The following is a 123,056-nucleotide window of genomic DNA, read 5'->3' as shown; positions in this document are numbered from 1 at the left end:
CTTTGTGTTACTCTAGTCCGCTAAACCTGCCTATATATATAATTAGGCTTTTAATTTTTTTTTTGCCTTTGTTTTTTATTTTCTTATTTTCCTTTCCGTTTCGCTTCCACTTTGGGCAGTTTCCTTCCATTCTTTTCATTGGGCTCCATTTCCTCATTTTAATAAAGACAAAGACAACAGAATTTAATGGAATGCATATTTATATGGTGCAATTATTTATTTTTTTTCTCTGTCTACCAATGTTGGTTCGCGTACTATTATTATTAAGCAGCTTTCAGCACTTTCCGACATGAATGAAAAACATTACTATAAAAGACCCGTGAAATAAGGAAATTTATACTATTGTTTTATCACACTTTCTAAGACATTTTAACATATATCTTATGTATTTATATATATATCTTTATATAACATATATATATATCTTTATGCATTTTAAAAGGACAAAGCACAAGTTTTTAATTGCATTTTAAAAAATCATAGATTTTTAAACATGAATAGGGAGGATTCGTCGACATTAATTAAAAAAGCTTGATTTTTTTGTTTGGAAACATTATTTATTACCAATACTGATTAAGCTATGTTATTTACGACTAAGTTCTCAAATTCCTTAGTGCAAAAAGTGCAAAAAATCATTGAACAAAAACCAAAGGAAATGTCTCGATCGAGCATGATTGATTATTGATTTAGGCATGTGTTACTTGAATCAGTTAAATACATAGCACATTGACTTAACACCTAAGTAAGTATTAAAAATAATCTGTGATGATCTTTCCCTCCCCTTCGCACTCCCCCACCCCGTCTCCAAATCCTCTCTGTGTCAAGATCAGTGAGTGACGTCACATCCGGTATTTTCGACCAGTTTCGTGAAAAGATGTGCAATGTAAAACATTATTAATTTGTGCTTTTGAAAAATCTCAGTACCATTTAAATTATATTTTATTATATTACTGAAACTTAAAGACGGTAATATGAATGGTTATGTTGTTCTAGAATATTTTTGATAGAAATGAAGTTACGTTAGCAATGAATACCCAATACCGGAAGTTGATATGGTCTTGTCTAATTTGCATACGAGAGTCGAACTAGTGCTTTCTCCTCAAAGACAACAAATGAATGGATGGTACAGTTTATATCATGAGTATGATACTTAGCAATGGCTAGCAACGGACCAAGGCGACATGGACAATCTACAATGAAAATTCGTTTAACAGGTATTGATATAAAACTAACAGAAATGACCCAGTTGTTAGAGAAAATCGCAGTTTGTGTGGCGCTGGTCCATTGTAAAGTACCAACCCTAAATAAACATGGCTGCCTTGTACCAACCCGTCAATAATTAAGAAATGTACAGAATGTGTAGTCGTGTAGCACGTTATAGTTTAATTTGACTGTCCATTACAATTCGGTTGGCAGACATGGATTATTCTGAATCATTGTCAGTGTTTATTGTTCGGTGGTGTGCGATTTCCTCAACAACTGACGGAAATTGATACCTGATGTATGTTTCTATCTTATATAAATACACGGGGTAGTTCTTCTTATATTGTCTGTTCTAGCTTAACCTTTTCACAATCATGATTTTCACTAACCAATAGCTATAGTATAGAAAGATCTTTCAATTTATGATTTTTCCTCAATTCTCTTTCTTCTTGTCATCCTTGGCTAGATTGACCCCTCAGTTATTTATAGACTCACTGTTTCAGCGTTTGATGTTCAAATCAACTAGTCAGGTCCATATGTGTGTTTTCACAATGGTCTTAAGAAAAGGGGGGTACAAAGCGTGTACAGTTACGCATTATAATATAAGATCATTCAAGTTTGTGTGAAATCATTAAAACAGGTACATAATTATAAATATTGGTTCACTTATCCAGAGAGAGCTTACTCTGGGTATCTTTTTGTATAATTGGTTGAGTAATTGGATTGTAAAACCAGAGGTCTAGAATGTGATCATCATCAACTGAAGCTCTGATTTATCTTTAGCTTAATGGGTTCAAAATGTAGCAGGATGCAGGATTTCATTTTTAGCTTGATTGGTTCTAAATGTAGCAGGATGCAGGTTTTTATTTTTAGCTTGATCGGTTCTAAATGTAGCAGGAAGCAGGATTTTATTTTTAGCTTGATCGGTTCTAAATGTAGCAGGATGCAGGATTTTATTTTTAGCTTGATCGGTTCTAAATGTAGCAGGATGCAGGATTTTATTTTTAGCTTGATCGGTTCTAAATGTAGCAGGATGCAGGATTTTATTTTTAGCTTGATCGGTTCTAAATGTAGCAGGATGCAGGATTTTATTTTTAGCTTGATCGGTTCTAAATGTAGCAGGATGCAGGATTTTATTTTTAGCTTGATCGGTTCTAAATGTAGCAGGATGCAGGATTTTATTTTTAGCTTGATCGCTTGTTAATGTAGCAGGATGCAGGATTTTATTTTTAGCTTGATCGGTTCTAAATGTAGCAGGAAGCAGGATTTTATTTTTAGCTTGATCGGTTCTAAATGTAGCAGGATGCAGGATTTTATTTTTAGCTTGATCGGTTCTAAATGAAACAGGATGCAGGATTTATAATAAATTTTATCAATGCCACTGCCAGGGATCAAACTCAGGACTCCTTGATTTCTTGTTGATGCCAAACTGATGACACAGTTTACGCATAGGTAGACCAGTTTTAACCTGATGCATGTAGCGGGATTGGACTTGGTCGGTTAGTGTTCGAAGGTCTTCAGTTTCAAATTATGGTCTAGTCACCGTTCGCATTTTCTTCTCTCCCATTAAAAACTTTGCACCAAACTAAATACCCACGGAGTCTTCAAGGGTGAAGGTTTTAATGTTTATGTCCATGATTATTATGCCAGCTTTACCTGATCTACGGTATTGGCTTCTTTACTTTAGACTTCTGTCACAAATAGCTTTCATCAGGTTGCGTGTGTCCAATATAATGAGTGTATGATATCCAGATCATTCTCAAGGAAATTCTTGAGGGTGCAGTTATGATGCACGTGTTGCTTTTCTGGTCCTGGCGGGGATGGATGGCGTCAACATTTAATTAAAAAAGTTTTGCATTTAGATATGTGTTTCTCCAAAACTATCAGTACAATTTGCTACTTCATATAGAAACTTGAGATAATATCATAATGAATGGATTTCTTTCTGCAAGGGAGGTAACTCTGAAAATTGCAAAGAAGTTGAAAGACGTTAGAAATTGAATAGTTTGTAAAAACAGATATAGAGAAAAGTATTTCATGTAATTATCATTGTCCAAATGTGTCATCCACACAAATAGTCTTTAGCCCTTTCAGTATATATATATGTATGTGGATATACCTTAACCTTGTGGCATTAAAAGTATGATGTAGAATATATATATATATATATGTATATAATTATTACTAAAAATCAGATGTTTATCACAAGTGGCCAGATGTCTGGTGGTCACATGTTTGTTTTGCTGATGTTTTGCTGATGCATGTATTACGGTATAAATGTGAACCATTTCCAAGTTTTAGGGCTTGCAGATGACATTTAATGATTAAACTGTGTCACTTAATGTTGTCAACAATGTGTACATGGTAGATATATTTTAGTGTTACATCTGTCACATTGAAACTGAATGAAGCTGCTCAAACTGGACTATATAGGACAATAAAATCTCTTGAGCCCAATTGCAAGAAAATAGTAAATCTTATGATATCTAACGGAGATGTAATCATGCAAATGCTATTTAATTTAGTTCTTTTATTTCTTAGCTTATCTAACTTCAATTTGTGGCAAAAAAATCTTTCTTTGAATTCAAACAATGCTTTAACAATGTTTTTATATTTTCAGTACTATGTGCCAAAAATCTAGCCAAGAAGGATTTCTTTCGTAAGTACTTTCTTTTATATTTACATTTTCACTGCAACCTCACTATGTAACCTAGTACAAAACTCAGTTGCATTGTCCAGTGCATGAACTGCCATCAGTTGATTTTGACGTCATTGTCTTTGTGACATCACAATTGTTCCTTCAGCGATCATGGAAGATGGCTTTTCTGTCCTTGATGACAATAAATTGTTTATTCAAAACCTTTGCAGAGGATTGAATTTGCCATTGTGAAGTTGATCGATAGGTCTAAAATATGATGCTAGCTCCACTTATAATTATATTATACAGGGTTCACTTTTGGGCGCGATTTCACGATATTCTCGCATTATTTTCATATAAATCGCATTAAAGTCTGATATAATGCGAGAAAAAATCGGGCAGTCAAAAATGACATAATATTTACCGATCGCAGTTCCGGAAATATAATCTAATCCTGTTTTATAGATCCTAATGATAGTGAGTCCCAATCAGTGTCTCCGCGGCGCTTGCCTCTGCATTCTCCCAATTAATTCAAACGCTTTATTAACCCTATACTGCTACAGTACATGTGACTATCGAAGTGATGAAGAACATGCACAACAGTTCTTTGCTAGCGATATGTTAGATGTCGAAAGTAATTTTGAGGGGTCAGATACTTTAGATTGGGAACTAATAGATGACATCATTACATAAAATATTCCTATAAATAATTGTATGTCCAGAACATGAGACAGACAAACATGCGGCTGACTGCCGTGTTGACAGACGACGAAATTAACTTTCAGGCAAGTTGAAATTAATCCATGAATGACGAAATTAACTTTCAGGCAAGTTTTTTGAAAGATTATATTGTAGTCGATAATATAAATGTTCAAACAAAAAAGATATTGAAGTTTACCGTCAATGACCGGCATGTTGAAAGAAAACCGACAGATGAAAAATGGCAATCTGTCACGTTAAATGAGATCTGTGCATCATGCAGGCGTTTCTTTTACAACGACTGTGGCTAATTTTATCCAAAATCCACCACCGTTGGTCAAATGATAATGCACTTGAAACACATTTTTTCAGAAATTGTTTAATCAGGATCGTTTTCTAGTGAGATTTTCTTGCCATTCACCTGACTGACAATGACTTACCTGCGTACATAATAATATTGTAATTACTATGCATTTGACCTGAGTTAGTTAAAAATACTTTTTAAAGATAACATCAGCTTAGATAGAGATTATATGTGGTACATAATACAGATGCATATAGACTGTGGGTTAACTAATAATTGATAAGACCAGAAATTCAGCAGGAAACCAGCTAAACTTTCTTTCATGAACAATATTTGCAGAATGTACAGTATACATACAAACTGCAGACAATAACAAACAATTTGCATATACCTTGTTATTTATTTTATTGACATTATCATATGACACGCTTGTCATAATCAATCTTTAATCAGAGGACATAACAATTAACATTGAAGATCTCTTGCCAAAAAAAAAAAAAAAAAAAGATAAATAAAGGAGTGAGAAAAAAATCCCATCCACATCTGAAAAATCTCATTGAAACAAGGTGAGGGAGATTTTTTCTCTCATTGTGCCTAAGGTCAAGGGTGAACCCTGATTATATGACTGTTACATAATATCCAACAGAAAGCAGTCTGTTGTTTAAAGAACTCTCTATCTAGATCTCTGGACTGGACAAAATGTTAAGTTGTCCATGATTCTATTGTCACCTTCAAACTTTGTTTATGGTGTCCAATATTCTTATAATATCTAACCAGCTATCCATGATATGTGGAAGTTGAATGGTAAAAGTGTCCACATTCTATTAGTATCTATCAGCCATCAGCAGTCCTGTATATGTTAAAGTTTGAAATGCATTTTATAGTCGAGCAATATCATTGTTCCTCAGTGTCAAATTGACATGGAACTTCTAGGTTGTATCAGGCGACTTACAGTCATAAGGCTGTGTCTTGAATAAAAAAGTGGTCACCATGACCTATATTTTGACCTATTATCTACATTATTGGAAATGCACATGTGATCTCCGTGGGTCGAAGTCCAGTAGGGAAAATAAAGATAAATTCTTTACAAATCACTACTACTCATTAAGTCATGAATGGAATTTCACCAAATTATCATCTTTTGGAGATTGGAAATTTTATAAATTTAATTTGACATCAGTCTTCACTTGATATTCATTATTGCTATCAAAAATTTTCTTATGTAGAAATTTGTTGTTTGCCATAATAAACGTAATTTTCAACTTGAATAAAGGGAGTGATACAGACCCTCTTTGCCTCTTGTTCTTTATATATCTATAATAAAATCAACTGAAAGAGTATCCATGGCCATCTGAAAACAGTCCTTTCGTAGACAGATGTCTGTCTATGAAGTATCTATGAAGAGGTCGGTCTATTAATTATAAAAATGCAACGTTGAACATGTTTGTGATCCTTTGTATTGAGGTGCCCCCTTTAATACATTTCTGTGTACCTGTACATATTGTATTTGAAATTAAGCTTGTTACGAGCATTTTCATTGGCTTAAAAATTTACTTTATCAGCCCATAAAGGAAAAAATGGCGTCGCTGTTTGTAACGTCGCTTCTGATTGGCTGAGATGACGGCGTAATAATTTCATTGACAAAAGAGTCCCAAAATGAATTTTAAATGTTGAAGAGATTATCTTTAGTAAATTGAATTATAAGGATTGATTTGAATAGCTTTTTTTATGTTATGGAGATATAACACAAAAATCTGAGTGTACTCTCATCATAAACCGCTTCATAACATAAAAAAATCTATTCAAGTTAATCCTTAAATATTGTATTTGAAATTAAGTTATAAAAATTCATTACAACAAAATTGCTTTATCACTACCTGTGTATAAAGACCACCTCCTTAATAAGCTTTTCTATGGTCCCAAATGACCAATTACAACATTATAATTCAAACCTCTATATAAAGACCACCTGTCTATAAAGACCATATTCCCTCTGTCCCTTGGATGGTCTTTATAGACAGAGTTTGACTGAATTTGTGAATGGAGGCCACTTTTTTTAGGTCATATTATCACGTTTAAAAGATGAAAGCTATTGTTCTTTGATAACATATGGGAGCTATGTATGAATATAACATCACAGATGTATATACGTGACCTGAAGTTAACTTTATCTAATGGCTATGGATAGTTATAGCAGTAGGTTACATACAGGCAATCACTCTTGACAGATTTTTATTTTATTGTTGTTTTCAGAGTTCAAAATATGCAAATTTTTGTTTAAAGAAACTAAAGTTGACATCAAAGCACTTGAAAGGTTAAATTGACAGGAGATGAGTCACTAATCCAGAACGTAGACCATTTTACTACTGTACGTAGATATACACCTATCAGCCTACATATATATACCTGGGCCATGAGGCCGGAGTTATGGGTCATCTGGGATAGTAAAAATCTTAAGTCAGCACCTCCGATTTGTCCAGTGATTGAAGTTGTGATATTGACCATATACACCTAAATTGTTAGGCTCTACAATCTATACCCTTAAGAACTGTTGACCATTCATGAATCAAAGGCTAGCGTATAGGTTCATACTTTGGTGGGTGCAATGGAATTCTGTGATCTCATACCCTATATATAGATAGATGTATTAATGAATAGATATATAAAGTCCCTGATGTAAAACTAAAAAATAATATGGGGGTATGGGAAAAGTTTGGTGCACATGTATGTTTATAAATTTCATTTCTAAGGCATTTTGTTTGATAAAATATACAGATTTTAATTTATGAAAATAATGCTTCAATTATTTTTATAAATATCCAGGTAAATACAGGTTTTTTTTTTTTTTTTAGAACTCATGTGTTGTTGTGAAAATGGAATCTTACTGGTTTAAGTACAATCAAACCTGTCTATAAAGACCACCCAAGAGACCTAGAAGAAATGGTCTTTATAGCCAGGTGGTCTTTGTACACAGGTCAAATTATAATGAAATTAATCATTTGGGACCCTAGAAATTGGTCTTATTAAGCATTTGGTCTGTATACAAAATCTTACAATTGTTTTTCACAATACCCATGAGTTGGTATGATTCCTTCTAAGTCTGAGAACCCTGAGAAAAAACCACAGACCAACGGTCAGTACCTGGTAACTGCCTCACATGGGATTTGAACTTAGGACCGGATGTTGATAGGTTTGTGGTGTAATGTTAGGTAATTATATAACAACTCGGCCACTAAAGTCTATTGTGACCACCCAAACACATGGTTTGTTGGATAACCTAAACATGTTGATTTATGTTACAAAATGGATTGAATATAATTTTCTGGTTTGGATAATGGTCTGGCTATCTAGTTAAGCTGGTGATTATTCTGTGAAACTACAGAATGAGTATATGCCGAGTCTCACTATTCAGTATATAAAAAGTCTTGAAAACTTTTTTGAATATGTGTTGGGTCCCATTACTTGCTACAGTGTACATACATAATGCAGTACTTTTGCATCTACCCATGCTAATTGTTGCCTGTTGTTATGGCCTATTTAACTAGAATAATGGCCCATCAATGACGATTCAGCCCTTCCTTTTAACTTGTTCACCCCTTTTGATACATTTGGACTCTTCTATGTCAATACCTGGGATAGTCCATTATAAAATTACAGGGCTGAATGGGTAACTTCCCAGCCATATGTGTTTGTTTGTGATCATTATAAGTAAGGTAAGAGATAGTATCTGATTGTCATTGTGATTGCATGACTTAACATACGCCATACAGGCAAAAAACTGAATGAAATTGTCAGACATAAGGGGAAAAAACTATGAATGAAATCTGTCAACAAGCTATAATAATTAGCTGACTGTGAACAAATGACAGAAGAATACATGCAAAATGTGTGGTACGTTTCCATTGTAATGATGAGTATTGATATATGGTCACAGTTGGAAAATTATTGTCGGTTTGGAACATTATGGAGCAAGATTGTCAGAATAAAAAACTCAAAAGTTTTGTAAAGCAAATCATTATTTTGAAATAGCAATATTTCAACCAACGTGTAAAATCAAATAGGTTATATAATTATATAGTATGACTTTTTTAGCTTGAATCACATGTCTGGAATTCTTTAAACTTTTGAATCAATTTTGATTAAGTTTTAATCTTTCTTTGTACAGAACGGACATGGAAAATGAGATAATACGCTAGAAACATTTGTGATGCCTATCTAAACATATACCAGTTTGATATTTGCTTATATTTTGTCTCTAAATAGTAAAATTAATGAAAGCAATCTTCACATTTTTTCGACGACAGATTTTTTTCTATGACTTACCTCCCTTGAGTTCCGATGAGTTGTGACGTCATCTGAGACAATCAACTACCGGAAGCCGGTGTGCCGATCGCGGAACTGTCAACATGCATGTGCATTTTAGCCACATGTCTTAGTACTTACGGAAATACACACGGAGAAAAATTATGTTATATTTCGACTTATTGGGTAGCGTGATTTATCCCCTACATAATGACACATTATTGACGTCATAACCTATGAAATGACGTCACTACATGTAAATAATGATGTCATTAATGTCGCGGGTACATATGTCATGTGGCTTATGGTGTGTGCCAGGGGTTAAACCACGAATGAATAAGTAGTTCTTTCCTATTCAGTCCACCCTGGAGTAATACGACTGTGCATGTATGTAATTTATAGTTTACACATAAAATTAACCGAGGAGTTTTGATATACATAGAATCTACTGGTAATTTTTATGAGCGAAATAAGATCGTAGCGAAAATGGACAATTATTGGGGCCCACCTCTTTAGACCTACGTTTTTAATAGAAAATCATCTGTTACAAACATACGGAGACATGAAAAATACATGCAGATTAAAAGAAAAAATCAATCAATAATTTATAAGTTGTGTCCTTTTGCCCCCCATTTTCCTCGACTGAAATGTTCTCAAAATGCGCATTAAAAATAAAAGAGGTCCTTCTGCACATTTTTCATACTTCATTTTAGGGATTTTCATATTTATTTTGGGTTACACAACAATGTGTCGGTGGTGTGAAACAGGTATGTTCAGATCTAGTCCGCTAAACCTGCTCATATCATTAGGCTTTTTTTATTTTTTTTTGCCTAATATATAGGGGGAAAAAGCCTAATAATATAGGCAGGTTTAGCGGACTAGTTCAGATCGAGCAGGGGTTGCATAATGATATGACGACATTCACAGTTATCATTATTTAATTGCAGGAATTTAAATTCGAAAAATTACCATGTTAAGAACGCTCTAAAGTCATCAAAATACATCGTAAAACTCATCTCAGCAATCATAAATACATTTAGTAATATTTTTCCTTCTCGGGGGAGACCTTAGGACCCCAAAAAACAAAAATATCTCGCCTTAAGCCCTCGCAAAATCATCAAAATACATCGTGAAACTCATATCTCAGTCATTCTAAATTGTAATATCTTTATCAGGGTCTCCCCCGAACCCCCAAAACACCACAATGCTCGCAAATTTGGCCAATTTTAGTACTCATTAATTTCCTGTTATATTCTACATAGTACACTTGCGTATATATATGTAGAAATGCGAATTTTACCGATTTTTTTTTTATTTAGACCCCTAGATCGTCTCATAATGGTCAATAGGCTATCTAGTGTGCTGTGGTCTGTGCGTATACTTTTAAAATTTACTAAGGTCGACAGGTTTCTTATTTCCAAAACTCCGCACGGTTAGAAAATATAATGAAGCGGTCTTGTAAATGATTTGTGTTTTATAAGAAATATATGTTGTTTCATGGTCCTGTGTTAGTTGAACTATTACATGTGTATCTTGTCCACGAGTACATGTCATCCATATTAGGTCATTGTATCTAGTTTCTGTGTTTTGTGTCCCGTCTTTTTTATCGGCCGTGCGTGTATTGTTACTACTGTACATGTTATTCTATTTCGTACACAGCCGTAAAACTCATTATAGAACTTTAAGAAAATAAATAAGTCTAGCCCTTTCTGTGCGGTGTTCTGAAAGATTAAGCTTCAAATAGGAAATATAGAGGTGTGCAGTACGTACATAAGGCGGGATGGGGGCACGTTTATCGCGGTATGATAGGGTTTTGGATAGGGTATGAGGGGATGGCGGTTTTTTTTTTTATAAATATGCATTATATGTACATGTATGTGCATGAAGCATGTAGTCTCATTGTAATTTGGGTCCATTTTCTTGTAAAGTTATATTTCTTCTTGTTGGTTTAACTTTAAAGTCTATGTTTTGAGTTTTAAGTTAAAGACAAAAGTCAAGCGCAACCCCCTTAAACCTGAGTCAGTGGCACACACGTACACGGTGTCAAATGGATTTTAAAGATGCTCCACCGCCGACAGAGCATAAATGATATTCACCATTTGAACAATAATTGATGTTTAATCGTGTATATGTATGTCTAATTAACACAAACAATAATATAGAATAATTTATTTCGCCTTTGGTGCATGCGCAATCAGTACTTCATTCCATATAGGATATAGTAACACGGATTTTTTTCGGGATGCAATTAATTATATTTCATGTTTTTAACTTGAAGTAAAATTAGAAGCTCACAAACTTTTCAATGGTGGTAATGGTGTAAAGTAAGTAACTTTTGTAACTGAAGAAAAATACTAAATCGTCTGCTCCTGTTTTTGATAGTTAAAATTTACCATTTGTCAGCGGTGGAGCATCTTTAACATACTGAACATAACAATTTTATAGCCCAAAATATGACGATAAGAATGAGTAAGCTATCGTTTTTATTATATCATTGTATGTTATAGATTATATATTATATATGGATTCATTTCCACTATTCAATATAGCAACTACACGTAGCGCGACTGTTTTAAATATCTATAATCGCCAATACCGCAACGCTGCCCCATTGAGTTTCCCGGCTCTTGTCACAGCTGTTGGTCTCAGATGACGTCACGAATCTACGGCCACCTGGTGATATCAGGGGCGATAAGCGATGCGATCGTTCTAGACAAGGGTCGTTGTGGACTTCGTTTCAAGCACATTTTATGGAAATTACGTCAAATACAATCTGTATTTTTTTAGGTCATCTGACCCGAAGGGTCAGGATGACCTATAGTCGTCATGTTTCGTCCGTCGTCGTCCGCCGTCCGCCGTCCGCCGTGCGCCGTGCGCCGTGCGCCGTCCGCCGTGCGTTAACTTTTCACATTTTGAACTTCTTCTCAAGTTCTACCGGTGCGATTTAGCTGAAACTTGCATGAAATGATCCTGACATGGTCCCGACAAAGTGTTGTTATTTTTCGGGTCGATCTGAAATCCAAGATGGCCGCCACAGCCGCCATCTTGAAAACACATTTTGAACTTCTTCTCAAGTTCTACCAGTGCGATTTGGCTGAAACTTGCATGAAATGATCCTGACATGGTCCCGACAAAGTGTTGTTATTTTTCGGGTCGATCTGAAATCCAAGATGGCCGCCACAGCCGCCATCTTGAAAACACATTTTGAACTTCTTCTCAAGTTCTACCAGTGCAATTTGGCTGAAACTTGCATGAAATGATCCTGACATGGTCCCGACAAAGTGTTGTTATTTTTCGGGTCGATCTGAAATCCAAGATGGCCGCCACAGCCGCCATCTTGAAAACACATTTTGAACTTCTTCTCAAGTTCAACCGGTGCGATTTGGCTGAAACTTGCATGAAATGATCCTGACATGGTCCCGACAAAGTGTTGTTATTTTTCGGGTCGATCCAAAATCCAAGATGGCCGCCACAGCCGCCATCTTGAAAACACATTTTGAACTTCTTCTCAAGTTCTACCAGTGCGATTTGGCTGAAACTTGCATGAAATGATCCTGACATGGTCCCGACAAAGTGTTGTTATTTTTCGGGTCGATCTGAAATCCAAGATGGCCGCCACAGCCGCCATCTTGAAAACACATTTTGAACTTCTTCTCAAGTTCTACCAGTGCGATTTGGCTGAAACTTGCATGAAATGATCCTGACATGGTCCCGACAAAGTGTTGTTATTTTTCGGGTCGATCCAAAATCCAAGATGGCCGCCACAGCCGCCATCTTGAAAACACATTTTGAACTTCTTCTCAAGTTCTATTAGTGCGATTTGGCTGAAACTTGCATGAAATGATCCTGACATGGTCCCGACAAAGTGTTGTTATTTTTCGGGTCGATCCAAAATCCAACATGGCCGCCACAGCCGCCATCTTGAAAACACATTTTGAACTTCTTCTCAAGTTCTACCTGTGCGATTTGGCTGAAACTTGCATGAAATGATCCTGACATGGTCCCGACAAAGTGTTGTTATTTTTCGGGTCGATCTGAAATCCAAGATGGCCGCCACAGCCGCCATCTTGAAAACACATTTTGAACTTCTTCTCAAGTTCAACCGGTGCGATTTGGCTGAAACTTGCATGAAATGATCCTGACATGGTCCCGACAAAGTGTTGTTATTTTTCGGGTCGATCCGAAATCCAAGATGGCCGCCACAGCCGCCATCTTGAAAACACATTTTGAACTTCTTCTCAAGTTCTACCAGTGCAATTTGGCTGAAACTTGCATGAAATGATCCTGACATGGTCCCGACAAAGTGTTGTTATTTTTCGGGTCGATCCGAAATCCAAGATGGCCGCCACAGCCGCCATCTTGAAAACACATTTTGAACTTCTTCTCAAGTTCAACCGGTGCGATTTGGCTGAAACTTGCATGAAATGATCCTGACATGGTCCCGACAAAGTGTTGTTATTTTTCGGGTCGATCCAAAATCCAAGATGGCCGCCACAGCCGCCATCTTGAAAACACATTTTGAACTTCTTCTCAAGTTCTACCAGTGCGATTTGGCTGAAACTTGCATTAAATGATCCTGACATGGTCCCGACAAAGTGTTGTTATTTTTCGGGTCGATCTGAAATCCAAGATGGCCGCCACAGCCGCCATCTTGAAAACACATTTTGAACTTCTTCTCAAGTTCTACCAGTGCGATTTGGCTGAAACTTGCATGAAATGATCCTGACATGGTCCCGACAAAGTGTTGTTATTTTTCGGGTCGATCCAAAATCCAAGATGGCCGCCACAGCCGCCATCTTGAAAACACATTTTGAACTTCTTCTCAAGTTCTATTAGTGCGATTTGGCTGAAACTTGCATGAAATGATCCTGACATGGTCCCGACAAAGTGTTGTTATTTTTCGGGTCGATCCAAAATCCAACATGGCCGCCACAGCCGCCATCTTGAAAACACATTTTGAACTTCTTCTCAAGTTCTACCTGTGCGATTTGGCTGAAACTTGCATGAAATGATCCTGACATGGTCCCGACAAAGTGTTGTTATTTTTCGGGTCGATCTGAAATCCAAGATGGCCGCCACAGCCGCCATCTTGAAAACACATTTTGAACTTCTTCTCAAGTTCTACCAGTGCGATTTGGCTGAAACTTGCATGAAATGATCCTGACATGGTCCCGACAAAGTGTTGTTATTTTTCGGGTCGATCTGAAATCCAAGATGGCCACCACAGCTGCCATCTTGAAAACACATTTTGAACTTCTTCTCAAGTTCTATTAGAGCGATTTGGCTGAAACTTGCATGAAATGATCCTGACATGGTCCCGACAAAGTGTTGTTATTTTTCGGGTCTATCCAAAATCCAAGATGGCCGCCACAGCTTCCATCTTGAAAACACATTTTGAACTTCTTCTCAAGTTCTACCTGTGCGATTTGGCTGAAACTTGCATGAAATGATCCTGACATGGTCCTGACAAAGTGTTGTTTTTCGGGTTGATCTGAAATCCAAGATGGCCGCCAAAGCCGCCATCTTGAAAACACATTTTCAACTTCTTCTCAAGTTCTACCAGTGCGATTTGGCTGAAACTTGCATGAAATGATCCTGACATGGTCCTGACAAAGTGACCCCATATGTAATTAATTTTACTATTGCCAAGGTAGTCAGATGACTGTTGTGGCCCTTTGGGCCTCTTGTTTGTTGGAAATCATAAAGTGCACCACAATAAACAAATATCAACACAAAAATAGCATATTTAAAATCTTTAAACTTTTGAATCAATTTTGATTAAGTTTTAATCTTTCTTTGTACAGCAATATTGGCAAATGAGATATGAACTATGCATACAGTTTAGTTTGTAGGATTAAGCCTAAAAGTTATTTATGGAAGAATAAAATCAATTCCTGTAATAATCGAAGAGGAAGTATAAAAGTTACAATTAAATGTTCGAAACCATCAACAAACATAATGATGAAGCCCTAATTACAGTTGAATATTAATTAAATAATAAGCCAAACTGATAAGGGTACCCAGTATTATAGATTCTTATCATGCTGGTTTTGAAATGTATGGTATAAATGAAAAAAATTCAAGGAGATTTAGCATAGCGAAGAGCCATGAATAAAGTTATCTACTAGCTTCAAATACACCAATATAAGATATTATTAATATAAATAGATAAAACATGAACATACCACAGCCTCCCAAAAACCCACACTCTAACCATACCTTAAAAGGAGAGTAGATCCTCAGATAACATTAGTTTATTAGCTTGCTGACATTTGATTTAAACATATTTTATATGCATTTTCATATTGGACAAAAAGTATTGGGCACAAGATTTTTCAATCTACAGATCAACTTTGTAAATCATATCAAATTCACAATTTTTTGAGAGAGAAAAAAACTTCCAAATGAGACTGATATCAACTATAATCCATGTGGCATTAGGTTACTGCATGTTCCATCGTTTTGTAAAATAGAGTTATCTCCCCTTGTTAATTCAGTCTCTTTCTGGACAGGTATTGATCCTTTCTTTGAAGTATAATCAATTCATTTCAATTCTTTTATTACCATGAGCATTTCAGCTCATCAATTTGAAACAAACATATATATATGCAAATACAATACACAAAATCCACACTCACATCCATGAAAGAGAGAAAAAACCCTCGTAACTATACATAAGGCTTGTGTAAAAGGATTATGCTAAAATTTAACTTATAAAATGTTATTTTTTATTTTATCACTTAATTTAATATATTTTGCTCAATTTGACAACTCTTTTTTGTTCTCTGTTTCTAAAAGAGGGATTAATTTGTACATACTCGGTCTAATGAAATAATATTTCGCAATAAAACGCTTTCTTAAAGCTAAATAACATTCACATTTTAAAATGAAATGAAATTCATCTTCAATGTCCTCACGGTTACAGTAAGTGCATCTTCTTCCATTTCTTTCTAATTGTTATGCCTCCCTGTTTCAATGTTTAATTAGTGAGATGACAATCATTTCTTTGTTATTATCCCCCGTGAAACGCGTTTGCGGGGGATATTGATTTGGGCTCTGTCCGTGCGTCCGTCCGTCCGTCCGTCCGTCCGTCCGTCCGTCCGTCCGTCCGTCCGTCCGTCCGTCCGTCCGTCCGTCCGTCCGTCCGTCCGAGTATCTGTTTCCGGGCTATAACTCCTAAACCGTTCAACTTGGCTACACGAAACTTTCTGTACATGTTAGGCTAGTGCTCTAGTTGTGCCTTTTGCTAATGGGAACCTTTCATTTTCGATACTTTTTCTGTTACCATGGAAACTTATTCAAAAATACCATATTATTAAAGTTTCCTTTCTATTCCGGGCTATAACTCGAAAACCGTTCAACTTGGCTACACGAAACTTTCTGTACATGTTAGGCTAGTGCTCTAGTTGTGCCTTTTTCTAATGGGAACCTTCCATTTTCAATACTTTTTTCTGTTACCATGGAAACTTATTAAAAAATACCATATTATTAAAGTTTCCTTTCTATTCCGGGCTATAACTCGAAAACCGTTCAACTTGGCTACACGAAACATTCTGTACATGTTAGGCTAGTGCTCTAGTTGTGCCTTTTGCTAATGGGAACCTTTCATTTTCGATACTTTTTCTGTTACCATGGAAACTTATTCAAAAATACCATATTATTAAAGTTTCCTTTCTATTCCGGGCTATAACTCAAAAACCGTTCAATTTGGCTACACGAAACTTTCTGTACATGTTAGGCTAGTGCTCTAGTTGTGCCTTTTTCTAATGGGAACCTTCCATTTTCAATACTTTTTCTGTTACCATGGAAATTTATTAAAAAATACAACTGGGCGCGGGGGATAATGCCAAGCTTTGCGGCTCCTTGTTATTTAAATTAAATTCAGGACATTAATTGGTTTTGTTCAACAAGGTTGTAAGCAGAAATTTTGACCAATAAATTTATAAATATGAAGATCAGATAGATTCACACATGAAGTCATATTAAATACAAGGGCAGATAACTCTGTAATATGCTAATCAAGGCTGTTATTTTTTTACAGCAGTGACTTGTAAAATTCCTAAAATCGGTGATAAATGTTTGTAATTTACTTTAGACAATTATTCGTTGATTGTGCCCAAGAGTGGAAATCCCCACAAAAAAAGTATCTTTTAAATAATTGATGGTTCACCAGCTGTCAATCAAAACACATGTGACTTTGCATATTGTTTTTATATGCTTTAATGTTTGCCCTGATATTGAATGGAAACATATGCGTGTGCGAGCACGAGGTGTGGCGTTGTACTGCCTGGTGATCGGTCAGTGCAGATGTGGGTTGTGGGGATGCATGTTATGATGTAGAAATGGAAAAATCAGCAATTAGAATGAGAAAACAACAATACCATGACATAATATGCCTTGCTAGTTATAAATACATGTAAAAAAAATCTCTAGATTGTTTACTAGAAAGAGAGTTAATTAGATAGACACAGAAATAGTTCATAATTAACATTGGGAGTCCATTAGAATGAATGTAACATGTGATTATTGGGATCTATCTGTATTATATGGTTCATACATGTAGTGTGTACATTTTTCCAATTAATGTGTAAGTCCACCTTTGACAATCATATATGGCCTATTAGAACAATAATTTGTATCAAATTCAGTTAGTGCATATAAGTGAATGTATTCTAAGCTGTGTTGATGAATTACTGTTGTAGAAATCATCTGTTTAATGAAAGTTTTTAGAAAAACAAGGTAGATCCATTTTCGTTATAACACCTTCATCCCTTAAAAAAACATTTAGACTCTTCTTAATCAAAGTCTAGACCAGTGTATTGTGAAATTGCAGGGGTGCATAAATAAATTGTCAAGAACACTCTTTGTTTATCAGATCAGTTTTGATTGAAGAGAATTCCATCTCATAAGTCTTCAATTCTTTGATGTGTATATTTAACTGTAAAGGTGCATACTTGTCTTTTTAACAGAGATTTTTAAATGCATATAATTTGCATTAAAAATTAATGTTGGTCAACAGTAAGGATAGTTCTCGCTCTCTGTTATACAAGGAACATAACTCTAACAGCCTTACTCATATTAAGTGTTGTCACTGCTTGTTTATTAGTGGTGATAAAGTTCTACTTTTTGTATCACATTCAGTTCTCGATTAGCAGCCTACCAACTGAATTTATGAATAATAAGTAAGTAAATGTAATTCATGTGTGGTTGGATTAAAGAACCTGTAGGTGGTCTTATTTCATTTTAAATCAAGCGCTGAAATATAGAACTTCAAACGGTCGGGAGTTGTTTATGTGCATAAATTTTTTTATGGAAATCATCAGCTTTTGATTATCAAAATCAACAAGGAAAACAAAATTGACTTGATCAAAATAAATCTTCACTAGTATAATTACTTATTACTTACAATATTTGAAGAAAAAAAATCATCATTGATGTTTGGAATGATTTTAAATTCACTGTATGTGTATTCCTGAAATTTTCCCTAAATAAGTAAAGCAGACCTACACTATTTGATGTAATTAATATGGTGTCCTTCACCTTTGATCAACGTTGGCCTTGTAGGTGTACGTAAATTTCCATAGTTATGAAAATATAACCAATACAAATCTTGCATCCATAGTACCCCCTGCACTGACTGTACACATGCATTGTATCACGTAGCATGAGGCATTGTTAGGTGGCATATCCCCGCAGGGCCACACAGCCCCTGTTAGGCCAACAGAAGGAAGTTTGGGGACTATAAAAAGACCCCAGGTGGACCCGGCTAGACCATCTGTCAATCATGTCTGGTGCATCTGTACTGCTCCTTGAGAAGTCTAAAACACCAGCGAAACATGATGTGCATGCTGGTATCCTTGATATGTATCCAGCCTGCCTTCTGTTTTCAAAATTATGCACGTACCAAGAAAACTATTTCAATATGTTCCCTACACGTGCATTGCATGACATGTAGGCTGCAACGATTACGTGATCCTGTTTACAGTCTCGATTTGCTGTAGGTCGGTGACCCGAAATTTGAACCCACCTATGTCACTTTAATGCACACGCCATCTGTTGTGTGAGGTATTCATTGTTTATTCAGAGAAAGTTTAAAACATTTACTGACCTTATTTTAATGGCGATGCCAAAATGCAGTGTCTGCAATTTGGATGTATATAACTTGTCTACATTAAATGCGAGATTAAAGTTGGACTCTCTGTTGCTGTGGTTTTAGTTCGGTGGCCGAGTGGTTTAGATATCTCAATAGCTGAAGTGATACTAATAAAAAGATAGTACTATGTGCTGCAGTGTTTTTAGACTAAGCAGGTCATATATTCCAACATAGCAACTGAATGGTTGTACATAGCAACTGAATAGTTGTTATGTCAAATTTGTCTATAAAGAGTATTAAAGACCACAAAATTGATAGAAAAGATAGTCTTTATAGCCAAGTGATCTTTATACACAGGTCAAATTACGTTGAAATTGACCATTTGGGACAAAAAATATAGTTTTTAACAGGTTTCATAAAGTCCAAAATGGCCGCATATGTAGCTCCGTAAGTCGTCAAAATACAAAAATCGTTTGATTTTAATGGAAATTGGTATTTATGGATCAATGTTTGGGGCCATTAAGTCATTTACTACTGTTATGAGGGACCTTTCTGATGAGTGTCCGTTCAGTTCATCTCGTAACATTTTGTATAGATATCTTTAAAAAAAACATACCAGTCGGTGATCATGACCCAGGGTCTGGTTATGCTTTGTACCTACCTGTAGTGCGCATCCCAATTTTTCACTTGCAAAGTTACGAAAAAAACGTGTACTAAACGTGCAAAAATACAATGTTGATTATACAATATAGCTGAAGCCTGGAGAATATTCGTGTCTGGTAAATGATGTCCTTGTTCTATTTGACTGATATGTATCAATGACTGTCTACAGATCAAGGGGAGGGGATTCTGTATCTGCGCCAGTTATAAACCGTAATTAACGAAGACTGTAGTTAATTACGATTCATATCTCTCCTCTGGCAGCCCTTCAAATACGATGCAATCTTGTAGTTCCCAAAAAATGCACACCAAAATAAAGGTATTGCTTTTTTATAAGTTCGGCAAGATTTACAACTAAACTGTTGGATCCGATTCAATATGCGGCTTCTTATAGTTAATTCTGTTCATCCATTCATTGCCTTTGTTTTGTTGGTAATGAGTCTGGCCAAATGACCTATAAGAAAAGATAAAACCAAAAATAGTATTGTAAAATGAAAATAGATCAAGGAAAATATTCATGCAAATGTCACATTTGCATTTTAAACAGCAAAACCATTACATGATGAAACAGCTGTCTAAAACACTGGCTATGTTGTTAATGTTGTGAGATAAAGGTTAATAAATTGTACTGATAACAGCATTAAAGGTCAGCACAGAGAAACTCAGCTTTTTATTTACTGATGATCAAAAAGATCTTAAAATTAAAATATTGTTGCTACAAAAAGCGTACTGTTTAAAATCAATGCAAATAGGTCTTCTTTGTTTTCTTTGAAAGAATTTCTTTTGTTTTTATGACCTTTGTAAGAGCTTATGTCAGTAAAGAGCACACACGAAGAGCTGTACTGTTGGGGAAATCAGAGTACCCAGATAAAAAAACCATTGCCCAACAGCAAATAGTTTTTTCCATGTTTTTCTTTTAAAAACATGTGACACGGAGTTTAAATATAGCAACTACCTCTGTATAAATGATAGTGAATTTCAATCACATCACAATTTGATCTGTGTATTAATAAAGACTACTCGTATATAAAGACATTTTTTCTTTATCGCCCGGGTGGTCTTTATAGACAAGTTAGGCTGCACATGTGTAATGGACATATATACATATGAAAAATGTACATTTTCAATCCAGTTTTGAATGATTTAAGTGAAAAATATAAGTAATAATTACACTTAATAAAAAATAAGTAATAAATGCACTTAATGAAAATATAAGTAATAATTACATTAAATAAAAATATGAGTAATAATTACACTTGATTAGATTATTATACTTAAAATTAATCAAGAAATATTCGAAAATTGCACAGAATATTTGAAACAATATATTAAGATATTATTGTAACATGATTCAGGATGCGTATACGTATCTGTATTTATACGTGTACGTGCAGTATGCCTATATGATGACTGCATACAGATGCCGATCGGAACCTCATTAAAAATTACTCACATTCCTGTTAATTGGATGTTTCATTCTAGTTATGTAATAAAAGTGTCCAAAATCTAGGTTGATACATAAATACCTAACACAACTAGCTACATTATGTATGCTTTTGAAAGAACAGCAATTTTTTAACTTGATCAATATGATGTACATGTATACATTTAATTATAATCGAATGATAAAAACGTCATAGTTTATGTATACAATGGGTAATGATACATCCATAAAACTTGTTTATAAATTTCTAAGCTTGTGAAGTTTGCTGAATCAGGGGAATTTCTCGTGAAAGAATGTGATGTTTCATAGTGATATTGTTGGACTGTGACGAATTAAAACATCTTAAAATAGTTTAAACAGTTCATGTCTTGGCTGCAAATTTTCATCATTATCTATGACAAAATTAGTTACTTTCTTCAGCTCTGGATTGACAGTCAACAGTAAATGAAGTGAAGCCATTACTCAGTTCAATTTAATCTTTTATTACACTCAGATACACATTGTGTAACAAGGGGTCGTACATTTAATTCAATTTTACTGATATACCGTATTCGATCCAATAAGTGCCCATGTCCCTTTTAAAGATGCTCCACCGCTGACAAGTTTGTTTTTTTTTGCTCTATCAAAAATAGGAGCAGACGGTTTGGTATTTTTCATCAGTTGCAAAAGTTATTTACTTTACACCATTATCACCATTGAAAAGTTTGAGCTTGTAATTTTACTTCAACATAAAAATATTAAAAATAATCAATTGCATCCCGAAAAAAAATTCCTGGCACTATATGGAACGAAGTACTGATTGTGCATGTACCAAAAGGAAAATAAATTATTTCATATAATTTTATGTGATAATTAGACATATATACACACGATTAGATACCAATTATTGCTAAAATGATGAGTATCATTTCTGCTCTGTCGGCGGTGGAGCATCTTTAAGGCCTCCATTTCAATTACCCAGGTGTATAAAAAAAAAAAGACTACACAAAACTATATAGGTTTGCAATGAATTTGTCTTATTAAGCTTCTTGTCATTCTGTTTCCAATTTTGTAAATGCCCTGGGTGCTTATCGGGTCGAATACGGTTAGTGATGGATACCCGGTAAGCTTAAGTCAAGCCAAGCCAACACACACATGATACCATCCCAAAACTAACCCTGCTTCTGATGATTAACTCCATTAGCGCATGTGATGCTTGTAATGTAATTAATTCATAGAATTTTGACGACTATTTCATTAATTTTAATCCGCCATAACTTAAAATATTCAAGAGGAGAGACGATTGATATGTTATAAAAATACGAATTAAACTTTTAAAAACACCTTCTGCAGGTAGACGGGAGACCGATCAGGTGTACATTAGTCGTATCACGTAGGTTGCTGGTTGTTTTTGATGTCCGCCATACCTGAGCGTCTAATGGTGTCCCCTCGGTTATAATCTGGCTGTTTTATCGTGCAGACATCTGCCGGTCATTGTTGACTGGCCCTTACATCTGTCACACCCCAACACTTACATAGAAAGTCACTTCTGAGAATGTACCAGTTACCGTACTTATCCAACAGCATGCTTTGTATACATACATGTACCGTATTTGACCTAATAAGCATCCAGGACATTTGAAAAACTGAAAAAAATGGAAAGGTGCTTAAGTAGACAAAATTATGACATACCTATACAGATTTGGTCTTTATTTATGCCTGGGCAATTTGAAATTGAAGCATCAAAAGTGGGAGGGGTGCGTATAGGGACTTGGGGACTTATTGGGTAAAATACAGTAAGTACTTCTAATTGTTTGTACTGTAATTGTCTTCTTCAAAAAAGTTAAGTCTTATATAATGATAAATTGTAATTAGTAAACTGTGATAACTTAGAATAAGTAAATCTATGTCTGTTTCAAATTATCTTTATCTGTTAAATAATAGTTTTTAATGGGTACAAGTCCGGGGCCCTCATCTTGTGAGCATTCTATATGGACCCCCAGACCTCTAGCCCTCTCCCTATTGGCTGTTACCTGAACTAGACATAAGTGTACATAAGTCGGTGATATATTCTCCAGGTACATGCAGATTTCTTTCGCCACTAAAATCTTTTGATGTTTCTTCCATTTGTTTTAATTTACTAACACATAATCCGACATGGTATATAATTTCGAAAAACCCTACAGGCTAGTATGCTGCCCTCATCATATAGAAAGAACACAAGGTTTTTTCAAAAAGAGTGCTGGTTCTAAGAAAGATGTTATATTAATGATAATGAGCTTTAAATTAATTAATCAAAGAGGAAATTGTAACCGTTTTCTAACAGGCGATTATTCTGGTGTGTTAGGTGTAATGTTTATAACTTCAAGGAAGACATTTTGAAGCCACATGCATAATGTGAGAGGTAACATGGTGTATATCCTGTTGTACTGTAGTGGTCTCATACACTGAAGGTGGAGGTCAAAGGGGAAAAACTAAGGGTGAAGGTCATACCTTATCACTCAGGGACACTTTTATTACAAAGAATCAAAAAATCATGTCAATATTTCTTCTGATAGCCATTAATTTAAGAGTTTTTTTATTTGTAGTGAGAAAATTTAAATTTTAAACAAATCATTAGATTTTTAAAGTATAGTTATCTTTTTACATGTGCTTGTCTTTATAGCTCTTTCACCCCTGATATTTCGTAATGGACTGTTCTTGTCTTTGATTTGGAAGAGTCTAAATGTGTCTTCAGGGGTGATAATTAGTTTCAATGCATCAAAGCACAAAACCATCATTCATTGGCATGTGACATAGCCACTTTTAAATATTTTGGCCATTAATTGTCATGTACGTGGTATTATAGCCTTATCTTGGGCAGAACATTTCACATTTTAATAACACACAACATTAATTGTGATGCTTATTTTTTTATTAAGCCCAATTTGAAAAAAAATCTTTGCTGCTTTAAATGGAAGAAACAAGAAAATTTAAATTTGTAAACCAAAGGTCAAATAATCATACCGTATTTCACCGCAAATAAGACCCCCCTCCCAGAGAAGAAATAAAGGTCAAAAGTGGTGGGGGGTCTTATTTGCGGACAACCCGCCTGATAACATCGATCTATGGTGTCGCCATCTTGGATTTTTTAATGTCCTGTCTTCGTTGTAACAGTCGTATGACAGATGGGTAATAGCAAGATGTTCAAGTATTTATAATAATAATGAAGACGCATGAGTAAAATTAAATCAAATGTTATGACAAATTAAAATATAATTTGTTAAACAATATTGGGGCAGGTGTAACGTAAGTCTGAAAGGAAACGCACATTTTTGCAAGAGTCACGCGGACATTCACCAATGAATCAAAACGAAGAAACAGCATCATAAGCAATGTCATTTTAATCTTGAAGTTTTAATAATCGTATTGTTATTTTAAAATATTCAAATTAGGTTATTGTTTACGATCACAACTACATCTCCGTCTTAGTAAACACGTGAATCAATCGCCGTGACTCGGAAGGACGATCGCCGTTCAGACTCAGGCCTATTTAAAATTCACTGCAAACGTTTACATATCAAATTTGTTCATAGACAGAAGAATTTACGTACACTTGTCTAGTCAAATGAGCAAACGATCGTGATTTAACTTCAACGTGCCGACATGCACTGATGCAGTTGTTTGTAACATCGTACACACATGTGTAGGAAAATGGCGCCGGGTTGAAGCCATACTTTCACATTTTCACACCGGGTCGTGTTTGGGAATTTGATCGGTATTGCTATTGATACGACGATAGTTTTTTGATAATATTTCAGATATTAAACCAAGTATTAACTGCATTAAAACATCGTAGCAATTATTTTTGTATCCAGAGTAAAATACGAAACTTTGCGGCTAATCATATTATACTGACTGCGTAAACAAAACATGGCGGCCGAAAAGTAAAGCATGGGTTTCTCCAACTGATCGTGAACTACAGGTACGTTACGTTCACAAATAAAACATATTTGAAACTGTAAATGCCTTAAGTAGATGTTTTAGGTAATGATCGTATTAAGTTAGAATCCACGAGTGCAGAAACGATCTGCATCAATGACGAATATCTTTGCCGATGCATGTAAAAAATGACAAGCCGTACGAACACTAAAACGTGTTGAAGTGTTCATGGAAACAAATATCGGCGTATTTTGTTGAAAATAGCCTCCGATTAAATATAAGCACTGTTCACATTTCGTAGTTATTGATAATTAAATTAAATCACCCGTGAATTAACTTGAATTAAATGACAAAAATAACAAGCACTTAAACAGTTCTTTACTACGTGATTTTTCTATGCCGATAAAATAAACAAAAAAGTTCCGATACAAAGTCATTTTGGTGATATTTTTAATTACTCCATTGCTCAAATCCATCATCCAGTAAACTGAAAAATAGGTAGGGGTCTTATTTGCAGACATCCCCCTAAGTCTGAAAATGTGTCAAAATAGGTGGGGGGGGTCTTATTTGCGGGAGGGATCTTATTTGCGGTGAAATACGGTAGTGACTTTTAAGTGTAATTGAAGTTTATAAAATCATATACCAGGTACCTATGTAATGAAACAGTTGGTCAGAACCAACAAAATTATTTTAAAAGCACTAATAGAGATCTTGAGATATAGTGGACACGTGATAATCTGGAGGCCAATAGTCCAGAAAACTCACAATCCCAACAAGGTGATCAGTTATCTAGGGTTCACTGTATACAATTCCAAGTTCAAATGGTTCAATTGTGAATCATTGAAAACAAAATGAATTTGACAAAAGAAGCCAATTATATTATCATATCTTCAGTGATAATGTTGTATTATCATTGTTTTTCAGGACTTCCGGATCCGTTTGCTAAGATCAGCGTTGATGGTTCAGGCCAATGTCATTCTACAGACACTAGTAAAAACACCCTCGACCCAAAGTGGAACCAGCATTATGACCTGTAAGTACACTCCTCCTAATTCACCCCTGAAATTTTATAATGAACTGTTCCAGCTTTTGGTTTAGAATAGTTCAAATGTGTCTGCAGGGGTGAATGAGTTAATATTACCATCACATATTTATTTGCTGGTCGATCCCTGCTGTGTAAAACTCCAGAATTTAGCTTTATTGAATGTAAGATAAATTTGTTTCATATGTTTGTTACCTGATTCATTACTGCCAAATTGAACTGAATTTCATTATGTTTAAATGTTTTTTTGCCAATTTGGACATTAACTTATTTGTTTACATTTATTCTGGTTCTGGTTTTGAAGGTCAGGTGATGGTAGTATTTTGACCTTAACTCAACTGGCCATGGCCTTGAACATTTGACTATAATGTTTTAACCTTTAACCTTATTTCTTTGACCTCTAAGAGTTTTAACTGCCTATTGTTTTATAGAGACTGTTGACTTCAGAGATCGTTTGATCATGTGACCATATAACCTTTGAACTCTGTAACAGGTATATCGGGAGTAAAGACTCAGTGACAATCAGTATTTGGAACCATAAGAAGATACACAAAAAACAGGGAGCAGGCTTCCTAGGTTGTGTTCGAATCAAGTCCAACGCAATCCAACAACTTAAAGACACTGGATGTAAGTTGACTAATCACCGTTTTGTTAGCTTTACATAATCTACTAAAAGGGAAAGATTTTTCGCAGATCAAATATATATTACTTTTTACTTGAAATCTTCAAAAAATTAAAACAAAATCTTCCAAACTTAGGAAAAAAATAATTATGAATTTCAAGTTATTCTTTGATGATGTATCTTAGATATTTAACAGGTGTTCATTAAGCAATACACTTTAGCAGAATAAGATTTGTTTTGCCTTTTCCAAATTTCTTTGACCTTCTGCCCTGATAAAGAAATTCTTTTGACCTTTTCCAATTTCTCTGACCTTTCTGCCCCGATTGTCGTACCACATTTCGACACATAAGTCAGGTCTTTTGTCATTTCCTCTGCCATAACCTTTGTAAAGTAGTTTTATGGTTGCTTGTGTTATGTATAGAGAGATTGGCTGTTACGATTCCAGTTCTACATATGTATCACTGTTTTACCGGCACCCTACAAATCTATTACTTCCATTACAACCTGGTTTGATGACTTCGTAGATATATCTACGTAGGTATACGTAGATATATAGGCCAGTTATGGACATTACTGTCGTGGAGCTTCCTACTGTCATGGCAGCCGACATAATGATGCTTATAGAAGGTTTCTCTGCACCTGAGAAATTTGGCTGTGGAGGAGCTATCAAACTGTCGTAACGTTGGACATCAACAATTTATGTTCACACGTAAATAATAAAAATGTGAAACATGACCGAGATTTATTTTTAGCAGTAAAAATATTTTGGTATATCTTGTTTAAAAAAGTTAGACATCATATTATCAATTCAATGAAAAATTTATATTGTTGCTTTTCATAAATATTTTGGAATATCAGTTTTAAGTTTTAAAGTTAAAAATCTTATAAGCTATTCAATAAAAAATTGGTGGTTTTTTATAATTTGTTTGTAAATTTAGGAATTTTTAAATACGAAAACCAATGTTAGCCTTGAAAATTAAAGATTGATTGTGAATGATCATGATAATACAACCATGACAGAAGAACTATCATGACCTATGGATATTTCTAATACAAAAAACTATAGACACCAGTTTGTTTGTGCTTCAAACTTCTATCGATTGTGTTGACTTAAGTAGGGCTTCCATTTGTTACTGAATCTCCATTGGACAATGTCTGTGTCAGGTATAAATCACAAAAAAATAATTGATCACCATGTTCACGAAATGTTGGGAATGTGCCCGTTACAGAGTAAATGTTTCCCATTTTGTGTGACAGTTTGAACCTGTTGTCAGTATGACATTTGACAGGCATAGCCCGGTCGGTGGGGGGTAATATTGGAAACATGTCCGTCTGCTTCGTCTGCTTCGGCAAAATGCTGATGAGACCAGCTATACAGTTCCTTTACCTAACTGTCTGGTACATACTTACTTAAAAACCTATGTAAAAAACAATGCAGCAAAAAACATAAAAATTTTGTCCCCGAAATGTTTTCGGCTAATTGCTGTCATCTCCGTAATAGCAGACTCCATTATCCAGAAATCACACACATGTTTTCAATAGAACTATCAAGTATAGCCAAGCAAGCAGTAAACAGCATGCTGTACTTGTACAAAGCTTTATGCACTTTAAAACCTTACCAAGATTTCTTCCTGAATATATGAAAGCAAAATTTAAATCATCTGCATTTAAAAATTTTCATACTTTAGCTTTAAAGAGTGAGGCAGTTTTTATTCTCTCTCTTTGACAAATGGAAATTTATGATTATCAATATTGATATTTCATTTGCGGGCAAGGAACTTAAAAGATATCTAGACATTTCTAGTTTCATAGATTTTTTTAAAACTGAGAAAGAAATAGTTGTTACTATTGTAAACAAAAATTGATGAATCAAGACGTTTTAAAACTAACACTGATAAGTGTGGGCTGTCAAAACATTATAAAATATCTACAGAAATTCATAGATTATTTACTTTTCCAGGGAAGAGTTAGCAGTAGATTAGTTTTAATTATGTAAACAAAAAATCTTATGTTGCACGCTTTTATTTGGTTTTGAGGGGGGAAAAAACATGCATCAATTGAATTATTGCTGTTTTAATGAAAACCAGAACTCCGGTATATGATATTTAACACCTCACTAGTGTAGAGAAAAAACTCATACACCCCTGAAATTTCATAATGGACTGGTCTAGTCTTTGATTTAGAAGAGTCTAAATGTGTCTTCAGGGTGAATAGATTAAAGTTTATTTTTAATGAACTTTAAGTTTAAAGTTCAATGTTTGGAATTAACAACTTTCTTTCCCCAGATGTGTGTGTCTTCAGACTTGTGTCTGTACTTTACAGAGTTGTTGCTCTTTGTTTGACCTTATCATCTTGTCAAGGACATAGCTGGTTTTCCCATCAATGGCCAATTTCAACTACCAGCTTTATTCAAAATTAATAACCTCCTATAATTCTCATTTGTAGATGTTCCCAGTTATGATTTTTTTTTGTATAAAAAAAACCCGACAATTTTTGAACATGAAGACAGATTTGACAAAAAAGAAATTATGTGAAAACTTGGAAACAGCTTTAAAATCTGTCCAAAGTGTTTGTATTTGTTTTTTAAACAAATTTTAAAATTTGTTAATGGAAAAGAAAATATCTGTGTTAAATTTTGGATTTGTTTTTTTAAACATCTTTGAAGGTTTGTTTTTTAAAAAACTTTGAAAGTTTGAAACTCAATCCTGATTTGTTCCGTGGTTACTGGGTGGGAAGTGCAGATATATGGGAGTACCTGGTTTCATATTAATTTCACACATTACGGTCATATGATAACGGTGTAGGATGTCGTTTAGCTTCTATGTTACTTTATGTTTGGTGACATTGATATTGTGACATACTGACGTTTATAGAACCATCTGCAGCTGGAAGTGTTAGACATATTTAATGTGATGGGTAGGTTGGCCTTTATGTAGACCGTTGACGTTTGAGGAAATGGAGGTGAACTAGTTTTGAAATATTTCAAAAGAGCTATCCTATGTTCACTGTAAAGATTGGGTTACTGGGTGGTGAGTGGTTAAGCTGGTTGTTTTTCTATGGGAACTCTGGCTTCTTGATTCTATAAAGTTTTGCATGTCTTTAAAAGAAATATTTTAGTGTTGTAAATACTTCCTTTCTTTACTGCACCCAATTTTCATCTCATCTGAAGAAATGATTTCTTATACAGGAACTGTTTCAAAGAATTACTTTTTAGTAAAATCATAAATAAATGCAAATCTTCCAGCTCAAAAAACTCTTTAAATCAGAATAAGAAATATACAGGAACTATTTTAATTAATTATTTTTTAGTAAAATCATAAATTAATGCAATTATGCTAGCTTAAAAAGCTCTGAAATCAGAAACTGTCAGAAAATTAAAGGTTGTATATGTGGTGTCGGCGGGTGTGTTCTAACATAAAACACAAAATAAAGGGTTCTAGAAATAGGCCTTTTGGGTTTGTGTTTTTAGATTCAACAGATAAATAATATTATTTAACTATATATAGAAGGTTTTAAAGTAAAAAAAAAAAGCGAAGAAGTGGGTGTATGATAAACAGAGAGAGGTTTATGTGTAACTAGACACTTGGTGTGTTTGTCTGGACAGGAAATTCAAACTCAATGAGTTCTTTATCCAGTTTTTCCATGTCTCGTTTAAAACCATAAGATGAATTTGATAAGGTCCTGCAAAGACTTTATGACATCTAGAACATAAAAAACTTCATAAAAGATATAAGAATATTTATACAACTATTATATTTCTTCTATTGTACACCAGGAAATTTTTTTCTCAAGTCGATCAATTTAAAATCGGGGTCTATTACATGAAATGAACTTGTGGCGGGAGAAAGGCTTCACAGACGAATGATTTTCAAGACTATGAAGTCCTGCACCCATTTCATGTGTTAGGTACATAAAGAGAAATATAGATATCGCTCTGACAGGGGGTCAAGTGTCAGATGGGATAGTTAACATACGCTTGGGGTCGAACTTGACAGACGTTACTTGGTATAAACTAGATATACAGGTAGGCTACATCGGCCAGCCGAAGGTGTGACACTTTGTTTCAGCCAGACCACCATCTATCTAACTGCAGTAGTGAGGCTTCTGTAATAGGAAGGTATACATATACACATGCGGCTGAGCTGATTAACCTGCTGTGGTAGACTATATAGCTACTACTGCCTGTATATACACACACTGTCACCACTACTGTTAGCTAATATACAGCAGTCGCTTCACACGTACAGTCCTCTTCCTCCTCCTCAGCAAGGTTTTGGGATTAAACAGTTCGGCCATCAGTGTGTAGATATGATGAAATGATTCCCCTGCAGGATTTCTCCTAGCACCAATGTCGGTTTGTGTCTCCATGCCTTTGCGCTGTACTCAGCAACGACCTTCACAAATTTCTGTTACAGTCCAACGACTCGACTTACAGAGGAATAACAGCGATGATAATGACAACGTTCGAGGACAGATTGTAATCAGTCTCATTTCCAGGGACAGGGGTAACTCTCAAGCGGGGTCGGGACCTAATGTGACCGACGCCTCGGTCATTCCATCATCGATTCCCAGTGATCCAAATGAACTTCCCGAGGGGTAAGTACATGAAAAATAGTTTACAATGATACAATTTATTGTACAAACTTAATTTAATATATTAATGGATTTTTTATAACTTGTGTGGATATAGAGAAAATCTATTGTTGGAAGAAGGGGGGAAGGATGGAGGTGGTTATAATTAAAAAAATTATTCAAAATAATGCAGAATGATAGCATCGTCTGATATTGATTCTCAAAATTTAATATTATCCAACTTGCACACATCGTTTCAGTTTGAATTAAGGATGTCATATGTTTATTTTGATATAAATTTGAGTTTGGCTCACAATAATAAATCAGGCTCCTCCTTGGATGTATATATATAATACGATTGTCCCGACTCTGACTATCTAAATAAAACGCGGGGATGTATACAAAACATATCACCAACCGGTGTGCCAAATATCACGACCTCAGAACGCTCAAATAATTACACCCATTGACATAGCTCATATTCTGTTCAAAAGCCATCTTGGTAATTTTTAACACATTTGAACTGAATTATTTTGAATTTCGTTAATAGGCCTTCTCAAAAAGTTTTGCAGATTACAGCTAAATTATCGTGAATTTTATAACATAAATCATGACTTAAGATGAATCAGTAATTAGCAAATTAAATTTTAAACTAATATTTAAGCATTTATGTATTGAAATTTGATTATAATGAAATTTTATTTTGCATAATTGATTAAGTCAATTGTGATTTATAGGAAAGGTTATGTAGGGAACTTAGGGAACTTGATTTGATGGAATGTGACCATTTAAATGAAATGACAGCAATTTATGTTAAAATCTGGTATTAAATTTTAATTACATGAAGATAAATTAATAAATTTAAGAAGAATCTAGAAGAAAATATGAAAATTGATTATTTTTGTATATACCATTGCGATTGAAGAGCTGAAATTAACACTTTGATGTATGATTAAAAGATAATTAAAAGTTATAGTGTAATTGTAAAAACAAATAAAAGAAATATTGATACCAATTAGGTATGTATGTTAAAGACTGAAGTATAATTGATTTCATGAATTAATTCTAGATAAAAGAATTCCAAACATTTAGCTTCATCAATACTTAGCATTTTATTGAAGTTAGTCATATAATTTTACAATGATAGAATAATTTTAGCTGGATCTAAATTAGGATTTCTCATTCTTCACCCAATATTCAAATTTACATTAATCAACAAATTGATGATTTGAAATTCAATATTATTTTAATATTATGAAAATATTATGGAAGAATACAGATTCTTGTATAATTTTCAGGAAGTGTGTGTAACTGTTACATGAATTAAAGATGTTTTTAATTATTTTGGTACTCCTAATTATATTTTCTTCACAATAAATTTTCACAAAAACAGCTATAAAATATTTAATGATAGCAAAAGTCATGTAAATTGTAGAATGTAATATGTTTTGTTCTATGTAGATAGTTCTTATTTTGAATATTCAATATTTAAAAAAAATTATACCAGCCTGTATGATTCATGGTAATTCTATTATGCTGATTTATGCTACAGTGGAAAACTGAGGCCAAAAGGACAGTTAAATGTTGGATGAAATTGGCATCAAATTAATTTAAATATTTCATTATGTAGAAACGAATTTTATTACTCTGATTTGTATTCAAGTATTTCGACGTTTGAAAATACATTGTAACCTGTCGAAACCGACCCTTATCTAATCCTGACCTTATCTATACTGGCTTAATTGTTCGTTATTTTCCTTTGTGATTATTGTAATTAAAACCTGTGTAATCAGGAGATGTGGCTATAGGACCAGTGACAAATCATTTGTCAAGGGATGACATCCCCTTTAGACAGATTATACTGTATATCATTGAATTATTTTTGCCTATGACATAGAATAAGTTCAAAATGGTCTTTATAGCCAGGTGGTCTTTATACACAGGTTGAATTATGTTAAAATTGGTCATTTGTGACCATAGAAAGTGTTCGTATTAGGCAGGCAGTCTTTATACAGAGGTATTCACTAAGGTAGATTTATGTATGTAGACTCCTATTAAGTTCACTAAATACCATATATACAAAGTTTCTGAAAGGAAGGAGATTTGGTCCAGGTTCTTCTTTCAGCATCATTTGGCACATAGCACATTTACTACAAGGTAAACCACAATAGATAAAGCCTACAACTTACAGTGATTTTGTCCAGGTTCTTGTTTCGGTATAATTAGGTACATAGCACGGTTAGTAGATATTCTACAATATAAAAAGTCTACAATGTACAGCAATTTGCCAAGTGTGTAGCCGTACCATTAAACACACATAGATGTCTGTCATCTCGACACACCGCTAATATTGCAGGAAAAAATATGTACATCGGGTCTGTTTGGCACATTTTCACTGTGAACATATTCTAAATGTTCTTCACTGTCTCTGGGCATAATATGCTTCATAAATACTTCCAGATGTTCCTGTGACTGTACGGTCAATCATGGTGGCACATGTCTTCGTTCAATTTCTTAAATGAATGTTGTTTTATATTTATGCATATGATTGAAAAGAAGGGAAATTTTATGATTTTGTTTTGTGTTGGTTCCAGTTCTTGTAGTCCAATGTTGTATTCTAATGCAATAATATCGGAAACAGAAGAAATTTAGTTACTATTTTGTTTGTTGGCTTTATATAAGTTGTCTACAATTATCAATATGTTTGGTCGTCAGTCCTCATTCACCCCTAAAATTTAATGATGGACTGTCCAATTCTTTGATTGGGAAGAGTCTAAATGAGTCTTCAGGGGTGAAAAATGACTTTAATAGTATATATATTTAAATATTTTTTGATTTGCTTAATTATTATCTGGTGTCTTTTGGTAATCAATTGTTCAGAATTTTGCTCTTTTTGAATTTTTTTTTAATGAATGTAAAACAAATTTCTACTACTTTTAAATATGAAATAAAACAACACCATGAAAGATAACTTTTAAGATGATTTTAAAAAGCTGTGGCTCAAAAATAAATGAAAGATGTGTATTCAGTCACTCTGAAAGAAGAACAAGAAAAACACATTTTAACAATGTTTCCTGATAACAATTGTTTCAATTCGTCTATGCAGGAGGTAATATTGAGAGACCTGTTTTGACATAAACATCTAGTAGTTAGCCGTCAGTTTTCTTAGATGTGTAAATCAATAGGACTTGTGTGGTAGAAAGTTAATGTTTATTTATAAATATATCCTAAATATCAAGCACTCGCTTGTAAACTAACTGTTTTTTGAGCTGAATAATTTTCACTTTAAATAGAAAATAGGTAGGGGGGGATTTCAATGTAAATGAACTTGCCAGTATAAATAAATACATCATTTGGACTTTTTGAATTAACATCTATGTGGGAGGCATACTTGAGTCTCTCGATAAAATTTTCAGAATTAAGTATGCACTGTTTTTTTTTATGCAAGTTGTTCATGGCGACTATGATATCGTGTATCGGGATGGAAAACAAAATGCTGTTTGTACAGTTTGACAGATAAACCGGCCATGAATGAATATCTTAACTGTCATCTTACCACAAGTTAATTTGTAAGATGCACATAAATTTCACGCCCACGTGGAGTAGATTACCAGTGCGGGCATTAATTGTGTAAGGACTGCAGTGGGCCGTTTAATCTTGCAAGTCGATTTTGACATTTCGCACTCACAGCATAATAACAGCCGTAATAATGATAGGAAAAACGTCTTTGTCCTTTGTCAAGTTTTACGTTAAATCTTTGTGGCTTTTTTAAGCGGTAGAAGATTTATATTAACTTTTACTTCACTTATGGTCATATAAAATGCTTAACTAAATTATATCTCAATCACAAAAATGAAACACAACTGACTTATGGACTTTCATTGTTCTTTTTCAACAATAGACAGATTTTTTATTGACTTCCTGTTCAGCTGGGAATCTGTTTACACTGATCTTAAATTGTTGACAATTATATCCACCTTCATGTCACCGTCACGCCCCGTCGCACCCCATCGCCCTAACTCGTACCTGTCACCTCAGTATCCAAACAAACAGGTAGATCCTGCTTCGCTTGACCGTAGGTGGACACTTGAAAAATTGTTAAGAGACTTAAGATGTACACCGTACAGTAGATGTGGTCAGCGGTTATTAATTGACCATATGTCCGTGTAGGTGTTTAGGTTGTAGGTCGTGTAGACAAAACTTTCGTGGAGTAATTAATTGATGTTTATTAGATAAAGTAGGAGTATTATACCTGGTTGGTGGACTTGGAGTTTGTGGCAACAATTAATCAATTTTATTATGATAACGTCTTGTTTGGAAAATTAAATATACCTTGTATACGATCTGCTGTTAAAAAAAAGGGTACACATGCTTCATTTTATCTTACATGATCGCCATTCCCAAAACACAACATGCATGCATCTTGGAGATCAGAAGTAAATCTTGATTAATTAAAAGCAATCAGTCTAAACTTTGTTAACAAAAAAGTGACCATTATTTATTTATTCATTTTAGAATACTTTTTACTTTCTTTGCCCCGCCTTCTTCTAAGAAAAGTAATCAAAGAAATGTTGAATGAAGTAAAATTAACAATTGAGATAAAATTATGACTTTATGAACTTATTTCAATAAATATATGAGGTTCTTGAATAAAGACATATCTTTTAGCCTTAAATGAAAATATTTTTTCTCACGAAACCGACCAAATGTAAAACAATACATAAGCTAAGATTTTAAACAATTTATGCAAATCTGAATTCTTTAATGCAACACTTTAGGGAAAGTGACATAGCGTTTTTTAATACCTTGTTTTAATGCATTTATTATACATATAAATTAAAAAATATAAAAAAATAAATAAAAAAGACGAAGGTCAAATTAAGATTACTGAATTAGATAATTAGATGGTAGCTAAGTCATTATTGTGATGTACGTCTGTAGGTTATACAGAGAAATATGATGTACTCTAAGGGCATATGTCTTTGATACAGATTATGCATCAGGCCTTCAAATGATTTATCATGTGTCGGAGCGAATATTTGTGTACAAGGAAATATGTATAACTGTGAGAAAATACCAAGGGTAAGCTCAGTACAAATCGAAAATATGTCTTTGATAATTACGACTGTAGCTCGACTGCATAACTGTGGATACAATAGAGAAATCAGAGGTGGGAGGGGTGACTTATTTGTGTGTGGGTGGGGCAGGGAATTTGAGGGTGGGATGGGGCAGGGAATTTGAGGGTGGGGAAGTTGGAGATGGAAAGAATTACGCACATGTTGAATTTTGTATGAATACTGTACAGTAGTTACTATAGGTATTATACAGTTATGGACTCTTGTGTAGGTGAATATGATGTTATATTAACTGGATAAATATATATTGACCGAGTTGGAGCTACATTTAGAAATCAATACTCACAGGAAAACTAGTGTATATTAACATGGAATTTTGAGATAGCCGATGGCTCCTATTTGTAAGTTGCCACTTCAAAGCTCAATGTTCATAAAAACCTGGACCCTTTTGTGATTTCTACACCCATGTGCGGTGTGGGAATACAAAATAAAGATAAAATACTGAACAGCCAGAGATGCAATAAGTGGACAGATGGATGGCATCACCCTCACTTGGCCTGATCATGAAATATCTACAGTATAAGTTACTGCTATATATTTACTTTGTGTGTATTTGTTATACCAAACTTATGACCTAAGCTTGTTTGATGTTGTTACATAAATGCTTCTTCTATATCATCAAAAACTCGCTATCTGTAAATCTCATTTTCCGGGTCAGTACCAGGCCTTGACCTTGGTTCATACACTGTTAGGGTATACCACATGACCTCGTTTTTGTGGTTTACAGCAGGTAGACGTTACATAATAACATACACAAACATATATATCGGTCAGGTACTTTTGGAGAACAATGCTTTTATCACAACTCTGCTTTGTGAAATGAAAAAAGGGATGAAATTTCACTTGAGTTAAATTGACAAAGACAAGGAGTTGGTTGGTTAAGTTGTGCATTGCGTGACCACATGTATGTGCTGGATGGACAAACCGGTGCAGAACACTTATAAACGATTACTACAAACAACGCATAAACAATGACGGGTGTCAACAAGATTATTCTCTCCTAGCAACCCACGACTTTCCCACACTCGTGCTCTGGTACAGACCCTTGTTACCAGACCCTACACCTGTTTTGATACATTTCTAGCTGTCACTGATGTCCCTGGGGTCGTTACACGTTTTTAACCTGTTTGATGTATACCTGTAAATTAATTAGTTGTCCTTGACCACTGACTGTCTTTTAAGGTTATGTTTCATCTGTTCATTTTAATAAAATGGTGGTCATTTTCATAGCTGTAAGGGTCAAATTTATTACTTCTATATGTAGGTCTATCATTTTTCTATGTGAACTCCAATTTTCCTCCAACTCTTATATTTTACACATTGATGAATGATACTGGCTCTAAATATGTCATTGAAAACCAAACTACACCTTTATTATCATAGTGACTGAGTGGTTAAGGTGTCCAACATTCTACCATTAACCCAGGCAATCCATGTGGGTCATAATAATATCTAGATCTGAAGAATAAGCAAAGTTTTGTAGCTAATATCTGAGAATATGCTGCTGTAAGGTTACATTTCTTCCTTCTAAAAAAAGAACGGAGGTATTTCCGTGGAATATGACCTTTTTGTCCTCGTTTCATTAATTCCTTGGATGTAGAGTGTGTTGGAGCCAACTAATGCTAAGACTTGGTGTTGGGAGGAATGATTTGTGGAGAGGTTTGACAAGGCTAGTTAGCTTATAGATATGTTACATAGTATTCCCAGTAACCATGAGGCATCTTTTGATACTATAAAATGTATTTATATAGATCTGACATAAATATAGATCTGAAAATGTCAAAAGTACAGTGATGGTTAGGGTAATGAGGCGACATTCAAACGACCAATAAAAGCAAAGGTATTCCAAATATTCAAATATTTTTGGAACCATGACAACAGAATGTCGTCTGCTGAATGAAGCCAAGATATTTCTTGTACTGTCAATTTGCAAATTTTAGTATCCTAGGCCTACTGTTATATTTTAGGACCTTTCCTTATGGCCCACGCGGATGCGTAGAGTTCATATAAAAATGCTTGATGCCTATTTATTTTGGTTAAGCTGCATATGTACAAATGAGTTAAATATGTTTGAAAACTTTTCAAATCGGTTTTCTGACATTTAGCCTTTAGTGTTTCTGACAACTACAGTTTAAATTATATGACAAATTCAGTGTCCGCCCACTATAAACTGAAAATCAAACCAACTTAAAATGTTTCTGTGAAATATAATCCGTTTGATTTAGTCAGAGCACTCATTCTGATACCCAGATATCACTAAATACTAGACAACCGAACATGATGTAAGATATTCTTTTCCCTGCTGCTTCAATTTTCATATGGCTATGTCATTAGCAATTATTTTCGTTAGTCTCTCTTCGTTAGTCGGAACTATGTGTAGATTATTATGCAATATTCTTGGCTAGTTTATTATTGTGCTTATAACCATCCTTACGTCAAAACTTCAAGCATGTGCTAAGTAATTGTTGACCGAATTTCTGATTTGATAGAAATAAAAAAAAATTTATGTTTGAAAATAAGATGATTTTTGTGATGTAATCAAATTCTATGTTGTAACTGTTTAAAAATCGTAATATAGCATTATTTTGATTTTGAATATTGAAATTGTATACTATTTGTTTTCAAAAATATTTTCCATGAATACAACTAAGAAGAAAAAAAAGAATAAATAAGGGATATAATATAGATATATCCAAATTTTGATATGCATCTTATAAATTTGCATTCTTTAATTTTGATAGTTTAAAGTTGATGTCCAAGGTAAACAAAAACAAAACAAACAAAAAAAAAACAATCCAAAAAACAATTTGTGTAACATTACAGATTCTTTCAAAATTAAAACCTGTTTTAAGTTGAGTTTTGAACCAGGACATATTTGACCTAATTTCCAAAGGTTCCAGAGTGCAGTTGGGAAAACACCCAGAGTCTGATAAGCCAGTAATATAAAGATAGATGTAAATTAACGTTACTTTTGTCTCTGCTGCTGAACTGTTTATATATGTAAGTGTAATAATTCTCTCTGTCTCTTTCATCTCGACATCACCTGCCGACCGTCTGCTACATCTGAGGAGCGAATCTCGTTTAGTATACAGGTGTTTTACACACTCTGGGAGAGCTATGACCTAAATTTCACGGCTTGTTAACACTTATCAAAGGCACTGGTTATTTGGTTAATGTTTTTAACAGTGCCTGTTATACACTGGATTAATGTCATATTGTTCTGACAAGCGGAATTAGTGACACCGTGGCCATGCTCAGAAGTTCTTTACTAATATTTCACTTTCGGTTTTGGGTTTGAAACCCATGTGCTCACAGTAGGTCGATTGTTTTTCTCCACATACTGCAACTAGTCGTCTCTTTCTTCAAATTTAAAATGACCCTAGCTGTTAATAATACATTTAACATAAAATACTAACGATAAATCTAAACAAAAAGAAAAACTCCAGAAGGTGAAATTCTTAAGAACTCTTAACAGTTTATTGCGATGTGTTCGTCCCGATCAAAATTATCCTGGTAAGTTCACTAAATCAAGTTCAATTTAAAATATTTTATTGTCATATATGTAAAATTGGATCAGGAACAAGTTATCGCAACTCAGTCATGCCTTGTCAAGGACTATAAATAATAAAACACAGGTGAAGTAGTCTGTATTTATTAAACAATTCGTTTTAGTAGACAGGTAATTATATATAGATGATAAAAGTGCTATGATTTTGGAAGGTGCTCTGGCTTTCACCTCCTTATCTTGGCATATCCATACTTACATCTGGCCCCGATTTCTCAAAATAAACTTAAGTCCAAAAATGACTTAAGTCGTAAGTTTTCATATAAGTTACATAAGGAGAAAAACTTAAGTTTTGACTTAAGTCTGCACTTTTGTTTCGAGAAATCGGAGCCTGTTCATAAATGGCCCAGACCGTTAATGGGACGTTGAAACAAAAAAAAGCATACCAGGGAAGGTTATATATTGACTCGTATCTTTCTATTTAAGGACACTTGTCAATGTAATGCATGAATAAAGGTTCTTTATTAAAAAATCACTCTATGTTATAGAGCATAGCAAGCAACTGTGAATCCATGATAATGAATATTGTTTGATTTTACGAGTACCTAAACGACAGAAACAACCCGGCTTGGTATGTCAGTATACACCGGCAGAGCAGACGGCCGTGCAATCCATCTGTGCTACTGTGACTTTGTAAGTGAAGTCTCCATTCAGACGACTGGTGTTAGGCATTTTTTGGCAGATGAGACCGGAGGATATGTTTTGGTTATGTAGTAAGTTATTTACTGTAGTAAGTTACGGGAGGTGTAATAGCCGGCGCTTGCCAAGTCCTTCCACTCCCAATAAAAGCTAATACACATATCTACTACGTTTGCAAACCGTACGCCAGAGGAACGTCTTCATCTCTGGCTCACTCTATGGCCACCAAACACTGACGCTTTCTCGTTAATTCCCCGCTTGTACTTACTCAATTCTTACTACAGACTTTCGCGCCAGGATTGCGTAAAAGAGGCAGGCAAATTATTGTCTTACCATAGGTGAATACCATTATTTCAGGCAGATGTGATAAAAAAAATAAACATCTTGTGTCGAGGGGCTATAGACATGTTGTTCACCTGCGTGTGTTATGTTACGATTAGAAACATGTTCTCAATCAGGAAACTGGAGGTTGTTCTCAACGTTGGTTAATGTATTACGAGGACTTCAAAGCTTGATACTGATGTGATTTATAGAATATATATGACCTTTAAGTGAGCGATCACCATACATGTTGAATCAAAACATCAAGTTTGACTGTTATTATCAGAGATTCTCATTTGTCCGCTGTAAAAAACCTCTACTTGTTTTATTCATGATCATCTTCAAATTCTTGAGTTAGAATAAGAAATTTAAAGATTTTGTATACTTAAGTTAAAATAAGAAATTTAAAGATTTTGTATACTTAAGTTAAAATAAGAAATTTAAAGATTTTGTATACTTAAGTTAAAATAAGAAATTGTAAGGATTTTGTATAAAATCATTAATGCCTTGTTCTATAGATACAGTTTATTGTTTATTTTCTAAATGGATTGATTCTGAAACAATGAATTATTTTTGCATTTTCCTATTAACTCTAATTTTAACCCATTGAAAATGTAATTTTGACCCAATAAGATATTTTTCATTCAAATTAAACTTAGAATTGTCTATAGTAAAATTATATCTATAAATAAAAGAATAAAACATGAACTTGACATTGAAAAGAAAATCAACTTTCCTTCTTTTTGCAATTTAGAGAGTATAGTTTTGATTATAAGATTCAAATGCTGTGTAATTTAGGCATAATAGCACCTTTGGATTTTGAGATAGATTGACCTAAAACCATTATTGAGTTACAAAAATTCTTACTCCTCTGATACTGTTGGTAAATCTTGTGATTTAGAATTATCGGCCACATTCCAACATGGAGGCCTACAAGCTAAGCTGTACGGCACCGTGCGGTGTCAACTTCAGTGAATTACCTACCTTCAAAGGCGAGAGCTCCACATTAGAGATACTTCTCAAACAAAGGTGTTTTACTCAACAAAAGCTCCTTGAACTATTCTGATAAGGAAAGAATTAATTTTGATTTGTAGATTATCACATCGATAACCTGTTCACTACGATGTATTCAGATTGAAATTTCTGTAATTTGGAAGTCATCAAACAGCAGTTGAGTTGCGTGTTTTACATCCCCATGTCTTTATATGATGGATGAAAGTCTGAGTTCCAGAAAAAAAAACATGAAACTTATAATCAGTACCTTATGATCTTGAAAGCCTTAACCACCGTGTTACCTTACCATGGTAGCTGCCGCACCTCCCCACCCCTCTTCCCTCTCCTAGCCCCTCTCTCCTCTCCTAGCCCCCCACCAACCCCCCTCCCCCACCCTCCCCCCAACCCCCCTTCCAAATGACTTCTTGGATAAGTTGTTGTCTGAGGTCTACATACAATAATGGTCGTTTGGTTATTTGAAAGCTGAAAATGCTCTTAGTAAAAACTAACTATTGGTTTCTTCCATTGTACCAGTATTCACTGGTAAAACTTGTGTTTACTTGTGTTTACCACAAATAACAAATTGCTGTGTCACCATTGTATTGTTTTGATATGAGGACCACATTGGTAGGAACAGTACCTAAGTGTACACTCCAGCTGAATTCAGGCCCACTTTCTGTGGCTGATTTAACATGACCCTTATATAGCCTCTATTATTCCTCGTAGTGGAGCTCTCCATGCCAGCGAGGTAAAAAAACACTTCTGTTGCTACCTTATGTGCATGTCAAAACAACATTAGAGGCAATTCAGTATGAATTAGACTTTTGTTTTCTGAAACACGGAGTGATGTCGATGAAATCGATAAGATTAGATGGTGAATATGATACACCAGTACAAAAGGCCGTTATTGATTAGGGGAGACAACAACCCATCTCAGTTACATTTAACGGGCTGGTATTATTTATTTTGATTTAAATGTTGAACACTGCCATTATGTTATCTACATGTGTAGGTAAAAAAACATACTTATTGGTTAAATCACAGGCTTTTGACTCTATAAATATTTTCTATATACATGTAACAGTATGACACACACATGTATATAGAAAATATAGTCAATAGCCTGTGGTTTAAGCTTTGTACTGAACATAATTGTACACTATTTGATTTAAATGGGTTATGTTCTTAACTGTATACAACACAGCATTGGCTTGCGACATAATATATAAAGTACACAAATGATTTTTGTATCTTCAGTATGTCATACGTATTTACATAAATTTGATTTCAGAGAAATTGGTATGGAAATTCCATTTCATAATTCTTGGAAGGCAGGATAGAATTTTCTACTTAAAACCATTATCCACATTTGAACCACAATTTAACCACTGTGGTGTAGTGGTTAAGGTGTCTGTTTCTATCGACTGGGCGTAAAATTCAAATTTTCTTCCACAACTACAGTGACAACTGACACCATAACACATGGCATATGCTAATAAGTAAACTATCACACAAATAAACAAAGAAGCAGCTATGATCACTTCAACAGTGAAAATTTGCTTCAACTTTTAGAAGTGATTTAGAGTTCATTTAAACTATTTAATTTAAACATATTTTATTCTCAAAATTGAAGAAGACAATGAAGAAGTGGTGGGAGGGGGAAGATATTACAACTTATAAAATCCTGTCTCTCTCAGTTTTGATATTTTTTCAATATTTCGTATAATAAAATCCATGTAAACTGTTAAATTGGATTGTCTTGTGGTTTCTAACTGTATTATGTCCTCAGTTCTTTCAGACTAGTGTTTGGGTGATAGGGGGTGCCTAATTGTGGTTAGCAAATAGCAGGTAATTCATTACTGAGTGAAAATGTCTGGGTATCCTCTTGATGTATACTAAACTTTGACCTGCTGCTTTGTGTGACAGCTGCTGAAGCTGAGGAGGACAACTATATCAGTAATTACTGTAAAATTGTTTACAGTTGTGTGTACAAATTAAGCATTGTCAGCTTCGATTATCACAACAGAAAACCATTGTTTGGAAAAAAATATCGAACAATTGGTATTTAGAAAAGGCTTAATGATTTATGAATTAATTGCAAGTTGGTTTCTTTATAATAAGAATAAGTTGGGGGTAAAATCACAACTGTCCAGATAATAACAAAAAATCTAGATGCATTTTTGGTTTATGACTGCTTAAGCTAACAGTGCTTGAGTAATTAGGAATTTCGTTCTCAAGAGTTTTGCAGGCAAGGAATAGTCAGCTTAATTGAGCAAGAAATAAGAAACATTTAGGACACTCAGGATTTATAGATATTTCATTTATCATGTTGTTCAGGACAAATACACAAAAGACATGAAGAGAGAAATGAAAGTACATTCAGAATATTGCGTTATGAAACCTGAGTAGGTACACATATATATATATATATATATCTATAGGTACTACAATATCTGTTCTAGTGGTATATATATGTAATGGATGTCTTCCAGGTCAATGGAAAACGTGTTTGACCTAGATATAACTGTATTCTTTAGGACCTGCCTCTGTTACATATTATACACACCGATCTGTTTGTATACAAATCATATTGGATTGGTAGTAGCTATCATTCTGTCTGTACCTGTATACAAATCATATTGGTTGGTAGTATCATTTTGTCTGTATCTGTTTGGTATACAAATCATATCTAGGTGTATCTGTTGGTAGCTATCATTCATTGGTGTACTTCTGTCTGTACCTGTATACAAATCATATCAGGTTGGTAGCTATCATTTTGTCTGTATCGTTTGTATACAAATCATGTTGGATTGGTAGCTATCATTCTGTCTGTACCTGTATACAAATCATATCAGGTTGGTAGCTATCATTCTGTCTGTACCTGTATACAAATCATATCAGGTTGGTAGCTATCATTCTGTCTGTACCTGTATACAAATCATATCAGGTTGGTAGCTATCATTCTGTCTGTATCTGTATACAAATCATATTGGGTTGGTAGCTATCATTCTGTCTGTATCTGTATACAATTCATATCAGGTTGGTAGCTATAATTCTGTCTGTACCTGTATACAAATCATATCAGGTTGGTAGCTATCATTCTGTCTGTATGTGTATACAAATCATATCAGGTTGGTAGCTATCATTCTGTCTGTACCTTTATACAAATCATATCAGGTTGGTTGCTATTATTCTGTCTGTATCTGTATACAAATCATATTGGGTTGGTAGCTATCATTCTGTCTGTATCTGTATACAAATCATATCAGGTTGGTAGCTATCATTCTGTCTGTATCTGTATACAAATCATATTGGGTTGGTAGCTATCATTCTGTCTGTATCTGTATACAAATCATATTGGATTGGTAGCTATCATTCTGTCTGTACCTATATACAAATCATATCAGGTTGGTAGCTATCATTCTGTCTGTATCTGTATACAAAACATATCAGGTCAGTGGCTAACTGGCTATCATTCCATTCTACCTGTATACAAGTTATATTGGGTTGGTAGCTATCATTCTGTCTGTACCTGAATTATGATTTGTATCCATTATAATAAATATGCAAAGATGGAGTTTTCTGTGAGAATCCTCAGTATATCTACAAACATAGTCATCTTACCAGTAAAGTCTTTAAAATTTAATATAAAATCTTAACTGTTTGTGTAGAAACTTTTGATTATTTTTGTTAATTCTTATTATTTTTGTAATTTTGTATTTTGCAGATGGGAAGAGAGACGCACGGCAAGTGGGCGTGTACATTATGTCAATCACCTGACGCGTAGCACTCAGTGGCAGCGTCCAACAAGGTAGGTTTGATATATAGATATAAACTTTATTTATTTAACATCGATTGCGAAACAAATAATATAACTTATACAAATCACTTCCGATGGCCTGGATGAATGAGTGCAAGGGGGTCATAGAGTTAGGGAAAACCAGAGTGCCCAGAGAAAGACCACATGATTGGACAGGTGGTTGCTTTTCATGTTTGTGCTGGGGATCAAACCCCTGTCTGCTAAGTAAAAAGGCTCAAATTTTCTTTTAATTCATTCTTTACATTGAAAATTTCTCATTTTAAAATCCTCTGTTGTTTGTTTCAGGCCTGCGTCAGAGTTTGTGCGGAATAATGCCGTGTCCAGTGCTCACAGTCGACAAACGTCGTCAAACAGTGGTACCGCGGATAATAACACAAGTAGTACTACAAACAACAATAACGAGGATAGTGAGACGTCGAACCCGCCTCTACCGCGACGTCGTTCTACACGCCATCGCAATTACCTCAATCGTTCTCACTTACACAATGCAGTGGATCTGCCAAGTGGCTATGGTAAGGTTATCAATATTGGGGAAATAATCTTAATTATTGTGTAAGAAATATTATTCTTATCTTTAATTCTGAAAGATGTATTCAGACTCAAAATATGAATGATTAGCTACAAATGGCCTAGCCGTTGGAAACATGTCAACTCATTAATCATTTCTTGTATAGAATCGTTGGCGTTGATGCTGTATCTCATTTACAAATGAATTGTATGTATATTCATTAAAGAGTAGGGTATAGCTGGATATGGCAATTTTCATGGGTAAAAATTATCAAGATTTGAACTGAAAATGAGAAAATTATGTTTTATCAATTTTAAAATTTGGCAATTTGGCTATAGGGGTATCTATAATTCATCCATTTCTCAATTTTTCACTGATCAAATTTTCACAACCATAGCATTATCCTGCGAAAATATCGCCCCAGCAAAAATAACCTACTATATGGTATTCATTTTGGATACAAAGTTATTAAAAAGTACAATGCAATAAGACAACACCGCTAGATTGAGGAAATTAGTTTATGAAAGAATGAAAAACTTTTTTTATTTGCAGAACAACGAACGACACAGCAAGGTCAGGTGTACTTTCTACACACAAGGACCGGAGTCAGTACGTGGCATGATCCACGAGTTCCTCGGTAGGTGATCACAATATAACCACAATATATAATTTTTGTATGAATATTATTTCTTTGATAATTAAAATTCTTTGAAGTTATTTGATAACATTAAAACACATTAGCACTAACAAACATTCAGAAAGTGAATTCTGGGCTCATTAGCTTTAAGAAACATTTAGGGAGTGAATTCTCGGTTCATTAGCCCTGAGAAACATTCAGGGAGTGAATTCTATGCTCATTAGCCCTAGTGAATTCTGGTTTCATTAACACTAAGAAACATTCAGGGAGTGAATTCTGGGTTCATTAGCCCTAAGAAACATTTAGGGAGTGAATTCTCGGTTCATTGGCCCTAAGAAACATTCAGAGAGTGAATTCTCGGTTCATTGACACTAAGAAACATTCAGGGAGTGAATTCTGGGTTCATTAACACTAAGAAACATTCAGGGAGTGAATTCTGGGTTCATTGGCCCTAAGAAACATTCAGGGAGTGAATTCTGGGTTCATTAACACTAAGAAACATTCAGGGAGTGAATTCTGGGTTCATTGGCCCTAAGAAACATTCAGGGAGTGAATTCTGGGTTCATTAACACTAAGAAAGATTCAGGGAGTGAATTCTGGGCACATCAGCACTAAGAAACATTTAAGGAGTGAGTTTTGGACTCATTAGCACTGAGAAACACTCAGGGAGTGGATTCTGGGCTCATTAATTAACACAAAGAAACATTCTAGAGGTAAATTTTAGCCGTCAACATTCTAGTAGTGAATTCTAGCTGCAAACCTGTCTAATAAGATCACCCAAGGGACAAAGGAAAGCATGGTCTTCATGACCAGGTCTATATTGCTGTGTAAAATGTCGGTTTCGAGATCCTAAAATGAGGTGGCTAAAGTACAATTAATGGTCGATCAGTCCAACATCCTGTAATTATGACATCATCTTTTGACTTGATTTTTGTAAAGTCATACTCACCGTAAGGAGGGACTAATCGATGGTAAATCGTAGTTTACCCTAACCTTTTTTGATCTTGAAACCTGCAAATTAAACATTGTAAATCGCAACTTTCTATTAAAGCTTGTATTATATTCCTCCCTTGATAATTTGTTAAAGGAATACAGTATAATATGAAATATTCATATAATTACCTTATGGCAAAATACTTCCAAGAATATCAAAACCTCTAATTTCTGATATTGCTGCATTACAACCTGCCACGAAAACAATTTCTATACAATGAACAATTCATATTGTGCAGTACATAACCAGAACCCTGTGTACGAAAGCTAATGTTGTGTCTTAGAATGTATCTAGTGTGTTTTTGTCCACAGGGACCTGTCAAGTTCGGAGATCCGAGAGGAAGACCTGGGTCAGTTGCCCGCTGGATGGGAGACCCGACATACAGGGAACGGCCGCGTGTATTTTGTAGACCATAATAACAGAACGACACAGTTCACAGATCCTCGGCTTTCTGCTAATATACATCTGCTGCAGACGACTGCGCGGTCCACGTACGTATCTTATCTCATTGCTGCATCTTCACTTTCGTGCATCCTTGTCCCGATTTCTCAAAACAATCTAGAATTGAAAACCGATGACTTTAAGTAAAAAAAAAAATTCACATAAGGGTAAAACTGACATATGTCAAAAAATGTTCACATAAGTTACATAAGGAGAAACTTGGCCCAGTTTTAACCACTTGTTTAGTACTTTAGTACGAAAATAGATTTAAAAAAATGCGTAATTTCATTAGAGCTTGAACACTAATATTTGTACAAAAGATAAAATGAATGCTCCATTAATTGTCGTCAACAATTAATTTGAAAATGATGACAATGCAAAATATTGTATAAATACGAAAAATATAGTTTCATATAGTATGTAACTGTATCTGTTTGTTGACTATTGACAGGAGCAGTCACAACCATCGATGCAATGACAAAGAGAATGAGTCACCCGTGCCTAAATACAAACGAGATCTTGTCCAAAAAATGAAGATTTTACGACAAGAATTCTCTGCATTACAACCTCAAGGGGGCCACTGTCGAATGGAGGTGTCCAGAGAAGAAATATTTGAGGTAATAAATATATCTTTTCACCACAGATGATATTTAGATTTTGATAGTAGGTTATAATATAAAATATAATTCCTGATAACAATTCATACATATTTTGATTTACTATTTAAATGATTGTAAAAACATTGCTTTGCAGAAAACATAGTAGAAGTTTCACTGAAAATTGCATACAGGAGGTAACAGCTTTGGATTGATTTTGGGGTCAAAAGGTCAACTACAAAGGTCACTGTTACTAAAAATAGACTAAGGTTACTGTGAAAGCTTTTAGGGATTGGCAGGGGTCATCTATTGCTTCAGAATGCTTGTTTTAATAGAGATGTGTTTGATTACAGGACTCCTATCGACAAGTGATGAAGCTCCGAGCCAAAGATCTGAGAAAGAGGTTAATGGTGAAGTTCCGAGGGGAAGAGGGTCTGGACTATGGCGGTGTAGCAAGGTATGATTCTTTTCCTTCGTTATTTTTTCTCCTTTCTTTTTTTCCGTTTTCTTCCAATAAACACACTAAAATTTATTTTCAGATGTATCTCAAGCTCAATGTCGTGAATTTATATGGCCTAGAGTTGGTGGTCATAAACAAAAACACTGTGTGAGATATAAATATTTCTTAAGACCCCCGATAGACAGTCATTTTGATACTCCTTTATGGCCCTGTTTATAGATTCGTTTTCTTTCGTGCCCTGCTTATGGACATTCAGTTCCTTGGGGATCATGTGCAACAGCTATACATCATCAATGCATGTGAAGTTTAGGTCCTCACTTTGAACATTTGGATGTCCTTTGCATAATGTTGGATAAGAATCCCACACAAGTATATCATGAAATAGCAAGTCTTTATGTTTATTTGTTTACAGGGAATGGTTGTACCTGCTATCCCACGAGATGCTGAATCCATATTATGGCCTGTTCCAGTACGCTCGGGACGACGTTTATACACTACAAATTAATGCAGACTCTGGCGTTAATCCTGTAAGTTTTCAATCCCTGCTGATATAATTAACTCATTCACCCCTGGAGACACATTGGAACTCTTCTAATTTGAAGGCTGGAAAAGTTCATCATGAATTTGCAGGGGTGGATGGGTTAATATGTTCTCATGAATTGTTTTTTACATATAGAATAGGTGGAAGTATGTAAGGAAAACTTATCAGAAATGTGTGTATTATCTAGAAAAAATCTTTATGTGGCCATGATTGCAACATTTCAGTTGATAAACAAAATAACAGTATGTCAGTTGCTTTCTTTTTGTCCTGTAATAATTGGTGTAGAAGTTTCAAGTGAAATAAAAACAACTGTTTAACCAACAAATTTAAATATTTAAATCAAAAGTGTGCCTTCATTTTTCTTGTAAAATTAATGACAAATGTCTGCTGTCCTGCGATGATTAGTATATAAGTTTGAGAAGGGAAGTCAAAAAAACTATTAAAACAGAAAAATCTTGAAATTAAAATTGTGCTTTTACTTTCCAGGAGCACTTGTCCTACTTTCACTTTGTGGGCCGAATTATAGGCATGGCCATATTCCATGGCCATTACCTCGATGGAGGCTTCACCCTGCCTTTTTATAAACAACTTCTTCAGAAGGCCGTCACTCTGGACGACCTTGAGAATGTTGACCCTGAGCTGCATCGAAGTCTGGTGTGGCTGCTGTAAGTAAAGGGAGATAACTTGGTCAGACTAGAAAGAACTTTAATAAACCTGTTAGGTCACTGAAGTGTAGGATCAGAAATGACCTGTTTGCATAAGAATTTTTCGAGTTTTGGGCTTGAAAGCTAAACTGATATGGACACTGTTATATCACTAAATCTAAGAAAAATGAAATTTGAATATTTGTTGAAATACTTATCCACTACTGTGTTCTACTGTGTTCCATTATTATGAGTAACGAGGGGCCGCAGTGGCCGAGTGGTTAAGATGTTCCGACATATTACCACAAGCCCTCCACCTTTATGATGCGGGTTCGAATCCCATGTGGGGCAGTTGCCAGGTACTGACCGCTGGCCGGTGGTTTTTCTCTGGGTACTCCGGCTTTCCTCCACCAACAAACCTGGCACGTCCTCACATGACCCTAGCTGTTAAGAGGACGTAAAAATAAACAAACCATATTATGAGTAAGCAAAGGGACACAACTCTTTAATCGATCTTGACACTTGCCTTTTCAAACTATCATTGAACGAAAAACATATGACTTCTATTTTGTTTCATTATTATAAGTGAGCAAAAGCACACAACTCTTTTATAAATCTTTTCAAACTGTTATTACTGAAGTAAACCATATGACTTGTATTATTATATTATTGTTTATTTTCAATTTTAAACAGAGAAAACAACATAGAATCAGTGCTGGACCACAACTTCTGTGTAGAACATAACTCATTTGGGCAGTTCACAGAGTATGAACTGAAGCCTGGGGGTAATGAAATCCCTGTCACGGAGGACAACAAAAAGGAATATGTAAAGTGAGTAGGCATCCTATGCTCAAAAGATTACATAACTTTTTACATATTGAAATATTTGTTATCTTTTATTCAACTCATTCACCCCTGAAAATGCATTTAGACTCTTCTAAATCAAATACCAGACCAGTCCATTCTGAAATTTCAGGGGTGAATTAGTTAATCAATAAATCACCATTAAAGGAACAAAATTTAAAGGTTCCAATGCGATTTCATGCATTTTCTATCAAAATTTCTTATAACACTTTTGAATGTTGTAAAATTATTATCCAGTTTTCCAATATTGCTGAACCTTGTTCCATGAAATGTTTTTAAGCATCAATTGTTCCTATTTCAATAACTATCAAATATGATGTTGTATAGGAAAATGTCATTTCAGCTCACAAAATATCTTGGAAGCTCTAGATTATAAATGAAAGTACATGTAGGATATCTATAAAATAAATTTGACTTTGTTTCAGATTATATGTCCACTGGCGTTTTATGAGGGGGATAGAAGCCCAGTTTCTTGCCTTACAGAAAGGGTTCAATGAAGTAATTCCACAACATTTATTGCGACCTTTTGACGAGCGTGAACTAGAGGTTGGTATTTCATTAAGTAGACAGCTAATAGTAATCAAAGTTTTCGGTTTTTCTGGAAAGTTTGTATTTGAAGTAATTGAAATATCAATTGAATCTAGTTTCCTTTGATAATATCAGTGAATTAGAAAATAATTATCATGGCAAAAGTGTGGTTTATTATATTGTCTTGGACAAAGGACCTGCCTCTGTGTTTGTCAATGCCCATTACTTCGTCAACTTTTTGGAAGGTTTTTTGCAAGTTTTGCAGAACAGGCCAAATTTTCTGCAAGTCTAGAATTGAAATTCTATTACAAGAGACAGTATTCTGCATTTGCATATTACAGAGTTGTCTGTCCCTGCATGTAGGTATTGATTGTTATGTCATGTCTTTGTGATCGCAAAGTCATATTTTTTAATGACATCACAGTCAATACCTTCCTGCATGGGAGATAACTGTTATATGCAAAGACAGAATCAAATAAATGTAAACAATTCTCTTTTCTGAGAGAAATATTGAAGGTGCCAAAACACTAGATAATTTATTAATTATTTTCTTTGATTAAAATTCTTGCTTATGGAATCCGCTAACTTTAAAAAAAAAAATATGTTTTATGTTTTAGTTAATGATCGGGGGTCTTGGAAAGATAGACCTACAAGACTGGAAGAACCACACACGGCTCAAACACTGTACTCAGGATTCCAACGTTACCAAATGGTTTTGGCGTGCTGTCGAAAGTTTTGACGATGAAATGAGGGCAAGACTTCTCCAGTTTGTAACAGGCAGCTCAAGAGTGCCGCTTCAAGGCTTCAAGGCATTACAAGGTATGGGGTTACTATCTCAACATGAATAACCATTTACGTTTTGTGTAGGAAGGGTAGGGCCCATTACGGGTAATAAATTTATGCAAGATTCTAGAGGAAATAAACATAACATGTATCCATAACATTACTGGGCTTAACAAGCAATGCAGGCCATCTGGGCCGCTTTGTGGTATCTTTTCCAGGAACCACAGTTGATTTATAAAGTAAATTGATATTTTGTACTCTAAATATTTTGTAACTGAATTTAAGCTTGCTGTACTTTCAGTACTTTGATTCTGTGTTTTCCAGGCTCCACAGGTGCTGCAGGTCCACGACTCTTTACTATACACTTGGTGGAAACCAACACAGATAATTTACCCAAGGCACACACATGGTAAGTGCATATACACTTGGGATTCACCCAAACTTGATAGAATTGTCCTGCAATTGCTAGAATGAAGGTTAAGTATATTCTACCCTAGGGTCACAAAATGTTGGGGAGGGAATAATCAATCATGGGTCCTTGATGTGAACAAGGATATCTTAAACTTTCTTAAACATGTTCGGCTGTCAGCACTCGGCAAGCCTCAGGTTAACCAGTCAAAATCTTCACTCAGGTTGAGATATCTGTCTACCTGACAGGCCCATGTAAGTCTATATGTCTACATGTAAAATAACATGAACTGGCACTATCTCATGTAAAAGCTTATTGGTCTTGTAGCTTTCCATAGAGTTCTGCTTTAAATGATTCAGCCATGAGAATTTTGATACAAGTTACTATATTCTGTTCAAACAGTTGGATGAAATGCAGTGTGATTTTAGGTATTTAACATGAAGATAATTAATCAATACAAGACAGACATTTTATTTCAAAGAAAAACACACCATTTTGTAGTATAATCATTGCAAGATACAGGCCCATTAGGCCTCTTGTTTTTGTGATGTTGTAGTATAATCATTGCAAGATACAGGCCCATTAGGCCTCTTGTTTCTGTGATGTAGTATAATCATTGCAAGATACAGGCCCATTAGGCCTCTTGTTTCTGTGATGTAGTATAATCATTGCAAGATACAGGCCCATTAGGCCTCTTGTTTTTGTGATGTTGTAGTATAATCATTGCAAGATACAGGCCCATTAGGCCTCTTGTTTCTGTGATGTAGTATAATCATTGCAAGATACAGGCCTATTAGGCCTCTTGTTTCTGTGATGTAGTATAATCATTGCAAGATACAGGCCTATTAGGCCTCTTGTTTTTGTGATGTTGTAGTATAATCATTGCAAGACACAGGCCCATTAGGCCTCTTGTTTCTGTGATGTAGTATAATCATTGCAAGACACAGGCCCACTAGGCCTCTTGTTTCTGTGATGTAGTATAATCATTGCAAGATACAGGCCCATTAGGCCTCTTGTTTCTGTGATGTAGTATAATCATTGCAAGATACAGGCCCATTAGGCCTCTTGTTTCTGTGATGTAGTATAATCATTGCAAGATACAGGCCCATTAGGCCTCTTGTTTCTGTGATGTAGTATAATCATTGCAAGATACAGGCCCATTAGGCCTCTTGTTTCTGTGATGTAGTATAATCATTGCAAGATACAGGCCCATTAGGCCTCTTGTTTCTGTGATGTAGTATAATCATTGCAAGATACAGGCCCATTAGGCCTCTTGTTTCTGTGATGTAGTATAATCATTGCAAGATACAGGCCCATTAGGCCTCTTGTTTCTGTGATGTAGTATAATCATTGCAAGATACAGGCCCATTAGGCCTCTTGTTTCTGTGATGTAGTATAATCATTGCAAGATACAGGCCCATTAGGCCTCTTGTTTTTGTGATGTAGTATAATCATTGCAAGACACAGGCCAATTAGGCCTCTTGTTTTTGTGATGTTGTAGTATAATCATTGCAAGACACAGGCCCATTAGGCCTCTTGTTTTTGTGATGTTGTAGTATAATCATTGCAAGATACAGGCCCATTAGGCCTCTTGTTTTTGTGATGTAGTATAATCATTGCAAGATACAGGCCCATTAGGCCTCTTGTTTTTGTGATGTTGTAGTATAATCATTGCAAGACACAGGCCCATTAGGCCTCTTGTTTTTGTGCTGTTGTAGTATAATCATTGCAAGATACAGGCCCATTAGGCCTCTTGTTTCTGTGATGTTGTAATAACTATTTTTTCCGCCACTTTTGTTTCAGTTTCAATCGGATAGACTTGCCTCCATATGAATCATATGAGAAATTACTATCAAAATTGACTTGTGCTGTTGAAGAGACATGTGGATTCGCTGTGGAATAGCAGCATTGTGAAACTCCGTCGGAGTTTATGTGACAGAAGTTGTGACTGTACAGTAATGAGAATGTGAGATGAAGAAAATCCATAGGCGATTCTTGTGAGATTTCCTTGGTCGTCATAAGTGTGAGAGGAGTCTGAAGATGTTAAAAAGAACAAAAAGGACATCCAAGCAAGTTTTGTATGAGGAAAATTATTTTGTGTATTTTTGGAAGAATGAACGTCGTAAGGAGGATATCGTAACATTACTATTGAGACCGCTATCATGGTCTGATCCACATCCATGTAAGATTTGAAAGCATATTCATCTATGGAAGTCAATTCAGTTTAAAGGACTTTTCTGAGAAAAGTTCACTATATATGCGTACGAAATTCATCTTTGGGAGAAAATTCCTTTAAAAAGCATATTTCGCAGAGAAGTTCTCACCATTGTTGTATGAGTGAAGTAAAGTTTTTCATGTGGTGTATGGCAAAAATGAAGCTATTTTTTTTATTATTTTTGAAAGCTGTTAAACGTCCTCATTCACATATGGTAAGGTGCTATTTCAATCTCACTATGAAAGATCTAAAAAGCAAGAGAAGAAAAAAAAGAAATAATAAATGACAAACAATTGATGTTTGAAGGGATAATTTATTTTCTAACATGTTTTGGATTTTCGAAATGTAATGATAGTAATTTAAGTATAAAGAATAATACTGTGTTCAGCCATTCAGGCAAGTTCTTTTGTTTTAGCCTATTCTTCCCTGAAGTTTCATAATGGACTCTTCCAGTCCTTTAAGTAGAAGAGTTCAAATGGGTCTTCATGGGTGAATGAGTTACTAAATTGTTTGTTTTATGAAAATTGTCACACTTTTTTGGGGGACACCTCATCTGTTCTAACCTGCATTTGATTAATGAAACATTGACAAAAAAGGTACAGTGTACCACGATCATTCATTTTCTAAAAATAATTCTAAAACATAACTAACATACACCCCTGAAACCACATTTGAACTGTGCTCAGACAAAACAGGAACAGTCCATCTGGAAAATTTAGGAATGAATGCAATGTTCCATGAATCTTGCATTTGTCTACTCTCCCATAAGTGATAGTCTGTAATTTTGATTTCAAATGACCTTATTGTAATTCAATACCTTATTTTAAGTATAAGGGTAAAAAATGACCTAATTATAAGTTTAGGTTTACAAAGAGGGGAAATGGAAATTCATAAGTGTTTGAAAACAATGTATTACAGTATTGTTTACAATTAACAAACAATTGTTTTTATAATTCAGTATTGTTTACAAAAAGTGTTTATGTAACTTTTATATTTGTCAATGATAGTTTGATAGGTGTTTTCATATCAGTGATTTAAGAAGTCAAGCAACTATGAGTTCTCACATACCAAACATCTGTAAGTTCTCACATACCAAACATCTGTAAGTTCTCACATACCAAACATCTGTAATAAGTTCTCACATACCAAACATCTGTAAGTTCTTACATATCAAAAATATGTGAGTTCTCGCATACCAAGCATCTTAAAGTTCTCACATATCAAACATCTGTGAGCTCTCACATACCTAACATCTGTGAGTTCTCACATATCAAGCATCTGTGAGTTCTCACATATCAAGCATCTGTGAGTTCTCACATATCAAACATCTGTGAGTTCTCACTTACACTGAATCTTCATTGAGAGGGTGTGCAGTATCAATTTGTTGGATGAAGTTTTCTCATGTTTTCTCATTATTGACCAAATATGTTTTATTTTATTAATGGTTATGTAATACATCAGTGCTGGTTTCACACATATTTTACTGACTGTATGAGTTGGTGTTTAATTTGTTTATACATCGTGTCAAGAGCAGGTCCCTCTCTTGTGTCTGTGTTGTGTGTGTTTTTACTTCTATGTATGAACTGCATCCATTTTATGTGAAATTTTACAAGTTTAGAAATTTACATCAATGTTAGGAGAGAAATTTTTAGCTGTTGTGTTTATTTTGTATGACATTGTCAACTGAGTGTGAGAATGTAATTGTCAAGTTTGTGAGAGATGATGCATGGAGTGAGCTTTTAGGTGAGAGAGATATGAGAGTGAGAGAAATACGGAGCTCAATGAATTTGTTAGTTTATCAAGTTTACTATGTTAGTGGATTTGTCAAGCTCACTATATCAACTAGCATCACTTAGAATTTTAGGCTTACCACTTCTCAAGTCCATTAAGGTAGTGAACTTTTCAGACTGACAGAGTATGTAAGCTATCTTTCAGATGTAAGCTTTTACAAAGCTCACTAAGCTCACTTAAGTTTGTAAGGTTGTGCATTGTGTCGCTGGCCAGTTCATCAGAGATAAACTATATTTAATTCAGAAAAAAAAATATTTACAGTAAACTGTTGTAAAAAGTTGTGAGAGGGGAGCATCTTCCTACAGATAAAGTAATGAGATGGCATATTTCGTACATAAATACAAATCACCGCTGTTGGTCATTTCATCAGAAATCATCTGTAAATACCATCAGCATTATATTAATGCAATAGTATGTATTGGGGGATGTGTGTGTATATAATTGTAGGTATGTAGAGTTAACATGACATGTCCATAGAGGTTCGATGTCCCGTCACCGGACACACGTCTAGTTACGCTTTGTACAGTTTTGTGCTGCTGGACAAGTCCAAACACTTGTCACCATTTATCTCCATAAAGCTCATCATATTTATCACATTTTATTTTCAATTTTTGTACATTTTCATCTCAAAGAACCTATATTGATTTGACCAAAAAAAAACCTGTTTTATTTCGCTGCCGTCAAATAGAGGTTGTATATAATGTTGCCCGCGTCCTTTCCGTCTTATCTTTTTGTTATGTCCTGTCCCGTCTTGTCCCGCTATGATATGGCAGCATGGGCATTATATCTCGTGGAAAATTTTAGTTCCTAAGACAAATTTTAATTGGTTTATTTTTGCCCAGCAGGTTAGTGAGCTTTTCCCCTGACTTAAGTCATCAGGGGTATATTGGCTTGGGAATAAACAGTATTATAAACATCAAAGTACATTAGTTTCAGATATATATTCATTTGCTGAAATGAAAATGGGACATGATAAAAATCTTGAGCATTATGGGCCGCAAATTGTAATGGTAGCAGGCTTTTATTTATTATTTCTTTGTAAATTAAAAACTTATTTGTTGTAATTTGTTTTTCCCATTTAATTGTAAATGATTAATACTATCAGTAATTAATCATATTTAATATTCACTGTGCGTTCCCCGTTTTAATATTTAGTCTGCTTTTTACTCTATACAAATCTGGACTTACTGCCATGACATTTTAACCTGTTCACCCCTGAGGAAACATTTGGATTCATCCACCACAAAGGCTGGGTTAGTTCGTTATGAAATTTCAGGGGTGATTAAGTTAATATTTGTCACAATACATCAAGGACGTATAACACTGTTTCTTGTAAATTTATATGGCCGTTTTATTTCTAAATCAATTTTATAATTCACAAATGGTTTTTATTTCTCTGTTATACATGGATTGGTGGTACACTGTAAAAACTGTGCATTTTTTATTTACCATAATTAGTCAGTGCTGGAAACTTGTAGTTTTATATAATTTTGGATATTTGCATGGAAAAGTTTATTAAAATGGGAAAATTTTTAACTCATTTACCCCTGAAATTTCAAAGTGGACTTGTCTAATGTATGATTTTGGAAGAGTCTAAATGTAACTTGAGGGGTGAATGAGGTAATAAAGAGGGAAAAAATAAAAAAGATGACCAAGATTTCAATACAGTATTATCCATACAGTAGGAAACAAAAATAACCAAGTGATATTCCGAGTAAAATTATTAATGAAATATAGGATCATAGCTCATATATACACGTATATTCCATGCTACTTATGAAGAAGAAAGCAAGAAATAAAAAAAAAATAATCGGAAAGAATTATATATAGTGTTTTAAAGTCAAGCTTGTATTTTGTTATTGAAAAAAAATTGAAACTTTTTTTCCACTGAAAAAAATGTTATTTCATGTGATGAATAACAATTTTTGAAATTCAACAATATATCTTAACTTGATTCATTCTAATTGTTATGAAAGCAGGAAACTTTGAAATACCAGCAGATCTTAGTGTTCATGTTAAAATACCTCACTTCAGCTTCATATTCTCAGCCTTCTGTAAAACGTCACTGTTCCATGACACAAAAGATTTCCACATTTGACGTGACAACATGAATTATTCTTCTGTTCATGAGGCTAATTTTAGAATGAATGATTTTTTTTTTTTGTGTAAAAATATGATGACAAATGCAGTTTTTGTTTAAAAACAAAAAATGAAATGCCAATGGGGAAAAATAACTTAATTTAAATAGTTAATACGTACATGTAGACATTAAGCAAGGAGTAAAATTAAAATAAAATAAGTTCTTAATCTTAAAGGTTAATTCCTGTCACAATCATTCCAAACTAGATTTTTAATTAGAGTTGTCTGTCCCTGTCAGAGCAGGTATTGATGATGTCATCAATTTATGTTGTTTTTTCCATGCAATCAATACCAGCTTTTAAGAAAAAATAAGTCTGCATGCATAAAAGACTGAATAATATTAACCATACAAGAAAGCTTAGATTTTAAACATCACAGAAGACTTCAAATAGTAGCTAGAGTTGTTCACTAAATGTTCACATTGAACTTTCTAACATTAAACTTGATTATTGTCAATAGGTATAAATGTACATGTTATTGCACTTAATCTTTTTGATGTATACAGAGGCTTATTTGTTAAAGAAGATAGTATGTAATTTTAATACTAATTAATTGGTTGTTTTAGCAGATAATTAATCAGTTTAATTTAATCTACACTAATTGTCCACATTTCCAGAATATTTGATATGTTGAAAGACCTCTTTTGTTGCTAATATTATATATGTGATAATACAGTCCTCATTATCGATTATGTTCAACATTATAAATATTTCCCCTATAACACAAAGTTCCATTACATAGCCACGAAATCCTCTTGTTTCTAAACATTCTGATAAATCGGAGTTACTTCCCTTTGTTCCACAAAAATGTCGTCACTGACAAGAGAGTAAAACGAAGGGGAGTAACTCTGATAGACCGGAGTGGTTTCTAATGGAAACAAGCCTATACTGTCAAGCAGAACACTTTCATCTTTACATAGACATAACTACAAGTTTAGTATATGGTACGTTATGTACATTGTATATCAGTATGTTCATTTCATGAAATAAATATGTATGTCAGAAGTAAAATATCTTCACGTTTTATTTCATCATTTCTGCGTTGAATATTTCCCCAAAACATGGAGCAGTACATGAATCATCCAGGATATTCCAGGGGTTACTATCACTGTTGTTAAATCCACCTTTTGAATTGTCATAGTGAAACTGAAGTCATTTCAGGAGAGAAAAAAATACCAGTTACAGGCCTACATACCCAACCACAGTGTACCGTTATTCGATTATTTTGGTGTACATCAAAGTACCAAACTACTTATCTCTTTTACTGTCGGATAAAGAGCCTTCAGTTTTGATGACATATTTTAAGGATTAGTATAACAAAAGTGATGTTACCCCCTGGCATATTGGAATGTTCATAAATGGACCAGGAACAAAATATGAGTAATACGTTTGCATTCCTTAGTTTCTTAGAGTAATTTATGTGAAACGAGAATTATCATAATAGGCCGAAGCCGCTAGAGCTACATACACAGTGTATGAAATTAAAAAATCACGATTTGTGGTGTTAAGTGTCTTTGACATGTTAATTTAGAGGGATAGCTATATAAAACATGCAATCATTAATATAAAGTCACAACACGAATATACCGCAGCCTACAGATGTTCACACAGACAAATACATAACATACTGGGGAGTTGTTCATTGGGCGCTAAAGTATTATAAACCAATCGACTTTTAACGTACAGGAGAAAGTATTCAACTCTTAGTTTGACCATGTCATGTTGTCGCCGTCCAGTAGTATATGTTTAGCAATTGGACATTTTTAGAAGCACACATTCGACTTTTGTTTCTCATCCATAGACAAGTTGCAACCACCACCGATAAAGTAATTAAATATTTTCTCTCTCAAAATCAAATCACTATCCGGAACTACTAACATATAATGCATCACATTGTGTTGTATTGTGTTGTTGGTAAGATAAAAGTATTGAACGTATTTCAATTTGCATTCATAACCAATATGAATGCCAACTGGACGGAGGCAAATTCAACGAAGCGCGTTCAATGCTTATAATTTCATTTGGTTACAATTTTATGATGAAATCCGAAGGGATAACTAATCATTAGTTTTCGTCATGGATGGAACAGCCATTTGAACAGCCGTTTTCAGTGATCGCTGGCACGATCATGATAAGAGCTTGCAGTTCATAGGTTATATGAATGCAAACTGCGCTTGGTAAGGTTATAAATAGTGGGGCTGCAGTGAAAATGTAAATATAAGAAGCAAATTCACAATTATTGATGATGTTTTATTTTCCGCCTTGTACAAGGTATTGGGAACAAGCAGGTACGTTTTGTGTGTAGTCACAGGCGTTTGTTTTCTCGTTAAAGACCAATCGGGGTGGACAAGGTTCTCGGATAGCTTGACCATAGGAACACTGATAGTAGTATCCACAGTCTTTAGGGTCGGTAAAATAGCCGTCTATCTTACCAAAACATATGTTACTGGTCGGTAAAACTGCCAAGAAAAAGAAAACAAGTAATTTGTTATGTATACTAGTATTCTGGTCATAAAACCATCCAAAATATCATCATTGTCGATGATATGTACATATATATACACATATATACTGCTGATTGCTGAAAAGGAAAATAACGAAAATAGGGAATATTTCTTGTTTTGCTTGTTACATTGTGAGTCAAATTTTTCTCTTGCAAGAGAGAGAGAGAAAAAAAGAGAAAATTTACCGTCGATAGGACTTAAAACAACTCATAAGAAGGTACCACACGAATTAGATGTACTTATGAATTCAATTCCTGGCTTCCTAAAACTATTCCAATGACATTCTAAGAGAAAAATCGTAAAAACTGATGTGGCAGCAGATGTAGGAATTTTATGGTTTGATACGCGTCAGAAGAAAATGGGGATATCAAGCATCGAAACTTAAATCACTTATAATACAATATACTAGGGGTGATAGTTTTTTTAATAAGCTGTATGACAGTGTTGTGTTAACTTGACCAAGAACGCCGTTCTTGTAAGGAAAACATTAATTATTCCATCTGAAAAATATAATTTCCTCTTTGTATAGAATTAGAATGATTTCCACACAAAAGTGCAACTAACAAATTATCTTTTTGACTCATCAGTTGTCAACTCTGTCTAGTACATGTTCCTCTTCTGATCATTATGTATAGTAAATACTCTTCATTTCAAAAAAACAATTGTAAATGAAATACCAAGCCTACAAATCAAATGCAAGGTGCTTGGCAACAATGAAGAGAGACAAACAACAAAGTAGAATTGGGTTTGAATACCTTGTTGTATACCGAGTGAGTACTAGATTAATTTCTATGTGTTACCTGGACGGAAGGACTGTGGTCCTTGTGTTGGATGTGGAGCGTTGGTTGCTTGTGGTCTGTTCGTGAAATGTGGTAAAAAGATTCCCCCGGGTCGGGACGTCTGAACCGGCGCGTTTGTGACTGGAGGAGAAGTAGTTCTGCCAAAGTTAGAACCTGGCCTGGCCGTCTGCAGCGGAGCATATGTAGCCGGGCCTGCAGTTTGTAGAGGAGCGAACGTCTGCAAGGGAGAATTTGTTGGCGGTAGGAAAGTTGGTTGTGGTGGATTCGTGTAAGGTGGACGACCTGTTTGTAGAGGATTTTGTGTCAATGCCGGAGGAAGAAACGTTGGCTGTGGTGGGTTTGTGTACAACGGGCGTCCAGTTTGTAGAGGAACGTTCGTTATAGGACCGTTTGTATTCAAATTGATTGGAGACTGGGTTGTAAATGGCGCCAAGGTAACCACTGGTCGCTGTGTTTGGGGAGGCTGAGCAATAGCTGAATGTCTGCCGTTACAGTTGACATTTTTTGGATAGTCACAGAATTTGGTTTGACTGTTGAACTGCAGGCCTGAGGCACAGGCTATAGGTGTGACGTCTGACCCCCCTGTGCAGATATAATAGCTTTCACATTCGTCTGGGTTGGTGTAGAATCCGATATTACGACCAGAACAACTAAACGCGGTTACAGCAGCGACATGGCGCCGGTTCAGGAGTGTTGCTATAAACATAAAACATCACGGCATAAAATATCAATAGGTCTTGCTCACGTGTGATTAACAACTCTAAAACGTGGAATTGAATATATGCTTTGGCACTTGACTTAACTCCGTGTTGTTTTAAGCATTTCAATTTTGCATTCAGTTTTCCTGTTGTCTTAAAAAAAACATTTTGTATTACATTTGCAATTTTGAAGTTAAATCTTTTTCTGAAATGAATATTTTTAATATAAAAAGTCACAAATATGGGGATCATTAAAATTTGCATGTAATGATCCTTTTCATCGGTATAAAAGTTGTTTATTATCTCATAAGAAGTTAAAAATGACGTCATCGTTTGTAATGTCGTCTCTGAGTAGCTGAAACAACGATGTAACCTTATTTTACAAAATAAAATTCCCCAAAATTTCCCCAGGAAATTTAGAATTTAACACGATTAGATAAAAAGATAAGGATTAACTTGAATATGTCTTTTATGTCGTGTACTCTCCTCATGAATTGCTGCACAACAACAAAAACGTCAACTTCAACCTTTAACGAAGAATATTCGTCATATGACCAAAAATCTCAATCCAAATGTATTTTTAAATTCTGTTATTTAGCATAAAGAGCAAACTAATGCATTTTCTTACCTGCCACCAGGACGAAGCTACAAATTTGTCGATACATCTGAAATAACAAGCATGACTTGTATAATGACATTTAGACTATGTCTATACTATAATCTATAGTTTATTCAAAATTTTAGCTTATGGTCAAAGTTATCAAGACAGTAATCTGAAAATGAAGCAAACTACAAGTACAAAATTTGTTTAAATGTAAATCGTGAAATTAAGCCACCGCGTAAAAAGTTAAAAGTGTGAAAAAGCGAAATTAAATCGCCGCAAAACACAGCTGGTTTACTTTAAGCAATTAACGTCTTTCAGTTGGCGTTCATATTGGCTATGAATGTCAACTGAAAGACGTTCAATGCTTATGTTTACATTTGGTTATAATTGTATGACCATTGTGACGTCGCAATGATAATAACGTCATAAAACACACTTGAAGTTAAAAGACTATATGCATGCCAACTTCGCTTGGTAAGAGGGCCTGCAGTGAAATTGTAATTAAACATTGAACGTCTTTTAGTTGGCATTCATAGCTAATATGAATGCCAACTGGCAAATTCCATGAAGCGCGCAGGCAAATTCCAGTTGAATTTGCCTCTGTTCAGTTGGCATTCATATAGGCTATTCATATCAACTAAACGATGTTCAATGCTTATATTTACATTTGGTTACAATTTTATGATGATATCCCAAGGAATTTTGCATCATTCTATAATATAATAATCATTCGCTATCGTCACAATGATAATTATGTCATAATAACCGCTTGAAGTTCATTGTCTATATGACTGCCAACAGCGTTTGGTAAGACTGCAGTGAAAATGTAAATATAGCAACTTAACCTGAAAGTGATAGTTTAGCTATATAGAAACATAATTCTATTTATACATGTAGGGATAGGACTCCTTAAACTGAAAATAAAACCAAAACAACTAAACACAACAACAACAAAAAACCAAACATTTTATGTTAAGCAACCTTATATCTTTTTGCAGTATAGTAACATAATATAATGAAACGTCTGTATGATGTTAGAGATTCTGAAATGGTCTACACATAATTTGAATATTTATGAAATTCAGTTGTATTAGTACACATTGATACCCTTTAAGTAAAAAACCAGAATTTTATAGTTAGTATCGATATATATATATCTTTTAAGTATAGTCACATGTATGGAGAAAGTCTACGTGGTTTTAAAGATTCTGAATCAATACAAAATCTAAATGGTCTTTACACATCTGAATATTTATGAAATTCAGTTCTATTGATACACTTTGAAAATCCTAAACTCAAAATTGAAAAAAGAAAGCAAACACAAAAACAGAATTGATATCTCTGCAGTATAGCAACATCTATGGATAAACATTTACACGTTTTTAGAGATTCTGAATCAATATACTATATATATGAAATACAGTTCTATCAATATATCCAGAAACCCTAAAAAAATTGAAACAGATATGTATGTTAAGGACCAATCAATCTTTGCAATATGTAGAAGCGTTTACATGGTTTTAGAGATTCTGAATTCCAATGGTCAATAGTTTGTAGAATAAACTTACGTTTTACGGATTTTGTTTGTCCACACCTGTCCAGCCAGACTATTGCCGTGTCCTCTACTGACCCTCTTTGTGTCATCATGACGTCTTATCTCCTTCTGCCTACGTACAGACTGGGACACAAACCTACAAAGCTTGGTCAACCGGAAAACATTACTAAATCATCATTTTACACGTTTTCTCTGATAATATTAGAACTGTTGTCCTGCTGTTTCGAAAATCTATGATTTAAAATTACAATATTTATCACTAGATTTGTTATTTTGGTGTTGGTAAAATAAAAATGTTTTGTATTTACATTGACAGGCTAACCATACTATTGTTAATGGTGCCGTCATGGGTTATCTTTCCACCGCCATTACAGGATATAGCCAACGAAAATATCAAACATGATCAGAATGACTCGGGCACCGTGTTCTGACCGAACAGGTGTTCCTCTCATCCGTGAAGTTCCGAAAGGCCGACTTGGTTGTTAATGTTACCAAAAATTCAACATACGCTCTACCCGTCATAAACAGTTCGGAAATACTTCTTTATCGAGACATCAAAGATGCAGTGTCCTTGCGTTTTACTCACTTGACCATTCTATTTGTCAATAACATTTGATCTATTTTATTATTGAGAAGAAAGACAAAGGAATAGCAGGCAATCCTATAAGCATACTTTCATTATGACACAATTGCGTCACCTCAAACATTTTTGAATCTACAGCAGTTTCGAATTTCGTGAGACTCATCTGACCTTGCTTAAGAGACAATATTGTTGCCGATTAGAGTCGAGTCATTGTGAAACTCTGAATTCAACAAGTTATTACTGAAATAGTTCTGTTTTCATTTCTGTCCGTGAAAGGACTCGAAAGAGATAAAAAAAATCAAACATAAGGTGTCAGTGACTTTTCAATAAGTAAGTAATGTCAAGGAGATAAAAAGTGGAAATGACTGTATTTAGAGATAACAAACGGTCAATGTACTTTAAGGAATAACATGTTTTGAACGTTTGTCGCAGTTCTCCATCTCAGAACGTCAATTTTTTTGTTCACTAAAATTTAGCAGAATCTGATCAAACTTACCACATCATTGCTTATTTTCTATGAACACAAGCTTTGTGAAAACAACATATCTGCAACACCATTGACCCGTCTTCGGAAATATGCCCTTTAGATTACTGCAAATCAACTTTCGTTCGCAGATAAAAAAAAATCGCGATTTCAGTGTCAAAATAAGTTCGCGGAGATCAATGTTCGCGGATTGAAAACCTGAATTGTAATATCTTTCATATTATCATCAAAGTAAATGATATACATTAATGAAATTTCCCAGAGATAAACTTTCACGAAATTTTGAAGAGATAAACTTTCATGAAATTTCTGAGAGATGAACTTTCACGGAATTATCATAGTCGCGAAAATCGCGAAAGTATATCTCACACGAAATCAAGTTGGTTTACGGCACTACAAATTAAAATCCCAATATCCCAATAATTTTTCATGATAAAATAATGTTTAAAAAAAATCTTGTTGTAAATCATGCAGTGACAGGCCTAAATCGAAGTCAAGATGAGCGAAAATGATTCGGAAACTTTTGACAGAAAATCAATCAAATGTTGAACATGACTAGGTGGGTCCCATTTAGTCCGAGAAGTAGTAAAAACATTGACTTATGTAAATATCAGATGGTCATATTGGTATCTGTAAGATAAAACTAGTACGCTTTCCCTTTGTAAACGTCCATGGCCAGGAGGACAAAACTACAATATGATAATAGAGCCCCGACCATGGAATCAAAAGGCATTAAATAAATAAGAATTACGAGGTCTTGGCAAACAGTGAAAAAAATATAATCCAAAGAGGCCATGACGCGTCATTAATACGCATCATTTGAATTCTTCTACAGTGTTTTGGCAATTTAGACCCAGGAGGCGTCAATCTACAAAAATTACAATAATGGGAGCATACACTCGAAAAAACTTGGCCACTAAAACAAACTTTTTTAAAGAACTATGCAACAGTCAATGACGTTACAGTATACCTGGTATGATATGACTTTAACATTACATATTAAACCACTAGTTTCACATATCAAAGGTTAGTTTTTACTTTCTACCCAGCGTCACACATAGTTGATTATCATTCTTCATGTTCACTGATCTAGAAAATGCATTGAATGCCAACAATGTTAATTTGTATGATAATTCTACCCTCCCTGTAGTAACCTGGTCAAGCATTGACATTACTTACCTACTACGGAAGGCATTGAAGCGACTGTAGCCACAAGCATCGAGTACGCTGTATACATATCGATAAGATCTTCATCGTCTTTCACAATATCTTTTATAATTAGTTTAGAGTAAATCCTGTCTCCTCATGATCGTTCCACCCACATTGTGTCTATTCTAACATATATTGGTAGATCATATATTATCAATATATAAGAAGATTAGTTTTTGGTGTTGCTTACCTGGTATCACATGAACATCACTAATATACTGTTTATCCGATTATTTTCCTGGAGATATTTCGTGGTTCCATGTACATTATTCTAATCGCAAAAAAATAATCCGCGAATATTAATGTAATAGATAAAGCATGCGTCTTCATCTAGACAGATGTTCATTTAGGAAAATATAGGGCATTTAGTCGATTTGGGTCAAAATAGCAAAAACTTTTTCACGTTATCCCTTATTAAGAGATGTCCCTTGAGGGACTACTGTGTGTGTTACTACTGAAAGCGCGAGTCTGAGGCTTTTACATTGCTGCCACTTGCGTGTCTCAACCTTGTGGGAGAAACACTACACTTTCATCAAGGACGTAATGTCATCAGAAAAATGTTCCCCTATCTCAGTGAAAATTATGACCATACGAACATTAACAGGTACCACTGTGCACAGCCAATTAAAATCCAATATAAACTCTCTTTAATTGTCCCAATTAAATGATTAAATGACATTTAACGATTCTCCCCGGAGGTGTGTAAGATTTGATCATGCTACCCTTTTGCGGCCTCGTATAAGACTGAATTAAGGATAATACTTTTCTAGAGATAATTTTTTTTCTAACGTCTCGCTGGTCTAGACAAGGCTGAGCCATATATCGATACATATGAAAAGCGTTCCTACTGTTGCTGCACATTGCTCTCCATACTTGAGGTGGAAGACTGATTGGGGCCCTTGTCAGGATTACTGTGTAATCTGACTGCCAACCAAGTGTACCGTCAGACCGGTGATTCTGGCAGTATGCTTTAATGAGATCGCACTATAATGATAACACAAGTTTACTCTGTCATAAATAGACATGAATATACCACTGTCACCAAATAAAAACGCAAACACAGAAGATCATCTTTAAGCTGATGAGATGACAAAAAATTAATCCCCAACCTGAACCGAAATATTAAGCGTCCTTCTTGTTGCTCAATGCAAACAGTCGCACGTGACTTTTCAGACATCAAATGCATACTGTATTCTGAAACTCGATGTTTTATTAATTCAGTATCGTCTTTTGCAAACAAATACTGTACAGATGGTTAACAGTTGCTGAAAGCAACATTCCCCAGGGACTAATATATAAACAGATTGGGGTATCTCGTTTTATGTACAATTAAAGTAACTGAGTGCAAATACAATATAATATAATGGAACTCTTTTGTGTTCTGTCAACATGGTAACCCAATACCTTCTCTGCACATTAGGCAGTCTGGTCGAATGGGACTTGTACTTATATTTAAAATTCTATATAATAGTGTCGAACAACCTTGAATACGCAGAAACGCTTCCTCGTGACATAAGTTTTATCATTTACAAAACCGTCTCAACATTCGCTGTAATTTGAACATTTCGAGTTGAATTCGGTTCAACTTCTTATTGAATTTCAAACAGAAGAACTCCATGTCGACACAATGACTAATATGCATTTTCTAGGTGTGGTCCGTTCTTTCCAATCGACCAACGCCTGGAGAATGATGGTCGTCTGGTCGGTCGAGCTCCATACAATACCACACTAAGTACACACACATACACTAGAGAGTGGGTCGATGCTTATAGTTAATGTTTATTCAAATCTTGTTCTAGAGTAAACCGGAGAACAGCTATACAAAGAGAGAATTAGGCTCAGGCTAGTTCATCGTATAGACGATTACACAAGTCGTACAGTTGTTTGTGTATTTGTCAGAGCTGTCATGACAGGCTGTAATAGTCTATTACACACCAAATCTATGTGTAGCGTACTTACTTAAAGGGCTAGATACAGAACGGTGAGTTTTTTAATCTCACGAAGAAAATATATCGAAAACCAGATTTATTTTTAGTATCTTATCGTCAGTTGGTAGTTCATTAATGTCACATGAGTGGTCAAGACGTCTCGACATGTTACTGCAAGCCCTTCACCTCTGGGTTACAAATTCGAATCCCATGTGGGGCAGTTGCCAGATACTGACCGCTGGTCGGTGGTTTTACTCCATGTGATTGGGTTGCATTTAACCCTGGCTGTTAATAAAAACTAACCACGCCAAATCAAGTGCCATTTGCTTGATTGGCTAATTGGGTTTAGCGTCAGATTAACAGCTAAGTTAATTTAAGCACGAATGCCATTCGGTAATTCAAATCATTTAGATAACCTAAATGACAAACCCCGCCAGACAAAAAAAAAACCCACCATGTATACTAGGTAGATATAGCTGCTGGATTGCGTAGGCTGTAAAAGGGACGCCGAAAGATATGCAAATGCTGAGTTGCACTTTCATATTGTAACAACACATGCAAAAAAAAGTTCATGTGTTGATAATTCTACAAATTGATCCAGAAACAAAATGCTCAGCTTTATTTAAGGATCATTTTGGATAGATTTTTGTGTGATGGAGATACGACACAAAACTCATTTTTTACCTCAAATCAACTGTGAAGTGTTTGTGATAAAAATATACAAATGTTTCAATATTTAGATTTCTTTTTCCGTCATTAAATATTGCCATGTTCAGTTTTTCTTTTCAATATGAAGTATGGCCATGTTCAGTTTTTCTTTTCAACATGACGTATGGCCAATGTTCAGTTTTTCTTTTCAACATGAAGTATGGCCATGTTCAGTTGTTCTTTTCAATGTTAAGTATGACTATGCTCAGTTGTTCTTTTCAATGTTAAGTGTTCCCATGTTCAGATTTTCTTTTCAGTATGAAGTGTGCAATGAAGTAGCCAATGTTCAGTTTTTCTTTTCGCCATGAAGTATGCTAATATTCAGATTTTTTTCTCCATTATGAAGTATGACAATTTTCGGATTTCTTTTCATCATTGAGTATGGCAATGTTCATTTTTTTCTTTTCAACATGAAGTATGGCAATGTTCAGATTTGTTTCCATCCTGAAGCATGGCTTCGTCCATCAATTCTATTCTTTTTTTTCATCATGCAGTATACCATAGTTCACCAAAAGGGTATATAGAAAATATACCTGTTTTTTTTTTTTTTTTTTTTACATTTACATTTAATTGTTTTTCAAATATCAACATTGCTAAACCAAGAAACATCATGAAAGCATTTTTTTCAGAACCCTGTGCAGACTATTGCACTTAATACAAATGTAAATAAATTAGGTTGAGTAAACTTTGACGTAGATGGAATGATGGAGTATTCCTAAAACGTGCAGTTTGAGTTGGTTTGTTCATTAAGATAATGTATTTTACAAAAGAAAATGTCAGTAAAATACCTGTGCATAAATCATATATCGCGCGTTCCCGTGATTTTGTACTCAATTAGTGTTTTTAATGCCATATCAACGTTTACAATCGAAAGATTTTCTCTATTCGGGACGATAACTTATATTTCATTCAGTTGGAAATCCAAATTAGTTATATGATGGCAAACAATGAAAAGCTAACTAATATCCTCTGCCCAGGTTTAAGCTACAGAAGTTTCTCGCCAACCGCCAACCCTTCCCCGCGTATTTTTCAGGCTACACTTTACATTTGGTTTACAACGTAAATTCAAGAGTTCATAGTTTGAGTCACATATATTTATTATGTTATTTACTTCTGATAACCTTGTTATACCTGAAATTAATTTTGTTTTTCAAAATGTTTTTTTTTATTGTTTTAACTATTTTTATTAGTAGTAGTTTGTCATGGTATGAATATCTAGAGGAAATTTAAAATATACTTGTATTAACCAAAGCTTCTATGCAGTGGATTGTTTCAGGATCATTGTGAAAAATATTATATGATCTTTTAACCATTTAGTCCCTTAAAAACTTAAACTTGAAAATACATGAAACATTCTTTACAACTATTCCTTCAGTGTAAATTCCCAGTTTTACTGTAGCAGTAACTCGTATACTCGGATAGTCGACCACGCTCTATAAACAAGCTGAATGGATATTTTTTTTACAACTACAATGTACAGTGAAAACATGTTAATCCGACGAGATCCTAAACCACAGCTGAAAAAAAATCACTTTTTTCACGAAAAATTAGTTTGTTTAGAAAAACAGACCAGACAAAAATGGTAAAAGTTTTTTTGGTTTTTTTTTAGGATGGAGACTTTTATTTTGTTTTCATTGCGCTGTTGCATATTATGCTTGGGTGAGGGGTAAACACGCCAGGAAAACTCTGACAATATATGTTTACTTTTATATTGGAAAAATACGCCATGTCATTATTTTATCTGTTTTTTATTTTTTTTTTATTTTTTTTTTTAATATTATGGCAGCTTACAATTTCGTTTGAGCTGTTATATAACACTTTTGCATCTTGTCTCCAGTTAGCAGTCAATCTCATCATACAATCTGTGTTTAATGTGGCGCGTGAAATAAAATCATAAATGCAAACAAATAATCTAAATATGATACTTTCTTCGTGTATTTGATAATGTGTTTGTCTGTATTTTTAGAATGTACCGTACGACAATGTAAGAAAATGCATGAAAAAAATGAAGTGTTTAAAATGGCGGCACAAAGCAACAAAATCTCACATTCCTACTCGCTAACGATCTTTACTTTTCCTTAAGGGTCACATATATTACAGGTAAGTTATTTAGACTGTAGCCTTAAACTAGGTAGGTTTTATAAATGAAGTTATCCTTATTAAGCCAAATTCGCACCTGAGGCTGTCTCGTGAGGTCACAAAGTCCCTTGAAGGTCACAAACATGACACAATGTACGTAAACAAGCGATGAATCGACACTTAAACATATGCTGAATACAAATAGTTGCAGCTTTCATTGAAGTATATAAATCAAACAAAATACCTTAGAGTTTTGTTCAATAATATACCAAATGTAATTACCGAAAAAGACCATTCATCGTTTTTGTTTTGTTTTTTGTTTTTTTGTTTTTGTTTTTGTTTTTTATAAATCAAAGAAAATTGTTTTAGTGTACATTTTTGTATATTAGATTTATTCCTGTCTAAAAAATGAAATGATATTAACTTGCTCCAGTATTCCATTTCATTGTGTATTATGTCTTCACCGGTATTACCCGTTTCCCTACCTTCAGAAAGAAACTATTTATAGTCTTCCATAGACTTCAATAGTCATAGCTGGCGCGCTTTCCCTAACTACAACGATACGGTTCAACACACACGTTTACTTGACAAATACACATATGTATATCGCAAAGAATGAAAGGCGCAACTACAAAACCAGTTTTTCGCGACAAGCATTTATATTGAAAAAATGGGACAGCAACTTGAATATTTGATGATGTTTTAAATCTTTAAGATATATAGGGAACATTTTCGCTTAAACGTAACATCTCTGAAAATGAGAAGATAATAGACTGGTTCGACCAGACTGTCGCTCTAATTGTGAGCGTGCTTCATTGAATGTATTTGCACTGCTCCAGTCACGCCCCTGAATGTGTTCCGGACAGGTACACACAGGTGTATATACCCGGTGTGCGAATTGTATAGTGTGGGTCTATCTTCTAGACCAGGATGTGTTCTATATGAAATTATAGAAGAATATTCGAATGGTTTTCGCCCCGATTTTCGAGGAAAATCCTGGAAGATTAATTACACCATATCGGGGGTAAAGTGTTGTTTAGCGTGATAATCGTGTAAAAGTGTTTGTGGACGGTTTTCTAAAGTACCCAAAATGGCACCGGAAGTAAGAAAGTGCACGCCCAAACCGGGTTTAGTTATTCTACTGATTCTCAGCTTTATCCCAGGTGAATACTTTTGTTCCGTGTATGTCATGTGAAAAATCATTGATTATTTTATTATACGTTTGTGTTTCGATATATACCCGTGTGTATCTAGTTTCAGGATTTGTCCTGTGTTGTACACTATACAGTGTATTGATCCACGAACACATTGTCACATTGTATACATGTAATTCATTACTATTATCTATTTCACAGTATGTTCCATGCATATACATGTACGTTTCAGTTCGTGATATTTCTATATGCCTTCATGGAGTGTCAAATTGATTTTCTGTATTGAAATTGACAGTCTATACCAGACAAGTTGTACATTTTAATATCAGTGATAGTGTATTCAATATCGGCTGAAATCGACATGCATGGCTGGTTTTAAACGACCATTACTTGAACTTTTACCCCATTAATATATGAGAAACTTTAAAGGGTACATGCTGTTGTATTGTGTGTAGTTCAGCACCCGGCGCGTTCGTCTTAAAGTATTGTTAAAAATACCGGTTTATAACAAACTATTTCGGGATTTTTCACGACAGTCTTTTATTTGAGAGTTGAGAGTATACATGAACTTTCCGAAATTACATCATAAATACACAGTCACCGTCTGTACGCTTAACTAATAGTCTATGTGTATACATAATGTAATTGATTAAACAGGTGTGTAATTGTCTACGTTAAACAATGTACGATGTTAATGAGAAACTCCCCTAAAATATGCGGACAGCGATCTAAAACATCATGTATGATTAATACCATATTAAGCCGCGTGGCTAATTATAGTTGTGTATTGTATTTAATTGCAAAAAAAAAGACTGAAAGATGAATATAAAAAATGTATACCAAGAACATATCGTGCATTATTTTTTTTGTCGTTCAGCTTCTGTTACCATGGAAACGTTGTCTAACTAAGGTCGGTTCCATTTGAACTTTTCAATATTTTGGAAAGATGACTATTGGTTTCGCGTGTGGTGGGCTAAATCCAAAATTACTATGATTTAACTTTAAGATATAAACTTTTAAATGTAAAAATATAAGGTATGACAAGAATATATTTAGTTTTGAACACAACAATATATTTTACGTCATTATTACGATCGCATGACTAAGTTCTGCAGACTTCCTGGTCCCGGCACTACTTATATTTGTAGAGCAATTAAAAAAGACCACGACTTTTTTTTACCTTTGCCAATTGTTCGCATTCTTTATGTACATAGGACCTTGAAGAGAAGCACCGCCATACGAACTGAATATAATGGATCTATGACGCGATGACAGAGATATTGTTAAAATCTAATACTATAATTATGAACCTCATTGTATCATGTCTTGCTATTTCAAGTAATCAGCTATGACTTAAGGTTATTTTTCTTCTTCCTTACTGACAGATTTGGACAAATTAATCTTAAGCTATATCTGTATACACGTATATAATATGCCCGCATACATATATGTATTGTTCGCTCAAAAGCAAAGAGTGTTTCACGTGACGTCATTGAAAAGCGAAATGGTAAAAAACCACACCCTAAATTAGATGTTCTGTAAAATAATTATGTACGTAAATATTTTATGTAAAATTGGACAAAGCAAAAAATCTTTCATATAATGAATCGAATGAAAAGGCTTAAAAAGTTACTTCTTTTCCTATAAAAAAAAGGATTTTTACCGATACATGTGGTACCATAATTTAATTTTTTAATGTGGTAATGTAATAAATTTGAACTACATTTACAGAAAAATAAGCGTTTCAGCGTGATGACTCATTAAAATGTGAAGATATCTATTATTACATTACTCCCACACACAAACCAAAATGTCGAGTTTTGTTTACATGATTTTATGTTTTATATATTGTCGGATAAAGCGAAGTACTAGTGCATGATGTATACAATGAATGGCTGAAAAGATTGTTACATAGGAATTGTATTTCACTTCCTGGTAAACCGGATTTCTCACCATATCATACAATACTATGATCATAAAAACCTGAATACATTTTAAAGTATGACTGCCAGCACAAGGACATTACAACCCGAAACCTAAGTGAAAGATTATGGCTGGTCAACCCGACGGCGGGGTTGACGGTTCATATCTTTCACAAGCGTCGAGTTATCCCTATCCACATAACAGAATATTTTTCTCCGATATTTTAACGAATAATGTTGAAAATTCAGTTGTTTAGAAACATTTTCATAACACTGTCATAGGCTTCATCACATGGACGTCGCATTGCGTCAAAATTAATGACGTAGTCGACAATGGACATCGCATATATTGATGACCTCACGTCATTGTCAAGCGCGTGTGACCTACTTATTGATTGAACACGGTGTGTCTTGTCGATAATGTCATCATTGTGGACGCATAATGACGTTGTTGGAAAGTAACTATTTCGTCATTTTTCCTCCAAGTATCAGAAAAATAATGTGACATTGGTCTGGCAAGTGGACATGGATCCCTCAACACTCTTGTAAGATTTTGCTGTCAACACTAGGCAAGCATCGTGTTGACATGCATAAATCTTACACTCGATTAAAATAATTTTATCCACTTGAAAGACCAATATAAGACTACATGTGTATGCATTTTGTTTTAATAAACATATTATGAAAGACGTCTTGGTAATATTTTTGATCTTATTACCAAGATATGCTGTCATATTATTTTTGTCTGCAAATGCCCGTGAGTAATATTTCCTTAAGCAAACGCTGGATAACTCTTGTCATATATGTGAGAATATGTTAATCTTTACCATATTTGTTTTTATTCCAGGTGGACTATGCGACACCTACACTCTTTCTGGTCTCGTGGCCTCCAGTATAGCGGCGGTGTTTTACCTGATATTATTAGTAGCCATCATTACAATGGGTATTATATGGTAAGTTTTTGCCGTAGGTAGACGTAATTTTTGTTTCGGTTTACTAGTAAAAAACGTTAACAGTAAGTTTTTGTTGCATGTATATCTATTTCTTGTTTTGGTTTACTAGTAAAAAACGTTAAATGGTAAGGTTTTATCGCAGACAGATGTATTAAACGTTAACGCTAAGTTTTGTCGAGGTAGATCTATTTCTTGTTCCGGTTTACTTGTAATAAACGTTATATGGTAAGTTTATGTCGTAGATGGATGAATTTTTTGTTTCGGTTTACTAGTAAAAAAACGTTATATCGCAAGTTTTTGTCGCAGGTAGATGTATTTCTTGTTTCGGTTTACTAGTAAAAACGTTATATGGCAACATTTTGTCGCAGGTAGATGCATTTCTTGTTTCGGTTTACTAGTAAAAAAACGTTATATCGCAATTTTTGTCGCAGGTAGATGTATTTCTTGTTTCGGTTTACTAGTAAAAACGTTATATGGCAACATTTTGTCGCAGGTAGATGCATTTCTTGTTTCGGTTTACTAGTTAAAAAAAACCCGTTATATGGCAACATTTTGTCGCAGGTAGATGCATTTCTTGTTTCGGTTTACTAGTGGCAACCTTTTGTCGCAGGTAGATGCATTTCTTGTTTCGGTTTACTAGTTAAAAAAAACCCCGTTATATGGCAACATTTTGTCGCAGGTAGATGTATTTCTTGTTTCGGTTTACTAGTAAAAAAACCCGTTATATGGCAAGGTTTTGTCGCAAACAGATCTATTTCTTGTTTCGGTTTACTAGTAAAAAACGTTATATGTCCATATCTCATATTAAGTCACTAGAAAGTCGTGTTCACCTATGCAATGTAGACGAGGAAATTCAAGTACTGATTGTTTTATTAAATATATCAGATGATTTGTTCAAAGCCTGTCTGAGTTCCGTTATCCTGGTCTTTTTCACACCAGTCACCGCTAAAAAAATATCAATATATGACACACCTACCGGTGAGGCGATACAAAATGGCGGACTTACAACCCAAGTACCTCAGTAAATCCACCTATGTTGTCCAAGTTTTTTCTCGTTTTATGATTTTTATAACTTATATCTATCACTTGTTTAACAGGCATAGATGGTTTCCACGATATCAGTTAGCCCGTCACAAGGTGAAGATCCCCCGCCACGTCAGATTTGCAACTCTGAAGGGTAGGCGGGTCGAAGTTATTGAACCTGAGAGGTCACTTCAACTGACGTCATATCCGCCCTCCATGAGGTCAACAAAGGTCATGGTGCCAACTACAACAACTTATCAAAAAGCAGGTAAGCAATCCTCAATGCTTTACTCCATAAATTGTGTTTTAATTCAAAAAGAAGAAAAATATTTGGTAAAATGTTGAACATTGCTTTATTTTTGTGTAGAGAAAGACACGTGGAAGGTTCATTGTTCAAACATGGAATTACAAGTGCTGCAGCACGATATTGTTAAAGCCAACTAAATTTGGGATCCCAACTTTCTTTTTTCTAACGTCTTACTTGACCTTGCCTCATTTTGGGCCTTGAGTTGAGCTGTTGCCCCTGTGAGGAAGAGTGCGATGGTTTCTTCCATTGGTTGATATATAGTTGGTTAGCGCTTAGCATAAAGGGAATGGGACGACTGGTTTTGCTGTGTAATGTGACCAGGTTGGATTTGTTGTTCTATGTCACTTCGGGTACGCTTCAGAGAGATAACGCTATAAAAAGACAAGATTTCCACTAGACTATAACGAAGGGAAACAAATCTTCATGTCTCTCTCAAACCAGGTCAATAACTGTATGGTATGTACCTGTAACACAAAGTTACCCACGTATACGTGTCGTTTGTTTGATGTTAAACTGAGTCGACTGTCTGGATATGAGATGCTCATGAATATTCATACCTTGGAATGAACACTATATCGACATTACCTTTAGCTCTATGTTATATATATCCGTACCTAATTAATTATTGAAGGAAATTTACATCTGCTGTAGACGTACCAGAATTGTCAGTTTCAACGGGATAATAACACGTGGTTATAGGAAATTGAAAAGGAAGTGATTGATCAAACCGGAAGTGGAAAACGACTAAAAGTATAGCTTGCTAATTTTATCATGAATATGAATAAGCAGGCTAATAAAAAAAACAGTAGATATTTTTTCAAAGTATATCGATTCTTGGCTTAGCTCTGGGTTTCATTTTGTAAGCAAAAGTTTCACGTTTCGGGAAGTAATGAGTCTTAATGGAAACTGGTATGCAATGTATAGACTAGATAATGTATTCGTAGTCCGTTTTAAATTAGGATTTTGATGTCAATAAGGTTTCAAGTGCTTTTACGTTAAACCAATTAACTGAGTAGGTTAATTGGTTTGTTAATTGGTTTGAGATTAGAACAGGAAACATTTTCATTGCTTACAAGGTTGCTATAAGCAGTTTGTGATATTGAGCGTTCGCTGCTGAGAAAAGGTTTTGGAATACGTCCTATGGACCACAATCAGAGACTTTAATAACATCATTTATATATCTCTACAATCTTAAAACTCTATAGTTTTGTAAATACGTTTCTTGGTCATTAATACCATTTGTCACTGCAATAAAATCCATTTCTGCTAAACTGCTTAGTAGACCTCCGAAAGTCATGAGAAAGATAATTGATTGCTTTGTTGTTGATATATTGACCTTTGGGGATGTCTGTGGCTGTATGCTTCGTTGAGATAATACTATATTGAAGGAACAATTCCCAAGTTTACACTAGAATACACAAGTTTCTTAAATCATGTTCAAGTCGACACGATATAAATTAAACTATTTTACAGAGAAATGTTTGTAATATTTGACATCTTTAGAAAAAACAAATTGTATATGGATATTATGTCGGTGTGTGTGTGTGCTAAAAATCTAATGGTAAATTTTGTTTTGTTTTGTAGATTCTTGGATTAAGGAGCAGTGAGTATTATTTACATACTAAAATCCTATTCTACACCGTCACATATAAGATATAATACTAGAGAAAGCCAACCTGGATTAAACCTATTCACCCTAGTAGGGAGAGATCTTAAATAGGCAATACCTGTTGTTCAGTCCTTTTTCATGTTTCTGAAATAAAATTTGTTGAAATTGAAAATTCAACTCCTATTATGATCCTAGCAAAAACACGCACGCACTTCCCACACGCAACACATTGCCTGCTCACAGGAAGCTGACCTAAATTACAACTGTTGTTTCTAGGACGTTTATTTAACAAACCCTATTGCGTCCAGTAAAACAAAGCGAAATAATTCTCCATGGATCGTATTGACAATATGATAGAGATCTGATTCAGTACCATTATGACCAGGATGTGCCATGCACTAACATACTCTCTAACCGGAAGAAATGTTTAGAAATATACCATGAAATGTGTTTTTTTTTAAATCTTTGCTCTGCATACAGTCATTATCAGTCTTTTCTTATAATTCGAGAACATTAGACTGGATTCAAATATTCGCATTCATACTAGTTTAATTGAAATTCGATTAAAGTTGGTTTTAAAACTATTTACGTAGCGATCACCTTCAAATGCTGAATACTGAAATAATATTGAAGACGAATTATGAATATAACGCTAATGTACCAAACTTAGATAATTCTTTTCACCCATAACAACATTAAGTTTTGAGTTTATAGACTCGGTTCATTGTGTTGTTATAACCATTATTTTCATGTTCTTTCCAGGAGAAGATTTGATGACCCCATACCAAAGGTAAATAACTGTAAAGATTTATGAATAACGGTTTTTTTTTTTTTTTAGAATTATAACTACGAAAGCCGATTGGGCTCATTTTGGTAGAAGAAAAAAAATCGCGTTATTACGCTAAACTTTGGCGTTAATACGCGAAACTTTTGGTGTCATTACGCGAAACTTTTGGCGTTATTACTCGAAACTTATATATATTAAGCGTTATTATGCGATATTTTGGCGTTATTACGCGAAACTTTTGGCGTTAATACGCGAAACTTTCGGCGTTATTACGCGAAACTTTGGCGTTATTATGCGAAACTTTTGGCGTTTGTACGCGAAACTTTTGGCGTTATGACGCGGATTTTGGCGTTATTTCGCGAAACTTGTGGCGTTACTACACGAAACTTTTGGCATTATCGTTATTACGCGAAACTTTGGCGTTATTATGCGAAACTTTGGCGTTATTATGCGAAACTTTCGGCGTTATTACGCGAAACTTTTGGCGTTAGTACGCGAAACTTTTGGTGTTATTACGCGGCACTTTGGCGTTATTACGCGATTTTTTTTGTTCTACCAAAATGAGTCCAATCGGCTTCGTTAATAACCGATATTTTGGTAATTCGTGATTATAGATAGAAGCGATCAATCCTTAACCCCCTGAAATTTCATAATGGACTTGTCAAGTGTTCGATTTAGAAGAGTCTAAACGTTTCTTCAGGGGTGAAATTCATGGTTCATGTTTCTGTTTAAGACAAGTCTTGATTATTTCAACAGGAGTCTGTTATGAATTTTGGCGAGGAAGATGGTGACGTAATTGTAACGGAAGTAGAACCGGAAAGAGAAATCCCGAAGTCACGACTAAACACGACAATCCAGGTGGACCCGGACAAGCACACCAGCAACGCTACCGATGATGAAATCTCTCGCCTGAACAGGCGACAAAGCGATCTCGCAACTAAAATCGATGGCGTGTTCAATTTTGATGCGGAAGATGATTCTGGCAACGCTGGAAACGAGGGAACTGTGCTGTATTAAGAAATTCACATATATAACATGCTGGTTTGTTGATGATGATTTGTACGACATGTTATGGTCCAATGCCAAAAATCGTAGTTTATTGAGGGATTATCAATTCAATTTGTGACGTCACACGTAAACACTCATCTTGATAATTAATTATATAATTTAGTCTTTTCTAGGTGGTATATCTTATTCATGTTCATATTGTTTAAAAATGTAACCAGTGCCATTTCACTAAATACAATAGTTGATACTTTACGGCACGATGTACTAGCTTTTATTTTCTTACGTGATAATCTAAGATTAATTTCATAAAGTAGAAAACCAGGTTTCCATTCGGTGTTTAAATAATTCTTTTATGTTGAATGCTAGTGCTTTACTATATGCTTATAACTTATGCTTTAACATAAATTTTGAAACTCACGTGAACAAATTGTTATCAATCAATCAAACAAGAAATGCATAAGTATTTCTTATACACTTTTGTTAAATATTTCAATTTGTTTTTTCCTCAATTATCATTATGCCACCTTAATTTTCAAAGCAATGTTCATACGTCTTTGGCAGAGCCCGGAGTATTTTTTAAACAGAAGATACGAATTTAATAGATGTTTTGCAGGACTTGTATTATAGCAATAATCTAAATACCACGCATGAATAATTTTAAGAATGCTTTCATCACAATCATCAACACCTTGCCTGTTAAACTTTGTGATAACTTCGGCACGTGTTTTGTTGGCTTATCAGAAATAGATCCCCATCAATGGTTATTTTTTTGTGCAGTATAGATGTGGCGTGATTCATTCAAACATTTATCTTCTGATAAGAAAATAAGTTGATGTCACAAATATTAAGTTTAGAATGTTTACTTCGTTTATTTTGTTGTTTATATGCGTATAATTTTGAGAGACTTTATGTTTATATTAAACACTATATCTATTTTTTATTACACGTGTTTACGCTTAAAAATTACTGTTTTACTGTTTAGGACAAAAGATATAATCGAATTTACTGCAAGATGGCACTGTCAGGAAAAGGTCTTTTTCATTATTCAATCATTTCTAAATGGAGCTGGATATTCTGCTTAATTCAGTTCATCGGAGTGCAATGATAGATGTTTTTTTCTAACTTGTAATCCATGCATCCTGCGGGAGGCCAAAAGAAGTCAATTTGACCATCAACATTGGAAACAACATTTTCCTGAAACATTAGCATTGTATAACACTCATTCTGCATGCGATTTATATACGGAAGGCCTTTTTCATCAAAAGGACAAGGCTTCATTGTCATAATACCAAAAAATAAAATATTCTCGAATTGAAACCAGAATTTACATAATTATTGTATCTACGGACAAGACTATTCGAGGTTTTGTTAGATCTACATGTTGCCCATTGCGCATAGTAACAAGCAATATTTCATGTCGTATTACCGTATGCATGCGTTCCCAAGTTGGTTGATACGAAGACCGAAATTCCGGATGAAATAATCCAACATCCGGAATAAGGTTTTCTTTTCGATGAATAATTGAGCAATGCGTGAATAGTGAGTTTATAGTTATTTTCATTGTTATATCATATAAAGATAATCATGCACAATCATTTATGTGTATTGTAAATACATTTTCTTATGCCTATCCCACTGACATCTAACTCGTTATAATACTATGATTAATCGATGTACTTTAGAGTTTAGTACCAGAATTATTTTTATAGACAGCTTTTGAGGCAATTTACAAATAAAAAGCATATATATGTGCCTTTATAAACTTCTCCTGTCTTATGTAATTATTTGTTTCATTGAGATACATAACGCCCAAATGTGACCTAGATTTCGCCTTTCCCAGATGTGACCTAGATTTCGCCTTACACAGATTTGACCAAAATTTTGCCTTGCCAAATTTGATTAAGATTTCACATGGGCCAATTTTGACACAGATTTTACTTGACTGTCCTAAATTTCAATTTGGTCGGAATGGTTTGAACTAGTTTTCGTCTGGCACGGATTTGACCTAGATTTTCTCTTGTCCTGATTCGACCTAGATTTTGGCTGGCCCAGATTTGTCATAGTTTCAACTTGGCCAGTATTTGACCTAGATTTCTAAGACGAGTACTTTATTTGGAAAGTTGTGTATTCAAAAAGAGAATCGATCTGAGGCTTCACTTTTGTTTGAAACATGACCTTTGTGCATCACGAAAAAGGTTGCCAAATTGAAATAAATCATTACTTAAGAACATTTAGCTGGAGGACAATCCAAAAATCCTTTAAAACGAATGCTTGGCAAAGATATGAAAAGATGAAATGAAGCAAATGAATAATGTACACGAAACATGTTGATATTCATGTTTAAAGTTATTTTCATGTTGTTTTTCAAAAGCGATAGAATTTTGTCGCTTCTTGAAACTAATTCGACGAATAAGCGCAAACAAGGAAATTACATATTTTAGGTCTATTTCTGACCTGAAAGTGTACTTTAATAGTCTTCTTAACGCCCAAAAATAACATATCCATTTCATTATCCAATAATCGTCCTGCTAAAAAAACAAATGAAGTCTTGATAACAATCCATAATTAACGTTGTCTGATTAGGGACATTCATTTTATGTACCCATTAAGAGATCAACGAAGAATAATCTGGAAAATTCTAATTGGAATGACAGGCTGGATTAAGGCTTTTTAACAAGAAAGAAACAACGAGTACTTGTAAATGGTTAAAAAACATAATCGACTTCAGTTGCAAGTTATTGACAGAAAACAACAGTTTGTCAGAATTATTTCATATACATATTTTCAAAAACATCACGATTTGAAAAAAAAAAAATCAAAGCTAGGACCATAAATGGTCTTTAATATATCTAGCCCTTTATAAATCACATCCAAGAGTATGTCAAAAGTCTAATCAAGTATATTGGGGTCATTAAAAAGTTTCCCTGAAGAAGTCAATGCATATTTTGTGTAACTTATACAAGTCCAAGTTGTCAGGCCTTACCTGGAACATACCTCAACTGTCTGACAACAACAACAGGATCTCCATAGAAAACGTACAAAGACCAACCAAACTCGTCAAATCCATCTGACAAAAAACCTACACGGAAAGGCGGTTAGATTTAGGACTATCAACTTTAGAATTCGAACGCCCAATGTGTGATATCAGAGGAAACTCATTTTAGACTCAATTTTCTTCACAAAAATTAGTAAACCACTGGAACTCTTTGACTGCACAAGTTATTGTCTCAGAAAACCTGAATCAATTCAAGTCAAGATTGACTGTTCACTGGAAAACCAAACAGGAAAAGTTCAGCTCTGTCTACTGTGAGAACTCATAATCACCTCAAGTTAGGAACAGAATTGAAATGTGTCAGAGATGCTTGGGACCTCGACTTCTGGCAACAGTTAATTTTGACGATTTAATAATTAATTTTCTCGTAGTTTCTGGCTTTCTGATTGGCTTATTCATTTTTTTCATGCCACGATGGAAAAAAATCCGAGAATGGCGCGGAAACCCGACGTTATCGTGACGTCACAATAGAAACATTGACGTTGCGTATTGATTTGGAAAAAATAATCCCTTAGAACGTGCGTGTAAACGTATTTCATTTTATAAAGTAGCCTGGAAAATTAATTATAAGCATTGAAGTCACTATTTTTTTTTTATTTCATCGGGTTTTGAAATAAATTTTGTTCGCAATCTTTTGTGAGAATACCCTGATTCACACAGTTTGAAAACAAAATTTCTTTCATACCCCGATGAAATTAAAAAATAGTGACTTCTATGCTTAAATACTTTGACAAAATTCAGGTATCCTTGGTCCGAGTGAATCATCATAAGTTAACGTACATCTTATACTGTCGGGGGACATACGAGAGGATAAGGACAGGAAGCCACATCCACACTTGCGTAATTTATCTATAAAATACTTATGAACTGCAAGAATAGGATGAATTTGAATTTGCATATATTATATCACGATTTAAAAATAAACGTTTTGATCTGTAATGTTCAAGTTTTATCAATGTGCATGTCGTACAGAATATACATGAAGCGAATTTTGTTGAGGTATTTCACGTAAAAAATATGTGTAAAACAATGTATTTTTGGGGAAAACATGTTTTGTATCCTAACGTAAAGTGAACGTTGCAAAGAGAATGATTAGGAATTGTGCTTAATAAAATGAATTTGAACGATCCAGATTTGAAAACAAATAGAAACAATTTTTAAATGTATAAAATATGAAGTAAAACATCCTAATCTTGATTTTCATTTTCGGTGAAACTTATAAAGTTGTGAACTTTAAAACAATATTTGTCTTACACCACCATATCACACAACTCATCCTTAATATAACGATGTCGTCGATTGGCATGTGATTGAAATTTATATCAAGACCAAAAGTGATATTCGTAGCCAGTCTATGTTGTCACTCGAAACAAAGCTCCCAAGACAAAATCTTATTATCCGATTCCACGCCCTAATGACATGTTCTATGTTTAAACCGACCACTCTCTCTCTCAACGGTAACACCACTGAATTTTGACCAGTGTTCCTTGATATACAATGTAGTAGAATACATGTATATGTAAACGAGCATTTATCATATGCAAAAAGTAAGCACATGAAGTTGCTTCGTTCATACACTATAGTCGAAGTGAAATGTCTCTTATGTTTATACGGGGCATTGGAGTGAACCTAATTATGAGCCTGTATACAGGCATTACAAATAATTTATAATATCTTGTACTTTAAGAATATACTCAGTGATATCTAAATAAGAATATTTAGTGTGGTTATGTTGTAACCCTTCGTGTATAACTATGCATTAGAAACGGTGAAAGTATATAAAGTCATTCCCAACATAAACTGAAATTATACGTTTTTACTTCAGAAATCCTTTAAATCATGCGCTTTATTTTGCTGAATGCCCGTTTCTACATATCCGGTTCCGGTTCCAATACTAAACACAGCCCGGAGTGGATCGTCACTGTCCTGCACTACCAATGTCAGCCTAAATACCGTCTGGAGTGGATCGTCATTGCCCTGCACTGCCAATGTCATCCTAAATACCGTCTGGAGTGGATCGTCATTGCCCTGCACTGCCAATGTCATCCTAAATACCGTCTGGAGTGGATCGTCAACGCCCGGCACTGCCACTGTCATCCTAAATACCGTCTGGAGTGGATCGTCGCTGCCCGTCACTGCCAATGCCATTCTAAATACCGCCTGGATGGATCATCACTGCCCGGCACTGCCAATGTCATCCTAGTACCGTCTGGAATGGATCGTCATTGCCCGACACTGTCAATGTCATTCTAAATACCGCCTGGGCGGATTGTCACTGCCCGGCACTGCCAATGTCATTTGTAACCGTTATCAGATTAGCAGATGTCAGTAGGATTAGCACACCACCATTCATAACACTGATTTAAAAGCCTACATGTCTGCTTAGCTGCTGGTTAAAGGTGCCGGTTTAGGCTCTTTGCTCTATTTTAGGGATTAGCTTGGGTCAGTAACCAGATGGTCAGCCGTTATGTAACTAAAAAACGTAAGTCTACTGTGAGGAAGTCTATTATTCGCGGTGACTTAATTTCCCGCTTCTGACGTAGTGAAAATTGGTCGTCCCGGATTACCCAATTTCTCGCCACCGAAACGACACCAGCCGAACGAGAGGTTGTTCCGATAATATTGAATTTTGTGATTTCAAAACGAAGCTTTCAAAAAAATAGCTACAAAGCATTTCTATACCTGATAGAAACACATACCCAAATATCAGTTTGAATTTTCAAGATATATTGCAAGACACACTTGTTCAACGTTAAATTTATTTTCAGCTGAAAGACTTACCATTGTTGTTATGCGGGAAGCAAATATGGAGGTTACGAGATCCCAAAATAATTAACCGTCGATTATTCCCACCTTGCAATGATTACGACGTCACAAAAGTAAAACTATGACCTCACATTCACCGACAGATGGATCGACTGTAAGTCGTATTTATACCTTCCTGTTTTTTTTTTTTTTTTTTTTTTTTTACATCAGCTCGCCCACGATTGGTTACAAAATTTAAATACGAACCGGACCACACGCTCGTTCAGTGTTGAGCGTCTGGGAATGCGAGAGTTATATATTGTTTAGATTTAAGTCCGTCATTTCCCTCTGACCAGAATTTATGAAATTAATCGCCACGAAAAGATAAATTCTTCAAAAATATGCTTGAACCACAGATTTACTATTATACTACGCTTCAGTAAGCACAAACTATGCCTGTAGGTTATGTGTTTACTGTTTTTATTATCATATTTTAATTGTATTTAGTTGTATCTTCACAGATAAGAACACACGACTTAAGTTTTCGCCCGGGGCCATACAATTTGTCGACAAATGACATTACCAATTATAAAAAAACAAGCCATTATATATTCGCATTCTACTGTGAGATCAGAGTCGATATATTCTATATACAAGTGTACGTTAACCTATATATACATATAAATCTGAATGTATTACTTATTATATGTGCATATACAATAACCTGCATGCCCTGACGTCAAATTATCGTTTGTGTTGACATGTATATGGCCGCGTCCGTCCAACTGTGACAATCAACCAGTCAAAAACGTCCTTACAAAACGTACTCGGCAGTCCCGGCTCGCCTTTATTTGGATGCACACAACACATTCAGGAGTTTCGTTTCGTATACATTGGCCACTGCTATACTGAGTCACATGGTTTTCACACGGATCCACCTGTTTTAAAACAAACTGATTAAGGAAATTGTTAATTAATTCTGGGGATAATTACCAAAACAGAAATATGGATTACTCGAAAATATTTGTGGAAATTATTATCTTTATGCTTCTTCCTCAAGGTAAGTTTATTTTTATATTGCCCCGATAACTCGAGGCATAACGATTAATTGTGACATCTGTTGTTTTGTTTGTAGATGCGGTATATCATCTCTGTAACCAGATGTCGCTAACATTCAGTCGCGTGTCACTTGTTCATGTCTAATACGGATAGATGAGCTAATTATCGATGATTAATGTTATCTTTATTGTCTTGTCTCTACGAACCCTTGGGGGTTAGACTTAAGAACGAAAAAAACAGGATCCAACTAAAGTAAATCTTATATAGAGCTTATAAGACGGTACGAGTAACTGAAAGGATATGAAATATTTATTTAATGAGTATGATATTATTAATAAGTTAAAATTCTAACATCTTCACAATGCATTCTTGAGGCGTAGTATACAATGTTATTAATCAATGTTTTCAGTTTTGGGGTACAAATTTGAATGATTCGTAATAATTGTACTAGTCTTAAAAATAATCTGAGCTCAGTTTTCATGGGCGATATAATGTTAGAATACATTAGCAGAGATTTAAATAGTACTACATTAGGAAGGATCAGAACTTTGAAAATTGATATAACATTCCGATTAAAATATCCAAAGTGTAAAGGTTGAGAAGTATTACCCTCCGCTTTTTGATTTGTAGTTCACGCACACGCTACAAACTCGTACAAAACGCCCACGCAAAATTGAACTCGGAGAAGCAGATTACACTTCAATTATTAATGAATTATGTATTAAATCATTGTTTAATGCCACACTAAGTTATCAATTACTGAAAGATGTATTAATTAGTACACAAATCAACTACACTGTAATTGTTTAATTGCATTATCGTTACATAGAATCGATGGAAGACAGAGAACTTTCGAGACAGAATTTTATAATCTTCCCCTAAGCCTATTGTCATTTTAAACAAAAACTAATCTCACTGTTGTATTGTAAAAGACAATCGATCGTTGGAATCCTCAAAGCGACCTTTCACTTTAACAATATTTTATTACGTGCTTTGTGTTCTGTTCTGATACACTCATTGGCTTTAGTGAGAAACTGATGTTTTATTGAAAAGTTTAATACCTACGCCGTTTACTGAAAAGAGACACACCATAAAATTATTCAACGAATTTAATGTCTAATGTCGTCTGGTCCTGTAGAGTTTAAATTTTGAGAAAAAATTGTCATTGTTTTAATACATGTGTCCTTCAGAGTGTAAACATTTCAGAAAAGAATAATTGCTTTATCGCGTCTTGCAGAATGGCAGAATGTAAACTTTTGAGAGAAAAATAGTTATTGTTTCACTGTCTTTCAGAGTGTAAACTTTTTAGCAAAGAAGTCATTGATTCAACGTATCTTGCAGAATGTAAATTTTATTGGAAAACAGTCATTTCTTTACTGTAAATCGAAAGTCTTCGTTTGTTGAAAATGTTGTCAGCGAAAACAATTGTTGTCTGCGTAGAGAAAAAGTCAGTTTGATGCAAAATCCATTATTTTAACCTTGTAAATAAGAGGTATGACATTACGGTCTCTAGAAATGATATACTACTTAAGACATAAATGTCGCCATGGATATTCAGACAACAACAATCTCGTGATGTTTTTGTTCCATTTTCTGCAAAGTCAAAATAAAATAGGTCTACTGAAACTGCGAGTAATGGTTTTAAATTGTAGCTTAAACACACGTGATAAAAATACTATATTAAATACGAAAAAAAGGTTTTGCAACTTTTGTGAAGTATTGATACCAAGAGGCGACCTTTTTTGAATGTCTCAGTAGATAGAAAAAAGACTGGCAAAGATCACCAATGCTTTTTGACCCATGATTCAATTGTGATCCCTCCTTGAGGGATCCGGAAACAAAGGGGATCGCATTGAACCAAGGACATTGAGAGTTATGACACAATTTTGCGTAACAACTTCATAGATAAAGAATACCCAAGAAATGAATAAAAAAGGATGCAGACGACACGGTTTAAATGGAGGATAGTTTCATTTGTTAGACCACACGATTACATTCATTTGTTTACATCGTCAGAAGCATTAGGTGTACTGTTGACTTAGATTGATTAATTACTATGCAATATATTTTATTAAAATATCACATGTCAATTTACATAAAACGTGATGAATATTGTAACAGTATACACTTGTGTTAAAATTTAAAATTGACACCAAGCATATGATGTTAAGCCTTACGAGACACGTTCTTGTCAGTGAGAGGGATATGGACTTTCAATATGTTATCAAGGCTAAACAAGGGATGAGGCCACAATTTAAACTCGATGAAACTTGAACTGTTATTATTGTAGCTAAATCTTGATATAATACTTTCGATGGATGGGCAGTTATTCGAGATAAAACAAAGCCCACTTGTATGAGTCATCAAGTGCTCTAATAAATCACCCAGACTAATTAAGCCACAGGTAATGAAAAATGACACACGATATTAATGTCGCGGGGTTATCGGTAACAGTTTGTTTACCTCGTCAGAAAACATGCACTTACGTGTTGCCTTTTGCATGATAATGCATACATTTTGTTAAATTTTACATTCTCTGCATAACATCACTTTCATTTAAGTGACCCCGAATTTGAAATCTTTCTGGGTGACATCCAGGTGTAATGTCTACCAATAGGCTGGTCGCGTAAGGTCATTAAGGCATTAAAGAAGTCATATTCTTCCGAAAAAACTATTTCCACAGCCTGCTTTAAGACTTTGAAATAAAACTTAACCCTATTTACTCCAACAGTTTTTGTGACGTTTTAGCTATTCATTTTATATTAGTGAAGAAATAGTTTGTTTTAACAGTTGTATTTGGTTTCCTCAGATACATTAATTGTATATGGAAATGTAACATGCCGTATTATATCACAACAGTAGATTAGATAACAATTGAAATAATACAACATTCAGATTCTGAAGTTTAGACTTAGTTAATAAAAAATAACGCTGCAAAATGTTTGCTATTTTTGATTGGAAACGTTAAATCTAAATTGCTTCATGATCTTATAGCTTTGACATATTCACTAGGAAATTTTGAAATGTCAGGGACAGAATTAGCAAATATTACCTTTCCCGAAACTCGAGTTTTTTCTTGCTTAAAGTTACAACGCGACGAGAAGTAAATTGATGTAAATATATTTACATATTTATTTCAGGAATGTAGGTTATACATGTTGTCCAACCATTTACCTGATTGTTTTGATACTAGGAATTAATTTGAGTATTAATGAGTTCCTCAGTGAGATAATATATACGATCGAGAGGTAGAGTATTTGATTAAACACCAAAATAAACAGGTGGTAGTATTTTATAGGGCAACTTAAAGACGGTTACTTCTATATCATCATCGACATTTCAGGAGTTACTATCACTGTCGTTATATCCACCCCTGGACCATCCACGATACTCCATGGGTTAATATCACCGACATTATATCCACCTCTGGACTATGTCATAGCAAAACTGTTTAAATAACAAATCAGCAGGTAGTTTGGTACAGCAAAGACGCAAATAACGGTATATTGTGGTTGACTGTATTGCTTTGTAGTCGTCAAAGGAAATCTCTGCAGGGCTGTGATTGGTCAGTTTTTTCTCTCCTGAACTGCCTTCAGTTTTCCAGGGATGAATATAACGACAGTGAAAGTACCCACGTCTATCGGCGCACAGCAAGTCGTTTATCAGGCAATCTTCTGTAAATAACGTTCACTGTTGACAAACTTAAGAAATAATTCTTACCAAATACCTTCCATAATACTCCAGGGATTACGATCACTTAAGATCTCTACATCTTTGGATTATCTCATAGTAAAACTGGAGGCTGTTCAAGAGAAAAAAAACCATACTAATGATATGCCTGCAGAGCCTTCCTTTGGGGATTACAGAGAGAGCGACGCCCGACTTCAATACAACACAGTCGACCACAATGTACCGTTATACAATTCATTTTATGTGCATGATGTATATCAAGGGATGAAATTACCTGTGTTTTCCGATGCGTTCAGTTTTACACTGTAATAGTGCAGGGGTGGATAAAAAGTAAGTGATAGTAACCCCTGGGGTATCGAGGATGACGAAATACTTTAAAGCCGTTAAATATCGAATTCTAGACACATGTCAAATATTTAAATACTTATTGCCGTAGATAATAACAATAGTATCGTTTAAGGTTTCAAAGTTTTAATTCACAAAGTAGTCTATATAATGCGAATTTAACATTTGCAAATATGTCCCGTGTAAGAAAATCGCGAACTTTTGACCCCACGCATTTTAAGCGCTACACAGTATTGCCATTTTCCTTGCAAAACTCTGGTTATCCTGATTTTAAATTAGACACATATACCAAGTGCTGAAACACCAACACATTCTGATTTAAAGATTTCATTATCTACTTTCTCCCGGGAGGAAAACAACCCACATTAATGTAGTCTCGCAGTCAGAAATAATTCTTAGGGTCTGCATTCTGGACATAAACTTAGGATCTTTTAAATTACATCCGTTGACTAGGGAGAGCAAAGACAGTTGAACTAATTCAGAATTTCCGCAGAAAGGCTGGCTGACGTAATAGACAGCTTATAAGGTCATACAGATTGGGGAATACGAAAAACAAAAAGTAATCTAAACTGTTTAGTTCTGTAGTGATGGGTTTCAACTATTGCAGTTAGGTTTTTAACAATTATTCTTCTCGGTGTAAATCAACAACATTTGAGGTAGCTGAAATTGTTTAGGGAAGTTATTTTTATTTCTGAAAAATGGATCGAAATAGCTAACGAGACGTACAATCGTATAACACAGGTCTTCCTGAGCAATAAATCTACTGAACAAAAATACTGAAAAAGGCGCATTGATTGTCTTCGCAACGAATAATAAGCCTCTTGTTAATTCAAAAACACATCATGATGACAAATAGCGGCATTCTACAGAAATAATGAACTTGTGACGTAACTTCAACATTTAAAGCTATCTATTGCTTCCGTCGCAAAAGCGCCAACGCATGCTTTTGGCTGCTTTATATTTGTCTATATTTAATGACTTTGTTTTAAGAAGGAGAAGAAAAAAAACCGTTTTGGATTACAAGTAATATTTTGTAACTTTTTTTATTTTTCAAACCCATATTCAAACAATAATGTGATATAACATCATCATTGTCATTCTCATCATCATCCGCATCGTCTTTATCATTATCATCATCATCATCATCAACATCATCATCATCATCATCATCATCATATCATCATCATCATCATCATCATCATCATCATCATCATCATCATCATATCATCATCATATCATATCATCATCATCATCATTATCATCATCTTCAGAAACATTATACTCATCATTGTCTTCATATTAATCATCTTCATCACCATCCATCAACATCATCATATTCATTGTCATCAATGTCATAATCATAATCATCAAAATCATCATAGCCCTCGTCTTTATCATCATCAACAACAACAAGAATATCATCATCGACCATATATAGTCATCGTCTATAATCAGTCTCACTATCATCATCTTCATCTACATAAACAACAGCAACATCATCATCATCGTCATCATCAATCGTCCTCTTCATTCCCATCAGCCACATTATTGTTACTAGTAATATTAATGGATATCTAATTACTATGGAGTGTGCTTGAGTGAGAAAACACTATTAAATGGACAAAAGTTTCCATAAAAAATCCATGGTAGATATGACGACAGTGAAAGTAACCCATGAAATATCGAGGATGAGTTGGTAGGTGTGGTTAGTTAAGTCATTCCGTTGGTTCCCTTGTCCTCGTATTTAGTAAATGTACAGCAGACCCATCCCTTCTGCATTACAAGTCCCTGTGACTTAACCGTCATTAAACGACCAGATAAGTGAGTCTATCACGTTTTTGCTAATCGTTCAAAACGAACGCACCTGTAGTGAAGTTGATATCCTGTTTCTCCCCAAACAGTAAAAATTATATATCCTGTTTGTCCCAAAAAAATAATCTATTCCCTATGTTGTTTTAACAGAGAAATGATTTTTAATTTTTGTTTTTACTTGTGTTTAAAACAGTATTCAAGTTCAGAGAGTAAACAAAATATAGTTCCACAATATTTTTATCATTTAATTTCATTGATATAATATTTCTTAAAGGTTTTTTTTCTGATTTATGAGTTAAGATTTCCGTTACATTCGAACTATGTATATATTTAACATATGTAAATACACTTTTTAATACAGACACAATATAACTTGATAAAGTCAATGTTCCGGTGTACGTATTCTTGCGCGACAACCGCTGCGTTTACTCAAGTGTAAGATAACTCACAGCATACGGTTTATGTTTACTTCTTACGCCTTTATGAACCTGACGAGAAAAACAACAAAGACATCATTAAGTCATTACTGTCAATACAGTAAGCAAAGTACTTAGAAAGATCTTTAAAGTCGGAACAGATTTATCAGAGGGAAGGACGCATGTAAAGTTTACAGACATTCTCTGAACAGATAGATAATAACAGTGCTATTTTTTTTAATTTTCAGAAGTTTAACGTACAGTGTAAACTCCGGTACAATTATGACGTGACACTTCCGATCCCATGGGCAGTTGCCCCACCTTTCAGTGATGGATAGATTTCGGGGGCTGGCAGGTTAGGGATAACCTTAATTCCCCTGCACAGCTGATACGCCTACAACTATAAAAATATACAGTGTCAATCAAAAGAGAATTAATAATCACCCACGCGTAATATGCACTGAACATTGTGTGGTGTCAATGAGATAGATAGGTTAAATATAAACAGCGCCCAAAATGTGAAATAAAAACAGAGCTTTGTGTATAATCCAGTGTCAAAATTTGATTTTTGTAATCAGAACAGTGAACTATTAAAGTTATATGGGCCGTAATTTTCATACTCATGAATCAAGAACTTTTTATTCAACCACCAAAAACTACCAAAATGTTAAGAATTACAATACTTGCATAAGAATTACAATACTTGCAATGCATAAGTTTTAAATTTATAGTACAAATTAGAGCTGAAAATGATTTTTGACAGTACTGTCAAAAATCATTATATTTGCATCTTTGATTCTACTGTGCAGTGAAATGAGTACATATTGTCAGATCATGAAGCCAAGTTGTAGTCGTCAATTTCACATTTAACATTATTTAAATTGTAGTGATTTTTGAAGGTGAGTTTCCACCTAAACATGCATAAGGCATCGAAAACAGGATTTTTTCAGTTGATAATGCATCATAAATGATTGTCTGACCATTTGAATGGTTTTCACAACTTAATTAATTAAACCTGATGGTTTCCAATAGATTACTTAAAAAATAACCAGTTACGACACATTTAACTTTATATTGTTTTGAATCATATGTGCCAAAACATGGGCGAACATTTCGACACGTTATTTTTTCTTCAGTTTTCTAATGAAAATCGTAAGTATTGATGAGTTAAGTAAAATTCTTGTTTTGTTTATGCCATTTGTTAGTTTAGAAGGAAACTTTCTTTCAGAAATCACAATTTCTCACAAAACTGTAATACTGCATAAAATACTTTTCAGCTCTTAACTGCACTTGTAGAATTAGAACCTAAATAGATGCATGCAAGTACTGCAATTCTCGAAATATTGGTAGCTTTTGGTGGTGAATTGCACATGAAAAGGTCTTCTTGATCTTTGAATGAATTGTATTATCATCTGACCCAAATGGTCGGAATGATTGTAGCCAGTGTGCTCTGTCCATCAAGCGGCGTATGCCCGGTGCATCACTTATGATATTTTCATATTGATGGCCCTGAGCTGGAAATTGGTAGTAATTGGTAGATTCAGGAAAGGCAATCGTAAAAGAAAAATGTCGTTATCTTTGGCCTAGAATATGACAGTGAAACAGTGATTTTTTGTATCATTTGTACGTAGTTGAAAAACCATACTCTTTTCTGAAAAAGACCCTTTTCATTTTTCCTAAAACTCCATAAATTGAGTCGAGTTGAAACTGTAAGGTGGGATATTAATCTCGTCTTGCTCACGAGTTAAACTTGAACTTAAACTTGCCTAAAAATGCCTAAATGTGCCATAACCGGGCGAAATTTTAGACATAACCTGGCGTTATATTTTTTCTTCGGTAATATATTGAAAACCATAAATTTTGATGAATTAAGCTGTGAAACATTTAAATGGACAGACACACAGGTAAGAAGGCTTATAAACATTGGTTACAACACAGGATTTATGGACTGTAAAATTCTTGTTTTTATGCCTTATGTATGTTAAGATGAAAACGTACTTGCAGAAATCACTTACCAATTACTAACACGGTACAAATATGAAATTAAATTGTAGACGACAAATTGGCTCGTTGGTGTCACTGTATGTATTTATTTCACTGCACTGTAAAGATAGTAAATATCATGATTTTTGGCAGAACTGTCAACATCATTTTCAGCTCTTATTTATACTAGTTAAATGAAAACCTAAGCTTATGTATTGCGTTAGATTTTGTAATTTTCAAAATGTTGCATGTTGGTAATTTTTGGTGGTGAATGAAAATATCAAAAAACCTTCTTGATTCGTGAATCTGATAATTACGGCACATAGCACTTTAACTAATTAAGAATTGTCCTAAATAGGATATTTATAATGTTCAATGCCAATTTGTTTCTTAATGAATCAGTCTATGCTATTAAGGTTGGATGTAGTCAGTTGAACGTTAGGGCCAAAAGGATGTTAGCGGCAATGCATTGTAGAGTTTCATGTTGCTAGAAAGCGTTAGCTTCGTTGAGATCACATGTGCTTAAACCCCTTGTTTACTAGTGCGTGGCAAAGTAATAAAACATGTTTTCACTTAAGGACATACTAAAGAGGTAACTTGAGCTTTAATTGTCGACCTTATGCCTCTTTGTTCAGAAGTCTTCTAGAGAAAAACAATATGGAAGTTTGTCCATTTCCGGTTCGTTCGCACTAGTACTCGTGTTTATCGGGCAGATATGGAGGGGCGAATTTGAAAGGACATAGAAGGAATCACCAGTCGTTTGTAGGTTATGTGCAATTTCACTTTTTTCACTTTTTCTATTTGTATCTAAAGTGTTCGGTTTATGAGCCAGTCCTAATGGTACAATATAAACTGGTGACAGTGATATTCTTGGTCCCTTCGCGTTATTCCTCGTCACCTAATAGTTTTACACTAGCGAGCTCCGAGGCTATCGATCATTCAATATATTTTAACGTTCGGTTAGAGGTTATTGTATATAGGACCAAAACAATCAAGTTGAAACCATTCTTATTACATTATGGTTTTACTCTTCCAAACAGTTATACGTGATAATTTTATTGACAACATACGTGAGGATTAGGGGAGTGACGTCAATTTCGAAATTGCATTTGGCTGTTAATGTTTCGCCTACTTCCGCAAACTCGCTTTCAACATCGATATGTCAAAAAAAGATTTTTTAGGACTTTTTTTGCGAGGAGGTTCACTCCAGTTGATTTAAATCTTTATGTATCAATACAGCTATCAAAGGAAGCGAGTGTCTAAAGTGTATTTTGGACAAACTTTGTATATATTGCTGTAAACCGACTTATCATCACAGAGAATTTAATTTCGCGTTTGCATGTCCCACCATATTTTGCGGTAAATTAATTTCGCGATTATGTCAAACGACATTTTGACGGTGAATTAACTTGTTGGTTATGCCCAACAATATTTTGGTGGTGAATTAATTTCGCACTTATGTCCAACGATATTTTGCGGTGAATTAATTTCGCGTTTCCATGTCCAACGGTATTTGGCAGTGAATTAATTTCGCGTTTGTATTTCCAATGATATTTTGCGGTGAATTAATTTCGCGTTTGCATGTCCAATGATATTTTGCGGTGAATTAATTTCGCGTTTGCATGTCCCACAATATTTTGCGGTAAATTAATTTTGCGATTATGTCAAACGACATTTTGGCGGTGAATTAACTTGTGTTATTAACTTGTTATGCCCAACAATATTTTGGTGGTGAATTAATTTGGCACTTATGTCCAACGATATTTTGCGGTGAATTAATTTCGCGTTTCCATGTCCAACGGTATTTGGCAGTGAATTAATTTCGCGTTTGTATGTCCAACGATATTTTGCGGTGAATTAATTTCGCGTTTGCATGTCCAATGATATTTTGCGGTGAATTAATTTCGCGTTTGCATGTCCCACAATATTTTGCGGTAAATTAATTTTGCGATTATGTCAAACGACATTTTGGCGGTGAATTTAACTTGGTGGTTATGCCCAACAATATTTTGGTGGTGAATTAATTTGGCACTTATGTCCAACGATATTTTGCGGTGAATAATTTGCGTTTCCATGTCCAAGGTATTTGGCAGTGAATTAATTTCGCGTTGTATGTCCAACGATATTTGCGGTGAATTAATTTCGCGTTTGCAAATGATATTTGCGAATTAATTTCGCGTTTGCATCCCACAATATTTTGCGGTAAATTAATTTCGATTATGTCAAACGTTTCAATTATTTGCGTTTCATGTCCAAAGGTATTTGGCAGTGAATTAATTTCGCGTTTGTATTTCCAATGATATTTTGCGGTGAATTAATTTCGCGTTTGCATGTCCAATGATATTTTGCGGTGAATTAATTTCGCGTTTGCATGTCCAACGATATTTTCGAGGCATTTTTTTCGCGAATTCAAAGTTGGTTTACAGTAAGTAATCTGGGGTTCTGTACGGGTTCACCTATGACGTGTAACAGGGTTCAATCAACGTCACTTCTTAATTATTTTCGATATCGCAAAATTGATAAACGAGTCACGAATATTCCCGATTCAATCCCATTTCGACATCCTAATACCGTTTCAAACAATCGAGGTGGAACAAGGGCATTCCCAGTACTCGAAAATATACTATCACTGTCGGTATATCCATTATCGTTATACTACAGTGATAGTAACCCCTTGAATGTCGAGGATGGTGCAAGTTTAGAACTGTAAAACAGCCATGAGGATGTTTTCATAGCCATGATACGACGTCATGGTTTCCAACTCCTGATGGCAAAGTCAGACTCCGAAACGCGTCACTATCATTAATGTTTAATCGCAAAAGTTCATCCAGCTTACGATGTCCAGCCGACGGGTTTATCTCGCGTAGACACTGGTCATAAATCTAATAGAGGACTCTTGTAAAAGCAAACTGTTCCGCTAATCGGTACAGTAACATTTACTTACATTTACTTACATATTACAGATAGAGAGACAAGAGGAACCTCGATTATCATTTATAAAGATGATCCATTACTCGTATACGCTTATGTTTTTATTGCCATATTTATCAAGGATCTGTCTCTCCTGGGAGTCTTGAACAAGAGTTAAGTTTTTTTTGTGTGTTGTAATCCATAAAATCACAGAACTACATACTGTAAATGTAAGTATTTACGCGAGAGCTTAATTTCGCGATTTGTAGAAACCTTTCGCATAGTATTATTTTTGCGATACCTTCGGATTCTTAGCAGCATAGTCCATTCATTAACTAATATGACGCGTAGGGGAAATTTTCGCGGTAAATTTGTTTTCTTGCAGTTAGCGTAAATCCCCCACTCGCGTATATATTTCCATGCTTACAGTTTAACAACTTGTCATTACTCTTTACGGTTTGGGTGAGAAATACCGTAAATTTGGATGTTTTGGCATCGGAAAATTTTGGCGTTTTGTATCAAAATAAGGTGGTTACATTTAGGCATGTTGATATTTGTCGTTTTTACTACTGTATTTGAGGTACATGAGTTCCCGGAATAAAATCACATGTCTACCTATAATAGTTTATCTGCTACTTTTGAATTTAGGACAGGGAAATGGGTGACTATCTAAATTAAATCTCATGTATATATACCTATTTTGCTACCACAACTTATGCATACTTTATCAAGCATTGCGGTTTAGTAATGGTCATAATTGTTCCCCATTTTTTCAAAGTAACTATGCAATGACAACTTGGTAAACACCAGCTATTAGCTATGCTTAAATCAAGTAAACATATTCCAGAAGTTAAGAAATTATGTTGTTATGTGATGTTGGTAGAAAAAATGAATCTCCAAAGGTTAAGGCATTTGAAGTTTAACATGAGGTTAAATTTTATCCAAGAATAATCGTGGAGTTATGAAGTGTGAGAGAGAAGTCGCGAGAAGACTGTGCTACACGTACAGAAGTATTCCCCAAGTTATAAATCTGTTTGCGGTGTGTGCTTTCTTTGTCATTGGTCTATCTATCAAGCCATTAATCCGCAGCATTTCCCGAAGATTTACAAGATCCCAGAAAACAAATGGTCTAGAATAACCATAAACCATTTTTCAGTCTCCGTGTTCGATGGAAAGTGAAAAATACCAGGCTAGATTAATGGATAGTTTGTCTCCTAGACATAATCCATTGTCGGCTGATCAGTCGCTTCCGGTCGGAATCACACGTCAGCCTCGTTTCTAAGTACGAGTTTTAAATACAATCCAGACCCTCGTCCTCCTCATCAAGATCGATATTTAGTGTTGTTTTTAATTTGCTTTATTTCTTTATTTCAGTGGTAAGTATCTGTTAATGTCTTGCGTCTCTCTCTCTTGCCGGAAGTGACGCATGCGTAATTTGAGGATGCACTCTTCAAGATTAATGGCGCGGACATGTTTCCATGGTTACATATTACGGCGTTATTGATTTGAACATGCACCGAACTTTTGGTGTATTAAGTTTTTAGTTAATCGTTCGCTGTTGTGAAAAATATTCGAAAAAAAAAATCCAGATTTCCTTAAAAGGAATGTACTCATTTGTGCAACGACTCAATAAATCTATGCGAAGTGGTACCTGATGCTCTTGGTGCATCTTCAATCATTGATTCGATTGACTAAATAATTTGTTGTGGGATCAGATTTAAGTCAAACTTTGGAGATTGCGCAAAATATGGAAAAGTACGGACAGCGAAGCAAAAACAAAACACACAGATAATAAAAAAGAAATTGGTAACCTGCCATATTGGAAATTCTTTAACGTTGCAATCATGATAGAGAGTCATTTATTTCGCGTGAAACTCTAAACATAGGCTTTAATGGCGGTAGTTGGTAATGGAAGTTAACTTTCGGAGAATTTCTTAGCCATTGTTGTACTTAAAGTCTAATAACTATCCTTAAATCAAGGGATTTAACATCGCTATCACATGAGGACGTAATGCTGCCACAGGGACCTGGGATGTCGTTTCTATCTACATGTATTTTGATATTTCTTTGTCACAGTGACATGGTAATCAGTTTCTAACATATATTATATGTACTTTGGTCCGTCCAAGAATTTCAAATGCTGAACAGGTAAAAAATGCAACCGAATATTAATCTAAATCGCCACAATTCTTGGAAATGTGCAATAGAGAATATGAAATGTCTACATACTCCACAAAAAAGCCATAGAGTGTCACTGATCGCCAGGTCCCTGTGTTATAGCACATATTGTTCTCGTGCATAAACAGGAATGTTTACTAACATGTAATACTGTCCATACTATATTAGGTATGATTGACAGGTGACAGTCAAACATGGTGTCCCTAACACAACTGGGCGTCATACACGTGTATTAATAGCAGACTGACCAATAAATCTGACCACTCGTCATTATATCATTGGTATAGTAAAATATCACATCTAAAGGAATGTCCGTCTGTGGTCGTAAACGAGGATATTGCCTGTAATGAAATTAGCAAGGCCCAAAAGCTACCGGTTTTGATTTTATACCCTGGTGAATACAGAGACACCAGAAAATCATAGGCTATTTTCACTCAGGAAATGTTGTAAGGCGTTTCAAAAGTATAACACTTTGACTTTATTATATCTTGACATTTAAATTACCACTTGCAGCAAATAGTAATGTGCTTTACTTTTAATATTTTCTGTTAAAAAGACAACATGTCATTGATTTGGCAGTTATCCCCATGTAAGCTAAAGATGTTCTCTCTCAAAAACAGGAGCAGACGAATTGAATAACAAAAGGTATTGCGGTTTGTGATGGGCACAAACGTTAACTGTTTTCAAAACGCCAAAACGGTTTTAATTTCATTAATTTTGAACTTGGTTTATACAGAATTCATCATATATCATTCTAGACATTGTGTAATGCTGCCCTTAATGAACTCATGTATACATACTGTACTGAATCAACTCAGGTATACAAATGATGTACGATTGTTTTGTTGCAGGTGTGTATTGTTATGACAGGGCACTGCTGGGGATCATCGCATCATCTGTAGTAGCCGGTGTTTTCTTCATCCTAATCGTTGTCATGGCAATCATGGTCACTATATGGTAAGTGAAATCGTTGTCATGGCAATCATGGTCACTATATGGTAAGTGAAATCGTTGTCATGGCAATCATGGTCACTATATGGTAAGTGAAATCGTTGTCATGGCAATCATGGTCACTATATGGTAAGTGAAATCGTTGTCATGGCAATCATGGTCACTATATGGTAAGTGAAATCGTTGTCATGGCAATCATGGTCACTATATGGTAAGTGAAATCGTTGTCATGGCAATCATGGTCACTATATGGTAAGTGAAATTGGCTCTAAAGAGACGTTCTGATCTATCAGAGTTGCGTGTAACCCGAAGTTTTCTGATATCAATCGGACCATGTCAGAGTTTTAAAATGCCGATTTAACATTATAAACCTTAATTAAAGATGCTCCACCGCTGACAAATGGGATTTTTTTCACTATGGATAACAGAAGCAGACGATTTAGTATTTTTCTTCAGTTACAAAAGTTACTTACTTTACACCATTTGGTCCATTGAAAAGTTTGAGCTTCTTATTTTACTTTAAGTTAAAAATATAAAAAAATAATTAATTGCATCCCGAAAAAATTCCGTGCCACTTTATCCTATCATGATGGAATGAAGTACCGATTACACATGCACCAAAGGCAAAACAATTTATTTTATATTATTTTTTGTGTTAATTAGACATACATATACACGATAAAACACCAATTATTGTTCAAATGATAAGTATTACTTATGGTCTGTCGGCGGTGGAGCATCTTTAGTTATATGAATGTACTTTCCTTCGTTCACTTCGTCATTCGGTCAATATCCTGACGGAGTTCTGACGGACTGATCGACGGGAAATGTCTAGTGTGATAAGGTTAATGCCAGAATACCAGGAAAAAAAACCATTGACCAGCGGCCAGTAACTGGCTACTGCCCCACATAGGATTCGAACTCGCGACCCAGAGATGGAGGGCTCGTGGTAAGATGTCGGGACATTTTAATGTCAGTTATGAACGGTTTCCCCAGAATTATAATGTTTTGCGTGTGTGCATGGCTGACTGTTCTGTGATCATTGAAAATCTTTCATTATCACTGAAACATGCTGCCGAAGACATCAAACAACATAAAAAATAAAACACATACTAACCTAAATGGTCTTATAGTTGACAATACAAGCTGAAAATCATATATTTGAAATAAAAAGGTCGACTATAACGAAGACAATTACAACAAATTCAAGGTTATTATTTAAGCATTATTCTCAATATCTTTTGGGGTCATGAAGTCATAGACAAAAAAACGGAAGGACATTCTTCATAGACGCGGAAAAAAAAGTCCATGCGGTTTTTGTCTATGACTTCATAACCCCCAAAACACTGAGAATAATGCTTATAATTTAATTCAGATACCTCACTTAGGTACTAATTAGGCATAAATTTTCGTGATTTTACTTTCTTTTACATGAAAACAAATTGAGTTGAGGCGCATCGATATCTTTCCAATAATTCAGTTTGGCCAATGACTGTGCCGCTTTTTAAATTCCCCGCGAAACCGTTCGGTATGTATGACGTCATTATATTTGACGTACAATTCTTTCGGTCTATGGAAAAATAACCTCAAAGGTCTAACCAATAGAAATGAGTGTAACATTTGAAATTAAATTATAACGTAGTAATGTTCATCCCCCGTCAAAGTTCATACAATATGAGTATAATGAACTGTCTGTAACTAAGTGATGTTCCTGATCCACACAGGGTTTGTTATAAAAGCGTTTTACTGCATGGTATCCGAGTGGAGCAAAAGGAAAATGGCCTACCCACTTGCACCGTAGCCTTACAGAGAGACGTTTTATGCATTGTTTCGTTAAGTCAGTCGGAACCACAGGGACTTGGCGCGAATTTCCGACTAACGGTTGATAAATATATGTATCATAGCCAGGTCCCTGTGGTCGGAACGAAGGAGACAAAGAAAATTATATCACATATTTCCGGAGGTCTCAGTGCTGTGTATATCGTTTTAGTTCCGTGTGAACTTACCGCTCCTAACAAGCTCCAAGCTAGCCTCATACATTAATTTAATAGGTGAAATTTGTTATGCATCTTTATATCTCAACCTGCAACGATATTGCCGAATCTGTTCGTATATATTCCATGTATCCGTTTAGTGTAAAACATATCTTTATACCGATTCATCAATTATCCAAATCGAACATACCTAACTTATCAGAAATTTTAATTATTACAATATATATGTTTAATTACTAACTATAGATCAATTTTGACATACAAAGATAAACCGATACATCTTCTAGACATTAATTAATGTATGCTAATTAATCCGTCAGGCTTAATTTATAGCTAAACATCAGCGATTTAAAATGATTTACAAGAACATCTAAATATACATATCGCCTTTCATATACATTGATGTGTTTGTATGTTAAAGTCCTATTTGCATTCAGTCAAATAACATAACAAGAGAGACTGCTTTTGTCCATCTTTGCTACTCCAGGGGTTGCTATCACTGTATCCACGACTTTTGAATGTAACCCATGGACTATCGAGGGTGTCGTTTGTCCCATCATGTTAGAACGATGATATTCAGGCCACAGGAACAGGTTGAGTTATTTTAAAAGATGTTCCAAATGTTTAAGCACATAACCGCTAACCGTTCACCTCTGGGTTTCGAGTTCGAATACCACGTGCATTATTTCCCAGGTACTGACCGTAGGTCGGTGATTCTTCTTCGGGTTTCCTCCACTTCATTCATAAAACAATTGGTGAAAAGGGACGCCGTAATTCACGGAGAAAAGCACCGACCCATGGTTTTTGACTCATTGCATCTGGGAATATAGCAAAACTATTTGATTCAACACGTTTGAATAAAATGCATTTATTGTTTTTTTTATTCATCAATAGGGAGGACATTGAGATTGCAAAAGGAAAAGTGAAGATACCCCGACACAGATATAACCGTTTCCGAGTCCACACTCCGGACAGTTCTATCGCCCCTGACCACTCCATAGAGATGACCGGTATACCCATGTGGGCCGGGGTACCGCAGCCCACGTGGAGAGGTACATGTACAACATATATAACCCCGGGGTTGGGGACGGGGGTTGGTATCACATGCTAATAATAATAATTAAATGTTGATAGTATTTGAATTTTTTATTCGTTCTGTGAAATGGGGTTTAAAGGGGAATAACTCATCATCTATTAGGGAAAAAATGTCTGTTTAGGATTACATTGGCAAGAAATAGGGTCGGAAGGTCAGGATTTTTTTAGTGTCTTTCACTCCAAAGTTATGGCTGGATCCGGAGTCTGAATTCGAAATCCGACTTTAAACTTTAAACAGACACATATTACTTGAACACCATGTTTATTTGAAGCATATCGTTAGTCAAAATACTTTGATAACTCGAAGTATCACCATGGTAATGCTTATTTCGAGATAAAGATATTTGTTTTTTACCGTAGTTCACATTCTAAAGTAAAATGATATCAGGAATATTTTTGTGTATGTGATAGCATTGATGGTTCATGCAATTCAAACGTGTGTTTCAGATGTTCAAAATTTCTAAGACTATTTAATATTTAAGACATAACAGCAGAACTTCTCTGTTTTGAAATCGGGTAAACAAATGCGACATGTTGACCAATCATTCACTTTCATTTGTTTTTTTTTCTTTACACAGAGGCCGAATCCCTCCCATTACCAAGGTAAGTTCCATGTAACTCGCAATTAGTTCATTATCTACTCCGTACACTCCGTAATGAACATCGAATTTTAATTAGATTGCATAACTCGTTTCCATTATTTATACATTCTAATTACTAATTTATATCTTTTATTATCATAAATAATAAACTATTGTTTATCTTGATTATCGTGCTTGAAATCGCGATTTTTACTAAAATAACCGGTTATATGGTATCCTTGTTCTGTTTTAGTGATCACAGTCACGCAGATGATCAGATCGTAAGTATAACAGCTTTTGATTGGCAGAAATAAGTAAAACGAGTTTTAAGGTCTAAGTACGGTCTGAAACGTTTTTGGTTCCCAAATCCATCAATCTTTTACAATACACTTTTTGAGACAATGCAGCAAGGCAGGTAACTCCAATATTGTCAAGACAGCAACAAATGTCCTAACCTTGTTTTCCATTTTTAAAAGAGAGAATAGTATTCAATAACACATGTAAATAACATTAGACGTTACATTTTCCAGGAGAGAGAATTTTATTTCACACAAAGAATGTCTAGTGGATCACAACAAGACCCGGCCGTAGTTATATCAGAATCCAGCGAGGACCAGAGCCATCAAACCGGATACGAGCATCACGCATCCTCAAAACGAACTTCCGGTTCAACGAATAGATATTCTGCGTCAACAAGTCGAAATTCCGGGTCTGCGCACAGAGTGTCTGGTGCTACCACAACTACAACACTGCCTTCTAGTTCCAGAAATAGTCACGGGGCAACAAGATTGTCGCATTCAAATCTGACGCGTGCCCATTCAGAGGTTCTCTTAGTTCCGGCAAATGAAATGACCATGGACAGCCGTCGCACCGACGCTGGATCCATGGCAACACTGGAGCGGATTGCAACCCTAGATCGTATGACAGATACCACCGAGAAAGGTAATACGTTCTTGTGAAACAACAGTTTCGTGATTTTAAATTAAAAAAGAATTCAGAAGGGTTGAAAACATCTTCCTCTTTTTTTAGCTCACAGCCAAAAGATCGTGGGCTGTTGAAACACTTAGATGTTCGTGGTTTGACCATACCAAATGGCAATCATCATTGAACAAATCATGGTTTCGTATTTTAGAAACAGTAATAAAGGTTACTATTTTACAAACAAAAACAAAAACAAAAAAACAACATGTAACCAATAAGGATGAACACAAAATAAAAAAGATGAAAATGATACCGTTTTAGTTTTATTTTAGGACAAAACGCATCTAAAGATGCGCATGATCATTTTTTGGGGTTTAGTTAAATAATCAAGATGTGGAAAGCCGAACTAGTGGATTTTTATAGTTTTTGTTAGATATCATTAAATCTAAACGAAAGTTCTTGATCCCGTTTTTATAATGAAACATGTTTCGTTGACATCTATTTCTTTTATGGCTGCTTAACTTCGAACCACCTTGGCCATGCACGAACCAGGATTGCATTCTTTATAAGTCACCACGCTTTCGATTTTGTTTAACTTGATATCCGTGCTTTACTTCTCTGGACTTGTGGATTTTCATAACATCTTTTAGCTGTATTCTCGAATTTCGCAGCTAGTGTTTGTAAAATTAACCGAATAAAATGAAACCAATCAGCATATCTCCATCTTCTAGGATATGTCGTGACATAAATTTTCAAAAGCTTTTAATAGAATAGGAGCAACGTCCTCGGAATTACGGAATAATAAATTGAGGTGTTATTTGTTTTTTTCTTGTAGTTACGTCATTCTGAACAACAAGTCCCTCCGGAAACCATGATGGAGTGTGTTTTGTCTCTTGTAATCTCCAAGTGCTGGGATTAGTGCTAAATACCACAATACTGGATGGAATATTTGTTTCCAATGACTTAAGAAGGTTTAGGGGCAACGAGAATCCCCGCCGCCTCTTGGGCGCTAAACATATGAAAAACAATCATGATCAATATACGGATTGCGCAAGTGCTCTATTACGATTAGTTATTTACAAAACTGTATCCTAGTTTGGTTCATAAGGTGGCTGGCAAGGACATAACATAAAACGTTATTGCAGTATTATTGCCTTACACGCAATGGTTTTTGTGTGTAAGAAATAGTGCGTGTGGACGCAATACTTTTGCATATGAACACAATATCCATTTGCGTTCGCACGCAATAACTTATTTTTCATATCCATGCCCAGCCACCGTAGTAATGTTTAATGACATGACATACATTGTTAGTAGACAAAAAATACCAATTTCAACAAAGAGAATGAAACGGAAATGGTGTTAGGTTTACCAGATCTTCATTTACCAGGTAGTAACAGCGGCTTTGTCATGGCTCTTTGCTTCTCAACAGAAACTATAATGATATTACATTTTTATTGCTTATTATCTTAAATTAACCGTATTTATTCTGTTTTAAATGTTTAACCATTGACTTTTCAATTATCATAATGATATCACAAACGTCTTTGACCCTCCTCGCATTTTGTTATTGCGTAACCTATTAATGTGAAACGACTTGTCTCATTCAAGCAGACGCTTGATAATTCACATTTTCGGTTGCGAAACAAACACTGTCAGCAAGAGTATTGAAGATCTCTACAAATTAATGACGTAACAATCAAACGAAGCAAATGTGATAAATAAAATGAAGGCGAGACAATAACTGCGATATAAATCAAGTTAACGAGGATATAATCGTACCTAGTTGAAAAGTTAGTATCCTATGCCAAATTAAGACAAAAAGTCCAAGATCTCTCTGGAACAAGAAAAAGGGTTTTGAGTACAAGATGAACCCCCCCCCGAATGTATTCAGGGGGATTTATAGCCTATTGATATTTATATGTATAGCGCGGGTTATTTGATACTTTGCTAAAATTTTTGAATGGGAACACTATTCAATTCAATCTACTATGGATAATCGCTTCAAAATTCCAAATTAACGAATGACTTTTTTTTCCCTCTATGAAATCATTACGTCATTATACCAGCCAATCAGAAGCAACGTAACAAACGGCAACATCATTTTTTCCTTTATTGGCTAATTTTAAACCAATGAAAATGCTCGTTACATGCAAGACTAAATTATATTGTTTACATGGGTATATGGAAATATGTTGGATTCATCAAAAACTAGTATTATGAATAGAAGTAATACTTTTGCTTTTTTCTGTTATGTTTTGCTTTGTATATTTTATATCGACAAAAGTTGAAAGCGTTTTCAAAGATGAAATGCATATATATGATGCAGATCATAAGGTTTTTTACGAATGAATTTGTCTCCTCTTTATCGATATTTATGTACATGATATTATATCTATATATATATATTATCTAAATTAATTACTCATTAATCCTACTCAATGTTGTTATTATTATATCACATAGTACATGTAATTATAAACTCATTATTGCCGGTAATATATCATTCCGAGACATAATAAACTCGTTCTGTATATCAGTACTGTCACATTTACATCTTATTTCTGTATGCACACTTAGTGTCTAGCCGGTTATTTTCGTGTGGATAATATTTTCACAATTTCGCGATTTTGTAATGATCGCGAAAGTTTGATCCGCGAAATGTTAAGAAATCATTAAATCATGAATAAAAATAAAAGCAAGATCGCAAAAATTTAATAAACCGCTATTTTTTCTTTTCCTGAAAACCGCGAAAATTTTGACCTGCGAGAATAACCGGCTAGACGCTTGAGATAGATAGCCACCACATTAAACAATGTAGATAAACTTGATCTGGTATAATCTTTATTTAGCGGGGTTCTTACAGTACGAGGACCGCTAAAATAAAATATATTACTTATTACTTGTTCATTTACAGTATGTATCGATATTATGATTATCTTGATAACAATGATGTCTTGTGACGATGTCTTAAGCATATATATTTCTTACAATAAAATTATTTCTTAAATATGGAGTGTTGGTTTTATAATATTTCAAACACGGTGTATTTTTGATAAGGTATTACTTAGAATTATCAATCCCGAACGGCTTGATTTGATTGGTTGAAAGCTCCCATTCTCAGTGTACTCCGGTTTTCCTCCACCACCCACACCGGAGTACCCCGAATAAAACGCTGTGGCTAAGTTTCGGGCGTTCTGACATATTACCACTAGCCGTCATACTGTGGGTTTCCAGTTCGAATCTTAGATGAGGTCGGTGATTTTTCTGCTGGTATTCCAGCTTTCTTCGGCCTCCTTTGTCTTCATCATATGACACATTGGCAATTTCTCACTATTTATTCTTTTCGAAAAACCGCAAAAAATACCACCAGAATACCACCTACCACACACCACAACATCAGGAAAACTTGACCTGGTATAATTTCTTATGCTTTAAAATATTCCGTGTATCGATATTATGAGATTATCTTGATAACAATGATGTCTTGTGACGATGTCTTAAGCATATATATTTCTTACAATAAAATTATTTCTTAAATATGGAGTGTTGGTTTTATAATATTTCAAACACGGTGTATTTTTGATAAGGTATTACTTAGAATTATCAACCCCGAACGGCTTGATTTGATTGGTTGAAAGCTCCCATTCTCAGTGTACTCCGGTTTTCCTCCACCTCCCAAACCGGAGTACCCCGAATAAAACGCTGTGGCTAAGTTTCGGGCGTTCTGACATATTACCACTAGCCGTCATACTGTGGGTTTCCAGTTCGAATCTTAGATGAGGTCGGTGATTTTTCTGCTGGTATTCCAGCTTTCTTCCGCCTCCTTAGTCTTCATCATATGAAACATTAGCATTTCTCACTATATCTTACGAAATACCGGAAATACCACCACCACCACCACCACACAAAACATCAGGAAATTACCCAAATTCTTATGCTTTTATTCCGTCTGATACAGGCTATCTTGCAAGTTACAAATCATATATAATATGTCAATATAAAAACTTCACCCGATGAGTACACTAAAAATAATCAATGATACACATTACTGTTGTAATTCACACATTTTCGAGGTAAAATCAAGATTTTGTCACAAATAAGTACGCATACAGTTAAAATATAGTCAATGATTTCCAACTTGAAGGTTACAGGAGACCCATGGGCCTTAACGGTCACCTGATATTTGACACAAATTAGTTATGTCATTTACAAGTCAACTGATGTCTTTTGCCCACGAAATAGGAACATAGATCTAATAGGTCTACATACAAAATTTCATTAAACTTGGTGCATATTTACTCGTTATCGTGTTCACAAGGAAATGATTTCAACGTTTTGTACGACGGACGGCGCACGAGGACGGACAAAAGACAATCGCAATAGATCACCATGACCTATGGTCAGGGACCTAAAAATCAATATTTTGCCACAAATACTATGGAATAAATTTTCTTTCCTGACAAGATTTTAACAATTTCTCAATATCTATTACCCTTACCAAAGACAACACAACACTTAATCTGGCTATTCTCTTCACCACATATGGCGTCAAACGTGATACGGTTTTCGCCGTAATATTTATTGTGCGTTATGTTTATTCCTATCCAAATTCGTTAGCCAAGGCTACTAAGTACGAAACTCTCCCTGAAATCCTTGGCAAACCTCACGTCAAAATTGAAGTCATAGCACTAAAACCACCTGCTGGATTAACGCTGGATGGCATGCCTCAATGATAATTTCCATCACTTCTGTTCAGTGTTCTTGACACACAGAAAACGCGTTTAATTGGTCTGCTGGACTTAACAGCATCTAATCAGAATTTGAAAACAGGAACTTCCTTTTGACGCGAGATATCTGCCAAGGGTTTCAATGAAAGTATCGTAATCTTGGCTAACGAAGTTGCTTCCTACCTTCAAAATTATCCCTGATTATTTAAGGAATAGACGGCTTCTTCCTTTTATACTTTTTGATTTGTAAAAAACTTCGTAAGTCGATCAGCTTCCCTTCTGGCGGAGTCGAGAGCGCCATGTGTTGTGGAATTCCATCTTGGATGAGTTGCTTCTCCTGCAAATTGAACAATCGGTTTCCCATCCTTGCTAAATAGTGGATCCGCGATCGTGTTGAAATCTGCCGGAGTTGAGTCCATGTTTATGTATGAGTAGGATCCCAGTGTGAGCGGATTACAGCACCAAGTACTCCTCGATATACTGGTAGGCTCGGGTACGTCCGGGTTATTCAGGAACTGACGCAAGATGGCGGTGCATGTCTTACTTACTTCCGCTTCCGGAAGTTGCTCCATATGATGCGCAGCACTGGTACTGATCCAAGCTACCAGAACTGACGGGTTGTCCATCACCTCGTCAAAACTAAATATACGTTTGTACCATTCCTTCTTCTCGTCAACATCAGAATATTTACTGGACCATGCAAGTTTTACGCTCGCGCAACCGGGTTTCCAAAACGGCTTCTCGTAATACAAGAATATCTTGTTCACTTTTCCAAATCCCAATCTGCTTATTGACTTCTGTTTATCCACAGGAAGTTGTGGTCTAAACAATGTTACGTCTTTTACTGCTTTCTTCAGCACCCCGAGGGAACACGTGACTATCAAATGATCACATGTGTATGTTTTCTCCTCTCCGCCAACCAGACTACAGGATACTTTCACAGGATGTAACCCTTGTTTTGATTGGTCCCAGTCAATGTTTGTCACTGTTGTTCCAAATTTAACAGTGTCTGTGTCAAAATCTGTAGTGAAAGTTTTAACGACCTCCAAGAAACCTTTCGGGATTTTGACCTCTCCTCCGGGTATGTCTTCATATGACCCGTCATACTGTAGCGATATAAACTTCAGATTGTCCCCAATATGAAAACTCAGATAGTTCAGCATAGTATTAGCCATTAATTGAAGATCTGATCTGTCGTCTGCTGAAAACTGCGCAATAAAGTCATTAAGGCGTTCTGTGAAATATTCGGCCATGGTAGAGCTAGTCTCGATGTTCTGATCGAAATAAATTCCGGTTTCTTTTTCAAATGCATTGAATTGACGCCATAACTTTTCTCCGAGCTCCTTGCTAAGGCACCTGCCTTCCTCCGTGTAGTAATAGCCATCCATCCTGCATGAGTTGAAAACATGACAATAAATATAACATTTCGATAATGTTATCTCCCATCGACAAATATTGTCTGAAACCAGAATGATAAAGAAATGTGCCTGTGAAATTATCAATAGTACAAAATAAATGTTGATGGAAAATTACATTTTTTATGCACGTTATTCCACTGCTGTGCAATGAACAAGTAGCAGTTGAGGCCAGCAAATTATCGAGTTTATTTAACATACCACAGCCTCCCAAAATATACTGAAATTCACACAAACACGTCGCAAGAAAGTAAAGTGACCCTAGCTGTTACTGAAAATACCACTGCTGTGCAATAAGATGTAAATAAAACAACCAACCAGTCAATCAACCAACTGTTAATGTAGGTATTGCTTCAATGACAAAATGTGATTACCTGTCAAGAAGAACAAGCGGTTCGAGTAGCCCACTTTCCAGTGCCCGATGGTATACAGGATTATGGGCCCTGCCATGAATCCAGTTAGCACCAAGTTCCACAAGAGCCTTGTCGCCGGTAGACGTTTTACCAAATTCGACCGTGTTTATCCTTCCGCCAATTCTGAAATATTTAGACAACATGAAATCGATTTGTTCTTCTAAAGGTCAAATGGCAAGGTCGTTGTTTCTCCAATTGGAATCAACAAGTGCACTTGCTGAAAAACCGATTCATTTGAGCAGTACTGCCGTTATTAACTCAACTTGGAAATGCGGCATGACTTGATAATGTTCATAATTCAGAAATCAAGAAGCCATGTGTTTCTATAACCGTTACTGTGGAAACAGAAAAAAAAAGAAGTTTAAATTGGCCAATTGGCTATGGCTCAGTAACCGAAAACGAATACATTCACATTTTGAAAGCGTGGAATACCGGCTGTAGTCAAATCGTAACTTGGCTGCTCCTAATGTTTGCTCTGGGCCAGGTTTAGTTACAATTTTGTAGCTCAAAAGACTTTTAGATATATTAAGGGTGTCGTCTTTAAAAAGGTACAGTGGGCCGGGTACGTATATTCGTTATAGGTCCGGTTGTTCAAACGATGAATAGCTTCGTTACGTTATCAGTGTAATTTTCAGTTCTCATTTGCTGCAAAAATTGTGATTATATCTGCACTGAAATCAGCAAGTAAAGACGTTCTTAGGATTTTATAAAACTTAAAGATGCTCCACCGCCGACAGACCATAAATGGTACTCACCATTTGAACAACAATTGGTATTTAATTAATCGTGTCTAATTAACAAAACAAAAAAAAAAAAAAAAAAAATACAAAATAATTTATTTTGCTTTTGGTGCATGCGCAGTCAGAACTTCATCCTGGTGATAATGGCGTAAAATAAGTAAATTTTGTAATTGAAAAAATTACCAAATCGTCTGATCCTGTTTTTGATAGCGTTAGAAATAGCATTTGTCAGCGGTGGAGCATCTTTAAATAACTAGGCATTTTTCTATCTTAATTAGAATAATCACGTCTTGAACAACTGGGCCGTGTAGACTATCCCGGTCCATTTCTCAGACTCACAATATTCATTTAGTACTGCCGTTTGTTTTGATGCATAATCTATCAATGAGTGCAAGTCTTTATACCTTGTGTGAGAAACATCGATTTTTTTTTAAAAGTTAATGATAACCACAACTGTTTGTCCTTTGTAAGAATAATGTTAGGGATATAGGTGAGGTGTTCGGCGTCTTAGTTATACACGTAGTATATAATTCAGTGGGATAGCACTATAAAATGGGCATCAGTTTCCACTATCACAAGGAGACACAACACGGACATACCGCAGCCTCCCAAAATACATCCTCAGTTATTATAAATCAACTTGTTGCGCGTTGTGCTTGCTTCAGTATTTTGGTTATCCTCGATACTCCAGCGGTTCCGGTCACTTACGATATCTACAACCCTGGACTATCTCATAGTTAAATCGGAAGCAACAAACAGATAATTTAGTTCTTTGATGCACACCAAAAGAGCCCTATAACGGTACACTGTGGATGACTGTGTGGCTTTGAATTTGGGCATCACTCTCTGTAGTTTTCAAAGGAATCTTCTGCTGGCCTGTGATTGGTTCAGATTTTTTCCTCTGATCCGCCTTCAGTTTTACTATGAGATAGTCCAGGGGTGTAGAGATCTTAAGTGAACGGAACCCCTTGAGTATCGAGGATGGCAAAAATACAAAAGCAAGCACAACGAGCAGCATGTTGATTGATAATGAGACCATATTCAATGGCCTTAGATGTTAAAAGGATGATATAATTAGCTAACAAACATCCGTGTCATGAACTTTCGTCATTGCTTATTATGTGAGGGACGGCAAACAAACCCAACCTCGACATTCTAGGGGTTACTATCACTGTCGTGATATCCACCTATGGACTATATCATAGCAAAGCTGAAGGCTGGACTATATCATAGTAACACTATATATTATGTCTGCAACAACGGATGATTGGTTCTTTGATGTACATAAAAAGGATCGAATAACGGTACATTGTGGTTGACTGCATGGCTTTGAAGTTTGACATCACTCTATGTAATATTCAAAGAAAACTTCTGCTGGCCTGTGGTTGGTCATATTTGTCTTCAGTTTTACTATAAAATAGTCCATGTGTGGATATTACGACAGTGATAGTAACCCCTGGAATATCGAGGATGGTCCAAACCAAACATGTCTATATAACTTATCGCGTGACTGTGAAGCTTGATAACCTTTGTGTCCCAATGAATGTGTGTTAAAAATATTCAATGAAAACGTAACAGGTGTTTAGTTATTAATATCTACATGGCGTAAACAAACATTGTCGGCCATCCTTGTAGTACATTCTGAGTTCATATGCACACATCCTCGATATTCCAAGGGTTAATATCACTGTCACAGTAACCATGATGTACCAATGATAAAAAATATATCGATGGCCTAAGATGAGGTCACAACACCAAACATATGCAAGATTTCCTGCGTAATATATGATAACTATGGAGTCATTTCGCTGTTTTACCATCTGCCGCAGTGATAGTCAACTACCGCGCGGTATTTAGGACGACGGGGGAAAACATAAGACGACCCGCGTTATGAAAATTAACATTTTATTTATTTTAATTAAATTGTTTAGGAGGTGATAATAAGTGTAGTATTAACGTTAAATTATTAACTTTTGCCACTCGACAAAATTATTAATCCTTTTTTACATTCCCATTTTAAAAATCAAAAACCGTTTCGGAAAGGTAGTGGGCCTTTAACTCATACAAGTAGATCAATCCTCGATACTTCAGGGGTTCCTTTCACTTACGATCTCTATACCCCTCGACTATCTCACAGTAAAACTGAAAGGCAGATCAGAGGACAAAATCTCAATTGATCACAGGCCAGCAAAACAAATCCTTTGAAGACTACAAAGAGCGATGCCTAAATTCAAAGCCACTGTCAACCACAGTGTACCGTTATACGGCTCTTTTAATGTGCATTAAAGAATTAAATAATCTGCTATGTTCTGTTGCCTCCAATTTTACTATGAGATAGTCCAGGGGTGTACAGTAGAGATCGTAAGTGATCGGAACCCATAAAGTAAACAAACAATCAAAAGTAGTGTTTTAGTACTGCGTGTATATACATTGATGTGCAATATACGGAAAGGATGGATATTAATATTTCTCGATTATGCACAACTCTGAGAAGCAATCACAAAGTTCTTCAAGTGCATTATAATGTCATTCAAGAAGAATTGTTGCCAAAATTACATAGATCCAGTAGATTTTTTTGTGCTGGAATGTGTACATTTTATAATAAAGTGTTTGATATATACGTTTTAAATCTGTCATCATTTTGGATTTAGCGGAATAATAAAGTCATTCAAATTTACATAATATAACAATTCGTAGCAATATATTTGAGAAAAAACATGTATTTTGAATTTTGTATTCATTATTCATTGTTTATTTATAACACTACTAAAACCGGAAAACCCCCACCTGTTGCTGTCCAATATGTTACCTTTCATAGTCCATAATTCTAAGTTATTGGACAGCTACTGGTAAATAATGGACTGCTAAAGGTAACATATTGGACAGCGGCAGGTAAAGCCTGTGGTTTCTGTTGTAGTGTACAGGAAGACAATGGATGACATCACAACTGTGTTTTAACTAAAGCTCATATTGCGCACCTTGAACAAGCTATATTTTTTCCAAAAGATGTATCGTAAATATCTTCATATTCTCAGAAAATCAAGTGTCTTTGACATTGCGCTCAAAATATTCATTAGCTATCTTTTTATATATTTTTTTATCTCAAACTCATTACACGTATCCTTGAACAAACTATCCATTTTTTTCCTTAAAATGTATCGTTTTCTTCATCTTCAAGGTTGTGCTTACTGTGTGCGAAGGGAAACAACTCTAGCAAAAAAAATGAGTAGATGCTTATGCCTTACGGGGGGACTTGATTCTATTGTATGTACTGCATTGTATGAAAATGGCGACAATAATTTACATATTAGTATTGGAAATATGGAATATCTTAGCTTATAAAACCACTAGAAGTTTATATACATGTACCCGAAGTCAGGATACACGATTCCATCGGCATGATAAATTTATGTTATTGAATGTGTATATATCTCTGTATATATAGAAATCAAATTCTATAGAAACAAACAAATGTGTATACAATTTAGTCTGTTATTCAGATGGACAAATATTCATGAGAAACAACATTTGCTACATATATTTTGGAACGTATGCACGTGGATCGTAGTTGTCCATTTTTGTCACGGAGTGACCTAATTTTGTTCTCACCTGTGGCTAGCCTCCAGAATAACGACATCTGTAACTCCATTTTCTTTGAGGAAGTGAGTGGCAGCCACCCCGGCTATCCCTGCCCCCAGAACCAGAACCTGGTGATGCTGGGCTCTCTCCGACATGTTGTCTGCTCGACGAAGTGATCTGGCGTGGTATGAAGTGGTGTGCGTCGAGGTGTACGTCAGTACAAACTGTATTAAGTACGAATAGGATACCAAGTGTATGAATAAAGAGTCCAGGTGTTCTCTGAACACATTGTGTACCAGTTATTTTCTCCGAAGATTTTGTTACACACTTTTTAAAGTTGTCTTTAATTTTGTAGGCCTATATCAAAATAATCAAATGACTGAAAGCACTGTTACAGTGTTGGCATATATACTTCGTCAAATGGTTGACATCGTTGGTAAGCTAAGGCTAGCTTATGGAGATGTATTAAAGTTTCTTCAAACAATGACATAGTGTACTCCTAACGCGTACTATGGACTTCCGGTTGCTTAATATAATGTATATACAGTTATTTCATTAATGTTGAAATCCTTTTCCGTTGCTAAGGGAACAGGAGATATATATATATATATATACACATTGTTACTTAATCTCATAGTAATGAGATACCGACACATATATGTAAGTGCCAGACACTGATAAAAACACAGGTTAAAAAGCTTCCGTGGATTTAGAATATCACAGGGTTTGCTGTCCATTCCTGTGAGTAATTTTTTCCCCACCCGATTTGTATAATTTTGTCAGAAAGATGGTTGAAATTTTGCTGGGTGGTTTTTCCAGTACTTATTGAGTCTTGACTTGAAGGTGTTAAGAGATGGTGAACACACCACTTCCTCTGGTAGAGAATTCCAGATGTTGATAACTCTGTTGCTGAAGAAGTGGCCTGATTTTCCCAGTCTAAATTGCCTTTTATATAGTTTTCTGGAGTGCCCCCTTGTTGAAATTCGTCCAATTTCATCGAACAGTGAGTCAACGTTCAGTATGTCCAAATGATTTAGAATTTTGTAGGTTTGGATGATATCTGCTCGTTCTCTACGATATTGAAGTGTTGGCAGACTCAGACTCTTTAAGTGATCTTGGTAGGGTAGATGTTTTAAACACGGTATCCTTTTTGTTGTTCGTCTTTGCACGTTTTCAATGACGGTCATGTCTCTGACCAGGTGTGGTGAGGATACTGGTGTTGCGTATTCCACAAGTGGACGAATAAGTGATTTGTACAATGCCAGGAACATTTGAGGGCTCATATACGAGAATGATCTAAACATTAAACCGATGATTTTGTTGGCCTTTAAGCTTGACGAGTTGGCATGAATTGAGAACTGCAGGTTTTGGTCAATGTCCACCCCTAAGTCCTTTTTCGACTCTACTTTTTGTACTGGTGTTGCGATGCCATCTTGACTAATAGTATAAACATGGTTTCCCTGAGATCTGCCAATCTCCAGGTATAAGGTCTTTATCAATTAAGCATTGATGTCACTATTTTTTAATTTTATCGGGGTATCAAAAAAAATTGTTTGCAAACTGTGTGAATCCGCGTAGCGAAAATAGTGACATCAATACTTATAATTAATTTTATACTCTATTTGATAAAATGAAGTATGTTTAAATGTAACATTATAGTGGTTTAATACGCAATGTCAATGTCTCTATTGTGACGTCACGATAATGTCGGGGTTTCGCGCCATTCTCGGATTTTTTTTTCATAGTGGTATGCAAAAAAATATTGGCCAATCAGAAAGCCAGATTTGGTATGAAAACAAAGAAAAATTAATTATAATATAGTGCTTTGTATGGAATTGTGATGTTAATTAACGTATAATTAATTAGTTGATTGAGTTTACTCTGCTGCTGGTTGTAAAGAAACCACGCTAATCCAGAACCAGTTAGCTCTCACTTTAAACTATTACACTTTTAAAGTTTAATGGTGTGTCTCAACAAGGGAGCAGAAACCAAAGCTTCCATATAACAACGAAGCTTAAACTCACGGCCACAAAAGTGAGGCGTTTGGAAGAATATTTAAAAGATAAGATCTCAAATTTATTCGTCTTTTTTTGGATCACGAGTTGTGAACAGATGGATTGAATGTCGAAATGTAAGCGGTTTTGTGGGATGTGTCTTGGTAGTATAGTCAATTTGATTGGTCAATTTGATAAATCACCAGAGCGTGGTTATTATTGGCACGGTGCCAAATTCTCTATGAAAAGAAGTAAGAACAAAGAATAAGATTTTTTCTCTGTTGATAAGGAGTGTAACAAGGAAGAATCAAGTCAAAGGTCGGGGCAATCTGATTAACATCAGCTGTTTGATACTCCGCTAACTTCGTGGGAGGCACGAAGTTAGCGGAGTATCAAACAGCCGATTTTAAACAGATTTAGGTCGGGGGAAAGGTGACCCAGGAGGTTATTCAATTCAGGTTTTACTTATCAATTTACTTATAATTAAGGTAAGTCTCGCTCAGAAATTTATGCAAGAGTCCCTCCAATGTTCTGATAATAATGTTCGTTTAAGTGCACTCGGTCAGAGTTTTCTGTTTGGTATCTTGCAGTCTATAAAATCCTCCACTCATTCACGTGAAAATTGGTACAAGAGAGAATATTTAGTAAGGATTTATTTTAAACATTTTTACAATGTTATATGGCAATATTTCTTGAAATTTTTGGTGAATATTAAATTAATTAAAATATTGAAAAAGATATACAAATGTAGTATAATATGATTTATGGATTCTTAATGTAAGTTCGTGGTTTTCTTATGTCATGGCGCGGCGTCCGTCGTCCGTCCGTCCGTCGTCCGTCCTGCCGTCCGTCAACATTTCCTTTAAATCGCTACTAGTCCTAGAGCTCTGCATGGATTGCAACAAAATTTGGCCAGAAACATCATCGGGGGAAGAGGAACAGAGTTTGTATAAATTTTGGCTCTGACACCCCGGGGGCAGGAGGGGCGGGGCCGAATTGGAGGAAATAGAGGTAAATCCTTTAAATCGCTACTTGTCATATAAGTTCTGCATGGATTGCAACCAAATTGGGCCAGAAACATCATTGGGGGAAGGGGAACAAGGTTTGTATAAATTTTGGCTCTGAACCCCCCCCCCCCCCCCCCGGGAGGGCAGGAGGGCGGGGCCCAATAAGGGAAATAGAGGCAAATCCTTTAAATCGCTACTTGTAATAGAGTTCTGCATGGATTGCAACCAAATTTGGCCAGACACATCATCTGGGGAAGGGGAACAGAGTTTGTATAAATTTTGGCTCTGAAACCCCCCTCCCCCTTCCCCCTCCCCCCCCCCCCGGGGGGGGGGGGGGGGGAGACAGGAGAGGCGGGGCCCAATAGGGGAAATAGAGGTTAATCCTTTAAATCGCTACTTGTCATAGAGTTATGCATGGATTGCAACCAAATTTGGCCAGAAACATCATCTGGGGAAGGGGAACAGAGTTTGTATAAATTTTGGCTCTGGCCCCACGGGGGCAGGAGGGGCGGGGCGCAATAGGGGAAATAGAGGTAAATCCTTTAAATCGCTACTTGTCATAGAGTTCTGCATGGATTGCAACCAAATAACTTTTGTAACTGAAGAAAAATACTGATTCGTCTACTCCTGTTTTTGATAGGGAAAATACTGTTTATCAGCAGTGGAGCATACTCGTCTATTGCCTTGGTTAGCTATTCGCCTTATATCGCTTGCTGGCATTATAATAGAAAACAATTTATTAACTAACTAAATAATTTTACATAGACCACAGTTTTAAACTTTGTTGAAGTTTTGTATTGTATTATTAAAACAAATGAATATTAGTTAGCTATTGTGTTCTATAATTAAAGTCTAGGTACTAGATAGAAAAAAAAAGTTCTTCTGCTCAAACTCCAACCAGGGTAGCTATATTGAAATAAGGCGCATTTTGCACAAAATAATCCTGAAATTATAATATTTTTACATATTCATTATCAAAATTGATATTTTGAACCTAAATCTCAACGTATCAAGGTCTTTTTTTATTTAGTTGGTTGTTCCCTATATAGTGGCTTATTGGTGGCTTATTGTACTTGCCGTCATGCTTTTTACCTTAACTGTTGAATGTTGGCTTTCGTTTGTACATGCTCATAGTTCACCCAATATTAAGTTCCAATTTTCTCTTGCTAATTATTTGTCTGCATATAGTCTTCTTGTTGTTTACGTCGCCAGTGCCTGCTTGACTCAGTCATTTGGAAAAGACAGGGAAACAAAGACGTGATCATAATGATAAGACAAACGTGAAAATATGTTTAAGGTAAGCCTTATGATCTCCATATTTTCCACGTCCCCGAAGAAATGAACATTAAACCAATGGCTACCAGTAGCCCCGACCAGCTCATCAATGATAATTAAAAAAAAAAAAAATGATAAAAAAATTACCTATGATCCATTCACAAATTCCATCTATGCTCATTTCTGCGTTTTATTTGGTAACCATGGCAACTAAATGACACACGATATTCTTGTAACTATAACTATTATATTTGTCATCCTTTTAATCCCATAAAATCTAAATTCTGACCAACCATCTGTTAGCTAGGTTGTCATGGTAGCCGGTTATGAAACCACATCATATGCAAAACATTAGGCATCCCTATATATAACATCATCTGACTGGGGTTGAACATAAATAATCTAAATAATTTATTTTCCTTTTCACTTAACATGTACCTGGTTTCCATGACAATCACCCCCTCCCTCAATTTGATTGCGAGGGTATAATCGTTAGCCAACTACCCCCCCCCCCCCCCCTTATTACATTATTTAAAAACAAGAGGCCAAGAGGGCCTGTATCGATCACCTGGTTTGTAATGCCAAGTAATGTTCTGAATACAGAATCATTGTTTCTTTTCTAAAGGAATTTAAAGATTTACCTCTAAAATCCCTGTTAGGCCCTTCTTTCTGCTCCAAGGGGTCAGAGCCAATTTTTTTAAAACAAACTCTGTTCCCATTTCCAAGGGGATTGTTTCAGACCAAATTAGGTTACA

General features: G+C 35.0%; 6 protein-coding genes across 8 annotated transcripts; 3 read left to right on the top strand and 3 right to left on the bottom strand.

Annotated features, from left to right (window-relative positions):
• Positions 1-1,072: 1,072 nt before the first annotated feature.
• Positions 1,073-60,512, top strand: LOC138323921 (E3 ubiquitin-protein ligase SMURF2-like). Its single transcript, XM_069268861.1, has 18 exons — positions 1,073-1,214; positions 3,824-3,862; positions 26,168-26,276; positions 26,779-26,912; positions 31,323-31,503; positions 45,860-45,943; positions 46,238-46,464; positions 47,013-47,097; positions 48,403-48,582; positions 48,984-49,149; positions 49,482-49,585; positions 50,001-50,115; positions 50,616-50,794; positions 51,467-51,604; positions 52,063-52,183; positions 52,783-52,984; positions 53,273-53,357; positions 55,161-60,512. Exons 1-18 carry the CDS (start codon positions 1,157-1,159, stop codon positions 55,258-55,260), a joined length of 2,307 nt encoding a protein of 768 aa, XP_069124962.1. The 5' UTR covers positions 1,073-1,156; the 3' UTR covers positions 55,261-60,512.
• Positions 60,513-61,737: 1,225 nt separating this feature from the next.
• Positions 61,738-65,818, bottom strand: LOC138323920 (chondroitin proteoglycan 1-like). The gene is made up of 4 exons (XM_069268860.1): positions 65,676-65,818; positions 64,132-64,168; positions 62,806-63,501; positions 61,738-61,960 (listed from the first exon to the last, which is right to left on the bottom strand). Exons 2-4 carry the CDS (start codon positions 64,166-64,168, stop codon positions 61,752-61,754), a joined length of 942 nt encoding a protein of 313 aa, XP_069124961.1. The 5' UTR covers positions 65,676-65,818; the 3' UTR covers positions 61,738-61,751.
• Positions 65,819-73,495: 7,677 nt separating this feature from the next.
• On the top strand, positions 73,496-83,182 carry LOC138323919 (uncharacterized). The gene is made up of 6 exons (XM_069268859.1): positions 73,496-73,816; positions 76,577-76,682; positions 77,780-77,973; positions 79,597-79,615; positions 80,384-80,411; positions 81,165-83,182. Exons 1-6 carry the CDS (start codon positions 73,744-73,746, stop codon positions 81,423-81,425), a joined length of 681 nt encoding a protein of 226 aa, XP_069124960.1. The 5' UTR covers positions 73,496-73,743; the 3' UTR covers positions 81,426-83,182.
• Positions 83,183-88,052: 4,870 nt separating this feature from the next.
• On the top strand, positions 88,053-109,021 carry LOC138323918 (serine-rich adhesin for platelets-like). 3 transcript variants are annotated; one of them, XM_069268857.1, is made up of 7 exons: positions 88,053-88,273; positions 102,458-102,563; positions 105,446-105,603; positions 106,225-106,249; positions 106,481-106,508; positions 106,758-107,169; positions 107,984-109,021. In XM_069268857.1, exons 1-7 carry the CDS (start codon positions 88,219-88,221, stop codon positions 107,995-107,997), a joined length of 798 nt encoding a protein of 265 aa, XP_069124958.1. In that variant the 5' UTR covers positions 88,053-88,218; the 3' UTR covers positions 107,998-109,021. The 3 variants fall into 3 exon arrangements, with proteins under 3 accessions (XP_069124958.1, XP_069124957.1, XP_069124959.1); XM_069268856.1 differs by lacking the exon at positions 107,984-109,021 and having other exon boundaries at positions 106,758-107,186; XM_069268858.1 differs by lacking the exons at positions 88,053-88,273; positions 102,458-102,563 and adding an exon at positions 102,783-102,809.
• A 1,624-nt stretch (positions 109,022-110,645) lies between these two features.
• On the bottom strand, positions 110,646-118,441 carry LOC138323917 (spermine oxidase-like). The gene is made up of 3 exons (XM_069268854.1): positions 118,056-118,441; positions 113,668-113,829; positions 110,646-113,267 (listed from the first exon to the last, which is right to left on the bottom strand). The coding sequence occupies exons 1-3, from the start codon at positions 118,178-118,180 to the stop codon at positions 112,109-112,111; spliced, it is 1,446 nt and encodes a 481-aa protein (XP_069124955.1). The 5' UTR covers positions 118,181-118,441; the 3' UTR covers positions 110,646-112,108.
• A 363-nt stretch (positions 118,442-118,804) lies between these two features.
• On the bottom strand, positions 118,805-119,308 carry LOC138324427 (uncharacterized). The gene has a single exon (XM_069269492.1). It carries the CDS (start codon positions 119,306-119,308, stop codon positions 118,805-118,807), a length of 504 nt encoding a protein of 167 aa, XP_069125593.1.
• Between the last annotated feature and the right edge of the window lie 3,748 nt (positions 119,309-123,056).

Source organism: Argopecten irradians, chromosome 5 (assembly GCF_041381155.1).
Source record: "Argopecten irradians isolate NY chromosome 5, Ai_NY, whole genome shotgun sequence".
NCBI classification, from domain to species: domain Eukaryota; kingdom Metazoa; phylum Mollusca; class Bivalvia; order Pectinida; family Pectinidae; genus Argopecten; species Argopecten irradians.
The sequence above is the reverse complement of the archived record's forward strand: the minus strand, read 5'-3'. Positions and strand labels throughout refer to the sequence as shown.

Bases quoted from the DNA above. Each gene is read 5' to 3' on its own strand.
- LOC138323921 (XM_069268861.1), top strand. From the start codon at position 1,157: ATGGCTAGCAACGGACCAAGGCGACATGGACAATCTACAATGAAAATT. The intron at 49,150-49,481 runs GTAATAAATATA...GTTTGATTACAG, and splicing joins CCAGAGAAGAAATATTTGAG to GACTCCTATCGACAAGTGAT. The intron at 52,985-53,272 runs GTATGGGGTTAC...TGTGTTTTCCAG, and splicing joins AGGCTTCAAGGCATTACAAG to GCTCCACAGGTGCTGCAGGT.
- LOC138323920 (XM_069268860.1), bottom strand. From the start codon at position 64,168: ATGTATCGACAAATTTGTAGCTTCGTCCTGGTGGCAG. The intron at 63,502-64,131 runs GTAAGAAAATGC...TTATGTTTATAG, and splicing joins TAGCTTCGTCCTGGTGGCAG to CAACACTCCTGAACCGGCGC. The intron at 61,961-62,805 runs GTAACACATAGA...TTTTCTTGGCAG, and splicing joins ACCACAGTCCTTCCGTCCAG to TTTTACCGACCAGTAACATA.
- LOC138323919 (XM_069268859.1), top strand. From the start codon at position 73,744: ATGGCACCGGAAGTAAGAAAGTGCACGCCCAAACCGGGTTTAGTTATT. The intron at 73,817-76,576 runs GTGAATACTTTT...TTTTTATTCCAG, and splicing joins GATTCTCAGCTTTATCCCAG to GTGGACTATGCGACACCTAC. The intron at 76,683-77,779 runs GTAAGTTTTTGC...CTTGTTTAACAG, and splicing joins ATTACAATGGGTATTATATG to GCATAGATGGTTTCCACGAT.
- LOC138323918 (XM_069268856.1), top strand. From the start codon at position 88,219: ATGGATTACTCGAAAATATTTGTGGAAATTATTATCTTTATGCTTCTT. The intron at 106,250-106,480 runs GTAAGTTCCATG...GTTCTGTTTTAG, and splicing joins GAATCCCTCCCATTACCAAG to TGATCACAGTCACGCAGATG. The intron at 106,509-106,757 runs GTAAGTATAACA...TACATTTTCCAG, and splicing joins GTCACGCAGATGATCAGATC to GAGAGAGAATTTTATTTCAC.
- LOC138323917 (XM_069268854.1), bottom strand. From the start codon at position 118,180: ATGTCGGAGAGAGCCCAGCATCACCAGGTTCTGGTTCTGGGGGCAGGG. The intron at 113,830-118,055 runs GTGAGAACAAAA...TAAATATTTCAG, and splicing joins ATTCTGGAGGCTAGCCACAG to AATTGGCGGAAGGATAAACA. The intron at 113,268-113,667 runs GTAATCACATTT...CAACTCATGCAG, and splicing joins CCGCTTGTTCTTCTTGACAG to GATGGATGGCTATTACTACA.
- LOC138324427 (XM_069269492.1), bottom strand. From the start codon at position 119,308: ATGAGCCCTCAAATGTTCCTGGCATTGTACAAATCACTTATTCGTCCA.